Raw genomic sequence first — 121,896 nt, forward strand, 5'->3', positions numbered from 1 at the left:
AAATTGTAATTATTTAATCAGTTGATGATGACCTTTTTGATTATTAATTGTACTTGACAAATTAGCTGGCTAAATATTTGAGTGTGTCAGCAGTTGAATTAAACATAGATTTCAGCTAACCTGCAGGTTGCATTGTTTAAAATCTGATAGATCAGTGTATTTTTATACTTTCATTTATCTTGCATACCTATGTGTGTTTTCAATTCTCTGTCAACCTATAAAACACAGGAAACATAACCAGAAACATTCCATTTCAGTTTCATAAATCTCGATTTCCTGATCACGCAGCACAGATAATTTGACCTGCCCTTCATTCTCCTGCTGAGTACTACGCCTTAAACAGCGTTTTACACAGTATGCTCTGCATTGCGATCATTTAAATCAGCAGGCAGCACCTACCTGAGCTCTTTTTACTGGTGCAAGCAAACCTTGCCCTGCAGTGGCACCGCCCATTTTCGGGCTTTATCAAATTTTCAGGCCAGAGGGTGGAAATTGCGGAGGCTCTGGCCACGATCTTCCAATCCTCCTTAGATATGGGGATGGTGCCAGAGGACTGGAGGTTACACCTCTGTTTAAAAAAGGGGAGTGGGATAAATCTGGCAACTACAGGCCAGTCAGCCTAACATCAGTGGTCGGGAAATATTTAGAGACCTTCATAAAACACTGGTGAGGCCTCAGCTTGAGTATTGTGTTCAATTCTGGGCACCAAACTTTAGGAAAGATGTTAAAGCCTTAGAGAGGGTGAAGAAGAGATTTACTCGAATGGTACCAAGACTGAGGGATTCCAGTTATGTGGAGAGACTAGCGAAGCCAGAGTTTTTCACCTCAGAACAGAGAAGGTTAATAGGAGATTTGATAGAGATGTTCAAAATCATGAAGAATTTTGTTCCCTATAATTTTTTGGGGGTGTACGGACCCTTTAACTGGTTGTGCGGCCCATTCAATTTTTCGCGCATGCGCAGTTATTTCCTTTGTAAAGCCGGTGAGCGGCCTGTGCAGGTCCATCAGACCTCTGCCCAGACATACAGCTTAACGGGAATATTGTCGGTAACCAGAAAACACAGATTTAAGGTGATTGCCAAAAAAAACAGAGACGACATGGGGAAACATTTTTTTACACAATGAGTTGTTGTGATCTGGAATGCACTGCCTGAAAGGATGGTGGAAGCAGATTCAATCATAACATTCAAAAGAGAATCGGATAAATACTTGAAGGGAAAAAAAAAATTACAGGGCTACGGAGAAAGAGCAGTGTAGTGGGATTAATTGGATAGCTCTACCAAAAAGCAAAAATAGGAGGCATGGTTGACCGTAGATGACTTCAGGAAGGCATAAAAACTAATAAACTGGGCAGATGGAAATGAGATGAAATTTAATATGGATAAATATGGTAAAATTTCAAAAGGAGTAGAAGAGCAGAGAGACTTAGAGGTTCAGATAGATGGAGAAATGGGTGTTGCTGTCAATTTGATACCAAATATCAAAAGGATCCCAACTATATGGGTCCATGGACAATAAGTGGCCTGTGAACCGTAGAAGTTTACAGCATAGAAGGAGGGCATTTGGCCTATTCTGTCTCTGCCAACTCTGTGGTAGAGCAATTCAAAGCTAATCCCATTGCCCTGCTCTCTTCCTACAGCTTTATATCTCTCTCTATTTCAAATACTTATCCAACTTTCCCTTAAAATTTGCTATGGTCTCTGCCTTAACCAACCCCTGTGACAAAGTATTTCATGTCCCAACAGCTCTCTGAGTAAAGACATTTTTCCCACCATCTCTCCACATCCTGGCAATCCAGCCCAGACAACTCAGTTCTGTTTGCACTTATAATTCTTGATCGCTATTCTGTTTGAATTTTGTGGGTTTGCAAAGGGCTTTTCTAAGCACTGTCCCTTCACTGGTGACAAATCCTAAATTATAATACCACATAGGTTAGCATCAGTAGCTTGAGATAGATACAAGTTAATAGGAACATGGAATGAAACTTTGTGGCCCGGATTTTGTGGTCAGCGGTGAAGGAATGCTGCCCACCATTCACTACGCTGACAGCTGCCGACAAATCTTTTGCAGACTTTTGAGTGAGACTTGCTTTTGTCATGTATGTAGACCATGTATACTAACTGTATAGTCACATAAGATGTGCCACCAGAGGGCACGGAGGTGGGAGACCTGAGGGTCACCTGCATAGGTGTGCAGGGCCCAGTATAAAAGGCTGCCCAAGATGCTTGTGCCTCACTCTGGAGTTACAATAAATGGGACTAAGGTCACAACAGCTCAAGTACAATACTAGACCTCGTGGAGTCATTCATAAGAATATTAAAGACATAACTATTGTGTTCCTAACACAGATGAGACTGCACACAGGGAGGTTAAAGTAACAGTGACCTCAGTCTTTATTAAGACACTCCAGAATGAGGAACTGGCCTTAGGGGCCGGCTTATATACAGTGCTCCCAAGGGATGCTGGGATTCCTTGGGACTTCAGGGGATGCGCTCCCTGGTGGCGGAATATGGGAGTGCATGCTTTACAGATACACAACAATAACAACTGGCGACGAGATTACAAACTTTCACGCAAAAATGACTTATGTTGGTGCATTAGAAAAGTTCTCAGAGGGTGAAGATTGGAAAGCCTTTACGGAGCGGCTTAACCAATATTTCGTAGCAAATAACCTGGTAAGCAATGATCCAGCCACGCTGGCAGATAAGCGCAGAGCTATCCTGTTGACCAGTTGTGGGCCCACGGTCTATGGCCTCATCAGAGACTTGCTTGCACCAGAGAAAACAACGACCAAGTCATACGAGGAGCTGAAAGTGCTAATTTGGGTCCAATTCAAACCAAAGGAGAGCATCCTCACGACCAGGCATCGATTTTATACACACCACCGCCCCGAGGGCCAGGAAATCGCGAAGTATGCTGCCGACCTCAGGAGGCTGGCAGGACCGTGTGAATTCGGCGCATCCCTCACCGATGCCTTGCGGGACATTTTCGTAATTGGCATCAGTCATGAGGCCCTTCTTCACAGGCTACAGTCTGCCGAAACCACCGTCACTCTGTAGAAGGCCATCAGCATCAGCCAGATGTTCATGACCTCAAGCTGCAGCTCCAAGCAGATGATGACTCACTCTCAGGACTCAAACCCGGCAAGTACTGTAAATAGAATGGCGCCTTTCAAAGGCAGAACTGTTGAATGTGAATCTGCCCAGGGCAGAGCGCACAGTTACCTGAGTCCTTTAACTCAGAGTCCGTTGAGGGGTGCAAACATAAGTCGAGTAGCACCATGCTGGCGTTGTGGAGGTAATCACAGGGCTCATCAATGTCAGTTCAGAGACTATGTGTGCAAAGGCTGCAGCACAAAGGGCCACCTCCAGCGAATGTGCAAAAGAGCTGTGATTCATCACGTGGAAGAGGAGTCAGCAGATGGCTGTGAATCCAGCGCGGATTACGAGGAGATGGCTAGAGAGGCAGCTCAATCCCAGGACGAAGTGTATGGAGTATATACCTGCACCACAAATTGTCCTCCAGTGATAATGGAAGTCGAGATAAATGGCATTCCAGTCTTCATGGAAGTGGACACGGGGGCGAGTCAATCAGTAATGAGCCAGGAAGCCTTTGAGAGGCTATGGAATGATTAAGCTGAACAACCAAAGCTGGTCCCGGTTCAGGCAAAGCTGTGCACCTACAACAAGGAACTGATATTAGTTGTTGGTAGTGCGGATGTAAGTGTATCCCATGATGGCGCGGTGCACAATTTACCATTGTGGATTGTTTCAGGTGATGGACCAACGCTACTTGGAAGAAGATGGATGGGGAAGATTCATTGGAACTGGGAAGACTTCATCCCTCCAGCGATCGGCGTCCCCCATGCTCAGAGGCAGAGCAAGCCCCCACCTTCGGTTGGACCAGGCACCGGAGAGCAGATCCACACAGCCCCCGAGGCACAGACCATTCATCACGACTGGGTGGCGATGATCCAGCAGAGATGACCCGAACACACCTTCCCGCTTTCAGTGGCAGGACTCCTGGGGAGGAAGATTGGATCCAAGGGCGCCTTCCCAGCTTCAGTGGCAGAATTCCTGGGAAAGAAGATCGACATCATGGACAGGGAAAAGATGGCGTCCAAACCATGAGGTGTAGCGCTAATGGAGCAACGACACGTGGTTCCATGCAAGGAAGACGATTGGAGTAAAAGTAGTAAGGCCATTTTAAAGGTTGCCAGCAACCCGCCATTTTTGAATGAACTGCTTGAAATTGGTAACCAATGTAAAAGTCCAGCTGTAAAGAGCAAAATGTTGTTGAGCGATGTTGGGTGCAAATTGCAATCAGCCAATGTAGCGGGCGAACACCTAATGGTCGTATATAGGTCCAGCAGGCTACCCAATGTTGTAGCCTGTGTCCCCGGGACCAGAACGATGAATCATAAAGTGTCCCCACAGCTGACAGAAGTAGACAAGCCGCAGAGTAAATAATCCCCGGAGAGCAGAGACACCGGTAGCGATACCCTGCCGCAGATTGGTTTAACATTGCAGGCACCCGATGGCATGAACCGCCATGGGCCAGAAACAGTAAACTGCGCCTATGTTTGCAGTCGGCTACCGCCGCCCACCACCTGGGTGGAAAAGGCACAGCCCATAAACCACTCGCCACCACGGCAATGCCCAAGAGCGAAGGGTCACCTGCAACGGCTCCTCCGAATGGGACCTGGACCAGCCAGGATCCCAAACTAGAGAGTGCTCATAATGGTGCCCCCAAAGAAAGCGAGTCAGCCGTCCCCTGCAAATTGCTAGACAAGACAAGGCAGCCCCACCGTCGCATAGACGAGACACTCACTCGCTCAGACCGCTTCCCAGGGAGCAGCAGTGACACTGTGCAAATGAAAAGGACAGGGAGGTCACAGACACATCAGTTGTCTTTCAGCCTGCCTGACACTAGAAGTAACGGCAAGAGCCCTGAGCTCCGGCAACTCGAGCAAAATAAGTTCACCTCGCCCACAGACCCACGAGCATGGGGCGCTGCGCCGCCACCAGACAACCCGGATCTCATCCGGCCGTGCTGGAACAAGACAGTCCTTGTGATATACCTGTACTGATCATGTAAATGTACCACACAAAAAGAAAAGCAAATGTAATCCACCCAACAAATGTACCAAGATGTAAATGTAAAACCCATGTGATGAACTTGAATGCAAATTGCATGTAACGGGCTATTAACATGATCTCTGTTTGGGGGGAGAATGGAGTAGTCATGGACTCACAACCAGAAACCATGGGATCTCCACTGGCAACAAATCTCACTACCAACCCACCCAAGCTAGAAGTAACCCTCCAATGATCAACCAGGAATAGCAAAGCCCAGGACACCGTCAATGTACGAGTCAATTTGCATTAACGACTTGGGAGAAAGTGATGTCAGGTATGTAGACTATGTATACTAACTGTATAGTCACATAAGGTGTGCCACCAGAGGGCATTGCCGTGGGAGACCTGAGGGTCACCTGCATAGGTGTGCAGGACCCAGTATAAAAGACTGGCCACCATGCTTATGCCTCACTCTGGAGTTACAATAAATGGGACTAAGGTTACAACAGCTCAAATACAATACTAGACCTCGTGGAGTCATTTATAAGAGTATTAAAGACATAACAGCTTTAATCCAGTGACTGATCGAGCACAGCGCCGTCTACAAGGCATCTGTGACATCTATGAGCGAATATGTTGAATGCATAAGTATAAGGCAAGAATTATGAATTAGATATAAATCAAGTCCAGCAGATGAAATAAAGATTGGGAAATAGAGATGGGATTAAGACGGAGAGATAAAAGAAACAGATAGAAAAAGTAAAACATTATCTTAATTTAAAAAAAAATCTCCAACACTAATTAAATTCTGATGGAATGAGACTCCACACTTGTAAAATTAAATTTGCAGAGCCAGCGAGGTTGTTTGACATTAATTATGACTGATTACTCTATTAAAATTTCACTTCCACCTGAATGCACCAGCCCTAACTTTTTCTGGCATGTTTAATGGGTAACTAATGGGTAAGTACCGTAGTTTCATGCCCTTACGTTGATTTCGATGCCAAACCTATCGGCTAGGTACTGTTATAGCGCAGCCTGTGAAGGAGCAGAGTAACTCGGACAGCAACTTCCAGATTTCTGTGTTTAACTGCGCATGTGCGTATTCCAGATGTTGCTGTCTGATATGCTCCACAGGAATGGTGAATGCTGTTAGCCTCATCATTATTCTCAACCCAAAGTCCAAGCCAAAATGTGGCCCTCACAGCTCCATGTTATGTATCTAAGCCTCCTGCAAAATCAAACAGCTTGGACACTTCTAGTATATGTCAAATGTAAGGGTCTCTGGCCTCTCACTATGCAGATGGAGTGTGAAACCTAGAAACTAAATTTTCTGATGTCTGAATTTCCTAGTGTCAAGGCAGCCCTTTGGAAGAAGGAAATCAAATACTCCAAATCATGCCGACTGTAAGTTGGAGGCCACACTGAGGGAATCCCAGTTTTTGTATCCATGTAAACTATAGTTTAGTTTTGGTGTCGGTCTTGGCTCAGAGTCAGAAGATTGTGGGTTGAAGTCCGATTCCAGAGATGGGAGCACTGCACTGTCAGAGTGCCATCTTTCGGATGAGACGTTTGCCCATCTGCCCTCTCAGATGGACATAAAAGATCCCATGGACTGTTCGAAGAAGAACAGGTCTAGCCAATATTTATCCCTCAATCAACATCACTAAAACAGATTATTTGGTCATTAACTCATTGCTGTTTGTGGAACCTTGTTGTGACAAATTGACTGTCGCATTTTCTGACATTACAACGTTGACTACAATTCAAAAGTAATTAATTGGCTGTAAAGCACTTTGGGACATAATGAGGTAATGAAATGGGGCTATATAAAGCATCAGCACCTGACCACATTGCTGCCTGGGGTGCCAGGGATGGCCTCACCATGGCCAGATTTACTTCTCCTGACGCTGTACATCCTGGCTACCACCTGATGCGCCAGGCTGGTACCATCCCACACCAACACCATAAAGCATCTCTACAATGCGCAGGCCATTCCTTTCACACTCGTCACCATAGCAGGGGGTACTCTTATGTCCCACCACTCTTTCTTTGTTGATGATCCTCCTCCAGCTCTACAGCTCCTTCACATTACTCCTTTCTTGGCCTGCCCACCACCAGGGCAAAATACTGTCCAATAGCCAATCTCTCCCTCCTACTTCTGGTCATTGGGGAGCTACAACAAAGGCTGCTGGTCCTGCTGAGTCTGGAGTCCTGTCTGTATTCAGCCAGTCACTGATGCCTCAGAAAGCCATGTTGCGGGTCACTGAGCAACACATAGATTTTCCTTTAACTAAATGTGTGCTACATGACAGACAGTTGTGCTCAATTGTTATCCTATTAACTGGTTGATAAGCTGTGTTAGCTGCTTACTGTCCTGTTGTGCTGTCTCTGAACAGAGCAGTTTTTGTTAAGTGCTTAACTCAGTCAATGGCTTATTAATCTTTTTTCTCTGCATTCCCTTGTGATGTATGGCTATTTTTAATATAAATTAATTTATTTAGATCAATGCTCTGCTGCTGTAACTCTTTGGTTTCATTTATTTCAGACCCAGTAGAATTTACAATTTAAAATATTACTAGTTAATGGTTGAATACTTGGACTTTTAATAGAATTTGAATGATTTCCTGTATTGCTATTTTTTCCCTTTACTGGAAATTTTTCTATTCATGGCTATAAAAACTAGACCACAGCACCTCCGAAGTAAATGTACGGGATGGAATTCCCTCCCTGTACCCTTCCGTGTTTCCACCTCCCTCTCCTCATTTAAGACCCTTCTTAAAACCCACCTCTTTGATCAAGCATTTGATCAGCCTTTCTAAGATCTCCTTTTGGTTAAGTGACAGTTTTGTCTGATTACCCTCTGTGAAGCTGTTCAGCACATTCTACGTTAAAGGTGCTATATAAATGAAAGTTGTTGTGGTGGTCTGTTGTGAAGTTTATCTTTGCAGCCCAGGAAGGGCCTAGGTTCAATCTTATGTTGAGTTAGCTGACCTCAGCTGATGCGATGGTAATGGCAGCACAATTGGTCTCAGTGCTACAGGGCAAGGAACACCAGCAATCAACCACAAGACCTATTCCCTGGTGCAAGAGGTCTGACTTAAAAGTGATGATTGGAAGACTTGGGTCCATAATTCCAATATTTTTGTTGCAAAAACAGTGTGCTTTCGGCATAGGGGACTTGAATATGGGGCATAAGTCAGATACACCAGTTACACCTGTTCGATAATACAGTTCTGATCGAACTGGCTGCTGCCAGAAGGTGCAGTCACCCCACAAAGTGGTGCATGTATCCAAATAACCAGCTAATGAGGGCAAAAGCTGCTTTCGTATTTACATCCGAATTGCATTTAAGTAAAGCGTGTAGAAAAGAGGGGAAAATTACCTGCATGACTTGTCAAACCAGGAAGTGCTTGAGTTCACAAGCTCTGAAGGGTCGGAATTCCGTACCATTGTTTTGGAGGCGATGTCACCGTCTGAGTGCTGATTTTACCGTCAGGCATTAGATGCAGCTTCAAACTGCCAAATTCAGTTTTTACGCCCAAAGATGAGAGAGCAGCGCTAAAAAGTGGCGTTGCACACTGATCCTTGAACGGGAGCGCAGGAGACTGACTGAATATTGCAATGGGAGGCTGCCGCCATGCTAGCTGAAAAATTGGAAGAAAATGGAAGAAAGAAAAAACACCTCAAAGTTCTCCAACAGACACTCAAACTTTCCCACAGTTCCAACTAATGAAAAGAAGATGAAATAAATAAAGAAAAAAACTTACCTTGATCTCTGGGTGAATATGCCCAAGCACTGCGATGTTCCCTCCACTTTTCCCAGCCTTGCCATTAGGTGTCCGTACAAACCAAATATCGTGGGAGCGACGCCAAGGGGGCATTGCATGTTGGATGACGTGGGTGGTGTTAGACGGCGCAGCATTACCTCTTGGCGCCTCTACCAAAGAGCCGTGGGTGCTGCTTAACACCGTTAGTAGGCCTTTGCCACCCGTTAGCTGCCTAGCACCGGTGCTAATGGATGGCCTAATAAAGGGAACTTTGACCCCTGAATGTCCACAAAGTTTGTCTGTGGGCTTCTCCGGGACCCACAAGGAAATTCGTGGCCTGCCCTGCCCCAGACTCACCACCCCCCACCCCACCCCTTCCATCAGCCGGGGTCCAATGGTAGCACTTTTGCCTCTGAGTCAGAAAGTTGTGAGTTCTAGTCCTACTCCAGAGACTTGAGCACATAATCTAGGCTGGCACTGCAGTGCAGTAGTGAGGGAGTGCTGCACCGTCAGAGGTGCCGACTTTCAGACGAGACGTTAAATTGAGTCCTCATCTGCCCTCTCAGGTGGATGTAAAAGATCCCATTGCACTATGCAAAGAAGAGCAGAGGAGTTCTCCATGGTGTCCTGGCCAATATTTATTCCTCCACCAACATCACTAAAACAGATTATCTGGTGATTATCTCATTGCTGCTTGTGGGACCTTGCAGTGCGCAAATTAGCCGTTGCATCCTACATTACAGCAGTGACTACATGTCAAAAGTATATCATTGGGTATAAAGTGCTTTGGGACGTCCTGAGGTCATAAAAGTTGCTATATAAATGCAAGTCTTGCTTTTCTTTATAAAGATAAACGTTTGTTCTGTCCTCAATGGGGGATGTTTACTCATGTGTGCACATCATATATCCATATGGATGGAGCATTCTGGATAGGTGGAATGGGAATAATTTGAGCAATGCATCCCTGTAATGGAGAAGTTTTAAATTTGGATCCTGACCATTGACCTAATGCAACAGCTAAAGTGAGAGAACCTGTGTTTATTAACTTTCAGAGGTACACTGCAACATGAAAACATTTTGAGATATTTGTCATGAAAGATGCTATATAACTGCATGTAACAGTGCAGTATTTTCAGTGATGATAAATGACATACAAGGCCGGTATATGGGGTTGGAGTAAAAGACAGAATGCTTTGGAGAATTTTCCACACATGGGGGTGCTGCTTTACCTTTTCCACATTCATCCACTTTTCACTAAAATATAAACCCAATTTCATTCTAACCCATGACTAACTTCTAGAACATTAGGTGTGGAAGTTTGATTAAGCACGTTTGCATTCATGAATTATCTATTGGTTTCTTTATATATTTTTAATTATGCATTGCAGGAATGATGTTGGAACAATGTCAAATAGCAGAGGCTGAGTGAAGAGGAACAAGACTGATCTGAGCTGCCGAATTGTCTCTTACTTGTTTACATTGTACAGCTGAGTTGTGTTTCAATGGTGTGTTTTAATAGTCACTGACAGGATTATGGTTGGCTACCACAGAATCATTGAATACCAGTCATTATCAAGTCTGGGATGTGTGTGACCTGGAGATCATTCTCATTGGTGTGTGACATTGGCAGAGGCCTGTACAGCAGTGCCACACTATAGAGGACAACAGAAGGACATCAGCCTCAGTAATCTTCTGGTTAGATTTCTAGTCACCATCAGGGTTAAAGGCCATGACAAAGCTGTGCAAGTTACATAGATATAATGTTCATAAAAGGACAAGCAACAGATTCAGTTCAAAGGTCAACCACAATATGTAAAAGAAGTGATTCTTTCCTTTATTTCAACTATTTTCTCTTTCATTTCTTTTCTTTATTTGGTGCATTATCCTTTCTTTTTCTCAGATTTGCCAGGTGACAGATTAGAGCTTTGGTAATGTTTTTACCAGTGAAATTGCTACCCATTTATTTGTTTCATTCAGAGAAACAAGCACAGACATCCTGTGAAATCACAGTACTATTTTGTTGCACAGTACTTAAGAGAAGGTGTGTTAGTACTGTGGGCTGTTGTTACAGTTAAACAGGTTAGGAGCCACTCATTTGTAGGGATCAAGGTAGCTTAGCAGTGTGCCTCACTTTGACTCAATCATGGAGTTATTGATAGTCTTACTTCCAAAGAGAGGAGTCTTGTAAGTTTCGGTTGTTTCCCCTTGTGAGTTTGAGGGACACAGTCAAACAGAACAAAGCTTCTGTTGGCTTGTAACAGTAATTAAAACTCAGGGCAGTCTGGATATGACTGTGTGCACGTCCACTAGTACTGTCCTGAAATAGCAATCAGAGTTCCGTACGGACATTAGAACATAAGAATATAAGAAATAGGAGCAGGAGTAGGCCATTCGGCCCCTCGAGCCTGTTCCACCATTCAATAAAATAATGGCTGATCTTCTACCTCAACTCCAATTTCCTGCACTATCCCCATAATCCCTTGATTCCCTTAATATCCAAAAATCTATCAATTTCTGCCTTGCATATACTCAACAACTGAGCCTCCACAGCCCTCTGGGGTAGAGAATTCCAAAGATGTACCACCCTCTAAGTGAAGAAATGTCTCCTCATCTCAGTCCTAAATGGCCGACCCCTTACTCTGAGACTGTGACCCCTGGTTCTAGAGTCCCCAGCCAGGGGAAACATCCTCATTGCATCTAACCTGTCAAGCCCTGTAAGAATTGTGTATGTTTCCTCTCATTCTTCTAAACCCTAGCGAATACAGGCCTAGTTTACTCAATCTCTCCTCATAAGATAATCCTCCCATCCCAGGAATCAATCTGGTGAACCTTCATTGCACTCCCTCTATGGCAAGTATATCCTTCCTCAGTTAAGTAGACCAAAACTGTAGAAGAAGAAGAAGAAGAAGAAAGAAATATTGCATTTATATAGCTCCTTTCATGGCCACCAGATGTCTCAAAGCGCTTTACAGCCAATGATGTAGTTTTGGAGTGTAGTCACTGTTGTAATGTAGGGAAATGCTGCAGCCAATTTGCGCACAGCAAACTCCCACAAACAGCAATGTGCTTTTGTTATGTTGATTGAAGGATTAATATTGGCCAGGACACTGGGAATAACTCCCCTGCTCTTCTTCGAAATCATGCCATGGGATCTTTTACGTCCACCTAAGAGAGCTGACAGGACCTCGGTTTAATGTCTCATCAGAAAGACGGCAACTCCGATAGTACAGCACTCCCTCAGCATTGCACTGGAGTGTCAGCCTAGATTTATGTGCTCAAGTCCCTGGAGTGGAACTTGAACCCACAATCTTCTGACTCAAAGTCGAGTACACAATACTCCAGGTGTGGTCTCATCAGGGCGCTATATAATTGCAGTAAGACATCTTGGAGGTGAAATTGCGTTACGCTCTGTTTGTGAAAAGTGGTCCGCTTACCATTGTGATACAGGCCAACCAGACACTTGTTTAACACAGGTTTTCTATTTGTCTTTGAAGGTGAGACTGGTGGCCAGATTGTGGGTAGAATCTACCCCATTGGGGGAGGGTGGAGATGATGAAAGTTCCATTCTATATGAAATGAGATTGTTGGTATATATTGAGCTTATGATGCAAGAGCTGAACGTATATTGAATGCACAACAAGAGGACCTGCAATAGTAGCAGCTACTTTTTTTACAGTGGGTTTTCAGATTCTGCACTCTATAAATGCTGGTCAAAAAATGGCAATAACCCATGGTGGATTATTATGTAGCACTTCAGTTGCTGGTTAGCCATCATTATGTCATCCGGAAGCCCATGTGTTTCTGAGTGACATTACTGCAATTGAATTGCACGTCCAGCATAATCTGACCATTTGGTTCCAGATCACTGTTGAGGTTAAAGGCCAAAGCAAAGCTTTAACTGTTACAGACAGCAATACTCTGGGAGGTTTCCAATATTTACTCATGCAAAGGGCTTTTGTTAAACTTGTTTCTGTTAATTCTGCACAAAGACCTAGCCTGAATTTTCCTGCCAGTATTAAAATTAGAAAATCCAGACTAGTGTATTATGTGCTGACATCAGTACCATATTTTTCATGTTCATGTACAACTGGTCTTGGCTTTCCAGCCCTGTGCCGTTGGTTTCCCATTGGATCTGGGTTGAAGATGGCCAGGAATATACTTGGCAAGCTGCTCTGCTACGTCCCTGCCTCCCGCCAACCATTTCTCCGGAGAGTAATCCTGATAATCTCAAATCATAGAATCATAGAATAGTATAGCACAGAAAGAGGCCATATACCCCATCGAACCTGTGCTGGCTCATTCGAAAAGCAATCCAATTTAGTCCCAGTCCCCGCTCTTTCACCATATCCCTGCAATTTTTCTCCTTCAAGTATTTATCCAATTCCCTTTTGAAGGCTACTATTGAATCTGTATCCACTATCCTGTTAGGCAGTGCATTCCAAATCCTAACCACTTGTTGCGTAAAAAAGTTTTTCCTCATGTTGCCTCTGTTTCTTTTGCCAGTCACCTTAAACTTGTCCCCTCTGGTTATTGACCCTTCAGCCATTGGAAACAGTTTCTCTTCATTTACTCTATCTAAACCATTCATGATATTTTAAATCCTCTATCAAATCTCCTTTTAGCCTTCGCTGCTCCAAAGAGAACAACCCAGCTTCTCCAGTCTATCCACGTAACTGTAATCACTCATCTCTGGATCCATTCTAGTAAATCTCTTCCATACTCTCTCCAAAGCCTTTACGTCCTTCCTAAGGTGTAGTGCCCAGAATTGGACACAATACTCCAGCTGGGACCAACTAGTGTTTTATATAGGTAACTAAATGTGCCCACCCATAAGCACATCCCAGGTTAATGAGGGAAGCACAGCCTGCACCAGATCTCCCATCATTCGCACTGTTCCAGTGCTGGATGCTGGAGCCTTTTATTAGGAGCATGTTACCATAGACTAGCACTGACTTTCTTGGCTCAGTTATAGCACTCTCACTTCTGAGTCAAACACCACTCCAGAGACTTGAACACATAATTTAGACTAACACTTCGGCTGGAATTTTACTAGCGTTGAGAGGGCAGGATCGGAGGCGGGTCAGGTGTCAAAACAGAAATGATTGACAGTGGGTCGGGAGCTCGCTCCTTCAACTCCAGGAGAGCCTGGATGCAGCCATGCACCTCTGTGCAATGCTTGTCAGTGTTTGCAGCACCTCAATGAAATAGAATGCTGACAGCACAACTGTCAAAATCAATGTGGACATGGCCCCTTTAAGGAAACTGGCTGATGACGCGTCATCAAATGATGTCATCAAACCCGCTTCCTTTTAATTGGCTTAGAACGTCGCTGAGCGGGCTTAACAAGCCCCATTAAGATAAAATCACTTCGAGAGAGCGGGCAGCAGCCAGGAGCAGGCCGGGACCTCGCTTCAGACTTTGGCCACCCCGGACTCGCCTCGGTTCGTGAAATCATGGCCTTCATTGCAATACTCAGGGAGCGCTACATTGTCGGAACTTCTGTCTTTTGGATATGTCATCATACCGACATCCCAACTACCCTCTCAGGTGGACATCAAAGTTCCCATGGCACTATTTCAAAAGAAGAGCAGGAAGGTTCTCCTCCTGTCCTATATTTATCCTTCAATCAACATCACTAAAATAGATTATCTGGGCATTTATTTCATTTCTGTTTGTGGAATCTTGCTGTGTGCAAAGTGGCATGTTTTCCTTACATTATAATAGTGGCTGCACTCATTCCCCATTATCATTAAATGTTATCTTAATGATCATTCATTATATTCCACAATTTCATGACATAACATTTTAACCCTTCATAAACTTTACTATAATTAATGACGGGCTGATAGAAAATCCCATTCTGCCATTAAATAAATAATTATGAATGGTTTGTGGCTCATAAGTTGAAAATCCTCAGCTATTGCTCCAAAGTGGCATGTGATTAATGATGTGGGTACCTCTCACCTTTGACACTATCAGCTCCCTTGGAAGGCAATTCTCTGATTTAATATTTTTTTCAAGTGAAACTATATAGCTTGTTGATTCACTTTCAATTTTAATCAAACCGCACTTTGAACTCTTTTATTAATGAAGAGGCAGAATAATTCTGATATTGACGAAGGATCAAGAGAAATGACAACAAAGCAGCATTGCTGGTCTCAAACACAAGTTGGGAACCTAAATAGAGCATTTTTTCCCCAGAGTGACTGCTGCCAACGAATCGAAACCTACCGGAAGCAGAATGCTTCTGCGCGTAACTGTCAGATCCCAAATTTAAAAAATAACGTTCACCACAACAGACTTGGATCTGAGAAATACTGAAGCACATCACTAATAATGTTACATTAACGTTAGAGATTCCCTCATTTTGGGAAGTCCGGCGACAACAAACAAAATAAAACACTGGAACTGATTCGTTGGCAGCAGTCGCGCCTTCTTTCTTTATTCATCCATGGGATGTGTGCGTCGCTGGCAAGGCCAGCAGTTATTGCCCATCCCTAATTGTCGTTGAGGAGGCAGTGGTGAGCTGCCTTCTTGAAACCACTGCAGTACGTGTGTTGAAGGTATTCCACAGTGCTGTTAGGGAGGGAGTTCCAAGATTTTGACCCAGTGAAGATGGAGCAGTGATATATTTCCAAGTCAGGACGTTTTGTAACTTGGATAGGAACTTGCTGGTAGTGGTGTTCCATGTGCCTGCTGCCCTTGTCCTTTTAGGTGGTAGAGGTCGCGGGCTTTGGAAGTGCTGTCGAAGAAGCCGTGGCGAGTTGTTGCAGTGCATCTTATAGGTGGTACACACTGCAGCCATGGTGTGCCAGTGGTGGGGGAAGTGAATGTTTAGGGTGGTGGATGGGGTGCCAATCAAATGGGCTGCTTTGTCCTGGATGATGTTGAGCTTCTTGAGTATCGTTGGACCTGCACTCATCCAGGCAAGTGGAGAGTATTCCATCATATGCCAGCTTGTGTCTTGTAGATGGTGGAAAGGCTTTGGGGAGTTAGGAGGTGAGTCACTTGCCGCAGAATACCCAGCCTCTTACCTGCTCTTGTAGCCACAGTATTTATGTGGCTGGTCCAGTTAAGTTTCTGGTCAATGGTGACCCTCAGGATATTGATGGTGGAGGATTCGGTGATGGTTTTGCCGTTGAATTTCATAGGGCGGTGGTTAGACTCCCTCTTGTTGGAGATAGTCATTGCCTGGCACTTGTGTGGCATGAATATTACTTGCCACTTATCATCCCAAGCCTGCATGCCATCCAGGTCTTGCTGCATGCGGGCATGGACTGCTTCATTATCTGAGGAGTTGCGAATGGCACTGTGCAATCATCATCGAACATTCCCACTTGTGCCCTTATGATGGAGGGAAGGTCATTGATGAAGCAGCTGAAGATGGTTGGGCCTAGGACACTACCATGGGGAATTCCTGCAGCAATGTCCTGGAGCTAAGATGATCAACCTCCAACAACTACAACCATCTTCCTTTGTGCTAGGTATGACTCCAGCCAGTGCATCTCTTCCCTTGTGAGATCCAAAGAAGTACATCTGATCCTGACTGTAACACAACAAGATAGTAAATCATACAAGATCAAGGCAATACGGCATTCATCTTCTGATGAACATAAGAACATAAGAATTAGGAGCAGCAGTAGGCCATTTGGCCCCTCGATCCTGCTCCACCATTCAATAAGATCACGGTTGATCTTCTACTTCAACTCCACTTTCCTGCACAGTTCCCATATCCTTGATTCTCTTAATATCCAAAAATCGATCAATCTCTGTCTTGTCAATGAAGATCATTGGACTCTGTGGTAGTTACTGCAATGAAGAGCTTTATTTTATACCAGGTGCTATTATTTTATCAGTGATTCATTTTGAGCCCAAAGCCCAGAAATTACTGTTGGTGATATTAGCGGATGAACACTTAGCATGTTTGTATGACCTTCTCTTTGGTGTTTTAACAGAGATACTAACCCATTTAATAAAGTGGACAGAATAATATCAGATTAATATCACTAAAATAATTTCCGGGTTTAAAAAAGCATAGTGGTCAAGGAATCAATGAATATGTAAGCTTTGTTCATAATAGATTACCACAGTATACATAAAGAACAAAAAAACCTGCTTCTTTTACAACCTCAGGACATCCCAAAGGGCTTCACAGCCAAGTAAGTACTTTTGAAATGTAGTCACTGATGTAATGTAGCGAAACATGATTCAATATTCTGGTTTTCTGTCCAGCTTTGTGAATTATAACGTCTCATATGTGTACACATCAGAAAATGTTTGAAAACTTCTGAAAAGTCTAAAAAAATGCTGAGAAATGCACAAAATCAATTGGGTCTTCTATAGTTAATTTATGGGATTTATTTTATCGGAAACTTCATTTTAAAATTGCACCTACACCCACTGCCTCTTAGATTACATCTCGTACTTCCCATCTGCAGTGCATTCAGGAGTCAGATCAACAACCTTAATTATACTATCACTTTAGCACTGATGCATACCAATATTATTTTGCATCAGCACTAAAGTGGCAGTACAAATGCACTCAAATATTGGTGATTTTCTGAATCCCTCCATACAAACTGTTGAGGGCACAAACCTCGTTATGCAAGTCCAGCAAAGCCCCTTCAATCTGCCATTCAGCCTCATTTTTTTCTTTCCAATTTTCTCCTCTCCTTCTTTTAATGCCCTGACTATAGTGATTAGAGTGCATTAGGCATCCTCCAAATGAGGTCATTATTGGACATGGCTGTGATTCCCTTCAGTGAAATGACACTGCCTAGGTAACATATGAAGAATGACATTTGGTAAAGTATCAGAGAGTCTGGTGCCAGTGAGCCTAGTGTTTGTGCTTCTGAATCATCACCTTCTGAAGAAGTGAGAGGGAAAATGAGAAGGGCAAAAAAAGAAAAAGTTAGTAAATTATTTCTTGATTGACAGTACCCGTACTATTATGTTGCACTTTCTGTTCAAAAGATGTGTGTGTATTACATGTGAGCACTCATGATATGCAGTACTAGTTACTGAGATCAGTGAATGTGTGTGTTATATGTGGTATGCTATTTAAGCAAAACAACACTACCTCTGCACTCCACAGATTTCTATATAAGGAGTATCGTGTTGCCTATTGTAAGTGTGTCTCCAAACTGGTTGGGTATTTTTGTCCTTTTACCCTGACACAAGCAGAGAATCCTTTTCCCCAACACCAGTAATTCAAAGGTCGTAAACTTGATGATATGAGGAGTGGAGGAGAAGCTGCTCGGGTCTTTAGAGATGTATGAAAATCTCCATGAAGACTTCCTCAGTTTGATATTTCAATCAAAATTTTAATCCTGTTAAAAATCATAAACCCACTGAAAATGATAAATGCATTCAGACTGGTATACTGGTTCAGAAATATATAAACGTGTTTAGAATGATATACCAAATGATTTACTGGAAGGCTGTTTCCAGTGGGGTTGCGAAGGGCTCAGTACTTGGTCCCTTCCTTTTTGTGATATGTATCACTTAGACTTCAATGTAGGGGGGATGATTAAGGTTTGCAGATGATACAAAAATTGGCCGTGTGATTGATAGTGTGAAAAAAAGCTGTAGACTGCAGGAAAATATCAATGGGCTGGTCAGGTAGGCAGAAAAGTGGCAAATGGAATTCAATCTGGAGAAGTGTGAGGTAATGCAGAGTGATCTGCACAGAGTGTCTTAACCAGAGTGTACTTAATAGAGTGTTTTACTTGGAAAGAGTGGGAATTTCTGAGTGGGAATTCGGAGGAGGGGGAAGGACCTAATTGGAGGAAGTTTCAGCGACGGAGGAACCTTTGACGCTTTCCAAAAAAAACAAGGTCAACAGGTAGGTGATTGGTTGGTGAGTATTGAGGAGTGCCCTTAACTCCATCTCGCAGCATGCTAGCCGCCACCATCTCAGCAAAAACCCCAGCCCTGCACGAGGTAGAAAAGGACGTCCATCAACTCAAGAACAACAAGGCATCAGGAGCAGATGAAATCCCCGCTGAGGCGCTAAAGTATGGCGGAGAAGCACTATTGGCACGAATGCATGGCCTCATCTCTTATCTGGAAGGGGGAGAGCATGCCAGGAGATCTCAGAGATGCCATAATCGTGAACGTCTTCAAAAAAGGGGACAAGTCCGACTGCGGCAACTACAGAGGAATCTCCCAGCTGTCGGCCACTAGGAAAGTCATTGCAAGAATCCTCCCCAATCGTCTTTCCCCTGTGGCTGAAGTGCTCCTCCCAGAGTCACAATGCGGATTCCGTCCACTAAGGGATAAACGGACATGATCTTCACCGCGCGCCAACAACAAGAGAAATGCAGGGAACAGCACCAACTGTTGCACGTGGCCTTCTTTCGACCTCACAAAAGCCTTTGACACTGTCAACTGTGAGGGACTATGGAGCGTCCTCCTCCGTTTTGGCTGCCCCCAAAAGTTTGTCACCATCCTCTGCCTGCTCCACGACGACATGCAAGCCATGGTCCTGACCAATGGATCCACCACAGACCCAATCCAAGTCCGGACCGGGGTCAAGCAGGGCTGCGTCATTGCGCCAACGCTCTTCTTGATCTTCCTTGCTGCAATGCTCCATCTCACACTCGACAAGCTCCCTGCTGGAGTGGAACTAAACAATAGAGCCAATGGGAACCTGTTCGACCTTCGTCACCTCTAGGCTAGATCCAAGGTCGTCCCATCCTCCATGATCGACAGACAGTACGCGTATGACACTTGCGTCTGCGCACATTCAGAGGCTGAACTCCAAGCTATCGTCAACATCTTCACCGAGACATAGGAAAGCATGGGCCTTACACTAAACAGCCATAAGACAAAGGTCCTCCACCAATCTGACCCCGTCACACAGCACTGCCCCCCCGGCCATTAAAATCCAGGCGCGGGCCTCAACAACGTGGACCATTTTCCATACCTCGGGAGCCTACTATCAGCAAGATGACAAGGTCCAACACCGGCTCCAGTGCGCTAGCGCAGCCTTCGGTCAACTGAAAAAGAGAGTGTTTGAAGACCATGCCCTCAAATTTGGCACCAAGTTTATGGTCTACAGGGCTGTGGCTCCGAGACGTAGACCATATACAGTAGACACCTCAAAGCGCTGGAGAAGTACTAGCACTGGCTCTGCAAATCCACTGGGAGGACAGGCGCACCAATGTCAGTGTTCTCGCTCAGGCCAACATCCCTAGCATCGAAGCACTGACCACACTCGACCAGCTCCGTTGGGCGGGCCACATCGTCCGCATACCTGACACAAGACTCCCAAAGCAAATGCTCTACTCGGAACTCCTACACGACAAGCGAGCCACAGGTGGGCAGAGGAAACGTTTCAAGGACACCCTCAAAGCCTCCTTGATAAAGTGCAACATCCCCACTGGCACGTGGGAATCACTGGCCCAGACCACCCTAAGTGGAGGAAGCGCATCTGGGAGGGTGTTAAGCACCTCGAGTCTTGTAGCCGAGAGCATGCAGAAATCAAGTGTAGACAACAGAAGGAGCATGCGGCAAACCAGACTCCCCATCCGCCCTTTCCTTCAACCACTGTCTGTCCCACCTGTGACAGAGACTGTAATACCCGTATTGGACTGTACAGTCACCTGAGAACTTCCTTTTAGAGTGGAAGCAAGTCTTCCTCGATTTCGAGAAACTACCTATGATGATTGAGGATTTTTTTCCTCTCTTTTCTCACAAACCTAGGCCTGTGGTTTAAACGGGAAACTATAAAATACTGTATTAAACTTGTAGCTTAACTAATTAATATAATTATAAATAATCATTGAATAAAGACTTTAACAAATTAAATAAATGAAATAAGGCTAGACTAAAATATGGCAGAGCAGCTTGTGTGTCTGGACTGCAGTATGTACAGTATAATATTAGGCGGTCCCTCATGTCAAAGATGACCCACTTTCACACCAAAAAGGGATGAATTCACACATGTTTCAATGAGGGACCTGACATTCCAGGTTCCAAACTACATCCTGAAGGGTGAAAAAAGCTTGCGAGTAAACTTTTTTAATGTGGAGTGGCCATTGCACACCAGCCACCACACGGGCTTGACAGAGCAAGGTCTTGGCCCAGTGGCAACGGTTAACCAAGACGACTGGACAGACATAGTGCGCACACATACTCTTACTGTCCATAGATGGCAGTGTGGGCTGGCCGGTGCTGCACCTTCCCTGAGCCCTGACCCCACTGTTGTTATACACTGTGCCGCTCCTGGCCCTGTGCCTCGCTGTTGGGCTCTTCATCGCCGACCTCGCCGCTCCTCAACTCTGACCTCACCGCTCCTGGGCCACGACCCCGCCATTCCTCGACTCCAGCCCTGCTGCTCCTGGACCACGACCTCGCCGCTCGTGGACTCCGACCTCTCCTCCAAACTCGCCACTTCTCGACTCCAACCTCGCCTCTCCTGGGCCCCGAATTCTCACATCTCCTGGGCCCCGATCACGCCTCTCCTGGGCCCCAATCATGCTGCTCCCATATGTAGTAGTTTGTGGACAGCGAGACTGTCCTGAGCAAATGTCTGCAGGAGATGTCTCCATCTCGAATCTCTCCAGCTCAGGGTCAATGAGCTGGAGTGCGAGTTGGAGACACTCCGACACATAAGGGAGGGGATGGAATTTCTGGCCAGTTTTATCCAGAATACAGTCACACCCCAGATGAAAACACAAGTTCAGGAAAGGGAGGATGTGATTGTTAGCGAGCCGGGTAGCGGGGATTTAGGAGAGGTTGAGAAGGAGGTGTCGCAGACACTGGTCCTGTCCAACAGGTACAATGTACTCACTACCTGTGAGGACAAAGAGACAGACTGCAGGGAGGACAGCCACAATGCAGACTAAGGCACCATGGCTCAGAAGGCTGGCCAAGGGGAGTGAAAAGCAGAATAGAAATATAGGGGACCCTATAATTAGGGGGATAGATAGCGTGCTCTTCAGCCAAGAATGAGAATCCCGAGGGGTGTGATGCCTACCCGGTGCTGGGGTAAGGGATATCTCACGGCGACTGGAGAAGAACTTGGAAAGAGAGGGTGTACATCCAGTTGTCGTGGTCTATGTTGGAACAAACAGTATAGGTAGGAATAGGGAGGAGGTCCTGCTGAAATAGTATCAGGAGTTACGCTCTAAACTAAAAAGCAGAACCTCGAGGGTAATAATTTCTGGGTTATTGCCCAATCTACGTGTAAATTGGCATAGAAGCAGACAGATCAGGAGAACTAACATGTGGCTAAAGGGCTGGTGTGGGAAAGAGAGGTTCCTTTTCATGGAACACTGGCACCAGTTCTGGGACAGGAAGGAACTGTACCAATAGGTCGGGTTCCACCTGAACCGGGTTGGGACCCGTGCCCTAACGGAATGGGTAAACAGGGAGGTGGCAACAGCTTTAAACTAGTAAGATGGGGGAGGGATCTACAAGAAACACAATTAGCCTAAATATACAGAAAACAGGAAAAGGGAGCATAGGAAAGAATAAAGTAAGGGAGGACAGTGATGGCAAGGGAATAAATAGAGTTATAGAACAGGAGTCTAAAAAGATGGTTAAACATAAAGTGAGAGAAAATCCTATTAAAAATTAGTTAAATTCTGTCTTCTTCTTAGGCAGGTCTTCAGAGTCGAGGATGACTTGCTTCCACACTAAAAATGAGTTCTCAGGTGACTGCTGAGTCCAATGCGGGACCTACAATCTCTGCCACAGATGGGACAGACGGTGGTTGAAGGAATTGGTGGGTGGGGTGCTTAGGTTGCCGTGAGCTCCTTCTGCTGTCTACGCTTGGCTTTAGCTTGCTTCCGGCAAAGAGACTCGAGGTGTTCGGCCCCCTCCCGGATGCTTTTCCTTCATTTTGAGCGGCCTTGGGCCAGGGATTCCCAGGTGTCGGTGGGGAGGTTGCACTTTTTCAAGGGTGTCCTTGAAGCGTTTCCTCTGCCCACTTTGTCATGTATGTAACCTTCATGTAACAACACTGCAATACTGCATATACTTGAGAAATGCACACCTTGACCACAGCGGGTGAACTTGTGGGAGACACTCCTCATCTGGTCATCCAGGTATATAAAGGGAGGTCCCTCGCAGGGTCATCACTTCTTGGTCCTGTGAATAAAGGTTCAGGTCACAGAGTGACCTTGTCCATAGAATGTACCTCGTGTGGATTTGTGGTATTGTGTAAGGACTTTACAGTGGCGATGAGAAACGGGAATCAACGACCCACGAGAATGGTCACCGGTAGCACAGAGGAACGGTACTGTGTTGGTGAGGACTGGGCTGATTTCATTGAGAGGCTTCAGCAGAGCTTTGTCACGAAGGACTGGTTAGGAGATGCAGCGGCCAACAAGCGAAGGGCTCATCTACTGACCAGCTGTGGATCTAAGACTTACACGCTCAAGACCTGCTAGCACCCGAGAAGCCGGCGGACAAAACCTTTGAAGAGCTCAGCAAGCTAATCAGTGAGCATCTCAAACTGGCGAGCAGCATACATATGGCCAGACACAGATTTTATACCCACCGACGTCGGGAAGGACAGAGCATACCGGACTTCGTTGAGGACCTCTGGCGCTTGGCCAGCCTCTGTAAGTTCACAGACGCCTGCGGGGTGGGGGGGGAGATGCTAAGGGATTTTTTTATTGAGGGCATCGGTCATGCCGGGATTTTCAGAAAGTTAATCGAGACCAAGGACTTGACCTTGGAAGTGGCGGCGTTGCTGGCTCAGACTTTTATGGCGGAGGAGGAGGAAACCAAGATAATATACGTGCGCAACTCTGACTCCAACATGGCGATGGATCAGGGGTCAATATCATAAACGCAACTCAGAGCCCACCAGGCAGACAAGGGCAGTTTGACACACCCCAGGCAACAATAGACCCTAGAACAGGTTTTCAACACAGACAATGGCAGGCTGAACGGATATTTACGCCATCCAAGTGGACAATGCGTTCTGGGATGGGGCCAGTGACAGCCACTAACAGGGTGTTCAAGAGCAGTCAAAGGGACAATCGGCGAGGAATGCCTGGTAACAGCTCTTTTGTTCACAACAATGGGAATCTCAGTTCATGCTGGAGGTGTGGGGGCTGACATGCTGCCAGGACTTGCAGGTTTCAACAGTTCGTCTGCAGAAATTGTAACCTCACTGGCCATTTAGCCAGAATGTGCAGGAAGCCTGCGACCAGGCTAATTTATGAGGCGGATGGACCAGAAGAGGGGTCTGCGAGGCAGGATGACACGTGGGGCAAATCAATGGACACTGAAGTTCAGCGGGTTCATGTTACAAACATTCACAGCTCATATACCAAAACGCCACCTATGATAATGAAGGTCCTATTAAACGGCATCCCGGTACGCATGGAGCTGGACACGGGGGCCACCCAGTCACTCATGAACGTTCAACAATTCGAAAAGCTTTGGCCACTCAAAGCCAGCAGATCCAAACTAGGATGCATTGAGACGCAATTCCGGACGTACACCAAAGAAATCATTCCAGTGATAGGCAGTGCAATGTTGGCTGTCACACACAATGGATCAGTGAACGGGCTGCCACTCTGGATTGTCCCGGGCAATGGTCCCACGCTGTTGGGGAGGAGCTGGCTAGCTGAGCTGAACTGGAAATGGGGGGATGTGCACGCAGTGTCATCTGTGGAGTGAAGTTCATGCTCACAGGTCCTACAGCAATTTGAATCGCTATTCCAACCTGACGTCGGGACGTTCAAAGGTACCAAAGTAGTGATTTGCATCACTCCGGACGCCAGATCAGTACACCACAAAGCCAGAGCTGTGCCGTATGTGATGCGGGAGAAAATTGAAAGTGAATTGGACCGTTTGCTGAGAGAGGGCATCATCTCGCCCGTTGAATTCAGCGACTGGGTGAGCCCCATTGTTCCCGTCCTAAAAGCAGATGGCTCGGTCAGGATCTGTGGCGACTACAAGGCCACTATCAACCGGGTGTCACTACAAGACCAATACCCACTTCCGAGAGTGGAGGACCTTTTTGTCACGCTGGCAGGCGGCAAGCTGTTCACCAAGTTGGACCTCACTTCAGCCTACATGACCCAAGAACTGGCCGACGAATCCAAACAACTGACCACCATCACCACACACAAGGGACTGTTTGTTTACAACAGGTGCCCATTTGGCATTCGATCAGCGGCTGCGATCTGTCAAAGAAACATGGAAAGCCTGCTCAAATCCATTCCTGGAGCAATCGTATTCCAGGACGATATCCTCATCACGGGTCGTGACACCAAGGAACACCTCCACAACCTGGAGGAGGTGCTACGCCGACTGGACTGGGTAGGCCTGCGATTCAAGATGCCTAAGTGTGTGTTTTTAGCTCCCGAAGTCGAGTTTCTGGGCAGGAAGGTTGCTGCAGACGGATCCGGCCCACCGAATCCAAAACGGAAGCGATTCGACGAGCGCCCAGGCCTGGCAACACATCGGAGTTGCGTTCATTTCTGGGACTCTTGAACTATTTCGGGAACTTTCTGCCGAACCTAAGCACATTGTTGGAGCCGCTACACGTGCTCCTGCGTAAGGGTTGTGATTGGTTTTGGGGGGGGACTGTCAAGAATGGGCTTTCAATCGGGCGCATAACCTACTCTGTTCAAATAAGTTGTTGACCCTGTACAACCCCTATAAGAAATTGGTTCTGACATATGATGCATCATCCTATGGGGTTGGGTGCGTGTTGCAGCAGTACAATGCTGAGGGGCAACTCCAACCTGTGGCTTATGCCTCCAGGTCACTCTCTCAAGCAGAATGTGGATATGGGATGGTCGAGAAGGAAGCACTCTCATGTGTCTATGGGGTGAAAAAGATGCACCAGTACCTTTTTGGCAGGAGGTTCGAATTAGAAACGGAACACAAACCGTTGACATCCCTGTTGTCAGACAGCAAGGCTATCAATGCCAATGCGTCAGCTCGCATACAGCGATGGGCTCTCACACTGGCTGCGTATGACTACACCATCTGGCACTGGCCTGGCACTGAAAATTGTGCTGACGCGCTCAGCAGGCTTCCACTGGCCACCACTGAGGGGGCAGCGGAGCAAAGCGCTGAGATGGTCATGGCCGTTGATGCCTTTGACAGCGCAGGCTCCCCCATCACAGCCCGCCAAATGCAAATCTGGACCAACAGAGATCGTCTCCTATCTTTGATTAAGAAATGTGTCCTGACTGGGGATTGGGCGCCCGCACACGGAGCATGCCCTGAGGAGGTCAGACCGTTTCACAGGCGGGTGGATGAGCTCTCCATCCAAGCCGACTGTCTACTATGGGACAGCCGTAGTCATGCCCCAGAGGGGCAGGGGAGCTTTCATCAGGGAATTCCACAGCGAGCACCCAGGCATCGTGCTGATGAAGGCTCAGTCACTCGTTTAGTGATTCAGACCTGGAACACTGTGTTCGCAGGTGCACGATGTGTGCTCAGCTGGGTAATGCCCCCAGGGAGGCCCCGCTCAGCCCGTGGCCCTGGCCCACCAGGCCATGGTCACGCATTCACGTAGACTATGCGGGCCCGTTCATGGGGAAAATGTTTCTCATTGTGGTTGATGCATACTCAAAATGGATTGAGTGCATCATTTTGAATTCGTGTACGACACCCACCACTGTGGAGAGTCTACGTGCAGTCTTTGCGACCCACGGTTTGCCAGACATCCTTGTTAGCAATAATGGCCCATGCTTCACTAGCTACAAATTCCAGGAGTTCATGTCGGGTAATGGCATCAAACATGTCAGGACGGCACCGTTCAAGCCGACCTCCAATGGCCAGGTGGAACGTGCGGTCCAAATCATAAAACAAGGCATGCTCAGGATTCAAGGTCCCTCCCTTCAATGCCGCCTAACGTGCCTCCTGCTGGTCTATAGGTCCCGACCACACTTGCTCACCGGGGTCCCGCCCGCAGAGCTCCTTATGAAACGTACACTCAAAACTCGGCTGTCCCTCATTCAGCCTGTCTTGTCCGACATTGTTGAAGGCAAGCGCCAGTCCCTAAATGAGTGCCATGACCGTAATTCAAGGGGGAGATGTATAGAAATTGGTGACCCCGTATTTGTTCTCAATCACGCTTTGGGGCCCAAATGGCTTGAAGGTACTGTAATAGACAAAGAGGGAATAGGGTCATCGTGGTTAAACTTAACAATGGGCAGATATGCCGCATGCATCTGGACCAAGTAAAAAAAAGGTTCAGCATGGACTCTGAGGAACCTGAGGAAGACCATGAGATGGTATTCACACTACCACCAGTGAACGAGCAACAAGAACAATCAGCAGCATGCACAGACCCTGCGGTCAGCCCGGACAGGCCGGAATCACCACAGGTGACAGACACACAGGCCAAGGCTCAACAGCCAGAGCCCCAACTGCAGCGCTTCACGAGGGAGTACAGACCACCCGAAAGACCCTGTGATCCCAATAAGACGTTGGGGGGGAGGTGATGTCATGTATGTAACCTTCATGTAACAACACCGCAATTGTGTATATACTTGAGAAATGCACACCTTGACCACAGGGGGTGAACTTGTGGGAGACATTCCTCACCTGGTCATCCAAGTATATAAAGGGAGATCCCATGCAGGATCATCACTTCCGGGTCCTGTGAATAAAGGTGCAGGTCACAGAGTGACCTTGTCCATAGAATGTGCCTCGTGTGGATTTATGGTATTGTGTAAGGACTTTGCACACCTGGGGCTCGCTTGCCGTGTCGGAGCTCCGAGTAGAGCGCTTGTTTTGGGAATCTCATGTCAGGCATGCGGACGATGTGGCCCATCCAGCTTTGATGCTGGTGATGTTGGCCTGAGTAAGAACACTGACGTTGGTGCGCCTATCCTGCCAATGGATTTTCAGGATCTTGCGGAGGCATTGGTGGTACTTCTCCAGTGTTTTGAGGTGTCTGCTGTACATAGTCCATGTCTCTGATCCATATAGGAGGGTGGGTATCACGACTGCTCTGTAGACCATTAGCACGGTGCTGGGTTTGCGGGCCTGATCTTCAAACACTTTCTTCCTCAGGTGACCAAAGGCTGCACTGGCACATTGAAGGCAGTGTTGGACCTCGTCGTCAATGTCTGCCCTTGTTGACAGTCAACTCCCAAGGTATGGAAAATGGTCCACGTTGTCCAAGGCCTCGTTGTGGATTTTGATAATCGGGGGACAGTGCTGTGTGGCGGGGGTAGGTTGGTAGAGGACCTTTGTCTTACGATGTTTAGTGTGAGGCCTATGCTCTCATATGCTTCAGTGAAGGTGTTGAAGATGGCTTGGAGTAAGCGTCGTCTGCGTACTGTAATTCAATGACAGAGGATGGGAAGACCTTGGATCTGGTCTGGAAGCGGTGGCAGTTGAAGAGATTCCCAGTTGTACTGTAAATTAGCTCCACTCTGGCAGGGAGCTTACTGAGGGTGAGATGGAGCATTGCAGCAAGGAAAATCGAGAAGAGCGTTAGTGTGATGACACAGCCTTGCTTGACCCCAGTCCAAACATGAATTGGGTCTGTGGGGGATCCATTGGTCAGGATCATGACTTGCATGTCATCGTGAAGCAGGCAAAGGATGGTGACAAACTTTTGATGGCAGTTGAACTGTCTGTACATCAATGCACACAGTGTCCATAATAAAACAGAGGAGCTGGAGGCAATGATGTGTTGCGAGGAACCAGACATAGTAGGGATTACTGAGACATGACTACAGAAAAATAAGACTTGGAATTAAACATTGCAGGGTATAACATATTTAGAAAAGATAGAGAGGGAAAAAAGGGAGGTGGAGTAGCTGTACTTATTAGTGATAACATAATGGCAGTAGAAAAAAGTGATGCAGCTATCAGCAAGACAAAAATAGAATCCATATGGGTAGAGATAAAAGATAATATAGGATCAATCACACTGGTAGGTATAGTCTACAGACCATCTAATAGTGGAAGGGAGGTAGAGGAAGACATATGCAAACACATTAGGGAAATTAGTAAAAAAACATAGAATAATAATCATGCAGGATTTCAACTGCCCTGATATTAATTGGACAGAAGAGGTAGGTAAAGAGGATAAGGGAATGGAGTTCCTATAATGTGTACAGGACTCCTTTCTAACCCAATATGTAAAAAGCCCAATAAGGGAGAATTCGCTATTGGATCTAGTAATGGAGAATGAACCAGGGCAGATAACAGAAGTAAAAGTAGGGGAACATCTAGGCAATAGTGACCATAATATAATATGCTTTAAGATGATAATTGAGAAGGACATAAGTATGATGAAAACCAGGGTAATAGATTGGAAAAAAGCTAATTTTGAGGGGCTGCGAATAGAACTTGGGAAAATAAAATGGGCAACAATATTGGCAAAAAATGATGTAGAACAGCAATGGGAAACATGTAAAATGATGTTCAGCAGGGTGCAGGAACAATATATTCCGCTAAAAGCAAAGAACAAACTAAACACCAATGGGACTCCATGGACGAATAAAGCCATAAGGTAAGGAAAGATGCATCCATTAAATACATAGACAGCAGGGAGTACATGATAAGGGAGAATACAAAAAGATTAGGAGAGAAGTCAAAAAAACAATTAGGAAGGCAACAAGGAACTATGAAATTAAATTATCAAGGAACATAAAACAAAATAGTAATATATTTCACAGGCACATCAATAAAAAAATAAGTTTAGGTTGGGAATAGGGCCATTAAGGGATAGACAGGATAATATCGCAGGTAACGATAGAGAGAAGGCAGAAATATTAAATCATTATTTTGCCGCAGTATTTACCAGGGAGATAAAACAGATGGACATGACATTGGATGATGAGATTCAAAATGAGAAAAATACATTTAAAGTAAAAATTGGGGATATATTAAATAAACTAATCAAACTCAAAGAGGACAAAATCCCTGGGGCTGGATTTTCAGATTTTGAGTTTTCGGGGCGGTAATGGAGGCGGGACGCTCCTGATGCCACCTGGAAAATGTTTGCGCCATCTTCTACAAAATTTGGGAAAAAAATGAGGTTTCATGATCGGGGGCACAAAATCAGGCATTACACAAGGAAATTTTTGTGCCACAGCTAAAAATCGCGGTGTTAAGTAAGTTAGAATAATGTGCAGGACAAGGTTGTGCAGATGCCCTGATTTTTGTTGATTACACTTGTAAATAGTTTCTTTGATTTAATGCACCTCATTGTTGTTCAGTGCCCTGCAACATAACGTTGTCTATTGTATGGTTTTCTTTTGGTGTGGAGAGTTTTTGTTACTTTGTTGCAGATCCTTTGCCATTAGTTTCTTGTGTATCATTCCAATGTTCAACAGAGAAGTGCCTTTATGGGGGCACATAGTGTGTCCAGTATTAGCTCCATCCCTCAGTTTCCTCCATTTCGGTCCATTATGAGCTGCCGACATGCAACTCTTGGTCCAGCAGCATCTCCACGCTGCCTCCCCCGTGGATGTGTGGCTATTCAATGGGGGCCTCACCAAGCTCCTCTTCATCATCCTCCTCCTCCTCCTGAGGTGGGCCTGCAATGTCTGGCCCCTTCATGATTGCCAAGCTGTGCAACATGCAGAATTAATTCGGAAATCTGTTGATGGGAGTATTGAAGGCTACCTCCAGAGCAAGAATGTAAACCCATGGGGAGTAAGCCCTCCTCCCCAGACGTCTTTGGCCTCTCCTCATCCGTGGGCCGACATGGCCAAGAGCCCTTCTTCTAGCTTGACACCGCCTGGCAATAGCATGCAGCATGATCCATGGCGAACTAGTAATGCCCACATTAAATTCTCTCACTGACATTGTAAGGACACTGTAATGGCAAATAAAACTGCAGCTTTCAAATCGGAGCTTCACATAGTTGCTGTGCGCAACCGTTGCAGTCAATGTGACCTACAATGAAGGATTCTCTTCCCTCCATTTAATTACACCGCCAATACCGTCTGCTACACCCTGGGAATGCCTGGTTTTACAGACGTTTCCTGGGATGGGCGTTTAATGAGTTGTTGGGCCGAATTTTGCATCTGGGACGCTAGCAAAGGGTTGCACGATGATTGACATCATGATCTCAGTGCAACTACAGGGCGGGGCGGTAAGTTTGTGCGCCGCCGCAAACCATGAGCTGAATTTGCCGGCCAGGCGGTAAAAGCTGGATGCCTGCCACAATGTCTAGAAACACCATTTACAGCCCCTCTGGGGCGCTAACTAAGGCTCAAGCGAGCCGAAAATCCAGTCCTTGTTCCGGATTGCATCCACGCATTTTAAAAGAATCTAGGGAAGAGATAGCAGAAGCATTACTACACATACTTAATAATTCGTTATAAAAAGGTCTGGTACCAGAGGACTGGTGGATAGCTCAGGTAATACCTATATTTAAGAAGTGGGATAGAACATGTCCAGGGAATTATAGACCAGTCAGCTTGGTAGGAAAAATAATGAATCCCTACTAGAGGAGAAAATAGAAGAACATCTAGCAACCAAAAATATAATAATGAATAGTCAGCATGTATTTCAAAAGAAGAAGTCTTGCTTGACCAACCTCATTGAATTTTATGAAGAGGTAACAAAGAGTAGACAATGGTAGTGCAGTAGATGTAATTTATCTAGATTTTCAAAAGGCCTTCGATAAGGTACACCATATTAGACTGATGAACAAGGTCAGAGAGTGTAGAGTCAAGGGACAAATAGCAGAAAGGATAGCTAGCTGGCTTCAAAACAGAAAGTAGAGAGTAGGGGTAAAAGGTAGCTATTTACAGTGGCAGAAGGTGGGTAGTGATGTTCCACAAGGATCAATGCTGGACCACTGTTGTTCACAATTTATATTAATGATTTAGATTTTGAAAATGGGATCAGGCTGGATAGCTCTTTTTCAGCAGGCACAGACTCAGTGGACTGAATGGCCTTCTTTTGTGCCGTACATTTCTATGATTCTATCTATCAGTTCAGAATGATATACCAGTTCAGAATCATAAACCATGGTGGTATCCCATAAGTAAAGATGGATCACCTGGAACTCACTGCCCTGGCAGCTAGTTTTATGGTTTGAATATGTGTCTCTTCTGAGACCTGTGGTGCTTCTATAACAGGAGGTTTCCTCTCTGTTTGCAGACCCAGTGGGAACTAGTCCACCTCCCGCGCAGGTGCATTCCCACGAATCTTTCCACTGGCTTCACAGGTGATATATTGACATGAACCATTGCCAGGCATGGTGTAACCCCTGTAACTGACAGACAGGCTAACATAGCAAAGGATGCTGGAGACAAACCTGCAGCTTGGCTCTTACAGTGTGTCCTTTTCATGTAGAACTCTGAAGTCTCTGAGAACTCGCTGACATCACAGTGGGAGACAAGCTCTTGAAAGACCATTGGGTCAAGGGGGTGTTGTTTTCAAATGTCAAATGATCACTGATAATGAGTTGGTGTGAATGGCTGCTTGATCCTCTTCTTTCACCTCAGATCAGCAGATGTCAGGTGTTTAAAGCACAACAAAGGTCAGGGGTCAAAGCACTTTCTGATTGGTCAATTGGCCAAGGAAGTTTGTCATCAAAACGGTTGCAGAAGGTACATGGCAGGTTTAATAGTAATAGAGCTCAGCTAAGTGACAATCTATCTCCTCTATCTTTGACTGCCTATCTATCTATTCTTTTCTATTGTAACTTACAAAATTACAGAGCTGCTTATGAGTTACCAGGGAATAGTGAATATATCCAAAGTCTTGTGTATGGTGGATGTCACTGTTTAACTATGTCCATAGATTTTCTGATTGACTCAAATCTCTACTACATTCTTCGGCTGGCCCTCAGCATTGCCATGATTGATCAATGAGTGCTCAATACAGTTCCCTTGGAATTAGTAATGGTCCGCAGCCTGTACTCAAACACATTCAAGTATTGGGTCTCAACCAGGGAAAGGACCATGATGTAAAGGCGAGGGCAGAGGCAGATTAAGAATTCTTGGGATCCTTGGCAGCACAAACACTTGGGGTCCCTATACATCTCTCACACAATTCCCACTCCTGATCCAGTAAAACACAAACATGTAATAAAATGAATGAAGAACTAGGCCAGTAGAATGTTGCACACTGTGTCACTAATACAGCAAATCATAGCACCGTATACAACACTTAAATGAAACTACTTAATTTTATGGGAGGAGGCTTATTTGCACAGAGCCATTGGATGGGGCTTCATATTTGGCTAGGGCCCCTGGCCACGGATCCTGTAGTTAATCCACTCCTGGGAGAGGGGAATTAACTATAAAAAAGTAAAAGAACAGTATGAATTAATTATAAATTGGGACACAACATCGAGAAGGTGAGGCAACTACATTGGAGTTGAGAGAGGATAACAGGTTTGTTAGTATCACAAATTTCTACATCACAGACCAAAACAAGTCCATTTTACTCCCATTCTTCTGGCACTTTAGAGGAACTAAACAGACTCTGGCTGGAGTATAGGTTTGACTGGTGCTGTTAGCTCTGCACTGCAGGCACGTTATCCAAGACTCGCAAGGAAAGTTGTTGGAAGTTGTGACCGCCTGGGAAAATGGATGAGAATGGATCACGAGGAAGATAAAGAGGATATGGACAGGATAACTCTGCATCAGTGGAGAAATCAGAAGTCTGGAGTGCACTGGGTCATTAGCCTCCAGCACTGGTAAGGGATGTTGAAGCTGCTTTTATATTGTGTTAAGATCTGTGCCTGTAGCATTGGCCCTCAATGCACTGGTCCTGTACAGCATGCTGTAATTGAAAGTAAGGTCAGCAACTGGAAGACCTGTTTTGCTGAAACACAGCATGTAATATCTGGGCTGACTTATTTTTTGCCACATTGATGCCAGCATAACTTAAAATTCACCTCAGTTGCTAATTCTTATGTAGGGCATGTAACTGGGTGATGCTACCACTGTTATTCACCACCTGAACTCACACATTCAGAACAACCATGTGGGCAAGTTTAAGGGTGTAAAAATCAGACCAACAAGATCCCAGGTTCAGACTGAGCTGAGTTAACTGATCTCAGCCAAATGCAGCAGCTAGAATTGGCCTCAGTGGCCCTGGATTAAGGAGTGGGGAAATGAGCAAATATTCCCATTCCGAATCGGTCTCCTGTGATAACGAAAGCAAGGAAGTTATGCAAAACTTTTATAAATCACTGATAAGGCCTCAGCTGGAGTATTGTGTTCAATTCTGGGCACCACACTTTAGGAAGGACACAAAGGCCTTGGAGAGGGTACAGAAGAGATTTACCAAAATTATACTGAGGATAAGGGACTTTAGTGGAGAAACTAGAGAAGCTGGGATAGTTCTCCTTCGAGCAGAGACAATTACAGGAAGATTTAATGGAGGTGTCCAAAATTGCAAGGGGCTTCGATTGAGTAAATAAGGAGAAACTGGTAAGAGAATTGGCAAAAGAACGAGAGGAGAGAATTTGTTTTTTATCACACCAAGTTGTTATGATCTGGAATGTATTGCCTGAAAGGGTGGTGGAAGCAGATTCAATAGTAATGTTCAAAAAGGAATGATAAATACTTGAAAATGAAAACTTTGCAGGGCTATGGGAAAGGAGCAATAGAATGGGACTAATTTAATAGCTCTTTCAAAGAGCAAATGCAGGCATGCTGGCCCATATTGCCTCCTTACGTGCTGTTAGATTCTATGGGGGTGAAATTGCCCCGTGCCCCATTTGGGGCGCACGATTCGAATTAACTGAAAATGTAGTGTCCGGTGGATGGGCAGCTAAATATCCTGGAATTGGTGTCTTTGAATCAAAAAAATCTGCGGGGTGGTATCGGAGGCGTAAGCTGCAGGACAATAGAAGGGCAACGCTCAGTGCAACGCAGACATGTCATTTTACGCTGACGCATTACAACGTCCCTCCCCTTCTTTTAAAGGGGTGGGCCACTGTAAATTCTGCAGCCTTTTTCCTGGTGCCCACTGGGCCAGAAGGGAGGGTTTTGGCCGGGCCAGCAGCCCGGCATCCAAGAGAGGGTACCGAGCTGCATGTTGGTAGCCCGGTCGAACCAGCGGTCATCATTGTCGGGCCCACAGCAAAGACGGCCGACAAAAAAAATATGGCGGCCGCAGCGCAAAGCCCTCCTCTTTCAGGGCCGCCGAGGCGCCCCAGCCACCGCGACTCACAAAGCTGTCAGTGGCATCACCCCGCGCCAACCTCACTCCCCACCTGTATCAGCATCAACAACTTTAGCATGGAGGATATAAGTTTGCTACTATGGTTTCCCCATGTAGTAATTTCACAGTTCTGACGAAAGGTTATAGAAACATAGAAACATAGAAAATAGGTGCAGGAGTAGACCATTCGGCCCTTCGAGCCTGCACTGCCATTCAATAAGATCATGGCTGATCATTCCCTCAGTACCCCTTTCCTGCTTTCTCTCCATACCCCTTTATCCCCTTAGCCATAAGGGCCATATCTAACTCCCTCTTGAATATATCCAATGAACTGGCATCAACAACTCTCTGCGGCAGGGAATTCCATAGGTTAACAACTCTCTGAGTGAAGAAGTTTTTCCTCATCTCAGTCCTAAATGGCCAATCCTTATCCTAAGACTATGTCCCCTGGTTCTGGACTTCACCCACATTGGGAACATTCTTCTCACATCTAGCCTGTCCAGTCCTGTCAGAATCTTATACGTTTCTATGAGATCCCCTCTCATCCTTCTAAACTCCAGTGAATAAAGGCCCAGTTGATCCAGTCTCTCCTCATATGACAGCCCAGCCATCCCTGGAATCAGTCTGGTGAACCTTCGCTGCACTCCCTCAATAGCAAGAACGTCCTTCCTCAGATTAGGAGACCAAAACTGACCACAATATTCCAGGTGAGGCCTCACCAAGGCCCTGTACAACTGCAGTAAGACCTCCCTGCTCCTATACTCAAATCCCCTAGCTATGAAGGCCAACATACCATTTGCCTTCTTCACCGCCTGCTGTACCTGCATGCCCATTTTCAGTGACTGATGAACCATGGCACCCAGGTCCAGTTGCACCTCCCCTTTTCCTAATCTGCCGTCATCCAGATAATATTCTGCCTTCATGTTTTTGCCCCTAAAATGGATAACCTCACATTTATCCACATTATACTGCATCTGCCATGCATTTGCCCACTCACCTAAACTGTCCAAGTCACCCTGCAGCCTCTTAGCGCCCTCCTCACAGCTCACACCGCCACCCAGTTTAGTGTCATCCGCAAACTTGAAGATATTACTCTCAATTCCTTCATCTAAATCGTTAATGTATATTGTAAAGAGCTGGGGTCCCAGCACTGAGCCCTGCGGCACTCCACTAGTCACTGCCTGCCATTCTGAAAAGGACCCGTTTATCCCGACTCTCTGCTTCCTTTCTGCCAACCAGTTTTCTATCCACGTCAGTACATTATCCCCATTACCATGCGCTTTGATTTTGCACACCAATCTCTTGTGCAGGACCTTGTCAAAAGCCTTTTGAAAGTCCAAATACACCACATCCACTGGTTCTCCCTTGTCCACTCTGCTAGTTACATCCTCAAAAAATTCCAGAAGATTCGTCAAGCATGATTTCCCTTTCATAAATCCATGCTGACTTGGTCCAATCCTGTCACTGTTTTCCAAATGCGCTGCTATTTCATCCTTAATGATTGATTCCAACATTTTCCTCACTACTGATGTCAGGCTAAATTATCCGTTTTCTCTCTCCCTCCTTTTTTAAAAAGTGGTGTTACATTAGCTACCCTCCAGTCCATAGGAACTGATCCAGAGTCGATAGACTGTTGGAAAATGATTACCAATGCATCCACTATTTCTAGGGCCACTTCCTTAAGTACTCTGGGATGCAGACTATCAGGCCCCGGGGATTTATCGGCCTTCAATCCCATCAATTTCCCTAACATAATTTCCCACCTAATAAGGATATCCTTCAGTTCCTCCTTCTCACGAGACCTACTGTCCCCTAGTACATTCGGAAGGTTATTTGTGTCTTCCTTCGTGAAGACAGAACCAAAGTATTTGTTCAATTGGTCTGCCATTTCTTTGTTCCCCATTATACATTCACCTGAATCCGACTGCAAGGGACCTACGTTTGTTTTCACTAATCTTTTTCTCTTCACATATTTATAGAAGCTTTTGCAGTCAGTTTTTATGTTCCCTGCAAGCTTCCTCTCGTACTCTATTTTCCCCCTCTTAATTAAACCCTTAGTCTTCCTCTGTTGAATTCTAAATTTCTCCCAGTCCTCAGGTTTGTTGCTTTTTCTAGCCAAATTATATGCCTCTTCCTTGGCTTTAACACTATCCTTAATTTCCCTTGTTAGCCATGGTTGAGCCACCTTCCTCATTTTATTTTTAATCCAGACAGGGATGTACAATTGCTGAAGTTCATCCATGTGATCTTTAAATGTTTGCCATTGTTTATCCACCATCAACCCTTTAAGTATCCTTTGCCAGTCTATTCTAGCCAATTCACGCCTCATACCGTCGAAGTTACCTTTCCTTAAGTTCAGGACCCTAGTTTCCGAATTAACTGTGTCACTCTCCATCTTAATAAGGAATTCTACCATATTATGGTCACTCTTCCCCAAGGGGCCTCGCACAACAAGGTCGCTAATTAGTCCCTTCTCATTACACATCACCCAGTCTAGGATGGCCAGCTCTCTAGTTGGTTCCTCGACATACTGGTCTAGAAAACCATCCCTAATACACTCCAGGAAATCCTCCTCCACCACAGTTTGGTTAGCCCAATCAATATGTAGATTAAAATCGCCATGATAACATTTATTGCACACATCCCTTATTTCTTGTCTGTTGCTGTCCCCAACCTCACTACTATTGTTTGGTGGTCTGTACACAACTCCTACTAGCGTTTTCTGCCCTTTGGAATTCCGCAGCTCCACCCATACCAATTCCACATCATCCAGGCTAATGTCCCTCCTTACGATTGCATTAATTTCCTCTTTATCCAGCAATGCCACCCCGCCTCCTTTTCCTTTCTGCCTATCCTTCCTAAATGTTGAATACCCCTGGATGTTGAGTTCCCAGCCTTGGTCACCCTGGAGCCATGTCTCCGTGATGCCAATCACATCATATCCGTTAACTGCTATCTGCGCAGTTAATTCGTCCACTTTATTCCGAATACTCCTCGCATTGAGGCACAGAGCCTTCAGGCTTGTCTTTTTAACACAATTTGCCCCTTTAGAATTTTGCTGTAATGTGGCCCTTTTTGTTTTTTTGCCTTAGGTTTCTCTGCCCTCCACTTTTACTATTCTCCTTTCTATCTTTTGCTTCTGACTCCATTTTATTTCCCTCTGTCTCCCTGCATAGGTTCCCATCCCCCTGCCATGTTAGTTTAACTCCTCCCCAACAGCAGTTGCAAACACTCCCCCTAGGACATTGGTTCCGGTCCTGCCCAGGTGCAGACCATCCTGTTTGTGCTGGTCCCACCTCCCCCAGAACCAGTTCCAATGCCTCAGGAATTTGAATCCCTCCCTTCTGCACCACTGCTCAAGCCACGTATTCATCTGAACTATCCTGCGATTCCTACTCTGACTAGCATGTGGCACTGGTAGCAATCCTGAGATTACTACTTTTGAGATCCTACTTTTTAATTTAACTCCTCGATCCCTAAATTCATCTCGTAGGACCGCATTTTTTTTTACCTATATCGTTGGTACCTATATGCACCACGACAACTGGCTATTCACCCTCCCTTTTCAGAATGCCCTGCACCCGCTCCGAGACATCCTTGACCATTGCACCAGGGAGGCAACATACCATCCTGGAGTCTCGATTGCGGCCGCAGAAACGCCTATCTATTCCCCTTACAATCGAATTTCCTATCACTATTGCTCTCCCACTCTTTTTCCTGCCCTCCTGTGCAGTAGAACCAGCTACGGTGCCATGAACTTGGCTGCTGCTGCTCCCCCCTGATGAGTCATCCCCCCCAACAGTACCCAAAGCGGTGTATCTGTTTTGCAGGAGGATGACCGCAGGGGATCCCTCCACTACCTTCCTTGCACTACTCTTCCTGTTGGTCTTCCATTCCCTATATGGCTGTGGACCCTTTACCTGCGGTAAGACCGACTCACTAAATGTGCTATTCACATCATTCTCAGCATCGTGCATGCTCCAGAGTGAATCCACCCACAGCTCCTTCTGCAATGCGGTCCGTCAGGATCTGCAGGCGGATACACTTCCCGCACACGTAGTCGTCAGGGACATCGGAAGCGTCCCTGATTTCTCACATAGTACAGGAGGAGCATAACACGTGTCCGAGCTCTCCTGCCATGTCTTAACCCTTAGATTAACATAATTGGGCAACAACAATGCTAAATGTTACTTATTGATAAAGAAAAGAAAAAGAAAAGCTACTTATCAATCACCAGCCAATCACTTACCCCCTTGGCTGTGAAGTCACCTTTCGATTTCTTTCTACTTCTTTTTTGCCTCCCCGCTGCAGCTGCACCAGCCCCGCCTTTATAGGCCCCGCCCACCTTACCGACACACCTCGAACTCCCCGACTCCCGACTGCTGGCCTTTATAGGCCCCGCCCACCTCACCGACACACCTCGAACTCCCCGACTCCCGACTGCTGGCCTTTATAGGCCCCGCCCACCTTACCGACACACCTCGAACTCCCGACTCCCGACTGCTGGCCTTTATAGGCCCCGCCCATCTCACCGACACACCTCGCACTCCCCGACTCCCGACTGCTGGCCTTTATAGGCCTCGATCTCCCACCTCACCAACACACCTCGCACTCCCCGACTCCCGACTGCTGGCCTTTATAGGCCCCGCCCACCTCACCGACACACCTCGCACTCCCCGACTCCCGACTGCTGGCCTTTATAGGCCCCACCCATCTCACCGACACACCTCGAATTCCCTGACTCCCGACTGCTGGCCTTTATAGGCCTCGATCTCCCACCTCACTAACACACCTCAAACTCCCCGACTCCCGACTGCTGGCCTTTATAGGCCCCTGGCTGCTCGATCTCCCACCTCACCGACGCACCTTGAACTCCCCGAATCCCGACTGCTGGCCTTTATAGGCCTCGATCTCCCACCTCACTGACACACCTCGAACTCCCCAACTCCCAACTGCTGTTCTTTATAGGCCCCTGGCTGCTCGATCTCCCACCTCACCGACGCACCTCGAACTCCCCGACTCCCGACTGCTGGCCTTTATAGGCCTCGATCTCCCACCTCACCGACACACCTCGAAGTCCCCGACTCCCGACTGCTGGCCTTTATAGGCCTCGATCTCCCACCTCACCGACGCACCTCGAACTTCCCGACTCCCGACTGCTGGTCTTTATAGACCTCTGGCTGCTCGATCTCCCACCTCACCGACACATTTCGAACTCCTCGACTCCCGACTGCTGGCCTTTATAGGCATCGATCTCCCACCTCACCGACACACCTCGAACTCCCCGACTCCCGACTGCTGGCCTTTATAGGCATCGATCTCCCACCTCACCGACACACCTCGAACTCCCCGACTCCCAACTGCTGGCCTTTATAGGCCTTGATCTCTCACCTCACCGACACACCTCGAACTCCCCGACTCCCGACTGCTGGCCTTTATAGGTCTCTGGCTGCTCGATCTCCCTGCCTCACCGACACACCTGAAACATTAACTCTGTTTCTCTCTCCACAGATGCTGCCTAACTTGCTGAGTATTTCCAGTATTTTCTGTTTTTATGTTGTAATTTCACAGCGTCTGGGACAGACAAGTGTTAGGAACCTTTAACAGGTCAAACATACTTAAGTGAAGTAGCCCAGGCTGCTGTCATTCTCCTCCTGGTGCTGCAGGCTGAGTTCAGGTTGTCCATCCATGATCCATCCTTTAGAATGGAGCGTTGGTCTGAAAATTGGTAAAAAATAAAAATGTATATTTTTAATTTACAAACAAGGTGCTTAAACATTGAGGTGCTGTATTCAGCAAAGAGAAGTGAGTGTCTCATAAACATGACTACAGGAAGAAGTTCAACTGGGTACAGTGCTGAATGCCCATTTTGCTTTCCATTAGCCTGCATAGTACATAAAAGATTTCAAGTGAAAGGCCATGAAACAGCTGCGATTCCTGTGTCTGACATCAAAGTAACTGTCCTCAGATGCTTCAGAGGACAATTGACTTCATTTTTTTTGATGGCGAGGATGAAGGGAGGGTGAGAGTTAATGGAAGATTAAGACGTTAAGATTAAAGGGGGAAAGGGAAGGCCTTTTGGTGTCGGTCACACTGTGAGTTAAATTGCCTTGTTTAATGGAATTAGATAACTATTACCTTAATTAAATCCCTGCAACTCTCTACTACGGCAAAATTACACCATCGGAACAAAAGAGGGAGATTATAGGAACACAAAGAAAGTTCTTGGTCCTCTTGTGTGGAAGCACCATGGTACAAATTACTTGTCTGTCACAGGGTAGTTAATTCTCTTGGTGTGCCTTCCTTTAGGGGAACATGTTTGATGCTGAGCCTACCTTTTTCTTGTCTCTGACAAAGCCAAGCTGCAGTTAATAGGTATTGGATGGCTGGCCTTCTATAAACAGCCGGACTTCATTTGGACAGCTCTTCTTCCCATAGAAGCTGCTGCTGTTTGCTTTTATTGTGTCAGCTTCACCTCAGTGCTCACATTTACAGCCCGAACAATGAGACACACAAACAACAAGCTGTCACCAGATAATCCTCTCACTCCAAAGCTTTCACAGGCTTTTCGATAGAATTCAGGGACTCATGAGTGAAATAAGAGAGGGACAGGATTCACGACTGATAAACTCAACACGTGAAGACTAAATAGAATCCAAAATGCCAGTTTTTGTTTTATTTTACATCCCATTCACTTTCCTTTGATTATTACTGGGTGTTAGCAGTGAGCATTGCACTGCATTTGTAATCCAAAGTGATGATTAATTGGGCCACTTCACTTTCAAATATCTCAATTTTGCAATTTCAAATGGCTGAGGGTTTTACTTGGTCTTTGCCTTGAAGACACTTGCAGTATACATGCAGAAGGAGCACATTATCCCCTTGATACAAGTGCAGTGCTGTTTTCTAAGTCCACAATGCTAATACCTCCCAATGGGCCACACTTCCTATTGGATGTCACCATTTTATGTTACCCAGGGGTGACTTTTATTGTATCAGTGAATCAACAGTAACTTGCATTTCTACAGTGCCTTTAACGTGGTAAAATGTCCAAGGTGCTTCACAGGAGCGTAATCAGACAAAGATTGCCACCAAGCCAAAGAAAGAGACATTAGGACAGGTGACGAAACAGTTGCTCAAATAAATACATTTTAAAGGAGGAGAGAGAGATTTAGAGAGGGAATTCCAGAGCTATGAGCCTAGAGAGCTAAAGGCACGGTTGCCAATGGTGGGATATGGGAGATGGACAAGAGGCTAGTGTTGGAGGAATATGTAGTTCTCGGAGGGTTGTCGAACTGGAGGAGTTTACAAAAATAGGGAGGGGCGAGGCCATAATTGTAGAATTATCGGACCTGATTATTCTTGATTTTTTGGCTCCTTTCAGCTTTTTAAATTCAAATTGCAGACATATATCATGCGTAGCTGCCCAGTCCACTGAAAGTATGATTATTTGATGCCGTGTCACATCACTGTGTATCCTGGGAGAGTACCTGTAACCAAGTCTGACCACCCACTGTCAAGTTTGTGTGTGTGATGGTCAAACAATCAAAATATTATCTTGCCATATCACATGACTGCGTCTAGACTATAGGCAAGTCCTCTGGCTCCCCAAGTGGCTCAGTTGTTAAATGCACGACCCAGAGAGGGATTGAGCTGTACAAAATAGTCAGTGCTGAGTTAACAGATTTCAGTTGGGATACAGATATGATACCGCCTATGGTTGAACGGACATAGGAAAGGCAATCTGGTCGGTTCCAAAAATGAACATCCCTCAATCACTCAATCCCTCAAATACCTATTCAATTTTTGCACATTATCTGCCTCCTGGGGTCCATTACACATGTTAACCCCCCTCTGTATAAAGCAGTTACATCTAAACTGTCTGTGCATTTTCCCTCTTCTAAGCTTCAGCTAGTGACTCCTGGTTCTACAGTTTATGGCAACGTAAAACATATTCTAGCTGTTCAATTCATCTGTTCCTCTTATGAATCTTAGGAACATAGGAAGTGGAGTAGGCCATTTAGCTTCTTGAGCCTGTTCCACCATTCAATTAGATCATAGCTGATCGGTATCTCAACTCCCTTTACCTGCCTTTGATCTATATCCCTTGACAGCTAATAAAAATCTGTCGATCTCGATCTTGAAAATTTTAATTGACCAAGCATCCACAGCCTTTTGGGGAAGAGAATTCCACATCTCCACTACTCTTTGAGTGAAAAAGTGCTTCCTGATTTCACTCCTGAATGGTTTAGCTCTAATTTTAAGATTGTTACCCCTTGTTCTGGATTTCCTCCCACCAGAGGAAATAGCTTCTCTGTATTGACCCTATAGAATCCTTTTATCATCTTAAACACCTCAATTAGATCACCCCTCAACCTTCTGAACTCAATGGAATACAAACTAAGTTTATGCAACCTGTTCTCATAATTTAACCCTTTAAGCTCCGGTATCATTTTGGTGAATCTGTGCTGTGTCTCCTCCAAGCCCAATATATCCTGCCTGAGGTGCGATGCCCAGAACTGAATACAAAGCTCCAGATGTGGTCTGAGCAAGGTTCTATAAAACTGAAGGATAACTTCCTTACCTTTGTATTCCAGCCCCCTTGAGATAAAGGCCAACATTCCATTAAACGTTTTGATTACATTTTGTACTTGTGCACTAGCTTTTATTCATTTATGTACCTGGACACCCAAATCCCTTTGGTGGTAAATTGATGGAGAGCGTAACCCGCCCATTATAGAACCCACATGATTTTAATTTGCTTTGATTTCAAACAGGAGAAGATAGCCCATTGTGAGATTTTATTCCTTTCCCCTGCACCATTTACATTTCCAAAACATGCTCCTGCTTTCAGAGGTACGTATGGAGCAAATTATTCAAATGTTAGGATGATGGGATCCCTGTTGCAGTTGCTGAGGAAGCCACTTTTACTACATAGGACCCATTTGGTGCATTATTCGCTAGCTCCAAAAGGCAGACAGCGCCACTTTGTGGAAGGTTAGAGTTCTGCAGCACAAGCTTGATCGACCGCAGAGCTGGTGACACTGCTGTCACACACAGCTCCATCTAGTGGTTTGGGCCACACAGAACAATCTTACAGCTTGGCCCAGAAATAGCAAAACCAGTACTGGGGAAAGCATTTCATTCAAACTGAGGCTCCCCAGCCCCTGGTGGAATATTTGAGATGCTGCTCCATAATATACTGGATTGAATAATGTAGCTTTAATAACAAAATAGTGAGGCATAAAAAGTAAACCATATTGTGGAGCCTGTGCAGAGATTTTGATTTTCTATATATTCTGAACTCATACAAACTCTACGGAACTTCAATTACTAACAGAGTCATAGTCAAAGATGGGATCACTGTTCAGACATATTTACTTGATTTTTGCGGATTCTCAAAGCAGAGCTTGTTTGGAACGATAAGGGGATAAGAGGTTATGGGGAGCGGGCGGGGAAGTGGAGCTGAGTCCATGATCAGATCAGCCATGATCTTATTGAATGGCAGAGCAGGCTCGAGGGGCTGTATGGCCTACTCCTGCTCCTATTTCTTATGTTCTTATGTTAAAATGCCAAATTCTGAAAATATACAGCAGGTCAATCAGCATCTGCAATGGAAAAAGACAAATTCTGGATGTTTTGGTGTACATCCTTCATCAGAACTGAAGATTAAGAAGGGAGAAAGAGAGAATCACAGAGAGGGGGTTACTGGGTTGCATGATCTGAAAAACTATTTAATGAAAGACTATTAGATGATACAAAATATCATAATTGAGGTAATGCAGTGACAGAAAGGGACAAAGGAATATGTAAATAGTGTAGGGTAAAGAAAAACACCGTAGAAAGAGGAAAATGCAGGCTGAGAATAAGAACATAAGAACATAAGAAATAGGAGCAGGAGTAGACCATTTGGCTCCTCGAGCCTGCTCCGTCATTCAATAAGATCATGGCTGATCTGATCATGGGCTCAGCTCCACTTCCCTGCCCACTCCCCATTACCCCTTATCCCCTTATCGTTTAAGAAACTGTCTATTTCTGTCTTAAATTTATTTAATGTCCCAGCTTCCACAGCTCTCTGAGACAGCGAATGCAGCAGATTTGAAATTAAACAGAAAATGCTGGCAAAGGGGGAGTAATGTTGACTTTGTGCGCGGTCGTGTAAAACAGGTGATGGCGAATCAGCAAAAGAAACAGAAAATGCTGGAAATGCTCAGCAGGCCAGGCAGCATCTGTGGAGAGAGAAACCGTTAACGTTTCAGGTCGATCAGAACTGGTGAATCGGCAGCCCATTTTACATCTCTCCTGATTTGTATTTTCATTGAAGTCAAAATTACCCCCAGTGAGCCTGCCAGGCCTGAGAAGCAAAAAAAAACAACAGGACACCAGCAGACCCCTGCCAGCGCTGTATTCTGACAAAGGGTCACCACCCCAAACATTAATCTACCTCCCGCCCCCTGGGACACTGACTTATGCTGCCCACATCACAAGCACACCTGCCCCCATAAGAAAATGGTGGATATGGCTAAGGTCTGAAGTCACTTGTTGGACCCTATTTATTCTATCTCCCTCTACTATTTGTCACTCTATTCTGGTCTCTGACATTCGACAGTGCTCCTACAATGGTCTACCAAGATCTAGATGTTCAGGAACATTTGATTTCTCCAGTGCTCTGCTTACCAGCGTCCCCAGTTCCATCCCACACAAATTCCAACTATTCTCAGAGAAGTTGTGCTGACTCAACATCCTTGACCTCACTGACTTGCATTGTTTCTCTGATCCCTCTGTATTCATTTCAAAATCCTTGAAATCCCCCTGTGGCCTCACTTAACCCTACTTCTGAAATCTTCTCCAGTCCACTATCCCAGCACACAGAATCTGCTATTCCAGCTCTGGTCTATTGGGCACCCGATCCTCCCTATCTCCATTCCACCATTTGTTGTACTGCCAATGCTACAATGAGAATTATCACCGGTACACTTTTATCGACATCAACACCTTGGCTCCCCATGCTTGCAAACATCGCAGCACCAGATGCAGTCTCCAGAGAATACAACCACTACACCAGCAAAGACATGCCGATCCAAGCCGACTTGAACACCCTACCACCAATCCATCTCAAATCTAGAAGACCATTTTTGACCATCATCAAAGCCCTTCAGCGATCTCCTCTCAGCCCTGATGACCGATGGCAAAATGCTTAGAAAAACTGTGACATATGGAATGGATTCCTTATAGAGGACCCCACAGTGCAACCTGTACAATCAAACCTTCCTCGTAAACTGTGACAACCATCAACCGCCTCAGAACTGATCATGGTAGATGCTGCCACCTTCTCCATAGGCTGAAGATTAAAGCATCCCCATCATGCAACTGTGGAGCTCCTAATAAGACCCTGGAGCACATTATTGAGCACTGCCCTCGGAGGAAATTTGCAGGCAGCGTACAAGATATCCATGCTGTTACACCGGAAGCTTTGGCCTGAATATCCAGCTTGGATATTGACGTTTGATTCGCTTTGCTTCCACCTTACGAGAGAAGCAGACTGATCTCTGGAACTCTCTACCAGAACCTCACCAACTTCAAAAGCTTCCTTGAAATAGTTATTTCAATCACCTCACCTCTTGTTCACCATCCACTGCTCCTTCTGTAAAATGTCTTGGCAAAAGTCACTATATAAATGTATGTTGGTGGTGGTGTTTAAACCAGGCCAATGGGGGCTTTTAGATTCATTAAATATTCCCAGAACCAAGTAAGATGTAGGCATTGAGGTTACCGGTAACACCTGAGTCTCCAATATTATTTCTCAGACTTGCCTATTGAGAGCCTAAGTGGTCTTCTCTTTATCCATCTCACTCCCCACCCCATTTTTTAACCCTCTATTCAGCTCTCTCAATGATTCATTCAATGATGTGGTGAGTAACTAAGCCATGCATACCAGGAAGGCCCCAGCTTCTATCTGTGTTGAGTTAGCTGAGAGCAGCACTGAGATGCTGCAATTAGCCTCAGAGCCCTTGGATTATAGCGGGGGGGGGGGGGGGGGGGAGAAATTGGGCCCTTCTGATCGTTGATTCTTGGTGGGGTGAGGCAGCCCTCTGATACTCTTCTAAGCAGTCACTTTTCATTTGTGAGCTAGTTGAGACAGTGAGCATTGGTAGCTATTTGACTGCAGAAGCCATCGCAGCACGGACCTCACAATATGGAGATCAGAAGGCTGCGATCGGTAAGTCAGCCATTTTTAACATTTTGAGTGCCGCCCCCTCCCCTTTACTTTTCACCTAAAGCCCGGTACGCGGCCTGCGAAGCTGTCACGGACATCGTGGGACGCTACTGAATTTTCCTTCCAGGGCAAAAACGGGTCGCTGCGCACAGTGATGACCTTGTCATCGCTGGCGCAGCAGCCTGTAGTGCTATTGGAAGAAGCGGGGCGCTACCGGTTAGCACCGCTGCTAAACTCCTGCCGAATTTCGCAGGAGCTAGCAGTGGCGCCCCGCCCGGGCGAGAAGTCGTTTGCACCCCGCCGCGGGTGCTAACAGGAGGTGCAAATGCCCCGAATTTCTCCCCCTTGAATATTTTATTTGTGAATGGCCTGCTGTTCTCGTCTGTTTATTTTTCATTTCTATCTAATACAACCAGTCCTATCTATTCTATACCTTTTTAGTTGAATAACTTTAAAATATTGTATCAGGGCTTAGATCAATGATAGCAATCTCACCTGTCAAAGATACCTGTGCTCGCTGATCTACGTTGGCTCCCTGTCCAACAATGCCTCAATTTTAAAATTCTCATCCTTGTTTTCAAATCCCTCCCTGGCCTCGCTCCTCCCTATGTCTGTAGCCTCATTCAACCCTTCAACCCTCCGAGATCTCTACACTCCTCCAATTTTGGCCTCTTGCGTATCCCAGATTTTATTCCCTGCACCATTGGAGGCTGTGCCTTCAGCTGTTTAGGCTCTAAGCTCTGGAACTCCCTCGCTAAACCTCTCGGCCTTTTCTATTTCTCTCTCTCTTCCGTTAAGACGCTCCTTAAAACCTAGCCCTTTGACCAAGCTTTTGGGAATTTGTCCTAATATCTCTTTGTATGCCTCAGTGTCAAATGTTGTTTCACGCTCCGGTGAACCACTTTGGGACATTTTACTACATTAAAGATGGTATATAAATACAAGTTGTTGTTGTGACAGTATTTGAAGACGAGTAGGTAGCTCTCCCAGTGCCCTGGAAAACACTCTATACATAACCAGTACCTCAGCATGAAGAGATGAACAGGTCATTCATCTCATTGCTGATCATAGAACCTTGCTGTGCACAACATGGCTGCCATGTAACAACAATCAGTGCACTTTAGAAATAATTTGTGGTATTACACTTTCACTAATTAAGCAGAGAAGTATTTATTTTCTTCTTTTGTTTTATCCAGCTCCCTCTGTTTCCTTGGGAGGTGGGGAGTATCATAATTATTAGGTGACGCCAAATACTGCAGATGCTGGAAATCTGAAATAAATACAGAAAATGCTGGGAACACTCAGCAGGTCAGGCAGTATCTGTGGGGAGAGAAGCTGAGTTAATGTTTGAGGTCGATGACCCTTTGTCAGAACGTGCCATTCAGCAAGGAATTGATCCACCTAAACTGATTTGAACAAATCAGTGAGGGGGGGGGGGAAATCTAAATTTAAATTGTGAAAATAAAGTTGGGAAGTCTGGTCACAGAAGGCACCTGTGAGCTGGGAGACACCTCACAAAGGGCTCCAATAGTAAGTAGGCCTGTAAAAAATTGTGGGAATGAGCCAAACTCAACTCCCAATTGTACTGAACTGTAAAGGTACAAAACCATTAAAATCACCAGGTTGGAGAGCCCACCCAGGCTAGTTATAGACAGAACAAAACTAGAAGAAAAAAATAGTAACTAAAATAATAAAATGAAATAAAAACAGTAAAATCAGGTGAAATTAGAACAAAATGTCATGCAGTGGACTGGGAGAGCTACCTACTCGTCTTCAAATAGTGTCACAACAACAACTTGTATTTATATACCATCTTTAATGTAATAAAATGTCACAGAAGGCATCCAATGAGCTGGTAGGCACAGCAGAAAGACATCCGATTTTTCATAGACCAGTGGAAATTGTGGGATTGGGCTACATAGAACCATAGAATCATAGAACGGTTACAGCACGGAAGAAGGCCATTCAGCCTGTCGAGCCCATGCTGGCTCTCTGCAAGAGCACCTCAGCTAGTCCCTTCCCTATAGCCCTGCAAATTTATATCCCACTGGGGTGCAACAAATACGTCCTCTTAAAGGGATAGCACCTTTTAACATAGAGAGATGGCAGACACAAGCTAGTTTCAACAGAAATAGCTAAATTAACAAACTGAAACCCGTACAGTAATATCAGGGAAACTTCCAGCACTGCCTCCCTGGGCAACCCATTCCCCACATTCATCACCTTCTGTATTAACAAGCTAAATCTAAACTGTCTGTGCACCTTTCTTCTGCTATGTTTTAGCCTGTCACCCCCATTCTAGATTTTGTGGCAAACTTGAACATATTACCAGCATTCCAGTTATCCATTCCCTTATGAATCTTGAGGAAAATTTATTCAGCAAAGTTAATCAAGTACGAGGATGGACCATTTGACTACAAATCAGACCAAGTCATTCAAACCTTATATACATTACTGATGAAGCACACTTGTAATATTGCCTCTGCTTTGGGACGCTTTACTTTCAAAAGGGCATTGGAGAGGGTTCAGAGAAGACCCACAAGGAAGATACTAAGGTGTAGAGCTCTATGATATAAGCTGAACTTGTTCCATTGGAGAAAGAAGATGGAAAGGAATCCTGAACTTTAAAAGGACGAGAGGAATGGATACATGAGCGATTTAACTTTAACTGTGAGGGCAGAACTGCTGATCACAGCTTCAAAATGAATCAGTCTTAAGTCAGGCTAGAAATTAGAAGAACATGTTAATGAACAGACTCCCAGCAAAAAGAGTTAATGTTGCATTGATGAACTTGTCCCAAACATTTAGTTCAAAAACTGCTTTGCAGATTGTAGAGAATGAAATAATCTACTACTCAGAGCTTGTCTGTGAAGGGCAGCGAGCCAGGGTTTAGTGGTGGAGACATGGGAGATGAATTAATATTCTAGAGTGTTGCTTGTTTACCATTGGAGATTAAGGGGTATTGTACGGACTATTTCTTCAGGGCATTAAACAGATGATTCTGAGTCTAAAATGCATACATTTGTTTCAACCTTGGCTTCTCCCTCCTCCCCTCTCATGGTTCATCTTGTCCATGTGATCCAACTCCTGCTCCCTTGAAGCCCTCCCCACTCAAATTAACCTTACTAGCTCCCAGGCTAACTGATATTTTTTCCTCAGGTACCATTCCTTTCTCCTTCTGTCATGTATGTACAAGCTGTTTGTAGCCACCAGGTGGTGTCATTGTTGGAGGCCTCTGAGCAGCACACACATGGTGCTACTCTAGTATAAAAGGCCAGCCATTTTGTGAATCAGGCGATTTGGGCCGTAATAAAGCAGAGCCAAGATTGTATCTTGTTCAGTTAAACAGTACTCACTTTGTACCTTTATTGCATACATAACGTTTGGCAATGAGAATAAAAGAACTTTGTTTGTAAAATGAGTACGATTGGATTTTTTGAGCGATTCGTGGAGGGAGAAGATTGGGCAGACTTTGTGAACCATTTGAACCAGTACTTCATGGCCAACAAAATGAAGGGGGTCGACGATGCAGATCAGCGCTGAACCGTGTTCCTCACTGTGTGCGGTTCAAAGATCTACAGTCTGATAAAGAATCAACTCATGCCTAGTGATCCAACAGAGAAAACGTACGAGGAGTTGTGAACATTGGTATGGGAGCACCTCAAGCCAGACGATGGCATCATCACCTCGAGATACAGGTTTTATACACACGTTCGATTGGAGGGCCATAGCGCGGCGGAATTCATTGCCAACCTGAGACGTCTAGCGGGACCGTGCAGGTTCCGGACGGTGTTGGCAGACATGCTGCAGGTCTTCTTTGTTATCGGTATCAACCACGAGGTGATCCTGCACAAACTTCTGGTGGTGGAGGTGTTGGATTTTAAAAGGGCCATCCAGATCACTCAATAATGAATGATGACAGACAGGAGTTTAATCCAAATATTGGTGAAGAACCGAACCTCGGCAAGTACTGTAAATGCGATTGATTCGGTGTTCGGCAAAGCGGCACATGGCAGGGCCTATCCGGCTGCTTTCGCGAAACCTGTGGCTGGCCAAAGTCCGCCAGAGAGAATGTATATGACTTCTCCGTGTTGGCGTTGATGGGGGAAGTCATTGGCACCAACAGTGCCGATTTAAGCAATATTGTTGCAAAGGCTGTCTGGGAGTGGGGCATCTCCAGTGCAAGTGTCTGCAGATGAGCACATGAAGGATGAGAGTCAGACTAGCATGGATCTGGATATGTAATCCAAGATGCCAGAGGAGGAAGTGTATGGACTGTACTCTTTCATAACCAAGAGTAAACCAATTTTGATTAATGTGAAGTTTAACAGGATACCGATATCGATGGAACTGGACACAGGGGCGAGTCAATCGATCATGAACGAGAGGGCATTTAATAAGCTGTGGTATACTAAGACTGTGAGGCCCAGGCTGAGCCCTGTTAACGCCAAGCTGTGCACGTACATCAAAGAACTGATAAAGGTGATTGGCAGTGCACAAATTAATGTGTCGTGTAACAATGCGGTTTACTGCAGTGGATTGTTGCAGGCAATGGCCCAACGCTGCTCGGCAGGAGCTGGTTGGAGAAAATCAGATGTGACTGGAACAACATAAAGGCGTTGTCGTCGGAGGAAGATACATGTGCCCAAGTATTGAGCATGTTCCCCTCACTTTTCGAACCGGGTATCGGCAACTTCACAGGAGCCAAGGTGCAGATCCATGTGGACTCAGATGCAAGACCCATCCATCATAAAGTTTGGGCAGTGCCATATATGATGAGGGAGAAGGTCGAAATTGAACTGGACAGACTCCAGCGTGAAAGGATCATATCACCGGTCAAATTTAATGAATGGGTCAGCCCCATTGTTCCTGTGCTGAAAAGTGATGGCACAGTCAGAATCTGTGGAGACTACAAGGCTACGGTCAACAGGGTTTCGAAACAAGATCAGTACCGTTACCAAAGGCTGATGACTTGCTTGCGACGCTAACCGGAGGGAAATCATTCACAAAACTTGACGACATCTGCCTATATGACGCAAGAATTGGTCGAGAAGTCGAAGAGACTTACGTGCATTAACACGCACAAAGGACTGTTTATTTACCAGAGGTTATTTTGCTCAGCTGCGGCAATATTCCAGAGGAATATGGACAGTCTACTGAAGTCCATTTCCAGAACCGTCGTGTTCCAAGCTGACAACCTGATCACTGGTCGGGACTCCAAGGAACATCTGAACAACCTGGAAGAGGTTCTACTGCGTTTGGACAGAGTGGGACTCAGACTTAAACGCTCGAAGTACGTCTTCATAGCACCTGAGGTCGAATTCCTCGGGAGGAAAATCGCTGCTGATGGCATCAGAGCTACTCACGTAAAAACCAAAGCCATCAAGAATGCACCCAAGCCGCAGAACGTGACGGAGCTGCGTTCATTCCTAGGTCTACTCAACTACTTTGGTAACTTCCTATCTAAATTGAGCACCTTACTTGAACCACTGCACATGCTATTGAGAAAAGGCAACAACTCGGTGTGAGGCGCATTGAAAGACAGAGCTTTCAAGAAAGCCACCAATCTGCTTTGCTTGAACAAGCTGCTGGTACATTATGACCCATGTAAATGTTTAGTTTTGGCTTGTGACGCATCATCATATGGAATTGGTTGCGTGTTACAACAAGCCAATGAGTCGGGGAAATGTCAACCTGTCGCGTATGCATCCAAAAGTTTGTCTAAAATAGAAAGAGCCTACAGTATGGTAGAAAAAGAAGCTTTAGCATGTGTGTGCGGTGTTAAAAACATGCATCAATGCCTGTTCGGACTGAGGTTTGAATTAGAGACCAATCACAAGCCGTTCATTTCGTTGTTTTCCGAGAGCAAAGGTATCAATACCAACGCTTCATCCCGCATCCAAAGGTGGGCGCTGACATTATCTGCCTATGATTATGTCATTCACCACAGACCTGGCACAGAGAATTGTGCCGATGCTTTGAGCTGGTTGCCGTTGCCCACACTGGAGGTGGAAACGCCACAACCGGCAGATTTAATGTTAATCATGGATGCTTTTGAGAGTGAAGGTACCCCTGACATGGCTTAACAAGATAAGACCTGGACCAGCCAGGACCTGATATTATCGGTGGTAAAGGGTTGCATCCTCAAAGAGGATTGGTCTGCCATACCTAAACAAATGTGCGAGGAGGCCAAACCATACATTCGTCGCAAGGACGAACTGTCTATTCTAGCAGATTGCATATTGTGGGGCAATCGAGTTGTAATGCCTAAGAAAGGAAAAGAGAAGTTTGTGCGTGAGTTACACAGCACACATCCTGGTATAGTGATGATGAAGGCCATCGCCAGGTCCCACGTATGGTGGCCAGGAATTGATTCTGAGCTGGAAGCATGCGTGCATCAGTGCAACACTTGCATGCAACTCAGCAAAGCACCAGCGGAATCGCCGCTGAGTCTGTGGTCATGGCCATCCAAACCTTGGTCCAGGATCCATGTAGAATTTGCAGGTCCCTTCCTGGGCAAGATGTTTTTAGTGGTGGTGGATGTTTATTCAAAGTGGATAGAATGCATAATCACGTCATCCAGTACAATCACGTCAACCATAGAGAATCTCAATGTCATGTTCGCGACACATGGTCTGCCTGACATAGTGGTGAGCAACAATGGGTCGTGCTTCACCAGTCAGGAGTTTCAGGAGTTTGTAAAACTTAATGGCATAAAATATGTAAGGTCAGCACCGTTCAAGCCTGCGTCCAACGGGCAAGCAGAACATGCAGTACAAATTATCAAGCAAAGCATGAGGAGAGTAACCCAAGAGTCACTGCAGATCTGCTTGTCTTGCATACTGCTGAGTTACAGGACAAGACCCCACACACTCACAGGGGTCTCACCTGCTGAACTCATGATGAAGAGAGATCTTAAGACCAAGTTATCTCTTGTACACCCGGATTTAAGTAATCGTGTTGAATACAGAAGACAAAGTCAACAAGGGTATCACGATCGCACAAATGTGTCACGCGAGATTTCTGTTAATGATCCTGTACATGTGTTGAATTATGGTCAGGGTCCCAAATGGATCACTGGTACAGTCATGACCAAGGAGGGCAACAAAGTATTTGTTATTAAGTTCAAGAATGGACAAACTTGCAGGAAACACATGGATCAAACAAAGCTGAGGCACACAGACGAGCCAGAGCAGTCGGACGAAGAAACCGTCGACGACCAACCAACCTACCAGCAGCCTTCAGTGGACTCAAGGGTCATCAGTGAACCTGGAATTTCCATCATGGACTTGTTCAATAAAAATGGACTTGCAATTCCTGACATGGCCACTGCCACCCGCAACAAGTCAACCATCCAGCCACCAGCCACAACAGACTCCACACATTTACCCAAGGTCGGAATCAAACTGAGACGGTCAACCTGGGAGCGTAAAACATCGGACCATCTTAACCTGTGAAAGACTGTGATAAGATCTCAGAGGAGGGTATTGTCATGTATGTATATGCTGTTTGTAGCCATCAGATGGTGTCATTGTTGGAAGCCACTGAGCAGCACGCACATGGTGCTGCTCTGGTATAAAAGGCCAGCCATTTTGTGAGTCAGGCAATTCGGGCTGTAATAAAGCAGAGCCAAGGTTGTACCTTGTTAAGTTAAACAGTACTCAGTTTGTACCTTTATTGCATACATAACACCTTCAAAACCACTCTCTTCAAAAAAAATCTTCATCCCAACCATCCCCTTCAACTGCTCCTTCATCTCCAATATCCCTTTCCTCATTAAAGACCTTGAACATGTCATCTTCTCCCACCTCTCTACCCATGTCTCCTGAAATGCCCTGTGTGAATCCTGTTAGACAGGATTTTGTTCTTCTCACAGCACTGGAATGATCCTAACAATAGACAAAATCACAAATGATATTCTCCGTGACCATGATGCATTATCCCTCCTCATTTTCCTAGACCTTTCCATAGCTTTGTGGTTATCACTGTCACATTTGCGATTTGTTGGACTAGTTTTCGACAAAAAAGATGTGGAAAAAATAAGTGATTTTAAATGTTAGGGTTTTAAGGCAATGTGTATTCACACAAGTTTAAAAACAGCACTGAGACAATCGGTGGTTGAAATGTCGATGTATAAGCTTTGACATTGTTTCTCTATAGACTGTAAATAATAAATATATCATTGCCTTGGCTTTCAGTGAACACCTCATATCCATTGTTTGGGAAGACCTTGGTTCCTATTGGCTGTGATTAAAAAAAAAAGACAGAAACATAGGTACAGGTTGGTAATCAGGTCAAGCAAACATGGCAGAGTTAGTCAGATTTTTAAAACGGAAAGCTGTGAGGGCAAGCTTTGACCAGGCTCAGAAGCTTAGTAAGTAGGAAAGCAGTTAAGACGGTTTGTTTTTATTACATCACGTAAGATGATGTAGTATTGTCAGGAAGTTAAGCATATTCTTTCATTTGTATTATTATGTAAAGACAAGTTGTACTGACTGGACTAATCATCATCATCATCATCATAGGCAGTCCCTCGGAATCGAGGAAGACTTGCTTCCACTGTTAACATGAGTTCTTGGGTGGCTGAACAGTCCAATACGAGAACCACAGTCTCTGTCACAGATAGTCGTTGAGGGAAAGGGTGGGTGTGAATGGTTTACCGCACGCTCTTTCCGCTGCCTGTGCTTGATTTCTGCATGCTCTCGGCGACGAGACTCGAGGGGCTCAGAGCCCTCCCGGATGCACTTCCTCCATTTAGGGCAGTCTTTGGCCAGGGACTTCCAACTGTCAGTGGGGATGTTGCACTTTATCAGGGAGGCTTTGAGGGTGTACTTGTAACGTTTCCCCTGCCCACCTTTGGCTCGTTTGCCGTGAAGGAGTTACGAGTAGAGCGCTTGCTTTGGGAGTCTCGTGTCTGGCATGCGAACAATGCGGAGCTGATCAGGTGTGGTCAGTGCTTCAATGCTGGTGATATTGGCCTGGTCGAGGACGCTAATGTTATTGCATCTGTCCTCCCAGAGGATTTGTAGGATCTTGCAGAGACATCGTGGATCTGATCACAACTGTTGTTCCTTATGTTCACTCGTTGAGAAATAAAGTAGCTTAACAATCCATATCTGGCTTTGTCTAACCAAGTGTCTTCTCAGTATACCTTCGAAGAGATTGAAGAAGCACAGATGTGGAAGATGTAAACAACCCATTCAGATCACAAGAGGCTACAATTGTTATTGTATAGTTAGATATGGTAGTATGGATACCTATCTCACTATAAAATACTCAGACCACTTACAGGAGTGATCAGCACCAACGTACCCAAGAGAATATCTAAAACAAGATCCTAAACTTGTAGCAACCATGTCGTCCTACGCCAACACTGTGGGGCTTGAAAACCCAGTGTAAGGCTAAGGAAACCAAACTTTGTGATTAACCTTTTTAAACATTCTGTATAAAATGCTTAATGTAAAACACGAAAGCTGTAAATACTAACTTCCTGTAATATGCAAGAACTCCTGGAGACGCCTGTTTAAAATGCTTAATGTTAATCTGTGCTAGAAACCCCAACTCAATGGAAACGATACTGTAAGAAAGTGGACATGTAAACACCAATACTGATCACAGTGAGGTCCATGATAGCGCATCACTAGACAATAGGCCAGTTTACGAAGTGCTAAATGCACGCTCAAAGAAGGTAGATCATCGATGGATCAAAGGAAGGATTCGATGAGTGGCAGGTAGCCATGGAAACAAAACCTGAGAAAAGGCAGGGACAAACACACAGACAATGGAACAGCAGCCCGCAGTCGTCAGAGAGGGGTGACGTGGTCAGTCATCAGAAGTTGTGTTCCACGAACCCGTCAGATCACCGGGTCGATCGTGGGTGCGCAGGTAAACTGAGGTAGAGGCTCAGCAAAGACAAATGGGAACATGGCTGCCGTCAAGGAAGGGTGAGCCAGTCAGTCATCAGAAGTCGCGCATCACGACACGTCAGCGGACCACGGGGACGATCGTGAGCACGCAGGGAACTGAGGAACTGGTAACTATAGCGTAGCTTAGCAGCTCAAGGGACAGACTGATAGGTGTAATGTTGATAACAGGTTGATCAACAGGTTGATAACAGACTGCCACGCACAGTGGGAACTATACTTATTGGTGTCTTGTCATTATTTTCCAGTGTTGAACTCTGAGAAGTAGCCGGTAGTGTTAACTAATTGTTCTTGCCCGCTACAAACTAATCCGGGACAAAACCATCATCCTACAGATTTGGCACCCAAACAGGGACACTGGCAAATAATGAAAGGCAAAACCATGGGGGAAATGGTGACCAAATACATGGCAGGGAAGGTACCTCTTAAGGAGGGGTGAGCTAGGTGCATCCTCCAGTTAAAGAGGCGGACGAGTGGATGAGGGTATCCATGTACAAGTCGAGAATAGAAAAGGCTGTATGGCTGATTGCCAACTTACATTGTGACCATTGGAGGGACCCTGGATTGGCCTGGTTTGTGAGAAGAGCCACTGAACCATTGGCTCCAGGCCCTCATATCCCATTCACTGCCATATTTACAAGCAGCCCTCTTGGGCTTTTACCCCGAGAATAACAACAACACCGAGGCTGGGATGAAAGGGATGTTAACACTGCAGTTCGAAGCCCGACAGACAGACAAAGCCAGTGTAGGAGACTTGACCAGGACAAAGGGGAAGGTCTGTGAGGTTAAGGGACAAGCTCAAAAGAGGTGGCAACAAAAAGGTTTTAAGGAACAGAGCCGAGGAACTTGTTACAACTGCGGGAAGCCAGGACATTTTAAAAGAGAATATAGGTTGCCTCTTAAAGGGAGAGAGAGGGCTCAAGGGGGAAAGGCAGGGAACCAGTGCCCCCGATTATCAAAAGATGATCGAGATCTTGTCCCACTATAGCGGTAGACATGACCAACCATTGCAAGTGGGGAGGGGTCGAGGGTGGAGAGAAGTAGTAGTCATACCTCCTCGCCATGGAGAGGCATGAGTGATCCTTTCCGCTGGGAGGTACGATTTAGAGACCTTGGTGGCCCGAACTCCAGCACAGTATCAGGGAGTTATTACTGGGGGCCAGGAACCTTTTGCCATGCACAAACATGATTGTGGGAGAGTTAGGTCAGTAGATATAAGGATCACGGGTGAACCCATGTCCCGTCCACAGAAACAGTACTCTTTTCCTAAGGAGGCAGAGAGGGATTTAGAACATGCTGTCTGCTCCCTAGTGGAGCAGGGGATGTTGAGGACAGTGGCCACCCACTTTAATTCTCAGTATGGCCAGTAAAGAAGCCCGACAACTCGGAGCGAATGACCATCGACAACCGGGTTTTAAACAAGAACATTGCAGCCTGTGCACCTATGGTAGCGGCAGTGGCCAACCTTATTAGTAATATTCCCTCATTGGCCAACGTATTTACAGTTCTGGTTATTTCTAATGGGTTCTGGTCAGTACTGATGCATCCGGAGTACCAGTACAAGTTTGTCTTTACGTTTAAGGGACAGCAGTATACGTGAACCTGTTTGCCACAGGGGTTCCATAACAGCCCCTCAATATTCCATCAGTGTATAGCAGATTGTTTGTCTGTCTTCAGTACACCCTCTAGATTAGTGCAGTATGTGGACGACCTGTTACTGTTCACAGAGTCACAGGAGGAGCACCAAGAGCTGCTTAAAGAGCTCTGGGAAATTTTGGCTAAAGCAGGTTTTAAAGTAAACCCAAAGAAGGCACAGATAAGGTGTGAGGAAGTCAATTTTCTGGGACTAATGCTTAGACCCAGAGAACGGGGGATAGACGAGACAAAACGCAAAACTGTCCAAGAGTTGCCACGTCCCGGATCGGTCACAGCTATTCGATCGTTCTTGGGATTGACCGGGTTCTATAGAGAGTTTATTGAAGGGTATGCGGCTATGGCCGTACCCTTGCTAAGGTTGTTAAGGAAAGGGGTGGAATGGGAATGGGATGAACGGTGCGAGGAAGCTTTTGTCCAGCTAAAATGAGGCCTGCAGCTGGCACTGGCATTAGGGGCCTTAGACCCAGTGAAAGAATTCTCACTAGAGGCAGGTGCAACTGAAGCTAGTCTAAGTGCGGTACTGTTGCAGGAGACCAATGGGACAGTTCGGCCAGTAGCATACGTTTCTAGGGTTCTGTCAGAGATAGAAAAGGGGTATTCGATTTGCGAACGGCACCTATTTACTACCTTCTGGGTAGTAAAACATTTTGTGTTGTGTACAGGAACTCAGCCCATATCGCTGCTCACTTATCAGACACCCACTCGATTGTTACTAGAGAGTAGAATCAAGGAAGGCATGGTATCCAGTACTTAGATGCTGTTACTGGGAGGGAGGAATCATTGGCAAGATCTATGTCAGAATCCAAACTGGCCGCAAATCTCCATTACCCGGGAGAACCACACACTTGTACAGTGGAAGGAGTCTGGGAGACTGAGGGTGGGTTCAAGTCAGGTATTCATCCCGAGGGAAGGGACATTTATGTAGACGGGTCTAGCTTTATGGAGAAGGGGGAGTGAAAAATGGGCTGCGGGATATATGTCCCAGAAATGAAGGTAGAACTGGTGATTAAATTACCAGAAGCCCTCAGCGCCCAGCAGGCAGAACTGGCAGCAGTGACTTACATAGTCACACATCCGATGGAGTTTCCCCCTCCTTACATGATTTGCTCAGACTCGATGTTCACCTGTAATTCCTGTACACAATATCTGGCAATCTGGACCAGGCGAGGGCTCACATTGGCTGATGGCAAACCGGTGGTGACCGCTCCCATGTTAGCTACTATAATTGGAATCATAGAATCAGGAAAGGAACAATTTTACATTCACAAGTTCAAAGTCCATTCCAAAGCTGAATCCAAGTGGGAAGGGAACAAGAGAGCCGACGACCTGGTGAGGACAACGACAGAGAAGGGAATTCCATGGGATCCATACCAGTCAGGGTTAGTAGCTTCAATGGCCCCTGAAACTAACAGGGTCCCTCTCCCACCAGATTTGAAAACAGCTCAGAAGGAGGATGTGGTGTTAAGGGCAATCATGCAAACCAAGAAGGAAGGAAAATCAATCGAGGGACCATACAGAGCTAATGATATTGAGATCAAAGAGGAAATGCTGTTCAAGGGAGACTTGTGGGTAGTACCGGAAAGGTATCAGGAGGAGTTTATGCAACTGCTGCAAGGGGTCCTGAAGCTGGTCATCCAGTACCAGAACTTAATTGCGACAGGATCAGGAAGGTAAAGTGGTGGCCCCATTTCAGGGAAGATGGGGAAGATTATTCTAAAAACTGCCTGATCTGCACAGCTAATAATCCGGATCTCCAGAGGAAGAAAATGCCTTTAGGCCACACGTGCCGATCTGAAGGACCTTGGCAATGTATCCAGATAGATTATGTCAGACCATTGCCCATCTCCAGGAAAGGTAACAAGTTGGCCTGGTCCTGGTGGATAATTTCACTAAGTGGGCGGAGGCATTCCCCTGCAAGACTGCAACCACGTTAGGGACTGCTGCAATTCCAATTAGGGAAGTGTTCTCCAAATGGGGGCTCCTCAAAGTGGTAGAGTCAGATCAGGGAAGCCATTTTACAGGACAGGTGACGCAAGCTACTCTGAAGCAGTTAGGGATTGAGGGGAAATGGCATGTGGCCCATCAAGAAAAATATATTCCACTGAGGAGGAAAGGGTGTAAAAGAAAAGATAGCCATCCATGGCTAACTAAAGAAATAAAGGATGGTAGCCAATTAAAAACAATGGCATACAAAGTGGCCAAAACTAGTAGGAGGACAGAAGATTGGGAAACTTTTAAAAGCCAGCAAAGAATGACTAAAAGAATGATTAAGAAAGGGAAGATAGACTATCAAAGTAAACTACCACGAAATATAAAAACAGATAGCAAGAGTTTCTATAGGTATATAAAAAGAAAAAGAGTGGCGAAAGTAAATGTTGGTCCCTTAAAGGACGAGACCGGGGAATTAGTGATGGGGAACATGGAGATGGCAGAAACTCTGAACAAATATTTTGTATCAGTCTTTACGGTAGAGGACTCTAAAAATATACCAACAGTGGATAGTCAAGGAGCTACAGGGGGGAGGACCTTAACAAAATCACAATCACTAAGGAGGTGGTACTCAGCAAGATAATGGGACTAAAGGCAGATAAATCCCCTGGACCTGATTGCTTGCTTCCGAGGATCTTAAGAGAAATAGCGGCATGGATAGTGGATGCATTGGTTGTAATTTACCAAAATTCCCTCGATTCTGGGGAGATCCCAGCAGATTGGAAAACTGCAAATGTAATGCCCTGACAAAAAGCAGGAAACTATAGACCAGTTAGCCTAACATCTATGGTTAGGAAAATATTGGAATCCATTATTAAAGAAGCAGTAACAGTAGCAGGGGAAGTCATGTTTGACAAATTTGCTGGAATTCTTTGAGGATGTAACTGTTGTGTATTTGTAAAGCATGCACTCCCATGTTCCGCCACCAGGGAGTGCATCCCCTGAAGTCCCAAGGGATCCCAACATCCCTTGGGAGCACTGTATATAAGCCGGCCCCTACGGCCTGTTCCTCACTCTGGAGTGTCTTAATAAAGACTGAGGTCACTATTACTTTAACCTCCCTGTGTGCAGTCTCATCTGTGTTAGGAACACAATAACTGGCAACGAGTATATGAATCCAATGCAAAGATGCAGCAAACTGTGGGCATTCTGGAGAAGTTCTCGGAGGGTGAAGACTGGGAAGCCTATGTCGAACGGCTAGACCAATACTTTGTAGCCAACGAGCTGGACAGAGAAGGAAGCGCTGCAAAAAGGAGAGTGGTCCTCCTCACGGTCTGCGGGGCACCGACCGACAGCCAGATGAAGAATCTTCTGGCTCCAGTGAAACCCACAGATATCGTATGAGGAGCTGTGTACACTGGTTCGGGAGCATCTTAACCCGAGGGAGAGCGTGCTGATGGCAAGGTATCGGTTCTACATGTGCCAGCGATCTGAAGGTCAGGAAGTGGCGAGCTACGTTGCCGAGCTAAGGCGACTTGCAGGACAATGTGAGTTTGATGGCTACCTGGAGCAAATGCTCAGCGACTTTTTTGTACTAGGCATTGGCCACGAGACCATCCTACAAAAACTTTTGACTGTAGAGACACAGACCCTCAGTAAGGCCATTGTGATAACACAGGCGTTTATGCCCACCAGTGATAACACCAAACAAATCTCTCAGCACACAAGTGCAAGCAATGTTCATAAATTAACTGGATCTGTGTTTGCGAGCAGAAATGTACATGGCAGAAACCACGAGTCTGCAACTGCCAGCAGGCCTCAGGTGACCCAGATGACTCAGAGTCCGCAACAAAGGATGAATGCAAGGCAATTCACACCTTGTTGGTGTTGTGGAGGCTTCCATTCAGCCTATTCATGCTGCTTCAAAGGGTATGTTTGCAAGAGCTGTGGAACAATGGGGCACCACCAACGAACTTGCAGACGAGCTGCTAACCACCACGTGGCAGAGGAAGATCGGTCCGTGGTGTTTCAAAGCAATTTCGAGCCTCAGAGAGAGGAGGCAGATGCTGAAGTACACGGGATGAAATGTCCACCTATAATGCTAAATATAAAATTGAATGGCTTACCTGCAGCCATGGAACTGGACACTGGCGCGAGCCAATCCATCATGAATAAAAAGATGTTTGAGAGACTGTGGTGCAACAAGGCACTCAAACCAGCCCTGAACCCCATCCACACGAAACTGAGAACGTACACCAAAGAGCTTATCACTGTCCTGGGCAGCGCCATGGTCAAGGTCACCTACGAGGGCACGATGCACAAACTGCCACTCTGGATTGTCCCGGGCGATGGCCCCACACTGCTTGGAAGGAGCTGGCTGGGCAAAATCCGCTGGAACTGGGATGACATCCGAGCGCTATCACATGTCGATAGGGCCTCATGTACCCAGGCTCTTAACAAATTTCCTTCCCTTTTTGAGTCAGGCATGGATGCGGATCCACTTGGTCCCAGAGGCACGACCCATTCACCACAAGGCGCGAGCGGTACCTCACATGATGAGGGAGAGAGTGGAAATCGAGCTGGACAGGCTGCAATGCGAGGGCATCATCTCCCCAGTGGAATTCAGCGAGTGGGCCAGCCCGATTTTTCCAGTACTCAAAAATGATGGCACGGTCAAGATTTGCAGCGATTATAAAGTAACTATTAATGATTTCTCGCTACAGGACCAATACCCGCTACCTAAGGCAGACGACCTATTTGCGACGCTGGCAGGAGGCAAGACGTTCACCAAGCTCGACCTAACTTCGGCCTACATGACGCAGCAGCTGGAGGAGTCTTCGAACGGCTTTACCTGCATCAACACGGACAAGGGACTGTTCATCTACAACAGATGCCCATTTGGAATTTGGTCGGCTGCAGCGATCTTCCAGAGAAATATGGAGAGCCTACTCACACTTGGTGGTCTTTCAGGACGACATATTGGTCATGGGTCGGGACACCGTCGAGCACCTACAAAACCTTGACGAGGTCCTCCAGCGACAGGATCATGTAAGGCTGCAGCTGAAGAGGTCGAAATGCTTCTTCATGGCAACAGAAGTGGAGTTTTTTGGGGGAAAGATCGCGGCGGACGGCATTCGGCCCACAGACGCCAAGACAGAGGCTATCAGGAACGCGCCCAGGCCACAGAACATCAATGTACAGCAATGCAGCGTGTGTGCTCAGTTGAGCATCGCGCCCAGAGAGGCACCACTAAGTTTGTGGTCCTGGCCCTCCAGACCATGGCCAAGGATCCATGTCGACTATGTGGGCCAGTTTCTCGGTAAAATGTTCCTGGTGGTGGTGGATGCTTTTTCAAAATGGATTGAATGTGAAATAATGTCGGGAAGCACCACCACCGCCACCATTGAAAGCCTGAGGGCCATGTTTGCTACCCACGGCCTGCCTGACATACTGGTCAGTGACAACGGGCCATGTTTCACCAGTGCCGAATTTAAAGAATTCATGACCCACAATGGGATCAAACATGTCACCTCGACCCCGTTTAAACCAGCCTCCAATGGGCAGGCAGAGCAGGCAGTACAAACAATCAAACAGAGCCTTAAACGAATCACAGAAGGCTTACTCCAAACCCGCCTGTCCCGAGTACTGCTCAGCTACCGCACGAGACCCCACTCGCTCACAGGAGTGCCCCTGGCTGAGCTACTCATGAAAAGGACACTTAAAACCAGACTCTCCCTGGTTCACCCCAACCTGCATGATCAGGTAGAGAGCAGGCGGCAGCAACAAAATGTAAAGATGGTCGTGCCACTGTGTCACAGGAAATTGATCTGAATGGCCCTGTGTATGTGTTAAACTATGGACATGGTCCTAAGTGGATCGCGGGCACGGTGATAACTAAAGAAGGGAGTAGGATGTTTGTAGTCAAACTAGACAATGGACAAATTTGCAGAAAGCACCTGGACCAAACGAGGCTGCGGTTCACAGACTGCCCTGAACAACCCACAGTAGACACCACCTTTTTCGAGCCCACAACACATACCCAAAGGATCAACGACACCACGCCGGATCAGGAAATCGAACCCATCACGCCCAACAGCCCAGCAAGGCCAGGCTCACCCAGCAGCCCTGCAGGGCCAACAACACGCCAGCCCAGCGAGGGCACAGCCAACACACCAGAACAGACATTTGTACCGAGGCGGTCCACCAGGGAAAGAAAGGCTCCCGACTGCTTCACCTTGTAAATAGTTTTCACTTTGACTTTGGGGGTGGGGGGGGGGGGGGAGTGATGTTATGTATCTGTAAAGCATGTACTCCCATGTTCCGCCTCCAGGGAGGGCATCCTCTGAAGTCCCAAGGGATCCCAGCATCCCTTGGGAGCATTGTATCTAAGTCGGCCCCTTAGGCCTGATCCTCACTCTGGAGTGTCTTAATATTGACTGAGGTCGCTGTTACTTTAAACCTCCCTGTGTGCAGTCTCATCTGTGTTAGGAGCACAATAGTAACGAACAGGGTGGATAAAGGGAAACCAGTGAATGTAGTGTATTTGGACTTCCAGAAGGCATTTGACAAGGTGCCACATAAAGGTTACTGCACAAGATAAAAGTTCACGGGGTTGGGGATAATATATTAGCATGGATAGAGGATTGGCTAACTTACAGAAAACAGAGAGTCGGGATAAATGGTTCATTCTCAGGTTGGCAATCAGTAACTAGTGGGGTGCCACAGGGATCAGTGCTGGGATCCCAACTATTTACAATCTATATTAACGACTTGGCAGAAGGCACTGAGTGTAACGTAGCCAAGTTTGCTGACGATACAAAGATGGGAGGAAAAGCAATGTGTGAGGAGGACACAAAAAACCTGCAAAAGTACATAGACAGGCTAAAGTGAGTGGACAAAAATTTGGCAGATGGAGTATAATGTTGGAAAGTGTAAGGTTATGCATTTTGGCAGAAAAAAATCAAAGAGCAAGTTATTATTCAAATGGAGAAAAATTGCAAAGTGCTGCAGTAAAGCGGGACCTGGGAGTCCTGGTGCATGAAACACAAACGGATAGTATGCAGGTACAGCAAGTGATCAGGAATGCCAATGGAATCTTGGCCTTTATTGCAAAGGGGATGGAGTATAAAAGCAGTGAAGTCTTGCTACAGTTATACAGGGTATTGGTGAGGCCATACCTGGAATACTGCGTACAGTTTTGGTTTCCATATTTAAGAAAGGATATACTTGCTTTGGAAGCAGTTCAGAGAAGGTTCACTCAGTTGATTCTGGAGATGAGGGGGTTGACTTCTGCGGAAAGGTTGAGTAGGTTGGGCCTCTACTCATTGGAATTCAAAAGAATGACAGGTGATCTTATCGAAACGTATAAGATTATGAGGGGGCTTGACAAGATGGATGCAGAGAGGATGCAGAGACTAGAACTCGGGGCCATAATCTTAGAATAAGGGGCCGTCCATTTAAAACTGAGATGAGGAGGAATTTCTTCTCTCAGAGGATTCTAAATCTGCGGAATTCGCTGCCTCAGAGAGCTGTGGAAGCTGGCTCATTGAATAAATTTAAGGCAGAGATAGACAGTTTCTTAACCGATAAGGGAATAAGAGGTTATGGGGAACGGGCAGGGAATTGGACCCGAGTCCATGATCGGATCAGCTATGATTGTATTAAATGACAGAGCAGGCTCAAGGGGCCATATGGCCTACTCCTGCTCCTATTTCTTATGTTCTTTTGTATGTTCTTATGTAGAGAGAATGAACCGGAATCTCAAGCTAACCCTTCGGAAAACATTAGAAGAGCAGCCCAAGAGGTGGGATGAAGTGCTTCCTCTGATCCTCATAGGGATTCGGAGTAACAAGTCCAAAGGGACTGGGTATTCCCCACACGAATTGGAAACAGGGTGACCCATGAGCACGCCTACCCATTTACTGGTCCCTACTCTTACTGACAAACAGCTGAAAGAGATAAATAGAGTCAAGTGTGTGAAGGAGTTGTGGGAGCTCTTAAGGGAACTCAACCTGAATGCTGCGCATAACATCGGGAAAGCATATCAGCGCAACCGGTTGTATTTAGCTCCAAGTAAACCACAGGAATGGCATGTAGGAGACCACGTGATGGTGCATAACTATACGAGGGTGGGGGTTTAAACCCCTGTATAAAGGACCGTATAGTATAGTGGACAAGACTAGCCCGATGGTATATGCAGTACAGCTCCCGAAGCGGGAAAAATGGTTTCACATTAATCAAATGAAGCTGAACCGACCAGTAGGAAGGTCAAAAAGGCAACAGGCCACCATTATGAGTATGATTGGCTGAGTTCCACCCATAGTTTGGGACTGTGAGGAACTGGGGGACCAGCCGGTAGATCACCCAGTCCTGGATAATCAGGAACCTGACAGGGAGGTGGCAGAAAGGGGTAGGACTCCGCGTCCAAAGGAAAGGCCCCCTAATCTGTTTCTAGCAGGAACGTGAAGAAGCGAGAGGAAACAAAAACCTCTACAGCCGTATTGTCCATCATAATTTAAATGAGTAATGTATGTTCAGCCTGTGGGAGGTGAAATCCAACACAGAGCTAGTTTTATTGTTGTTTAATTTCAGATGATTGACCAATGGAACGGAAGGTATTTTAGGGAATCTTGTACCTGGCAGGGACTGACATGGTCGGAGATCCAAAGCAAAGAACATTGCCAGCAAAAAGGAGAGGTCTCTGGGCCTCGACAAAAACAAGTGGGAGTAATGACCTATCGGGTAAAAATGGTCACCTGTTGTGAAGCCGAACTTAGACCAGATTGCGTACATGTCCTCTCCCCTCAGGAAGGTGGGGGAAATCATTGTATAGACACCAGGAGCACCAGGACTCAGGGTCCATTTGGGTCAAAGATCGCCAGAGGGTGGCGAGCCACTAAGGGTAGGAAGAAATCCAAGCGATCGTCACACCGCATAATGAGACAAAAGGGATAGGGATTGAACCTCCACTGGAAAGAGAGAACAAACAACACATAATAGAGTTTGAGGGAATCAAGGGTGGGTGCCCAGGACCAATTATAAAGTCTCGGACGGAGATCGAGTATGTTTGGTCTACGAAAAGCCTGGAGAGGGGCACCCTCAGACTCAGTGGATGCAGGGGAATAATGACACTTTGGAGGGGATACCCGAGAAAAAGATCAGTCCTACGGTCATGCATAACTTTACACATTCCGAGAGATGCTGGAACGGTTGGTGGTAGTCAAGGGGGGGAGAGAACCATTTTTACATGCGTACACCCCACGCAGGAAACCACTGGAGAGCGAGCCGATGGTGGTGTGGATCAGAGATGCACAATGGAAGACCTTAGGAAATACTGGTTAAAGATGACCGTTAATTGTTCTATATGGGGATGGTCATTGTATGTTTGGGCTGCCAGGGGGAAATGGAACTTTACTTGGTACACTATTACAAATGGAACCCTAATAGCTAGTGGGGTAAATTGCACTGTGCGGGAATTAAGGTTGGAAGGATTTCAATTAAGCAAGGTTATGAAGCTCAAACCTACCATACTGCCCAAGCCGAGGAGAGAGGATAAATTTCCTACTCTCATACTGGGGCCTAAGAACGGATTAGTCCTCAGCCCCACATGAAAGGTTTTGCACCATGACGCACATCATGAGGTGATACCCATGATGTTGAACTTTACAGAGTTAGGATTACTGGAGTGGTGTAGCCTCAAGACAGGGTGTTCTACACTAGGCTGTTGAAACAAGTGGTGGTAGACGGACAGCCAGGAGGGTTATTAGCCACGGAAGTGAACACTAAGATAGTATTTACGGGGGAAAAAAACGCCGACACTGGTGATTTTAAAAGTAGACGAAAAAGGGATTTAATCAATGATGTGGCCACAATGTTTAATACTGGGACATTATTGGTAAATAGTCTGGATTTGGCTGCCCTGGAGGGACGAATCGGGAACTTAAAAACTAAACTGAATGAGATGCTGAAGGGCACTAATGACAACCAGGATACCCAGTTAGGGGAAGATAAAATTATGACTGTCCATTTGCAGGAAATTGTGGAAGATCTGGGAAGGCGCGCTAAGACAATTAACGACGTGGTCAAAGAGTATAGGGCCGCTTTGGATGACGTTTGCATAATGTATGGATCCTGGTTGATAGTGCAGGCTTGAGAGAATCTCAAATGTATCCAAAAAGGTAAAATTCCTCCATGGGTAACTAATGAACACCTCAAAGCATTAATGGAATACTGTAATAATGTCATAGTGTGACGGCTCCACGCTCTAATTCAGGTATATCCTGTCCAAGCCGATTGTAGCAGAAGTAATCTGACAATTCTGGGATTGGTGTTATATTTGCCAGTAATTCCCCATGGGACCGTGTCACTCCCGGTGTATCGGATAGAAAATATAGGAGTGTCGCGAGGTGAGAATTATGTAAAGTATCATGGAATCTCTCCATACGCGGTAAACTTAGAAGATAATGTGCTAAAAATTGGCCCACCCCTTTTTTCGGTGCACTCATCGGAAATGCAGCACTTTTCTGCATTGAAAAGTGCTCCGAAAAAATCGCTCCCCACTTTGGCCGCTGTCCGACCTCTCTTGGGTCTTCGAGCAGCGTAGCCAGTTGGGTCGGGGGCGGAGCCAGCGTCCCGCACTGAAAGCAGTGCCGAGACGTCTGCACATGCGCGTTGGAGTGTGCGCGCATGCGCAGTAGCTCCTCGCCCTCAGCCTGTGTGTTGCTGCAGCGTGGGACCCGATCATCATCATCATCATCTTACCGGCTATTGGTGCGTCCCACCCCTATCCCAGGCCGAGTGACCTTACAAAGGCCGGCCCGCTGCCTTCCCGGGCTGAAGATGAAGGTATTGTAGGACTTACTTACTTCTATTTTTTATTTGAATATTTTGAAAAAATTATGTAAATATGTTTTTTCTCTTGTGAATAGTGGTGACCATTTGTCAAGCCTATTCACCTGGTGCTATTGTGAAAGAAGAACATAAGTGACAGAGGAACACTGAGAGAATATCTTATTTATTGAAGTAGACTTTATTTAGATAATATGGGTTCAATTTTGGCCCAGTATAATCATTGCAAACAAATAGTTGTTTAAATTAGTTGTGAGATTAGGGCAATTTAATTCAACTATCTTTTACTTCTTTTCTTTTTGTAGTTTAAGCTTCCATGAATGCTTCTGTTGTATAGTAAATTAACTTTGCAAAGTTTGTCATATGATGTCCTGTATAGCTGTTTTGATCCTAGTCACATTTTTTAGTCAATTAAGTTCTGCTGGCCTCCGATGTACCCACCTGCACTGATTTCTTAACTCTCCGCAAGGGTTTTATGAAGTGGCCACATACGCTGGCCTAAGTAAATTTGGAGTAACTATTAGCTGGCCAAAGTGGTCTAAATGGCCAAAACTGGCGTAGGTGACTGGTGACACCACATTTTGAGAAAAACTAAACTAAAAAAATCGTAACTAACTCACTTACACTGGCGCAAATTGAATGTGCAAAATGGGGATTTTTAAAAAATACTCCAGAAAAATCAAGTTGCTTCAAAAAAAACGGAGCAACTACTGGCCAATTTTGAGCTCTGTATGGTGGGGACAAGGTTTGAAGGATGCAATACACACGGGGACACCGTGATGTGTCCCTATGCTATTGAGGAACATTCTCAGCCGACGTGTGGGTTCAATAATTCGGGAACTGAGGTGAATTGCATCATGAAACATAGGAATATAAGAACATAAGAAATAGAAGCAGGAGTAGGCCATACAGCCCCTTGAGCCTGCTCCGCCATTTAATACTATCATGGCTGATCCAATCATGGATTCAGGTCCACTTCCCTGCCCGTTCCCCATAACCCCTTATTCCCTTCTCGGTTAAGAAACTGTCTATGTCCGTAAGCTGGAGCTGCAGTCACATGGCTCTGGGCAGCCAATCCAGGTTCAGTATTTTCTCATTCATAATAATGGGAACTTCGTAAGTTCGAGCTCCCATTATTATGATTGGGAAACACCCCGCAAACTCCCAAAACACTAATTAAAAAATAGAAAAAATACACCACATACTTAACATTAATTTATATTAGTTATTTACGTCTTATAAAAAATATATATTTTTCCAATTTTTAAAAAAGTTTTTTTAATTATGATTTAAAATAATCTAACCTTAGTGGGCAGGGTTTTTAAACAATAAAATGTGTTTTTAAAATTTTATTTTATTATGTTTTTGTGTGTTTTAAAACTCTTACACCTGTAAAAGTAGGCTATGCGCCTGCTTTTATTAGGCACAAGAGTTTTCAGGACATCCGCTGGGCAAGATATGAGTAAATACTGCAATCTTGGCCAAGCAAATGTCCTGGCTGTGGAGATGCAGAGGAGCTGCCAAGCTGGAGCTTGACTGATCAGAAAAGCCAGTTTTCAGCACATGCACATTGTGCGCTGAAAACCAGCTTTTGCGATGCCTTCCTGGGTCCGTACACACTCTGTATGGATCCGGGGAGGGCGGGATTTCCAGGCCATTAAAAAAAAATTCATAAAATAAATTTTTGTATAGAATATTTAATTAAATTGCATTTTAATTAATTTTAAATATGTAATATGTTTATAAAATTTATTTAATGTGTTTGTGTGTTTCTATTCATACTTATTGCAGCTCCATAGAAACGGAACTCATCAACAGTATGAATGGGAATATCCCCATTATGATAGGTTGTGCCGGCCCATGTGATCCCAGAGATCCATATGAACTGCTTAAGTCCCTGGGATACGTGGGCCCCTACATAGAGACCCAGGACCAGAAGTCTCCGAACCTCCGGGACCACCAGGTATTTTTGTAGATATTTTTGCGGTCGGAGGCATCCACCCACGGGAAGCCTCCAACTGCAATTTCTGGGCCAATGTCTTCGCCCCTGTCACAAACTGTGCTCCCTTGCCACTGACTTCACCCCTCCCTCACCACACTCTCGGAATTGCTCACATCCCAGAACCAAAGTGTTCACAATTACCGCATCCTGTTCAACTCTGAGCTAAGCTTTAAACCTCCAACCCCCTCCTAATCATCATCAAGACCACTTAGTTCCACCTCCATAACATTACTTATCTCTATTCCTATCTTGGCCCTTTTACCACCGTAACCTTTAAAGCTCCCTTTATCACCTCCAGCCCTGGTTATTCCAATGCTCTCCTGTCATCCTCCACTCTCCATAAATTGCAACTTGTTCATTACTCTGCTATACATATCCCATACATGTCCTGGTCCCACACTAAATCCTGGTCATCCATTACACCTAGTCTTCAATGACCTACACTGGCTCCTCAATTGACCATGAATTCCACCATGGTCTTTCCCCACACTATCTTTTCAATCTCATGAAGCACTATAGCCCCTCCCAATTGCCCTGTTCCTCTGATTTCAGCCTTCTGTACATCATTTTCTTGTTCCCATCATTGAGGGCAAAGCTTTCATTCACCTCAGTCCTACTCTTTGGAAATCTGTCTCCGCCTTTATAAACTTTCTCAAGATCCATCTCTTTGGCCAAGCTTTTGGTTAGCCCACCTAATCTATTCCTTCCTGCTTCAACGTCTGTTTTCATTTCACTGTTTTCATCAGTGAAGATGTTTATTTATGTTAAAGATGTTATATAAATGCAATTTGTGGTGGAAGGGGCAAACTTGATATATTCTTACTTCATATGTTCTTACGAAATAAATTCCATTTGACTGTATTGGGGCATCTCATTATACCTGTAATAGCTTTGTATCTGGACTGCAGTTCCTGCTCGCAGCGCTGCTGTACACCTGAGCTGCAGTATCTTTATTTACCAATGATAGATTTGTTGTTCTTTATTTTGGAACTGTAGTGCTGCCGCTATATATTTCAGGGCTGCGGTATCACTGGAGATCTCCAGGTGGTGCTGTCGTATTTCAAATTTACAGTACAAATCAGGTCTTGTTCAGGATCCTGCTCGAAATCAGATCGTAAGGAGCGCTGGTGAGAACCAGCCATTAATTAGCATTTTATTTTCAAGAAAGAAAGTATTTAATACTCAGTGAGTAGCCTAGCCATACAAGCTAGGAACAGTCCCAGGTTCAATTCTGATTTGTACTAAGTTGATCTCAGCCAGGCTGCTAGAATTGGGCTCAGTGTCCTTGGCCAGGGTTGCTACTCCAGATTGCTATTCAGCAACCCTTGCTGGAAATGCATGTTAGGCGAGGACAGAATCAGGCTTTATGGAACCACTCATGGTCGAATAGCTGCTGACATTCAACGTTTAGACCCACACATGGAGAATGGCCAGCTGTGCAAGGCACCAGAGGGTTATCAGCAGCAGTGAAACCCATGGCCGTCAAGGAGGCAACGTCTTCACTGCCATGGAAAAATTAAAATTAAAAAAATAAACGTTTAGAGCAGGCAGTCCTCATAGTAGACCGTGGGCCGAGTTTCAAAAACATGCTTTTCCGTAGTCCCCTCTGTGGAAGTACTTCATATTCACACCAATATTAGTTTAGGGACCACTTATCACAAAATAAATGTTCCCATCTTCAAAAAGTGAGCATTTTGAGGAAATTTTGATTAGAAAATAGACAGAAATCTCGTCAAAATCCAGAGTGATGATGTACTTAAATGACCAATCACAGCTGCTGTATTTGTCAGTACCGCAACATCAGCCAATCACGATCTCAGTACTAGAAGAACATAAGAACATAAGAATTAGGAACAGGAGTAGGCCATCTAGCCCCTCGAGCCTGCTCCGCCATTTAACAAGATCATGGCTGATCTGGCCGTGGACTCAGCTCCACTTACCCGCCCGCTCCCCGTAACCCTTAATTCCCTTATTGGTTAAAAATCTATCTATCTGTGACTTGAATACATTTAATGAGCTAGCCTCAACTGCTTCCTTGGGCAAAGAATTCCACAGATTCACAACCTTCTAGGAGAAGAAATTCCTTCTCAACTCGGTTTTAAATTGGCTCCCCCGTATTTTGAGGCTGTGCCCCCTAGTTCTCTAGTCTCCCCAACCAGTGGAAACAACCTCTCTGCCTTTATCTTGTCTATCCCTTTCATTATTTTAAATGTTTGTATAAGATCACCCCTCATCCTTCTGAACTCCAATGAGTAAAGAGCCAGTCTACTCAATCTATCATCATAAGGTAACCCCCTCATCTCCGGAATCAGCCTAGTGAATCATCTCTGTACCCCCTCCAAAGCTAGTATATCCTTCCTTAAGTAAGGTGACCAAAACTGCACGCAGTACTCCAGGTGCGGCCTCACCAATACCCTGTACAGTTGCAGCAGGACCTCCCTGCTTTTGTACTCCATCCCTCTCGCAATGAAGGCCAACATTCCATTCGCCTTCCTGATTACCTGCTGCACCTGCAAACTAACTTTTTGGGATTCATGCACAAGGACCCCCAGGTCCCTCTGCACCGCAGCATGTTGTAATTTCTCCCCATTCAAATAATATTCCCTTTTACTGTTTTTTTTCCCCAAGGTGGATTACCTCACACTTTCCGACATTGTATTCCATCTGCCAAACCTTAGCCCATTCGCTTAACCAATCTAAATCTCTTTGCAGCCTTTCTGTGTCCTCGACACAACCCGCTTTCCCACTAATCTTTGTGTCATCTGCAAATTTTGTTACACTACATTCTGTCCACTCTTCCAGGTCATCTATGTATATTGTAAACAGTTGTGGTCCCAGCACCGATCCCTGTGGCATACCACTAACCACCGATTTGTCTGGCGTAAAAATAAAATCCTGTCTGGCGTAAAAATAAAAAAGGGAAGGTGGCTCAACCGTGGCTATCAAGGGAAATCAGGGATAGTATTAAAGCCAAGGAAGTGGCATACAAATTGGCCAGAAATAGCAGCGAACCAGGAGACTGGGAGAAATTTAGAACTCAGCAGAGGAGGACAAAAGGTTTGATTAGGGCAGGGAAAATGGAGTAGGAGAAGAAGCTTGCAGGGAACATTAAGACGGATTGCAAAAGTTTCTATAGATATGTAAAGAGAAAAAGGTTAGTAAAGACAAATGTAGGTCCCCTGCAGTCAGAATCAGGGGAAGTCATAACGGGGAACAAAGAAATGGCGGACCAATTGAACAAGTACTTTGGTTCGGTATTCACTAAGGAGGACACTAACAACGTTTCGGATATAAAAGGGGTCAGAGGGTTTAGTAAGGGGGAGGAACTGAGGGAAATCCTTATTAGTCGGGAAATTGTGTTGGGGAAATTGATGGGATTGAAGGCCGATAAATCCCAAGGGCCTGATGGACTGCATCCCAGAGTACTGAAGGAGGTGGCCTTGGAAATAGCGGATGCACTGACAATCATTTTCCAACATTCCATTGACTCTGGATCAGTTCCTATCGAGTGGAGGGTAGCCAATGTAACCCCACTTGTTAAAAAAGGAGGGAGAGAGAAAACAGGGAATTATAGACCGGTCAGCCTGACATCGGTAGTGGGTAAAATGATGGAATCAATTATTAAGGATGTCATAGCAGCGTATTTGGAAAGAGGTGACATGATAGGTCCAAGTCAGCATGGATTTGTGAAAGGGAAATCATGCTTGACAAATCTTCTGGAATTTTTTGAGGATGTTTCCAGTAGAGTGGACAAGGGAGAACCAGTTGATGTGGTATATTTGGACTTTCAGAAGGCTTTCGACAAGGTCCCACACAAGAGATTAATGTGCAAAGTTAAAGCACATGGGATTGGGGGTAGTGTGCTGACATGGATTGAGAACTGGTTGTCAGACAGGAAGCAAAGAGTAGGAGTAAATGGGTACTTTTCAGAATGGCAGGCGGTGACTAGTGGGGTACCGCAGGGTTCTGTGCTGGGGCCCCAGCTGGTTACATTGTACATTAATGATTTGGACGAGGGGATTAAATGTAGTATCTCCAAATTTGCGGATGACACCAAGTTGGGTGGCAGTGTGAGCTGTGAGGAGGATGCTATGAGACTGCAGAGCGACTTGGATAGGTTAGGTGAGTGGGCAAATGCATGGCAGATGAAGTATAATGTGGATAAATGTGAGGTTGTTCACTTTGGTAGTAAAAACAGAGAGGCAGACTATTATCTGAATGGTGACAGATTAGGAAAAGGGGAGGTGCAACAAGACCTGGGTGTCATGGTACATCAGTCATTGAAGGTTGGCATGCAGGTACAGCAGGCAGTTAAGAAAGCAAATGGCATGTTGGCCTTCATAGCGAGGGGATTTGAGTACAGGGGCAGGGAGGTGTTGCTACAGTTGTACAGGGCCTTGGTGAGGCCACACCTGGAGTATTGTGTACAGTTTTGGTCTCCTAACCTGAGGAAGGACATTCTTGCTATTGAGGGAGTGCAGCGAAGGTTCACCAGACTGATTCCCGGGATGGCGGGACTGACCTATCAAGAAAGACTGGATCAACTGGGCTTGTATTCACTGAAGTTCAGAAGAATGAGAGGGGACCTCATAGAAACATTTAAAATTCTGATGGGTTTAGACAGGTTAGATGCAGGAAGAATGTTCCCAATGTTGGGGAAGTCCAGAACCAGGGGTCACAGTCTAAGGATAAGGGATAAGCCATTTAGGACCGAGATGAGGAGAAACTTCTTCACCCAGAGAGTGGTGAACCTGTGGAATTCTCTACCACAGAAAGTTGTTGAGGCCAATTCACTAAATATATTGAAAAAGGAGTTAGATGTAGTCCTTACTACTAGGGGGATCAAGGGGTATGGCGAGAAAGCAGGAATGGGGTACTGAAGTTGCATGTTTAGCCATGAACTCATTGAATGGCTGTGCAGGCTAGAAGGGCCGAATGGCCTACTCCTGCACCTATTTTCTATGTTTCTATGATTTCCAACCCGAAAAGGACCCATTTATCCCGACTCTCTGCTTTCTGTTCGCCAGCCAATTCTCTATCCAGGCTAATACATTTCCTCTGAATCCGCGTACCTTTATCTTCTGCAGTAACCTTTTGTGTGGCATCTTATCGAATGCCTTTTGAAAATCTAAATACACCACATCCATCGGTACACCTCTATCCACCATGCTCGTTATATCCTCAAAGAATTCCAGTAAATTAGTTAAACATGATTTCCCCTTCATGAATCCATGCTGCATCTGCTTGATTGCACTATTCCTATCTAGATGTCCCGCTATTTCTTCCTTAATGATAGTTTCAAGCATTTTCCCCACTACAGATGTTAAACTAACAGGCCTATAGTTACCTGCCTTTTGTCTGCCCCCTTTTTTAAACAGAAACGTTACATTAGCTGCTTTCCAATCCGCTGGTACCTCCCCAGAGTCCAGAGAATTTTGGTAGATTATAACGAATGCATCTGCTATAACTTCCGCCATCTCTTTTAATACCCTGGGATGCATTTCATCAGGACCAGGGGACTTGTCGACCTTGAGTCCCATTAGCCTGTCCAGCACTACCCCCCTATTGATAGTGATTGTCTCAAGGTCCTCCCTTCCCACATTCCTGTGATCAGCAATTTTTGGCATGGTTTTTGTGCCTTCCACTGTGAAGACCGAAGCAAAATAATTGTTTAAGGTCTCAGCCATTTCCACATTTACCATTATTAAATCCCCCTTCTCATCTTCTAAGGGACCAACATTTACTTTAGTCACTCTTTTCCGTTTTATATATCTGTAAAAGCTTTTACTATCCGTTTTTATGTTTTGCGCAAGTTTACCTTCGTAATCTATCTTTCCTTTCTTTATTGCTTTCTTAGTCATTCTTTGCTGTCATTTAAAATTTTCCCACTCTTCTATTTTCCCACTAACCTTGGCCACCTTATACGTATTGGTTTTTAATTTGATACTCTCCTTTATTTCCTTGGTTATCCACGGCTGGTTATCCCTTCTCTTACCAACCTTCTTTTTCACTGGAATATATTTTTGTTGCGCACTATGAAAGAGCTCCTTAAAAGTCCTCCACTGTTCCTCAATTGTGCCACCGTTTAGTCTGTGTTTCCAGTCTACTTTAGCCAACTCTGCCCTCATCCCACTCTAGTCCCCTTTGTTTAAACATAGTACGCTTGTTTGAGACACTACTTCCTCATCCTCAATCTGTATTACAAATTCAACCATACTGTGATCACTCATTCTGAGAGGATCTTTTACTAGTAGACCGTTTATTATTCCTGTCTCATTACACAGGATCAGATCTAAGATAGCTTGCTCCCTTGTAGGTTCTGTAACATACTGTTCTAAGAAACAATCCCATATGCATTCTATGAATTCCTCCTCCAGGCTACCCCGTGCGATTTGATTTGACCAATCGATATGTAGGTTAAAATCCCCCATGATTACTGCCGTTCCTTTTTCACATGCCTCCATTATTCCCTTGATTATTGCTCGCCCCACCGTGAAGTTATTATTTGGGGGCCTATAAACTACGCCCACCAGTGACTTTTTCCCCTTACTATCTCTAATCACTACCCACAATGATTCAACATTTTGTTCATTAGAGCCAATATCGTCTCTCACAACTGCTCTGATATCATCCTTTATTAACAGAGCTACCCCACATCCTTTCCCTTCTTGTCTATCTTTCCGAATCGTCAGATACCCCTGTATGTTTAATTCCCAGTCTTGGCCACCCTGCAACCACGTTTCTGTAATGGCCACCAAATCATACCCATTTGTAATGATTTGTGGCCCTTTTTGTTTTTTGCCTTGGGTTTCTCTGCCCTCCACTTTTACTTATCTCCTTTCTGTCTTTTGCTTTTGTCTCCTTTTTGTTTCCCTCTGTCTCCCTGCATTGGTTCCCATCCCTCTGCCATATTAGTTTAACTCCTCCCCAACAGCACTTGCAAACACTCCTCCGAGGACATTGGTTCCGGTCCTGCCCAGGTGCAGACCATCCGGTTTGTACTGGTCCCACCTTCCCCAGAACTGGTTCCAATGCCCCAGGAATTTGAATCCCTCCCTGCTGCACCACTGCTCAAGCCACGTATTCATCTGAGCTATCCTGCGATTCCTACTCTGACTAGCACATGGCACTGGTAGCAATCCTGAGATTACTACTTTTGAGGTCCTACATTTTAATTTAGCTCCTAGCTCCTTAAATTCGTCTTGTAGGACCTCATCCCTTTTTTTACCTATATCGTTGGTACCAATGTGCACCACGACAACTGGCTGTTCACCCTCCCTTTTCAGAATGTCCTGCACCCGCTCCAAGACATCCTTGACCCTTGCACCAGGGAGGCAACATACCATCCTGGAGTCTCAGTTGCAGCCACAGAAACGCCTATCTATTCCCCTTACAATCGAATCCCCTATCACTATCGCTCTCCCACTCTTTTTCCTGCCCTCCTGTGCAGCAGAGCCAGCCACGGTGCCATGAACTTGGCTGCTGCTGCCCTCCCCTGATGAGTCATCCCCTTCAACAGTACTCAAAACGGTATATCTGTTTTGCAGGGGGTTGACTGCAGGGGACCCCTGCACTACCTTCCTTGCACTGCTCTTCCTGCTGGTCTTCCATTCCCTAACTGGCTGTGGACCCTTCACCTGCGGTAAGACCAACTCGCTACACGTGCTACTCACATCATTCTCAGCATCGTGGATGCTCCAGAGTGAATCCACCCTCAGCTCCAATTCCGCAACGCGGACCGTCAGGAGCTGGAGGCATAGAGTCAGTGACCGCATGCACTGAAACAATGGCGTGCTGCATGCACTTAATTGCGGGAGCCAAAGGCAACATCATTTATTTTTCAGACTCTAGCTGGATAAAGTTTTTCATGAGTGTTCATTAGTGGAAATTAACTGGAACTCGAGAAGCTAAAATTGCAGAGAATGCCATCGAACGTTTAGATCTGGAGCTGGTTATTACACCAGAAAGACTCGCAACAATCCCACATTCAATTGGATATCATCGGCAGTGCTCCATGCGTTTCACTGATAAATCCAAGATCAACAGAGCCAAGAAGAAGCAAGAAAGGGAAAATCAGAACTATGAATGTGAGTACACGTGATTTTACAGTATTTCCTATGAAACTGTGTCAGCCTATAAATGTTTATATCCAACTTTTGTTCCTTCGTTCAACGGTTATGCCTTTTGACACATTCCATTTCGTGGGCCTGCTTCAGCACCATATATTTATTTCTGTGCAGACTGACTGACTCTAAACTTGTCTCTCTGGTCATAACATGCACAAACACAGCAAAAAATAGTTTGTTTGACCAAGGGTAATTGTCAGTGGGGCTGATTAGAATATCAATTTTATCATTCCTTCACAACCATTGCAGAACCAGTACAGAGAGGAGAGGAGAGGAGTGAAGCCACCACCAAGGTTCAACTGCTTTGTTCAAAGACAACAGACCCCAACGTTATACCTGCAAGGGCTTCCCATCTCCTTCCAGTGCCAAAGTTCCTGCCAGAAGATTGGTTTTAAGACCTGATTACAGACCCTTGTACCATGCTGCACTGAAGCATTTGATGAAAGAGAAGTCTGGTGAGATGGCCAACAACTGCCAAGGAATTAACTCTGGATGCGTCAAAGAATTTGGTGCCAGATGAGCTTTTTAATTTCCTGGCATGGACAATGGGAATCACAAGTGAGCTTCCAGTAGACAACTCATAGGTAGCAGTAGATGACATCAACAGCCGCAAGATTATTTCTGTATGCCAAGACATCATGAGGTAGAAATTGCCCTCCGCTGGAAACGGGGCACACCTATCCTTTCTGAAGTGTTCTGGATGCCGCATTCATTGCGGCGGCCTATCTGGCGAAATTCAGCTCCTCGGGGTCCTTCTTCCGGCGGGGCAGAAATGGATCACCATGGGGACTTAAGTGGCAGCGGAGCTCAGTGGTCATCACCAGCCGGGTGGAAGGGGGGGTGGGGCGGAGTACTGATGCTGTCAGTCATCAGCGCTGTGCAAACTCTGCAGGTATTTTAGTTTGGTCCACTGGGCCACCTGGGAGAGCTTCGACCTGGCCAGTGGCCTGGCACACAAGAGGGGGTGCCAGGCTGCTTGTTGGCGGCCTGGCCAAACCCGGGGACATAATTGTTGGGCCGACCTGGCAGTCGGCCGACACCAAAAGATAACATGGCGGCCAAGGCGGTGTGCCCTCCCCTTTAAGGGCGGCCATGCTGCCATTTTTCAGAGAGTGCTCCGACAGCACAAGCTGTCGGGGCACAGACCAGCGGCGGGGCCTCTCCCATGGGGAAATTTTGGGTAAGGGGAAATTTTGCAAGAGGGTCCCTGCCAGTCGGTAATGGGCCGGCATGCGATGGCATGCACGCCACGGTGGGAAAACAGGGGAAGCGGTTCTGGACACCGCTCCGCTCCTGAGGTAGGGCAATTTATAAAATGGCAGCCCCTCCACGGAGAATCGACAGCCGTTCCGCACCACCCTGTAGCCGCCGCTTTCTGGCGGCCAGAGGCCTTATTGGGAGGGGCAATTTCGTCCCTCATGAATCTAGGATTGAAAGGGAGGAGGTGCATGCCAAAACACTCAGCTTTGGCCATGTCTGTCAGACATATGACTGGCTCAGCATCATTGATCGGCCTTCTGAATGCTCTTGGGCACTACTCTTCAAATTCTCAAGCACTGGTTGAGCTTCAGATTCAACAAGGTGAGCAGTATATCCCACCCAATATCAAACCCAACTTATGCACAACTCTGGTTTGGGACAACAACGATTTTGGAGAGGAGGCATTGTCAGGAAAAGGCACAACTCACAATACAAATGGCATACTAATTCAAAGGGATGAGTCAACTGCAACAAAACAACCAGAACTACCTGCCTTGAAGAAAACGAAAAAAAGATCTCTACAACCACCCCACATGAATATTGACTTGTATAGCGGAGGTCAAAGGAAAGACCCACAGCCGTTCGGTGAGGGAGTACGATTGGAACTTGAAAATCACATGCATAGCCAAGAAGATGCACGCAGCTTGGATAGTGTGTACTTCCTCAGCAAGTTGCCAAAGATGAACGATGATGTCTTGCCAGGATGGACTGGTTTCAATTCCCTGCTACAGAAAACTTCAATCCCACCCAAGTCAATCATTGGCTACCTTCCAGCCCTACTGAGCTTAGTACAGTGTACATTATCTTGCAATGAAGAGTTGATATTGCAGACAAGCTCGGACTGGATAAGATTGTCGTGGTAATGGACCAGGCAATTTACGCAAAAACTCAAGAGATTCGTTGGACAAATACCCTCTTCATGCAAATCCTTATTCTTTGCATGGGGGAGTTTCATACTGCAATGGCATTCATAACCTACATCGGGAAAAGACATTGCCATCAAATCTGAACTAGTTGTGGCAGGTTCTGTCAATAGTGTTGTAAGAAGCCATCATTACAACAGGAGTGCGAGAATTCACAAGATATTGTGTGAAGCTCTACAGAGATTGCGATGGCAGGCTTACAAGGACACTCTACCAGAAGAGGAGCAAAACCTTGTTTACAATCTTGTAGTTGATCTTCAGACTGCCTTCCCTAATGATGATTTTGATGACATCCTCAACTCTGAGAGATTCCAGATACTCTTCAGTAGCTACAAGAATTTTGTTAGTAACAACAAAAACAACCTAACATTTCAGTTCTGGAGCAGTTACATCAGTATGGTTGAAAAATTGCTGCTATTTATCAGAGCAACCTGGGATTGCTCCATGATACCATGGTTCTTCTCATATGACCGGGTCAACTATTCCAGGTATCTTTCTGATTATTAGCTTAAGATGTGCAGCTTGAAAGAGAATCATCCCGATTTTAATGCAGAGCTACAAGCAGGACAGTTTGTTGCCCAGAGACAGCAGGAATATGGCTTCTCTCAGACTGCATGTGATCAAGTTATAGAACAGACTGCAAACCGCGACTCCAAGACAAAGGGAGGTTTGACAGGATTTACTCTCAACAAGGAAGCTGTACAAAGATGGACCTTGTCACAGCATGAGAGGGCTGCTATAGCAGGGAACGTCAAGAGATGGTTGGTCATAGAACGTCAACAAGATCTCATGTTGACTTGGACAAGACAAGAAGGAAACATGATGAAAAGGATGTGAGGAATGTCATGGACACCATTCAGAATATGGTTAATCCTTTTGATTACATCAGGCTAAGTTGCAGCAGCACCTGTGGTCAAAGACCTTACAGAGGCTGAGGAAAAGGGAGAGCAAGCATTCATGATTTTTTGTCAGAAGCAATTACAAAACCAAGATGTCAGCTTTCATGATCCTGTCAAGAAGATGAAACTGAAGACTTTCAAGGACTGAGGAAAATCTACCAGAATGAAAGTGAGAGGTTGAGAGATTGCTCTGAAAGCAGATCGGAACTTATTTGCCAGACTAATAGTTGTTGGAACAATAAGAAAAGTGGACATCGATAAGATGCTGGTTCATACGTTAGGACTTTGCCTCTAGCTAATTGTGATGGACCTCTCATCAAGACAAACAAAGCCAAGCTCTTACGCTTTCTCAAGGGGTCAGTCAACCCAAGTGCTGTGGGATGCTATGGCATTGATTCAAGTCATGAAACCACAATCAACATTTGGAAAGTTTGCTGACCAAGTATTGAAAGTTCTATTGAGACAAGCAAAGATGAATAAGCCCATGTGATCCACTTTGTTCCAGACAGATACAAGATCACCAGCATCAAAAGTGGTGAAAGGGGGGGGGGGGGAGGTGGAGGAATGCAAATCACCAAAATCTTCTCTCCTGACCAGAAAATTCCAAAACAGTGGACAAAATGTCTGTCTTGCGGTGACAAGGAAAATCTTCTTCAGTTCCTCTATGAAAGATGGTGCAAGTCAGGCAAAGGAGATTATTGATAACATAACAATCTTTGTTGGACACGGAAGTGAGTGTCATGCTATATGTCAGAATGACAGCAAAACCGATCTGAAGGCGGTGCCAATCCCAGCACTGTTCTCCAACCAGGAGGAAGCCAACACACGATTACTGCTTCACAGCGCATTTGCTGCCAGTTCCAGTGAGTATATCATCATAAACAGTCCTGACACTGATGTCTTTGTACTGTGCTTGGTGTTCTGCAAGGACATTGATGCCAAGCTCTACTTTTGCACAGGAAGAGGAAACAACACATGTACAATAGATATTCATCACATCTTTGATCACTCTGGGAAAGATATATGTGCTGCTCTCATAGGATTTCATTGTTTTTCAGGATGTGAGTGCTCTATAAGGAATGGGGAAGGTGAAATCAGCGAAACTCCTAATTGTCAGTAAAGAGCAATGTTCGACATTTGAGAAGTTAGGGACCTTGTTTGCTATTTCACAATCCGTTTGTGAAGAACTGGAGGCAGACACTTGCAAACTCTATGGGCAGAGTGAACCAGGCCAGATGTCAAATGTTCAAGACTGGAAGTTACGCAGAGAAATGCTTGCCACCAAATAAAGATTCACTGTACAAGCATATACAACTGTCAATTACCAGTCTGTAATTCGCAAGCGATGTCTTGAGAACATGACGTAAATTCCATCTCCAAAGGACCATGGGTGGAAACTTGAAGATGATGTACGTGTCACAGACTGGATGACACTTTCTCCAGGGTCTTTGTGTATGAACAATGTGCAAGCTCCATTACACTTGGAGCAAGTGTAATGGAGCTTGCACATTGTTCATACACAAAGACCCAGTGTGCTCAAGGATGGTGCTCTTGTCTTCTCAACAAGCTATCTTGCACTGACATCTGCTCGTGTGTAGGTTGTGAGAATGCTGCATCTTTGCCCAAGATATCTAGGGCTGAGGAAACAGATAACCTTGATTCTAATGATGATTCATAGATACGCATTCCTTTTCAGCTTCTAACGTTTTTTCAGATCTATTTTGTTTTATCAGTACTTCTATCTTTAAAAAAAATGAATACTATTACTTTTATTATTTTATAATTATTATTATAATCATATGGTTGACAAATGAGTGCGGATGTCCGTCTGAAATGCCAATAAGTGAGTATGAAATAAATGATAGATTTCTTTCTTAGCAACAGATATGAAAACAAAACTTAGATTTATATCTAACTGCTCCATATGATGCGTCCAGACCTCAGATGTCCTCAGTGATACTTCTTTTTTTTTAACCAATTCTTACAGCATTGTATATAAAAAGAAAAAGAGTGGCTAAAGTAAATGTTGGTCCCTTAGAGGACAAGACTGGGGTATTAGTAATGGGGAACATAGAGATGGCAGAAATTCTAAACAAGTATTTTGTATCAGCCTTTATGGTAGAGGACACTAACAATATTCCAACAGTGGATAGTCAAGGGGCTATGGGGGTGGAACTTAACACAATCACAATCACTAAGGAGGCGGTGCTCAGTAAGATAATGGGACTAAAGGCAGATAAATCCCCTGGACCTGATGGCTTGCATACTAGGGTCTTAAGAGAAGTAGCGGCAAGGATTGTGGATGCATTGGTTGTAATTTACCAAAATTCCCTGGATTCTGGGGAGATCCCAGCAGATTGAAAAACTGCAAATGTAACGCCCCTATACAAAAATAGAGGCAGACAAAAAGCAGGAAACTATAAACCAGTTAGCCTAACACCTGTGGTTGGGAAAATGTTGGAGTCCATTATTAAAGAAGCAGTAGCAGGACATTTGGAAAAGCAGAATTCGGTCAGGCAAAGTCAGCATGGATTTATGAAGGGGAAGTCATGTTTGACAAATTTGCTGGAATTCTTTGAGGATGTAATGAACAGGGTGGATAAAGGGAACCAGTGGATTTGGTGTATTTGGACTTCCAGAAGGCATTTGACAAGGTGCCGCACTAAAGATAAAAGTTCACGGGGTTGGGGGTAATATATTAGCATGGATAGAAGACTGGCTGACAAACAGAAAACAGAGAGTCGGGATAAATGGGTCATTCTTGGGTTGGCAATCAGTAACGAGTGGGGTGCCGCAGGGATCAGTGCTGGGACCTCAACTATTTACAATCTATATTATCAACTTGGAAGAGGGGACTAAGTGTAACGTAGCCAAGTTTGCTGATGATACAAAGATGGGAGGAAGTGCAATGTGTGAGGAGGACATAAAAAGGCTGCTGGAGGACATAGACAGGCTAAGTGAGTGGGCAAGAATTTGGTAGATGGAGTATAATGTTGGAAAGTGTGAGGTCATGCACTTTGGCAGAAAAAAATCAAAGAGCAAGTTATTATTTAAATGGAGAAAGATTGCAAAGTGCTGCAGTAGAGCGGGACTTGGGGGTACTTGTGCATGAAACACAAAAGGATAGTATGCAGGTACAGCAAGTGATCAGGAAGGCCAATGGAATCTTGGCCTTTATTGCAAAGAGGATAAAAGCAGCGAAGTCTTGTTACAGCTGTACAGGGTATTGGTGAGGCCACACCTGGAATACTGCATGCAGTTTTGGTTTCCATACTTACGAAAGGATATACTTGCTTTGGAGGCAATTCAGAGAAGGTTCACTGGTTGATCCCGGGGATGAGGGGGTTGACTTATGAGGAAAGGTTGAGTAGGTTGGGCTTCTACTCATTGGAATTCAGAAGAATGAGAAGTGATCTTAGAGAAACGTATAAGATTATGAGGGGGCTTGACAAGGTGGATGCAGAGAGGATGTTTGCACTGATGGGGGAGACTAGAACTCGAGGGCATGATTTTAGAATAAGGGACCGCCCATTTAGAACTGAGATGAGGAGAAATTTCTTCTCTCAGAAGGTTGTGAATCTGTGGAATTCGCTGACTCAGAGAGCTGTGGAAGCTGGGACATTAAATAAATTTAAGACCGAAATAGACAGTTTATTGAGCGATGGGGGGATGAGGGGTTATGGGGAGTGGGTGAGGAAGTGGAGCTGAGTCCATGATCAGATCAGCTATGATCTTATTGAATGGCAGAGTCAGGCTCGAGGGGCCTTATGGTCTACTCATGCTCCTATTTTTTACGTTCTTATGTTCTTATGTTAAAATTTAGCAGTAGCACTGATATGCCACCTTTGCTAGGGAAAAGAAAGTCCATAGCAACCATTTTTATGTTTTCCTTTGGTTTTGGTCATTTCTTGGTAACATTCAATTTTCAGACTTGGGAACATTTGTTTTTTACTTCAGATACACATGTTTAATATATTTAGCATGGTTCGAGGTACTTCCCACATGGAGACTACGGAACTAAAAATCTAGGCAAAAAACAGACTTCGGCCCACGGTCTATAGCTACATAACTGGGGATGGAGATATACAGACCAGAAACACCTCAGATTCTAGCTGTGGCATGTGCTGAATTAGAAGATCGTAGCCAGAACAATAATACGCAGACAGTTGATAAAGGATTAAAATGAACTACAATCAGCCAGTTCTTGATCGCTGTCCAGTGACTCCTGCTGGTAAATGCACAGGTCTTGACGTTAGGTAAGGATAGGATTAAGTTCAACTGTGCTACCTCCATTGGAGGAATAGCCACTTGACGCTCACTGTCTCAGCTTACACATGAAGATTAGGTGAGGTGGCTGAGCTGTGCTTGCATCCTGACTCTTACCAGAGTGTCACCGAGGCCAGTAGCTGTTCTGTCCTCTGTCCCTGGGCTAATTTTTCATCTGTGAGCTCAGATAGTGAGTCTCAACAGCCAATTTTTCTGTGCTAGGTGGGACATGGGGGTGGTGGGGGGGTGGCGGGTTTGGGGGGGGGTGGTGACATCTCAGCCAAACCCAACTCCAATCTCGCCCGTCCCCTACAAGTGCATTTTCGTCCCTAGTCCAGGGGTGGTGAAGCCTCCAACCACTGGTCTCATTAGCCCAGCTTGGACCAGGAATCGAAACTGGGACCTTCTGCTCTGCATGGCTGAGTAGTGCAGCAGGTATCTCTGGCCACAAGGCTATTGGGTAAATCTTTGTTGAGGTCTTTACATCTCACCATTAGGAGCAGAGAGTCATCAATGGATAATTTGTCTCCACGTTGACATCCTGAACCTAAAAACTGGATGTCTGAATGGACTACATCTTGGTGTCCTATATCTCAGAGAGGCAGTCAGTGCCCACTGGAAGGAGCACTTCAAAGATCTCCTTAACCAAGACTCTGTCTTTGACATCGGTATCCTTGACTCCATCCCACAGAATGCTATCCGCCACCACCTCAGCAAAATCCCAATAAGATTGAAAAGCCATCAATAACTGAAAAACAACAAGGCCTCAAGAGCAGATGGAATCCACGCCGAAGTACTAAAGCATGGCGGTGAAGTACTCTTGGCACGAATCCATGACATCATCTCTCTTACCTGGAAGGAGGAGAGCATGCTAGGGGATTTCAGAGACGCCGTAATCGTGACCATCTTCAAGAAAGGTGACAAGTCCGATTGCGGTAATTACAGAGGAGTTTCCCTGTTGTCTGTCGCAGCGAAAAACATCGCAAAAATCCTCCTCCATCGTCTCCTCCCTGTGGCTGAAGAGCTCCTCCCAGAGTCACAATGCAGATTCCGCCCACCAAGGGGCACAACGGACATAATCTTCACCGCACGACAAATCCAAGAAAAGTATCAACCTCTGTACATGGCTTTCTTTGACCTCACAAAGGCCTTCGACTCTGTCAAACGTGAGGGATTATGGAGTGTCCTCCTCAAATTCAGCTGTCCTCAAAAATTTGTCACCATCTGCTTCATGATGAAATGCAAGCCGTGATTCTTACCAACAGATCCACCACAGACCCAATACAAGTGCAGACCAGGGTCAAGCAAGGGTGCATCATCGCACCATCGCTCTTCTCAATCTTCCTCGCTGCAATATTTCATCTCACCTTTAACAAGCTCCTCGATGAAGTGGAGTTCATCTGTAGGACAAGCGGGAAATTGTTCAACCTCCATCGCCTCCAGTCCAGATCTAAGGTTGTTTATACCTCTGTCATTGAATTACAGTATGCAAATGATGCTTGCTTTTGTACACACTCGGAGGCCGAACTCCAAACCATCGTCAACACCTTTACTGAAGCGTACTAGAGTCTGGGCCTTACATTAAGCATCTGTAAAACAAAGGTTCTCTACCAACCTGCCCCCACCACACATTACTGCTCCCCAGTTATCAAGATCCATGGAGAGACCTTGGATAATGTGGACCACTTCCCATACCTTGGGAGCCTACTATCAGCAAAGACAGACGTCAATGATGAAGTCCTACACCGACCTTCAGTATGCCAGTGCAGCCTTCGGACATCTGAGGAGATGAGTGTTTGAAAACCAGGATGTCACCAAGCGCATCTTCTACAGAGCAATAGTGATACCCACCCTCCTATACTTCAGAGACATGGACTATGCACAGTAGGCACCTCAAAGCACTGGAGAAGTACCACCAACGCTGCCTCCACAAAATCATGCAAATTAATTGGCAGGATAGGCGCACCAATGTCAGTGTTCTCTCTCAAGCCCAACATCCCCAGTATTGAGGCATTGACCACGCTCGATCAGTTCCAATGGATGGGCCACATTGTCCGCATGCCCGACACTAGACTCCTGAAACAAGCACTCTACTCTGAGCTACGTCACGGTAATTGAGATCCAGGAGGGCAGAGAAAACGCTTCAAGGACACCGTCAAAGCCTCCTTAAAAAAATGTAACATCGCCATCGACTCTTCAGAATCCCTGGCCCAAGACCGCTCAAAGTGGAGGAGAAGCATTTTGAGAAGGCGCCGAACACTTTGAATCCCTTTGTCGGGAGTACACGGAGACCAAGTACAAACAACAGAAGGAGCATACGGCAAATCAAGCACCCCACCCACCCGTCCCACCAACCACCATCTGCCCCACCTGTAACAGAGACTGTACTTCCACATTGGTCTCATCAGTCACCTTAGAACTCATTTTAGTGTGGAAGCAAGAAGTCATCCTCGACTGGTTAAGAGAGAAGAGATATCTCAGAGTGGTTATTGCTGCACAATTTGGCCCATATTCTCTGGCATCCTACTGATTCTGAGCCTGGTCTCTCTCAGTCTGGTACTAATGTCAGTAGTATAGTCGCTACTATTTTAGTCGTCACATCCTTGGTTCCATGAAAGCTGAATTGTTACTTAATGCCTACAAGTTACGATTCTGTGCTTCTGCTACCTCAGGTCAAATATCTGTCTCAGAAATAAAGTAAGAAATTGTATGAAGTGTTGAGATGATATGATAAAGTGCTCTATACTTCAAATATTGATATAAAATGTAATATAATAACAGGTCTTTCACATGAAGGCGTCGATAAATGAAAGTTTAGACACAGACGTGGGTATGCTCGTTCTGTGAAACCGGGTATCGGATCAACAATGTGAAAAATGTTACAATATGGATAACTGGGGAAATCCAGAGGGCAAGCTGACCTGGTGAACTCTCATTGGATCATAGAAATTTACAGCACAGAAGGAGGCCAACAAAGAGCTATCCAGCCTACTCCCACTTTCCAGCTCTTGGTCGGTAGTCTTGTAGGTTACGGCACTTCACATGCACATCAAAGCACCCCTTAAATGTGGTGGGGGTTTCTGCCTCTACCACGCTTTCAGGCAGTGAGTTTCAGACCCCCACAACCCTCTGAGTGAAAACATTTATCCTCAAATCCCCTCTAAACTTCGTACCAATTACTTTAAATCTATGCCCCCTTTGAGGTTGACTCCTCTGATAAGGGAAATAGGTCCTTTCTATCCACTCTATCTAGGCCCCTCATAATTTTATACACATCAATAAAGTCTCCCCTCAATCTCTTTTGTTCCAATGAAAAAAAAAACAGCCTATCCAATCTTTTCTCATATCTAAAATTCTCCAGTCCAGGCAACAGCCTCATAAATCTCCTCTATACCCTCTCTAGTGCAATCACATCTTTCCTGTAATGTGGTGACCAGAATTACACGCAGTACTCTAGCTGTAGCCTAACTAGTAATTTAGACAGCTCAAGTGTAACCTCCCTGCTCTTGTATTCTATGCCTCAGTGAAAAAAGGAAAGTATTCCGTATGCATTCTTAACCACCTTATCTACCTGGCCTGCTACCTTCAGGGATCTGTGGACATGCACTCCAAGGTCCCTTTGTTCCTCTACACTTCTCAGTGTCCTACCATTTAATGTGTATTCCCTTGCCTTGTTAGCCCTCCCCAAATGCATTACCTCACACTTGTCCAGATTGAATTCCATTTGCCAATGTTCTGCCCACCTGACCAGTTCATTGATATCTTCCTGCAGTCTACAGCTTTCTTCCTCATTACCAACCACACAGCCAATTTTTGTATCATTTGCAAACTTTTTAATCATACCCCCTACATTCAAGTTTAAATCATTGATATGTACCACAAAAAGCAAGAGACCTAGTACTGAGCCCTGTGGAACCCCACTGGAAACAGCCTTCCAGTCACAAAATCACCGATCAACCATTACCCTTTGCTTCCTGTCTCTGAGCCAAATTTGGATCCAACTTGCCACTTTGCCTTGGATGCCATGGGCTTTTACTTTCATGACCAGTCTGTCATGTGGGACCTTATCAAAAGCCTTGTTAAAATCCATATACACTACATCAAATACACTACCCTTATCGATCTTCCTTGTTACCTCCTCAAAGAATTCAATCAAGTTAATCAGACACAACCTTCCCTTAACAAATCCATGCTGACTGTCCTTGATTAATCTGTGTCTTTCTAGATGAAGATTTATCCTGTCCCTCAGAACTTTTCCACTAATTTTTCCACCATCGAGGTTAGGCTGACTAGCCTGTAATTACTTGGGCTATCCCTTTCTCCCTTTTTAAACAAAGGTACAATATTAGCAGTCCATGAGTCCTCCAGCACCACACCTGTAGCTAGAGAGGATTGGAAAATGATGGTCAGAGGCTCTGCTATTTCCTCTTTTGCTTCTCTTAACAACCTGGGATACATTTCATCTAGGCCTGGGGATTTATCCACTTAAATGCATCTCCTGGGGGGCATTTTTACAGTGGCTTTTGAAAGGAAAGAAAGACTTGAATTTATATAGCGCCTTTCATGACCGCCAGACATTCCAAAGCGCTTTACAGCCAATGAAGTACTTTTGAAGTGTAGTCACTGTTGTAATGTAGAAAACATGGCAGCCAATTTGCACATAGCAAACTCCCACAAACAACAATTTGATAATGACCAGATAATCTATTTTCGTTATATTGATTGAGGGATAAATATTGGCCAGGACACCAAGGATAACTCTCCTGCTCTTCTTCAAAATAGTGCCACTGGAACTTTTACGTCCACCCAAGAGAACAGACGGGGCCTCGGTTTAACGTCTCATCCAAAAGACGGCAGCTTCGACAGCGCAACATTCCCTCAGCACTGCAGTTGAGTGCCAGCCTAGATTTTTGTGTCCAGTCTCTGGAGTGGGACTTGCACACACAACCTTCTGCCTCAGGCGAGGGTGCTATCAACTGAGCCACAGCTGACAATTCAAGTGCTTGAAACATATTGTAATCAGGGGTAGGGATTAAACTGAGGCAGAAAAACAAAGCAACCTCAACATGGGGAGAACTTTATAGTTGAAAAAAATTCTCTGAATACCTTCTGTTTCAAAGTTTTCAGAGCAAAGGTCAATTTCTCAAATCGCTGACCTCTGCTCTTTGACCTGGGCTCCTGCCAGGCTCAGATCCATGAGTATGATTTCCCCAAGTAGAAAGGAATGGATTTATTGCTAGTTTTTCCAGCCAGCAGTAATTCTTTATGATACGTTCTTACTACACAGTATAAATGCACACGAGGCCCATGCTTGAGAGAAGGTCTGTGACCTGTCCTTTATTCCTTAGCACTCAAGTGATGAAGGTGGGTGGAGCTTCCCCTTTTATACCTGAAGGTCCAGGTTAGGAGTGTCTCCCACCTAGTGGTCAGTGTTCTCACGGTGTACAACTTAGGTCAGTTTATACATGGGTTACAATGCTGGTTGAATACATGACATCACCTCCCCCGCCAAAGTCTTATTGGGATCACAGGTTGAGTCTCTCTGGTGGTTTACGCTCCCTTGCAGAGCGCCTGAGTTGGGGCTCCGGTTGTTGGGCGCTGGCCTGAGTGTCTGCTGTTTGCAGTGCCTCAGGCCTGTCCGGACTGCCCACAGTGACTGGGCTCCCTTTGGTTCCGGTGTTCGGTCACCTGTGGTGGAGTGAACTCTATATCGTGTTCTTCCTCTGCTTCTTCTATGGGGTTGCTGAACCTCCTTTTTGTTTGATCCACATGTTTGCGGCAGATTTGTCCATTGGTAAGTTTAACTACCAGAATCCAATTTCCCTCTTTGGCAACCACAGTGCCTGTGAGCCATTTGGGCCCTGCAGCGTAGTTGAGGACAAAAACAGGATCATTTACATCAATACATCGCGCCTTCGCATTCCTGTCATGGTAGTGATATTGTGACTGGCGCCTGCTCTCGACAATTTCTTTCATGGTGGGGTATATAAGGGATAATCGGGTTTTGAGCGTCCTTTTCATTAGTAGCTCTGCGGGTGGAACCCCTGTGAGCGAGTGTGGTCGGGATCTATAGGCCAACAGGAGGCGTGATAAGCGGGTTTGTAGGGAACCCCCTTGGAATCTGAGCATCCCCTGTTTGATTATCTGCACTGCTCGTTCTGCCTGGCCGTTTGAGGCCAGCTTGAACGGTGCCGTTCTAACATGGTTAATTCCATTGCCTGCCATGAAGTCCTGGAATTCAGTGCTTGTGAAGCACGGGCCATTGTCGCTGACCAAGATGTCCGGTAGACCGTGGGCGGCGAACATTGCTCGTAGACTTTCTACCGTGGCAGAGGATGTGCTTGAATTTAAAATGTCACACTCGATCCATTTGGAGTAGGCGTCGACTACAACCAAAAACATTTTCCCCATGAAAGGACCTGCGTAGTCCACATGGATGCATGACCAAGGTTTGGCGGGCCATGACCAGGGGCTAAGGGGGGCTTCCCTGGGCGCATGGCCCAGCTGGGCACACGTGTTGCACCTGCGAACACAAAGTTCCAGATCTGCATCTATCCCTGGCCACCAAACGTGTGACCTGGCAATTGCCTTCATTGTGACAATGCCCGGGTGCCCATTGTGGAGTTCTCTGATGAACGCCTCTCTGCCCATCTGGGGCATGACTACGCGGTTTCCCCACAGTAGGCAATCGGCCTGAATCGAGAGTTCATCCTTGCGCCTGTGAAATGGTTTAAATTTCTCAGGGCATGCCCTGTACGTGGCTGCCCAGTCCCCATTCAGGACACATTTCTTGACTAGAGACAATAGCGGGTCTCTATTTGTCCAGACTTTAATCTGACGGGCTGTCACGGGTGAGCCTTCGCTTCCGAAAGCTTCAACAGCCATGACCATCTCAGCACCATGCTCGGTAGCCCCCTCAGTGGTGGCTAGTGGGAGCCTGCTGAGTGCATCGGCGCAGTTTTCGGTGCCCGGTCTGTGCCGAATTGTGTAGTCATAGGCAGCTAACGTGAGTGCCCACCTCTGTATGCGGGCCGATGCGTTTGCATTTATGGCCTTGTTGTCGGCCAAAATGGGCTTTAGAGGTTTGTGATCTGTCTCCAGCTCAAATTTCCTGCCAAACAGGTACTGGTGCATTTTCTTTACCGCATATACACATGCGAGCGCCTCCTTTTCTATCAACCCGTAGCCCCTTTCTGCCTGGGACAGACTCCTGGAGGCATTAGCTACCGCTGTAACTGACCCTTGGCATTGACATGCTGCAACACACACCCGACACCATAGGACGACGCATCGCATGTGAACACAAGTTTCTTACATGGGTCATATAGCGTTAACAGATTGTTGGAACATAACAAATTGCGTGCTCTATTAAAAGCCCTTTCCTGGCTGTCCCCCCAGACCCATTCGCGACCTTTGCGTAGGAGCACGTGTAGCGGCTCTAGCAGCGTGCTCAATTTGGGAAGAAAGTTACCAAAATAGTTCAGGAGCTCCAGGAACGAACGCAGCTCCGTCGTGTTACGGGGTCTGGGTGCTCTCTGGATCGCTTCCGTCTTGGATGCAGTAGGGCTGATCCCGTCTGCTGCTACCCTCATCCCCAGGAATTCTACCTCTGGAGCTAGGAAGACACACTTCGCCTTTTTCAGTCGCAGCCCTACCCGGTCCAGTCTGCATAGCACCTCCTCCAGGTTGTGGAGGTGTTCTTCAGTATCGTAACCCGTAATGAGGATGTCGTCCTGAAAAACCACCGTCTCTGGAATCGACTTGAGGAGGCTTTCCATATTTCATTGGAAGATCGCGGCGGCCGAGCGAATCCCAAACGGACATCTGTTGTACTCAAACAGCCCCTTGTGTGTCATGATGGTGGTCAGCTTCTTCGACTCACTCGCCAGCTCCTGGGTCATGTAAGCTGAGGTCAGGTCCAATTTTGAAAAAAGTTTGCCACCGGATAGCGTCGCAAAGAGGTCCTCCGCTCTCGGTAGCGGGTACTGGTCTTGGAGTGACACCCGATTGATGGTGGCCTTGTAATCGCCACATATCCTGACCGACCCATCCGCCTTGAGCACCGGCACAATCGGGCTTGCCCAGTCACTGAATTCGACTGGCGAGATGATGCCTTCCCTCAACAGGCGGTCCAATTCGCCTTCTATCTTTTCCCGCATCACGTATGGCACTGCTCTGGCCTTGTGCTGTACTGGTCTGGCGTCCGGGTTTATGTGAATCACTACCTTGGCCCCCATGAAAGTGCCAATGCCGGGTTGAAATAATGAGTCAAATTTGTCCAGGACCTGTGAGCATGAGGAAATTGCATTGACATCGCCCCATTTCCAGTTCATGACAGCAAGCCAACTCCTCCCCAGTAGTGCGGGACCGTCCCCTGGGACAATCCAGAGTGGCAACCTGTTCTCTGAATCTTTGTGGGTCACGACTACCGTGGCGCTGCCTAGCACCGGAATGATCTGCTTTGTGTAAGTCTGTAGCTGTGCATCAATCGGCGATAATTTTGGCCTCCTGGCCTTGGATGCCCACAACTTTTCGAACTGTTTGATACCCATCAGGGACTGGCTGGCACTCGTGTCTAACTCCATTGATACTGGGGATGCTATTGAGGAGCACTTTCATCATTATCGGTGGCGTCCTGGTGTATGAACTGTATACGTGCTCCACATGAACTCGCTGAACTTCAGCTTCCAGCGATTTCCCCCGTGTCCATTTCTGCAGGTATTTTGCTCATCTCTGCAAACTCTGGCTGAATGTATGCCTCCACGCCTCCAGCAGGAGTTGCGGTTTGAAACAAAAGGTCCCTTGCCAGTCGATCGTCCCTGACTGCCCCTGTTATTGTCCTTGAGTGCACCATTAACAAGTGTTGATGGCCCCATTACTGGCCGCATTGTCCCTTGCAATGGCGTGAATCGCTGTTCAGCTTGCCATTGTCTCTGTCGAACTCCCCCTCTGGGTTCGACTACATGTTGGGGCATGCCTGACTGCCCTTGTCTGCCTGGAGAACTGTGTGCTGCTTTAACAATGTTGAATCTCTGTCCCAAACATTCCTTAACACAGTACCTCTCGTCTGTTCTGCTCGTGGCCATGCTCGCGTGGTTTAAATCCGAGTTTCTTGTCGCCATTGATACGTCCTTACTACACAGTATAAATGCACATGAGGCCCATGCTTGAGAGAAGGTCAGTCTGTGACCTGTCCTTTATTCCTTAGCACTCAAGTGATGAAGGTGGGTGGAGCTTCCCCTTTTATACCTGAAGGTCCAGGTTAGGAGTGTCTCCCACCTAGTGGTCAGTGTTCTCACGGTGTACAACTTAGGTCAGTTTATACATGGGTTACAATGCTGGTTGAATACATGACACTTTAGCTTTTCTTTAAATATTCTTCAAAATGTCAGCTTGAATTGGTAGCAATCTCACGTCTGAGTTAGGTTGCACCTAATACCCCAGCTCCAGGTTTTGAGCATATAAACTAGAATGACAATTCAGTCCATTGTCAGAGATGCTATCTTTCAGAGGATATGTTAAACTGAATGCCTCTTCTAGTGGTTGAGGTGGACTTAAAAGGCACATTTCAAAGAAGATCCAAGAATTCTCCCAGTATCTTGGCCAACATTCTTCCGTTAACTAACATCACCAAAAAGCTCCTGCTTGTTAAATCTCATTATGGGATCTTGCTGTGCTCTGCAGCATCTTCTTACAGAACAACATTTCAAAAAGTAATTAGTAGAATGTGAAGCACTTTGAGAGGACATGATGATAGACAGTTGTGGTTGGAAACACCCAATTAAAACTGCATGTCAGAGCATTTACACACTGTTTCACAGCAAATTGTCATCTGTTTTCTTTTATCGGATGAGGATGCAGCCATTCCTTTGAAGAGAGCACTGTGATCCCTTTTTACTTCCTGAAATACCTGGTCAAGAGCACCTGGACCAGCAGTGCACCTAATAAGCATGGTGTTAAAAAAAGACTTGCATTTATATAGCTCCTTTAACAACCTCAGGACGTCCCAAGGTGTTTTACAGGCAATGAAGCACTTTTGAAGTGCAGTCATTGTTGTAATGTCGGAAACACGCCAGCCAATTTGCATTCAGCAATGAAATAATGACCAAATAATCTGTTTTAGTGACGTCAAATTGGCCAGGACACCGGGAAGAACCCTGCTCTGCTTCAAAAGAGTGCCATAAAATGTTTGCATTCAACTGAAAAGGCACATGGGCAAACTTCTCATCTGAAATATGGCACCTCCATAGAAAAGCACTCTTTCAGTATTGCACTGAAGTGTCAGCCTAGATTTTGTGCTCAAGTTTCTGGAGTAGGAATTGAACCACAACCTTCTGACTTTGAGGCGAGTGTGTTACTCCTGAGTTACAGCTAGTACTACAAGCAGTGCCTTGGAGGAGAGGTATGGCAGTTAATCAGTGAAACAGTGTTAGACAGTAAAATCAAATTGTGATCATTAATGCCCTTTAATCTATCGCTGGTAATGTCCTGATTCATGATTTAGTCCATTGATGTTAAACATGTAAAATAGATTTCTTTCACCACCAACTCATAGATAACATCCGCTGTGGGTGCACAGAGCATTGTGCAAATGCCTTTGAGTGGCAGTTCGACATGGGAGCAGATGTGAAAGGCCAAGTGTGTCATCTGGGAGCCTGCACCAATTAGAGACCATGTGAATTTGAGAGCTCATGCAAGTTGCCATGTTAACAGACAGTGTTCTCAACAACAAACCCATCCGACAATTCACTCTGCATTGTCACTTCCCTCAACTAGTGGTACCACAACAATGGGAACGATTAGATTGCAACTCCAGCTTCTGGCCCATGCTCATCCCCAGCCTCTGTAGCATCTCTACTACCTCAGAAGTCACATCCAACTGAATCCCAATGTGCACCTGCCATGTTGCTGTGTGCTTATGCTACACTTTTAAGCTATTTTAAAAACAAAATCAAAATTTCACTTGATATATTTAAAATAAATGGACCTGACCATTTGGCCCCTTTTGGCTTGTGCATTATGTATTGGAGACAACTTATTACTTGATTTTTTTTCAGCATACCAGGAACAGTGTCGTCTCCTCTGCAGATGTACATCTCTCCTGGGAGTAACTGAATGGAAAGTCAGAAGAAATTCTGACCTTCTGATTCCAGGCACTGGCATTCCTTACCTTGATGATAAATTGACAAGTACAGAATAAATAAATGATTATATAAACACATAAAGAGACTAAGATATCATGTTATGTTGAGTATTGCTTTTAACCTTGAACAGCTGAAATACATACCTCGCCATGTTGTGAAATATTGGCAGTGCAGAGAGTTTCCCGGAAATCGATGTGTTGATTGATTTCTTGTCATTTGCAGAGCAAAGAAGATGAAGCAGAAGAGACTGGGACATGATCCAGCTACAGGGAGAGAGAAAACCTGCACCAATTAGGGAGAAAAACACATCAGACAGAGAGAGAGAGAGAAAAAGAGCTTGCACCTATCAGAGACCAATCACAGAGAGAGAGAAAGATCAAGCGCCAATTAAAGACCAATCACAGAGAGAGAGGAAGAGCAATCATCTATTAGAGACCAATCACAGAGAGAGAGAGAAAGAGAGAGAGAGATGGCACCAATCAGAGACAAATCACAGAGAGAGAGAGGGAGAAAGAGAGAGACGACACCAATTGGAGACAAATCACAGAGAAAGAGAGAGAGAGAGAGAGACAGCACCAATCAGAGACAAATCATAGAAAGAGAGAGAGAGAGAGAGAGAGAGACAGCACCAATTAGAGATAAATCACAGAGCAAGAGATGGCACCAATTAGAGACAAGGTAGGGTCAGACTATGAGAGAACACAGGATGGTCTAAGATAGATTTAAACTGTATATATGTGAACACATGAAGCATAGTAAACAAGATTGGTGAGCTGCAGGCACAAATAGCCATAAGTAAATATTGACCCTGAAATTCCAAGGAGGGCTTCCCACGGGTAAGCCCTGAAAAAATAGAAATAAACTGCGCACTTACCTGGAGCTGCTGCACACGTTGGGACTTCCGATTCACAGGCCTCCTCTCCCAACGACACGCAGCTCGTGCACGTCAGAATGTCCGCAGGAGTCACGTGGGCCTGGACACCCAATCACTGGTAAGTATGTTCTCATTCATAGTAATAGGAGACTCGTAAGTTACGAATCTTCTATTAGTATGAATGAGAAAAACCCCAAAAAGCACAAACACTACAAAAAACATTTAAAAAACACCTCACACAATAAACTAATAGAAATGAAAAATGTTACACATGTTTTTTAAATTAAAAAAATTCCTGATTTAAAAAAAAAGTTAGGGTTAGGGTTTAAAATAAAATTATCTGAGTGGGCAGGGTTTTAACATAAATGTGTTTTTAAATTTTTATTTTAGTCACGTTTTATTTATGTTTTTAAACACTTACGCCTGTAAAAGTAGGCTATACGCCTGCTTTTTCAGGCGCAAGATTTTAAAGGACATTTGCAGGACAAGATATTCGTAAATATCGGAAATCTTGCCCTGCAAGTGTCCTCGCTCCCGCAATACGGAGGCCTGCGCGCTGAAAACCGGCTTTTCTGATGCCTTCCTGGGTCCGTAGAAACTTTGTACGGACCCGGGACATCGGAATTTCAGGGCCATTATGTCATAGCAATAATGGAGACCTGGATCAAAAAAGCACAGGATTGGGTATTAAGCATTCCTGGATAGAGTGTTCAGGAAAGATAGGAAAGCCATGATAGGAGGTGGTGTGGCTGCATTCGTTAAGGAAAATGTTACAATGCTGGAGAGAGAGGATGTCCTGGTGGGGTCAAGGACAGAATTTATTTGGTTAGAGTTAAGAAATAATATAAGTGCCATTACACTACTAGGTGTATTCTATAGGCCACCAAATAGTGGGGAAAATATGGAGGAGCAAATTTGCAGAGAAATTATAGAGAGATGCAAGAACTATAGAGTAGTGCTAACGAGAGACTTCAACTATCCTAATATAGACTGGGATAGTCATAGCGTAAACAACAACAACAACTTGTATATATATAGCGCCTTTAACGTAGTAAGCATCCCAAGGTGCTTCACAGGAGTGTTATAAGACAAAACAAATAAATTTAGCCAAAAGTGCTTTGGAATAGTGAAGTCTAGATGTAACAATGGATGAGAGTTTCAGCAGCGGATGAGCTGAGGCAAGGGTGGAGATGGGCAATGTTACGGAGGTGGAAATAGGCGGTTTTAGTTATGCTGCGGATATGTAGCCGGAAGCTCATTTCAGGGTCAAATATGACACCTAGGTTGCAAACAGTCTGGTTCATCCTCAGATTGATGCTAGGGAGAGGGATGAGTCAGTGGCTAGGGAATGCTGTTTGTGACGGGGACCAAAGACAATGGCTTCAGTTTTCCCAATATTTAATTGAAAATTTCTGCTCATCCAGTACTGGATGTCAGACAAGCAGTCTGAAAGTTTAGAGACCATGGAGAGGTTGAGAGATGTGGTGGTGAGGTAGAGCTGGGTGTCATTAGCGTACATATGGAAATTGATACCATGTTTTTGGATGATGTCGCCAAGGGGCAGGATATAGATGAGAAATAGGAGGGGACCAAGGATAGATCCTTGGGGTACACCAGAGGTAACAAAGCGGGAAAGGGAAGAGAAGCCATTGCAGGTGATTGTCTGGCTACAGTTAGATAGATAAGAATGGAACCAGGTGAGTGCAGTCCCACCCAGCTGGACTATGGTGGAGAGACGTTGGAAGATGATGGAGTGGTCAACCGCATCAAAGGCTGCAGACAGATCAAGAAGGACTAGGAGGGCTAGTTTACCTTTGTCATAGTCACAAATTATGTCATGTGTGATTTTGATGAGGGCAGAGAGGGGGAAGAATTTCTGAAGTGTGTTCAGAGGAACGTTCTTGATCAGTATGTTTCCAGCCCAATGAGGAAGTAGACATTTCTGGATCTAGTTCTGGGGAATGAGGTAGGTCAAGTGGAGCAAGTGTCAGTAGGTGAAAATTTATGAACAATGATCATAGTATCGTAAGGTTTAGATTAGCTATGGAAAAGGACAGGGAGCAATCTGGAGTACAAATACTTAATTGGAGGAAGTCAAATTTCAGTGGGATGAGAATGGATCTGGCCCGGGTAAATTGGAAACAAAGATTGGCAGTCAAAACTGTAGTGGAACAATGGGCTGCCTTTAAAGACGAAATAGTATGGGTACAGTCGAGGTACATTCCCACTAGGGGGAAAGGTAGTGCAAATAAAGTCAAAGCTCCCTGAATGATGGAAGATGAAGCAGAAAAAGAGGGCGTATGACAGATGTCAGGTCGAGAATACATCTATGAATCAGGCTAAATACAGAAAGTTCAGGGGAGAAGTGAAAAAGAAAATAAGAGGGCAAGAGAGGGTATGAGAATAGAATGGCAGCCAACATACGAGATAATCCAAAAGTCTTCTATAGACTTATAAATAGTAAACAGGTAGTATGAGGAGGGATGGGCCCAATAATGGACCAAAAGTAGAGCTACGCATGGAGGCAGAGTGTATGGCTGAGGTACCAAATGAGTACTTTGCATCTGAAGAAGACGTTGCCATAGACATAATAAAGAAGGAGATAGAGGAGACACTGAATAGGATAAAAATTGATAAGGAGGAGGTGCTAGAAAGGCTGGCTTTACTTAAAGTAGGTAAGTCAACAGGATCGGATGGGATGCATCATAAGACACTGAGGGAAGTGAAGGAAGAATTTGCGGAGGCACTGGCCATAATCTTCCAATCCTTCTTAGAAACGGGGGTGGTGCTAGAGGACTGGAGAATTGTAAATGTCACACCCTTGTTCAAAAAAGGGTGTAAAGATAAACCTAGCAACAATAGGCCAGTCAGTTTAACCTCGGAAGTGGGGAAGCAAAATTAACAGTCACTTGGACAAGTGTGTATTAATTAAGGAAGGCCAGAATGGATTTGTTAACGGCAGATCATGTTTAACCAACTTAATTGAGTTTTTTTATGAGGTACAGAGAGAGTTGATGAGAGTAATGCGGTTGATGAGGTGTACATGGATTTCCAAAAGGCGTTGGACAAAGTGCCATATAATAAACTTGGCAGAAAAGTTGAAGCCCATGGAATAAAAGGGACAGTGGCAGCATTGATATAAAATTAGCTAAGTGACAGGAAACAGAGAGTAGTGGTGAACGGTTGTTTTTCGGACTGGAAGAAGGTATACAGTGGTGTTCCCCAGAGAGCGGTACTGGGACCACTGCTTTTCTTGATATATATTAATGACTTGGATGTGGGTATACAGGTTCAGGGCAGAATTTCAAAATTTGCAGATGACACAAAATTTGGAAGTATAGTGAACAGTTAGGAGGATAGTGATAGACTTCAAGAAGACATAGACAGGCTGGTGGAATGGGAGGACACGTGGCAGATGTCATTTAACACAGAAAAGTGTGAAGTGATGCATTTTGGTAGAAAGAATGAGGAGAGGAAATATAAACTAGAGGGTACAATTCTCAAGGGGATGCATGAACAGAGATATATGTGCACAAATCGTTGAAGGTGGCAGAGCTGGTTGAGAAAGCAGTTAAAGAAGCTTACGGAATACTGGGCTTCATGAATAGAGGTATAGAATACAAAAGCGTGGAAATAATGATGAACCTGTATGAAAAACTGGTCCAGCCTCAACTGGAGTATTGTGTCCAATAAAACCGCACTTTAGAAAGGAGAGCCTCAGAGAGGGTGCAGAAAAGATTTACGAGAATGATTCCGAGAGGGACTTCAGTTACGTAGATAGACTGGAGAAATTGGGGTTGTTCTCCTTAGAGCAGAGGAGATTGAGAAGAGATTTTATAGAGGGGTTCAAAATCATGAGAAGTCCAGACATAGAAACTGTTCCCATTGGCAGAAGGGTCGAGAACCAGAGGGCACAGATTTAAAATGATTGGCAAAAGAACACAGCAGGTGGTTGGGATCTGGAATGCCTGAAAGGGTGGTAGAGGTAGACTCAATCATGGCTTCCAAAAGGGAGTTGGGTAAGTACCTGAAAGAAAGGGCTCTGGGGAAAGGGCAGGAGCATGGGATTAGCTGAGGTGCTCTTGCAGAGAGCCAAGCTGAATGGCCTTTTTCCGAGCTGCAACCATTCTATGATTCTATGACCACAGAGAGAGAGACAGCCGGCACCAATTAGAGACAAATCACAGAGAGAGAGAGAGAGAGACAGCGGGCACCAATTAGAGACAAATCACAGAGAGAGAGAGAGAGAGAGAGACAGCGGGCACCAATTAGAGACAACTCACGGAGAGAGAGAGAGAGAGAGAGACAGCCGGCACCAATTAGAGACAAATCACAGAGGGAGAGAGAGAGAGAGAGAGAGAGGGAGCGGGCACCAATTAGAGTCAAACCAGAGAGAGAGAGAGACAGCGGGCACCAATTAGAGACAACTCACAGAGAGAGAGAGACAGCCGGCACCAATTAGAGACAACTCACAGAGAGAGAGAGAGAGAAAGGGAGCGGGCACCAATTAGAGACAAACTAGAGAGAGAGAGAGAGATGGCACCGATTACTGCAACAACAACAACTTGTATTTAACATAGTGAAACGTCTCACAGTGGGAGACACAAAAACCATGCCAAAAATTGCTGGTCACGGGAATATGGGAAGGGAGGACCTTGAGACAATTACTATCACTAGGGGGGTAGTGCTGGACAGGCTAATGGGACTCAAGGTAGACAAGACAAGTCCCCTGGTCCTCATGAAATGCATCCCAGGGTATTAAAAGAGATGGCGGAAGTTATAGCAGATGCATTCGTTATAATCTACCAAAATTCTCTGGACTCTGGGGAGGTACCATCGGATTGGAAAGCAGCTAATGCAACGCCTCTGTTTAAAAAAGGGGACAGACAAAAGGCAGGTAACTATAGGCCAGTTAGTTTAACATCTGTAGTGGGGAAAATGCTTGAAGCTATCATTGAGGAAGAAATAGCGGGACATCTAGATAGGAATAGTGCAATCAAGCAGACGCAACATCGATTCATGAAGGGGAAATCATGTGTAACTAATTTACTGAAATTCTTTGAGGATATAACGAGCATGGTGGATAGAGGTGTACCAATGGATGTGGTGTATTTAGATTTTCAAAAGGCATTCGATAAGGTGCCACACAAAAGGTTACTGCAGAAGATAAAGGTACGCGGAGTCAGAGGAAATGTATTAGCATGGATAGAGAATTGACTGGCGAACAGAAAGCAGAGAGTCGGGATAAATGGGTCCTTTTCGGGTTGGAAATCGGTGACTAGTGATGTGCCGCAGGGATCGGTGCTGGGACCACAACTGTTTACAATATACATAGATGACCTGGAAGAGGGGACAGAGTGTAGTGCAACAAAATTTGCATCTGATACAAAGATTAGTGGGAAAGCGGGTTGTGTAGAGGACACAGAGAGGCTGCAGCGAGATTTAGATAGGTTAAGCGAATGGGCTAAGGTTTGGCAGATAGAATACAATGTCGGAAAATGTGAGGTCATCCACCTTGGAAAAAAACAGTAAAAGGGAATATTATTTGAAAGGGGAGAAATTAAAACATGCTGCGATGCAGAGGGACCTGGGGGTCCTTGTGCATGAATCCCAAAAAGTTAGTTTGCAGGTGCAGCAGGTAGTCAGGAAGGCGAATGGAATGTTGGTCTTCATTGCGAGAGGGATGGAGTACAAAAGCAAGGAGGTCCTGCTGCAACTGTACAGGGTGTTGGTGAGGCCGCACCTGGAGTACTGCGTGCAGTTTTTGTCACCTTACTTAAGGAAGGATATACTAGCTTTGGAGGGGGTACAGAGATGATTCACTAGGCTGATTCCGGAGATGAGGGGGTTACCTTATGATGATAGATTGAGTAGGCTGGGTCTTTACTTGGAGTTCAGAAGGTTGATGGGTGATCTTATAGAAACATTTAAAATAATGAAAGGGATAGATAGGATAGAGGCAGAGAGGTTGTTTCCACTGGAACTAGGAGGCACAGCCTCAAAATACGGGCGAGCCAATTTAAAACCGAGTTGAGAAGGAATTTCTTCTCCCAGAGGGTTGTGAATCTGTGGAATTCTCTGCCCAAGGAAGCAGTTGAGGCTAGCTCATTGAATATATTCAAATCACAGATCGATAGATTTTTAACCAATAAGGGAATTAAGGGTTATGGGGAACGGTGGGTAAGTGGAGCTAAGTCAATGGCCAGATCAGCCATGATCTTGTTGAATGGTGGAGCAGGCTCTAGGGGCTAGATGGCCTACTCCTGTTCCTAATTTTTATGTTCTTATGTTCTTATTAATGTTGGGGAAGTCCAGAACCAGGGGTCACAGTCTAAGGATAAGGGGTAAGTCATTTAGAACCGTGATGAGGAGAGACTTCTTCACCCAGAGAGTGGTGAACCTGTGGAATTCTCTGCCACAGAAAGTTGTTGAGGCCAATTCACTAAATATATTCAAAAAGGAGTTAGATGTAGTCCTTACTACTAAGGGATCAAGGGGTATGGCGAGAAAGCAGGAATGGGGTACTGTAGTTGCATGTTCAGCCATGAACTCATTGAATGGCGGCGCAGGCTCGAAGGGCCAAATGGCCTACTCCTGCACCTATTTTCTATGTTTCTATGTCCCAAGGTGCTTCACAGGAGTATTATGCAATAAAAATTTGACATGAGCAGCATAAGTAGAAATTAACGCAGGTGACCAAAAGCAAGGTCAAAGAAGTATGTTTTAAGAGCATCTTAAAGGAGGAACTAGAGGTAGAGAGGGAGAGATTTAGGCAGGGACTTCCAGAACTTGGGGCCTAGGCAACAGAAGGCACTGCCACCAATGGTTGAGTGATTATAATCAAGTATGCTCAGGAGTGTAGAATTTGAAGAGCGCAGACATCTCGGTAGGTTGTGGGGCTAGAGGAGATTATAGAGATAGGGAGGGCAAGGCCATGGAGGGATTTGAATATAAGGATGGGAATTTTGAAATCGAGACATTGCTTAACTGGAAGCCAATGTAGGTCAGCGAGCACAGGAGTGATGGGTGAACAGGACTTGGTGTGAGTTAAGACAATGGCAGCCAAGTTTTGGATCACCTCTAGTTTATGTAGGATAGAATGTGAGAGGCCAGCCAGGAGTGCGTTGGAATAGTCAAGTCTAGAGGTCATCATAGGCAGTCACTCGGAGTCGAGGAAGACTTGCTTCCACTCCTAAAATGAGTTCTTTGGTGGCTGAACAGTCCAACACGAGAGCCACAGACCCTGTCACATGTGGGACACATAGTCGTCAGAGGAAAGGGGGAGGGTGGCACTGATTTGCCGCACACTCCTTCCGCTGCCTGATCTCTTCACGCTCGCAGCATTGAGATTCGAAGAGCTCAACGCCCTCCCGGATGCACTTTCTCCACCTAGTGCGGTCTTCGGCCAGGTTCTTCCAGGTGTCAGTGGTGATGTTGCTCTTCACCAGGCTTTGAGGGTGTCCTTGTAATGTTTCCGCTGCCACCTTTGGCTCATTTGCCATGAAGGAGCTCCGCGTAGAGCAATTGCTTAGGGAGTCTCTTGTCTCGCATATGAACTAAGTGGCCTGCCCAGCGAAGCTGATTGAGTGTGGTCAGTGTTTCAATGCTGGGGAGGTTAGCCTGGGCGAGGACACTGATGTTGGTGCATATGTCCTCCCAAGGGATTTGCAGATCTTGCGGAGACATCGTTGGTGATATATCTCCAGCGACTTGAGGTGTCTTCTGTACATCGTCCATGCTTCTGATCCATACAGGAAGGTGGGTATTACTACAGCCCTGTAGATCATGAGCTTGGTGGTAGGTTTGAGGGCCTGGTCATCGAACACTTTTCCTTAGGCGGCTGAAGGCTGCACTGGCGCACTGGAGATGATGTTGAATCTCTGCATCAATGTCTGCCTTTGTTGACAAGAGGCTCCCAAGGTATGGGAAGTGGTCCACGTTGTCGAGGGCCACACCGTGAATCTTGATGACTGGGGGGCAGTGCTGTGCGGTGAGGAGAGGCTGGTGGAGGACCTTTGTCTTACGGATGTTAAGTGTAAGGCCCATACTTTCATATGCCTCGGTGAATACATTTGACTATATCCTGGAGTTCAGCCTCAGAATGTGCGCAGATGCAGGCGTCGTCCTCATACTGCAGTTCAACGACAGAGGTTTGGGTGATCTTGGACCTGGCCTGGAGGCGGCGTAGGTTAGACAGCTTCCCACTGGTTCTGTAGTTTAGTTTGGAGCATGGCAGTGAGGAAGATTGAGAAGAGAGTTGGAGCGATGACGCAGCCCTGTTTGACCCCGTCCGGACGTGGAATGGGTCTGTAGTGGATCCGCTGGTAAGGATCACGGTCTGCATGTCATCGTGGAGCAGGCGAAGGATGTTGATAAACTTTTGGGGGCATCCAAAACGGAGGAGGATGCTCCATAAGCCCTCACGGTCGATAGTGTCAAAGGCCTTTGTAAGATCGAAAAAAGGCCATGTATAAGGGCTGGCGCTGCCCCCTGCATTTTTCCTGCAGTTGTCGTGCTGCAAAGATCACGTCCATTGTTCCCCGTAGGAGGCGAAATCCGCACTGTGAAACCGGGAGGAGCTCCTCGGCCACAGGGAGAAGACGGTTGAGGAGAACTCTAGCGACAACCTTCCCAGTGGTTGATAGCAGAGAGATTCCCCTGTAGTTGCCGCAGTCAGATTTGTTCCCCTTTTTAAAGATGGACACAATTGCTGCATCTCTGAGATCTCCCGGCATGCTCTCCTCCCTCCAAATGAGAGAGATGAGGTCATGTATCCATGCCAACAGCATCTCTCCGCCATATTTTAGCACCTCAGCAGGAATTCCATCTGCACCCGTAGCCTTGTTATTCTTGAGCTGTTTTATGGCTTTGCCTACCTTGTGCAGCGTTGGGGTTTCACTGAGGTAGTGACAGGTTGAATGCTGCAGAATGGAGTTGAGAAAACTCGAGTCAAAGGCAGAGTCTCGATTGAGGAGATCTTCAAAATGCTCCTTCCAGCGGGCCCTGACAGCCTCGGTGTCCTTGATGAGTGTTTCCCCATTCTTGGCCAGGAGTGGGATGGAGCCTTGAGAGTTTGGACCATAGGTGGCCTTGACTGCAATGAAGAATCCTCGCATGTCATGGCTGTCGGCCAGTTGTTGTATCATCTGCACTTTCTTCATCCACCTGTTCTTTAGGTCCCGGGTTTTTTGTTGGAGCTCAGCCTTCGGCCGTCTGTAACGTTGCTTTGTAGCTCCCGAGTTGTGTTGTTGCTTGAGGCTCAGAAATGCTCTGCGCTTACGATCTATTAGTTCTTGGATCTCCTGAATGTTTTAATCAAACCAGTCCTGGTGTTTTCTGGATGAGTAAGCAAGTGTCTCTTCACAGGCACTGGTTATGGAGGCCTGGAGGGCATACCAAGCACTGTGGGCATTCAACATCTCAGGGTCATCGAGGCACACCAGATTGGCTGTGAGGCGCTGGCTGTATAAGGCTCTCTTAGCTGGGTCTTTAAGTGCCCAGGCATTGACTTTTTTGCGCGCTGCTTCTGCTGTCCCCTCTGCCTTAGGGCAATGTTAATATTAATGATGGATAGGATTAGGCGATGGTCCGTCCAGCAGTCGTCAGCTCCTGTCATGGCGTGGGTGATGCGCACATTCTTGCGATCCCTGGCTTAGACGATGACATAGTTTGGAACAAGGATGTTGCCACGATGCCTTGTATTTGTCACTCTGGCGGAACAGGGTGTTGGCGATGAGGAGTTCGTGTTCTAGACATTTTTTCAGGAGTAGGGTGCCGTTGGAGTTGGATTTCCCTACCCCCTCTCTGCCAATCACGCCTCCCCAGAGGGCTGTGACTTTGCCGACCCTGGCATTAAAGTCACCTAGGAGGATCAATTTGTCGCCCGTGGGGACACGGGACAGGGATGCCTCGAGGTTGGAATAGAAACCCGCTTTAGCCTCATCCGTTGCATCGAGTGTTGGGGCGTACGCACTGATGACTGTGGCGCATTGGTTCCGGGATAGGGTAAGGCGAAGGGTCATGAGGCGTTCGTTAACCCCGCAGGGGGAGTCTGTGAGGCGGCCGACCAGTTCATTTTTGACGGCGAAGCCGACTCCATGAAGACGGCATTCTTCCTCTGGTTTTCCTTTCCAGAAAAAGGTATAACATCCACCATGTTCCTTGAGCTGGCCTTTCCCTGCCCGCCAGGTCTCGCTTAGGGTGAGATGTCAAAGTGTCTAAGTTCTCGGGCATCTATGGCGGTGTGGCATTCTGGTCTGTCGCTGTTGGAGTTGTCCATTAGGGTCCTGACGTTCCAGGTCCCGAACTTCATATTAGATGTGTGGAAGAAGCCTGTGCGTGAGTTTTTTTAACGTGGGGTGGTCATTGCACACTGACCAACTCATGGGCTTAGCCGAGCAAGGTCTTGGTCCAGTGGCAAGGGGGTCCAAGATGACTGGATACCAGGCACTGCTATATAAGCCTATTGCCTATGGCGAGATGTTGGCTGCAAGCTCGGCACTGAGTAACGCCCTTGATGGTAGGTGGCCTGCTGCTTGGTTGGGGGCAGGCATTGAGAGGGTCAGCGGTCCTCGGGAGTTCAGTGTGAAAGGTCAGGGTGGTCACAGCCACAGTACTCACCACGCGCTGGGGGAGAAGAGACCAGGTCATCAGTGGGGAAGGAGAGGCCCAGTCGTTATTGAAGGGGAGGAGGCCCGATCACCGTTGAGGAGGTGAGGTCCAGCTTCCGTTGAATGAGGAGGAGAAGCCAGCCGTCAAGGAGGATAAGCCCAGCCGCCTAGTCTAGAGGTAACAAACACCCAGTCTAGAGGTAGCAAATGCATGGATGAGAGCTTCAGCAGCAAATGAGCTGAGGCAAGGGCAGAAACAGGCGATGTTACGGAGGTAGAAATAGGTGGTTTTAGTTATGCTGCGGATATGTGGCCAAAAGCTCATTTCAGGATCAAATCTGACACCATGGTTGTGAACAAATCACAGAGCGAGAGAGAGAGAGAGTCGGCACCAATTAGAGACAAATCACCAAGAGAGAGGGAGAGAGAGCCTGCTCTAATTAGAGACAAAACCAGGTCACAGATAGTGGGAGGATATTGGCTGAGCTGCACATAAGACATCATCTTCAGCTGAGTAAATACTCTTCAAGGATGAATATATTCTGAGGATATTTGGGCACTACTGCAGCAAGTTGCCAAAGGGCAGCAAGAAATGTCACTGAGGAGGGTTCTTTAGGAAAACTTAGTATGGATCAAGAGGAACTACAACATTGAGTCATGGATGAGTGGCGCATGGTGTCATTGGCAAGGCTAGCATAGGATTATTGGGCTCAATTTTGGCTGAGCCCGTTTTCAGCGCACTTACAGAGTTGCGCCGTTTATGTATGTTCCGAGATGTGCTGGAAAAAAATGTTGCAATTTTGGCCGCTGTCTGGCCCCTTCACTGCAGTCGTGTAGCATGGCCAGTCGACTCGGGGGGGGTGGAACCTGCGTTCTGTGCTGGAAAATGTGCCAGGACGTCTGCACATGCGCAGTGGAGAATGGTGATGTCCGCGCATGCGCAGTAATGCTGCGAGTTGGCAATCGGCCATTTTTAAAGAGCTAGCTAGCTACTTGTGTTTTCGTGCCAGAAGGAGTGCTGTGGTAGGAAAATCACTGCTGAATTCAAGAAGCAGTGGTCTGTTTGGTAAAATCAATGCTGCATGCCAGCAGAAGTGCCAGAAGGAGTGCCGAATTTGGAAAAATCACTGCTGCATGCAAAATAAATAATGTGTGTTTGAAAAAATCACTGCTGTATGCCAACAGGCAAGGGTGCTGTATTTGGAAAAATCAGTACTGTGTGTTTAGAAAAGTCACTGTGTGTCTAAGAGCATTGGAAAAATGCTGTGAGTGTCTCAGAGCAACTGCAGCAATACAGCAATGCAGCAACATGGACCAAGAACAAAGAATTTCTTGCTGGAAGAAGTAGAGATACTAGTTAATGTCATTGAGAACAGAAGGCAGGAGTTGCATACCAGCAGAGGTCACATAAAAGTGCCACCTAAAGAAATGAAGAAATGCTGCAACCAAGTTGCAGAAGATTACTCGCATTGGTGAACACCAAGAGATCTGGAAGCCAGTTTAAAAAGAAATGGCAGGACCTTGGTCAAATAGTGAGTGTAAGTAATATTTTCATTTATTCAATGCAATTGCAATTGTAAATGTGACCAGCTGTATATGTCCCATCCAGCAGAAAGACACCCTCTCTAAAAAGTTGCATTGTCATCTTTGCAGAATAAATTGTTCCACAGCAAAAGGGAAAGAACTTGAACAGGAGAAGGCCCGCCAAATCTGCACCCACTGACACCCTTGGAAGAGAGGGTCGCTGCTTTGATGGGTCCTGCCTGGAGAAAAGCATCAGTACTGCACAAGCTGGACCCACACTCGAGGGAGAGGGTAAGTCCTGAAAATTCATCATGGCCCTTCAAATCAACCTGCTGCCTGGCCTGCTATGTGAGAGCCTACTCATGCCACCCATCCTGCCCCCTCCTCTGCTGCTAACCATTTGACTGTTCTGCTATATTTTGCAGAACCTGATGCCAATCCTGAAGATGCAGAAGATTCAGACGCGGACGAGCCTGAAGACGAGAACATCTTCCAAGCCAACTCTCCAGACCAACATGGGGGTGAGGGGGGGTTGGGTCAGCTGGATGAAGCTGCCACTTATATACTGAATATGGAGCATGTGCAGTTCTCGGAGTTGCCAGCCCCTTCCATGACTAGTGACATGAGTACTGGTGGGACATTCCATGGTTTCTCCCCTTCCATAACTAGTGGTTTTAGTTCCGTTGGGACATTCCATGGTTTCACACAATCCGAGGTTGCGGGTCCCAGTAGTGGGTTGCAGCAAGTAACGCCCAGCAGGTAACATCCGAGGATACGGTTCCCACTGGGATGCCGCGAGGCAGACCCAGGGCCCCACTGTCCAAGGCTGCGACTCCCACTGGGATGCTGTGAGGCAGACCCAGGGTGAGGGGAAGGAGAAATCGACCACGCTCTCCTGAGATGCAGGATGCAACAGATGTGGTTCAGATTATGTCATTGAGTGCGGAGAGCATTGACCTTACCCGATCACTCCTGGACACCATCAGTGGGGTGAGTGATGAGGTAGCAGGACTGTCAGGAGAAGTAACAGCAATGGCATGGGAAATGGGAACGATGTCCAGGGACATCAGTGAGGGAATAGTGTCCATGAGGGAGGAAATTTCGGAGGTAGTGGAAAGGACGACACTGGAATGATACAGGCCATCAGGGAGGGAATGTTTCAGTCCATTGAGACACTGTCAGGGTGCATGAGGGAGGGCATGTGTCAGTTAGCTGCTGCAATAAGGGAACACACCCAGGCTATGCGCCCATTGACAGAATCAACTGCCACTCCCTCTGCAATCCCTACACCAGCCTCTGAAGAGACCCAAGCCAGGCCCTTCACATTAACACCTGACCCCCCCTTCCGCCCCCCGACCACCCCCCCCCGTCCCCGTCCCCCCACACCCCCCCGCCCCCGTCCCCCCACTCCCCCCACCACCCATCAAGAAGTACACATTAAACAAGATGTTAGAAGGAATAAGTTTGGTACCAAGCCCAGAATGACTGCACCACGACCTGTGGGTATGGGTGATGGAGAGTCCAAGACTAAGCGCAGCGGGCGGTATTAGAGTAAGGGGGAGGAGAGATGGGTGCAGCCTTTCTTTGCTGCTGCTGTTGTTGTTGATGTTACTGTTGTAAATGTTCTCACATTGAAAGTATTTTGTAAGTTATGTAAATTTACAACTTTATGTGATCTGAAAGTTTAAGTGATCTTAGAGTGCAAATGTTCTCACATGGAAAGTATTTTGTAAGTTACGTAAATTTACAACTTTATAAGTGATCTTAAAGTTTTTAAGTGATCTTAGAGTGCAACTGTTTTCAAATTGAAAGTTTTTTGTACGTTATGTAAATTTACAAGTTTATAAGTGATCTTAAAGTTTTAAGTGATCTTAAAGAGTCATATTAAAAATAAAGTTTGATACAAGAAGAATTTTATTACAGTAAAATTAAGTGCATTGTAAACTTTTGAATAAAATATATTTTACATTAAAACTGAATCATGTTCCATTAACACAACACAACATTATGGAACAGCTCCAAAAAATAAACATGTCCGTGCGGAATAGTTGTCGCTGAGCCCTCAGGCATCAGTAAAGCGTTCACGGATGAGCTGCTGGCGCAAGGCTCAAGCAATCGTTAAAGGAGCATGGTGGCTCGCCCTCCTCCACCATCTTGCCCCAGCCTCAGGCACTTGCATGGTTTCCTCATCCTTGTCATCATCCTCCTCCACCTCCTCCTGCTCGTGATCTGCATCTTCCAAATCATTATCATCAGCCACTGTCACCGCAGGTGGGTCTTCTCCCACTATCAGCTGCTGCTGCCTCATGATGGTTAAGTTGTGCAGCATGCAGCACACAACAGTGGACTGACCGACAATCTCAGGGGAGTATTGCAAGTAGCCTCCGGAATAGTCCAGGCATCGGAAATGCTGTTTCAAGATGCCAATGGTCTTCTCTATGATGCTGCGCGTCGCAATGTGCAACATGTTGTATTGACGGTCAGCTTCCGTCCGGGTTACGCGTAGGGGCGTCATGAGCCAGGTGGCGAGGCCGTACCCTTTGTCTCCCAGTAGCCAGGTCTGCCCTTCTGGCTGCTGCTCAAACATGGCAGATACAACGCTGTTGCATAGATGAACGCATCATGGGTGCTGCCAGGATATCGACTGACATGATGCGATGCATGTTGTCACACACGAGCTGCACATTAATGGAGTGGAAGCCTTTTTTATTCCTGAACAGCTCGGCATCCTTCAAAGGTGCTTGCAAGTCAATGTGGGTATAATCAATGCAGCCCTGTACCTTTGGGAAGCCAGCAATCCTTGAGAACCTCACAGCCCTGTCATGGATTGCTTGGGCAGCCATTGGGAACTTGATGAAGTCATTCCTCCGCACATACAATGCAGCCATGACCTGGCGAATGGAGATATGTGTTGCATGTTGAGAGATGGCGCACATATCTCCAGTTGTAGCTTGAAACGATCCGGAAGCATAGAATGAAAGTGCAGCTGTAACCTTCACTTCAACTGACAAAGCAGTCTACCTGTTGCTCCTCGGCTGCAGGTCTGGTCTCAGCAACTCACAGATCTCACGGACAACTTCTCTGCGTAAATGAAGCCTTTTAACACAACCTGCATCACTCAGGTACAGGTACAAATGCGTGACTCGAAATTGCCGAGGTGGGTAAGGCCTCCTGCCCAGCAGCCTATGGGCACTGATGTTTCTGATATGATAAGCTCTAATCAATTGTCTCCTACATAGCACAATGATGCAAAACACTTGCAAAAGGTATGGCATTGTCAGAATTGCCCCCATACTTAAAGTTAAACTTTTCAAAGAAGGTCAAAACGGCCGGAAAGCAGGCAGAGCAGGTTTACAGTTCTCTCTCTCTCTCTCTCTCGTTCCCCCTCCCCCGCAAAGTCTGTATGTGTTTTGTAGTGATGTGTGTATCGTCGTCCTACGGCCTGGTGGGGGGGAAGTGTGATGTTATGTATTGATATGTGTATCGTCCTGGTACCTTAAATGTAATGTAAGCACAATGCTACACCACAGAGGGCGCTGTGGTGGGAAACCTGGAAGTACCTGCAACAGGCACTATAAAAGGCTGACCACCTGAGAGGCACTCTGGAGCTGAGCAATAAAGGACAAAGGTCACAGCAGTTAGATTTACACCAGACCATGTGGAATCAGTGATTTGTGTGCTACATACACCACAGTATGGATGGACCACACTCAAAGGTCTTTTGTCCTCACCTCTCTCCCTCCCCCTTTGAGTCTTGTGACCTCTCTCTCCCTCCTCCTCCCCCCCTTGATTCTTGTGACCTCTCTCTCCCCCTCCTCCTCCACCCCACCTTGAGTCTTTTGACCTCTCTCCCTCCCCCCCGAGCCTCTCCGTTGAAATGCAGCCTCTCCCTCTCTGTAGCCCCTGATGCTTGCCAGCTCCCTCCCTCCCCCACCACCACCACACACCCCACCCAACCCCCAGCCCCAGCCACTCTGTTGATTTGCTAGCAGCCTCTCCATTGAATCCCAATGCCAGCCAGTTCACTCGCTCCCTCCCCTAGCCCAGGCTGAGTAGCCTCCGGTGTGTTGTCCCGCTGCTAGCCCAGGCCGAGTGGGCTCCCGGTGTGTTGTCCCGCTGCTAGCCCAGGCCGAGTGGCCTCCCGGTGTGTGTGTCGCTGCTAGCCCAGGCCGAGTGGCCTCCCGGTGTGTTGTCCCGCCGCTAGCCCAGGCTGAGTGGCCTCCGGTGTGTTGTCCCGCTGCTAGCCCAGGCCAAGTGGCCTCCCGGTGTGTTGTCCCGCCCCTAGCCCTGGCCGAGTGGCCTCCCGGTGTGTTGTCCCACCCCTAGCCCAGGACGAGTGGCCTCCCGGTGTGTTGTCCCGCCACTAGCCCAGGCCGAGTGGCCTCCCGGTGTGTTGTCCTGCCCCTAGCCCAGGCCGAGTGGCCTCCCGGTGTGTTATCCTGCCCCTAGCCCAGGCCGAGTGGCCTCCCGGTGTGTTGTCCCACCACTAGCCCAGGCCGAGTGGCCTCCCGGTGTGTTGTCCTGCCCCTAGCCCAGGCCGAGTGGCCTCCCGGTGTGTTATCCTGCCCCTAGCCCAGGCCGAGTGGCCTCCCGGTGTGTTGTCCTGCCCCTAGCCTAGGCCGAGTGGCCTCCCGGTGTGTTGTCCTGCCGCTAGCCCAGACCGAGTGGCCTCCCAGTGTGTTGTCCTGCCCCTAGCCCAGGCCGAGTGGCCTCCCGGTGTGTTGTCCTGCCCCTAGCCCAGGCCGAGTGGCCTCCCGGTGTGTTGTCCTGCCCCTAGCCCAGGCCGAGTGGCCTCCCGGTGTGTTGTCCTGCCCCTAGCCCAGGCCGAGTGGCTCCCGGTGTGTTGTCCTGCCCCTAGCCCAGGCCGAGTGGCCTCCCGGTGTGTTGTCCTGCCCCTAGCCCAGGCCGAGTGGCCTCCCGGTGTGCTGTCCTGCCGCTAGCCCAGAACGAGTGGCCTCCCGGTGTGTTGTCCTGCCCCTAGCCCAGGCCGAGTGGCCTCCCGGTGTGTTGTCCCGCCCCTAGCCCAGGCCGAGTGGCCTCCCGGTGTGCTGTCCTGCCACTAGCCCAGGCCGAGTGGCCTCCCGGTGTGTTGTCCCGCCGCTAGCCCAGGACGAGTGGCCTCCCGGTGTGTTGTCCCGCCCCCTAGCCCAGGCCGAGTGGCCTCCCGGTGTGTTGCCCCGCCCCTAGCCCAGGCCGAGTGGCCTCCCGGTGTGTTGTCCCACCCCTAGCCCAGGCCGAGTGGCCTCCCGGTGTGTTGTCCTGCCCCTAGCCCAAGACGAGTGGCCTCCCGGTGTGTTGTCCCGCTGCTAGCCTAGGCCGAGTGGCCTCCCGGTGTGTTGTCCCACCCTTAGCCCAGGCCGAGTGGCCTCCCGGTGTGTTGTCCTGCCCCTAGACCAGGCCGAGTGACCTCGCGGTGTGTTGTCCCGCCCCTAGCCCAGGACGAGTGGCCTCCCGGTATGTTGTCCTGCCCCTAGCCCAGGCCGAGTGGCCTCCCGGTGTGTTGTCCCGCCCCTAGCCCAGGTTGAGTGGCCTCCCACTCCAGCCCGCTGCTTTCCCGGGCCGAGTGCAGAAATATAGTTTGAAGATGAAGGTAGGACTTTAATTTTTTACTTCTTGTAGAATTGTTAGTAGTTTTTGTTTGCAAACATTGCTGAGGGTAAGGCTTGGTTAGTTTAGGTCCGCTCCCGCTTCCCGCCCCTAGCCCAGGCCGAATGGCCTCCAATGTACCTACCTGCGCCGATTTCTTTATCTCTCCGCAAGGGTTTTCTCAAGTGGCCAAATACGCTGGCCTAAGTAGAAATGGAGTAGCTATTATCTGGCCAAAGTTGTCTAAATGGGCAGAACTGGCACAGGTAGCTGGTAACACCCCCTTTTGAGAAAAAAATTACTAGCCTAAAAAAAACGTAACTAAGTGAATTATGCTGGTGCAAATTGATTGGGGAAACTGGGGACTTTTAAGTTACAGCAGAAAAAGCAGCTTACTCCAAAAGAAACAGAGGAACTCCTGGCCAAAATTGAGCCCATTGAGCTGGGACTATCGGCAATTTCTCATATGGAGTCACGACCACCTATGATGCCCTAATCCCTATTAAAATAACTACTCTCTCTTACCCTGGCCGTTCCTCCTGGTACAGCCCTCATCTTTGCTCCCTCATGTCCAAAGGGTGCAAACTTGAACAGATGTGGCAGATAACTGGTTTATCCATTCACCGCCAGGTCTGGCATTATCAGGTCTTACTCGTGTCTGCGAAAACTGCTCACTATTCCAGGATTATTCTGGAATGCAAAGATAACCCCCAGCTATTATTCTCTACTGCTAACCATCATCTTAAACCCCTCTCCCTTGTCTCTACCACACTCACCTCCAACAACAAGTGCGAGGAGCTCATGGACTTTATTGTCTCAAAGATTGAGACCATACGATCAGTTGCCTCCGCCACTTCCCTTCCTTCCCCCAGCTCACCGGGCTGAACTTCGTCCGAGGTTCCCCCTGCCCTAGCCCTAAACTCACATTTTTCTTCAGTTTCTCTCCGATCTCCCCTCTTGACCTTTCCATGCTCATCAAGATCCACGGCATGGCCCTGGACAACGTGAACCACTTTCCATACCTCGCGAGCCTATTATCAGCAAGGGCAGACATCGACGACGAGGTTCAACACCGCCTCCAGTGCACCAGCACAGCCTTCGGCCACCTGAGGAAGAGAGTTTTCGAAGATCAGACCCTCAAATCTGGCACTATGGTCTACAGGGTTGCAGTGATACCCACCTTCCTGTATGGCTCAGCGACGTGAACCATATACAGTAGACACCTCAATTCGCTGGAGAAATACCACCAACGATGTCTCCGCAAGATCCTGCAAATCCCCTGGGAGGACAGATGCACCAACATCAGTGTTCTTGATCAGGCCAACAACCCCAGCATCGAGGCACTGACCACACTTGATCAGCTCCGTTGGGCGGGCCACATTGTTCGCATGCCTGACACAAGACTCCCAGTGCTCTACTCGGAACTCCTACACGGCAAGCGAGCCCCAGGTGGGCAGAGGAAACGTTTCATGGACACCCTCAAAGCCTCCTTGATAAAGTGCAACATCCCCATCGACACCTGGGAGTCCCTGGCCAAAGACCGCCCGAAGTAGAGGAAGAGCACCGGGAGGGCGCTGAGCACCTCGAGTCTCGTCACCGAGAGCATGCAGAAAGCAAGCGCAGGCAGCGGAAGAAGCATGCGTCAAACCAGACTCCCCACCTACCCTTTCCTTCAACGACTGTCTGTCCCACCTGTGACAGGGACTGTAATTCCCGTATTGGACTGTTCAGTCACCTAAGAACTCACTTTCAGTATGGAAGCAAGTCTTCCTCGATTTTGAGGGACTGCCTACGATGATCGCTCCTTGTCCTCCTGGACCTGCCTGCAGCCACTCTATCCTCCGCCAACGCCTCTCCACCATCGTCTAGCTGGGTGGGACTGCACTGGCCTGGTTCCATTCTTATCTGTCTAATCATAACCAGAAAATCAACTGCAATGGCTTCTCTTCCCCCTCGCACATCATTACCTCTGGTGTCCCCCAAGGATCTACCCTTGGCTCCTTCCTATTTCTCATCTATATGCTGCCCCTTGCCAACATCATCCAAAAACACGGCGACAGTTTCCACATGTACGCTGATGACACCCAGCTCCACATCTCCACCACTTTTCTCAACTCCTCCAGGGTTTCTAAATTGTCATACTGCTTGTCCGACATCCAGTACTGGATGAGCAGAAATCTTCTCCAGTTCAATATTGGGAAGACCGAAGCCATTGTCTTTGGACCCCATCACAAATTGTGTTCCATAGCCACCAACTCCATTCCTCTTCCTAGCATCTGTCTGAGGCTGAACCAGACTGTTCACAACCTAGGTTTCATATTTGACCCTGAAGTGAGCTTCCGGACACATATCCGCAGCATAACTAAAACTGCCTATTTCCACCTCCATAATATTGCCTGTTTCCACCCCTGTCTCAACATCTGCTGCTGAAACCCTCATCCATGCCTTTGTTACCTAGAAACTTGACTATCCAATGCACTCCTGGCTGGCCTCCACATTCTACCCTACATAAACTTGAGGTCATCCAAAATTCGGCAACCTATGTCCTAACTCGCATCAAGTTCCCTTCATCCATTACCCCTGTGCTCGCTGACCTATATTGGCTCCCGGTTAAGCAATGCCTTGATTTCAAAATTCTCATAATTGTTTACAAATCCCTCCATGGCCTCACCCCTCCCTATCTCTGTAATCTCCTTCTGCCTCACAATCCTCTGAGATAGCTGTGCTCCTGAAATTCTGCCCTCTTCAGTATCCTTGATTCTAACTGCTCAACCATCGGTGGCCGTGCCTTCTGTTGCCTGTGCCCTAAGCACTGGAACTCTCTTCCTAACTCTCTCCGTCTCTCTTTTCTCCTTTAAGGTGCACCTTAAAATCTAGCTCCTTGACCAAGCTTTTGGTCATCTACCATAATTTCTTCTTATGTGGCTCGGTGTCAAATTAATTTGTTTGTCTTATAACACTCTTGTGAATCGCCTTGGGACATTTTGCTATGTTAAAGGCACTATATAAATACAAGTTGTTATTGTTGTCATCAGGGACTGTAATATAGGGCCATCAGAGCATGCTGTACAATAGAGTCACTTTGGCTGTCACATGGGATCTCACATGATATAAAAGAGAAGGGCCGTAGCACTGCATCATCAAGGGAGATTGTAGCAAGCAGCTTCTGGATAATGCAAGAGGTGGTCACAACACTCCGAAGCATGCTGCTATGAGGTTCTGCAGCAGGTGGTCACAAGATGTTGGAGTATGAGACATGTAATATTACTGCATGCTGACAAGGGATGTTTTACTTCATTCTCCCACAAGGTATCACTGCATATCGTTGCAAGATGTTACAACATTAAGTCATGAGATATTACTGCATGTGGTTACAAGATATTACAGCATTCGTTCACGGCATATAACAGCATTAGGTCACGATATTGCTGCATATGGTTTCCAGATATTGCTGCATATGGTTACAAGATATTGCTGCATATGATTACAAGATATTGTTGCATATGATTAACAGCATTAGATCACATGATATTAATGAATGCTGTCACGACATATTACAGTAATAAGTCATGAGATATTACAGCGTGACACAAGTTATTACTGCATGGAGAGACAACATTATGTGCTCATGAGATAGCGCATATAGTACAAAATAGTACAGGTAGCAGGCCAGGTAGATAAGATGGTTAAGAGGGCATATGGAATACTTGCCTTTATTAGCTAAGGCATAGAATACAAGAGCAGGGAGGTTATGCTTGAACTGTATAAAACACTAGTTAGGCCACAGCTAGTCACCGCATTACAGGAAAGATGTGATTGCATTCGAGAGGGTACAAAGGAGATTTACGAGGACGTTGCCTGGACTGGAGAATTTTAGCTGGATTTGTTTAATTGGAACAGAGGAGGCTGAGGGGAAACCTTATTGAGGTGTATAAAATTATGAGGGGCCTAGATAGAGCGGATAGGAAGAACCTATTTCCCTTCGCAGAGGGGTCAATACCAGGAGGCATAGATTTAAAGGAGGTTTAGAGGGGATTTGAGGGGAAATCTTTTCACCCAGAGGGTGGTAGGGGTCTGGAACTCACTGCCTGAAAGGGTGGTGGAGGCAGAAACCCTCACCACATTTAAAAAGTACTTTGATGTGCCCTTGAAGTGTTGTAATGTGCAGGGCTACGGACCGAGAGCTGGAAAGTGGGATTAGGCCGGATACCTCTTTGTCAGCGGCGTGGACATGATGGGCCGAAATGGCCTCCTTCCGTGCTGTACATTTCTATAATTCTATGATACTGGGGTCATAAGATACTGTGATATGGACTCACAGAATATTGCAGCTCCAAAATACTGCAGCATGCAATCCAAGATCGTGTAATGTGTGGCGACAAGATACTACATCATTGCATGGTCTTCAGCTGCTGTAGTCTGGGCTCACGAGATACTGCAATGTTTGGTCTCAAAATACTACGCAGTCTGTTCCCTAGGTACTACTCATTTCATCACTCTGGAATGTTCCATTGTTAATCAACGGCAGTGCACTGTATGTCCTCTTGTTGGTGAATAGGAAAGTGTTGGCAAGTGTTACTGTATTAGTAAATGGAAAGTGCAGGATGTGTGATTGTTATTGCTAGTCAGAGGGATGGATGTATAGAGGATGTGTGCAGCCCTTGTATATTTACAAAGCAAAAGGAGTCTGCTTGAATCTGATATCTACGCTTTTTACTGCCATAAACAGCCCAGAAGTTTAAATAAACAGTTCATCATCAGTTGCTGAGCCAGAATTGTTGTAGTAGGTATTAGACACCTAATCAGGCATAATCTTTCACTGCTGCAATCATCGGGATGTCTTTCATTAGGGTATTTTCATACTAGGTGTTTTCCATTCTACTTCCATCAGCCTGATTCAATTATTGAGGTTGTGTTAATGAGCCTTCATTAAGTTCTGCTGTCCTTGAATTTTGGAATAACATTTACCTACTCAGTCCTACACGGTCCCGGGCCGGACAATCCACGATAACATCCATCTGGTCCGGGACCTCATCCATTGTTCCCAGGAGGCTGGTCTGTCGGTCGCCTTCCTATCCCTCGACCAAGAGAAGGCGTTCAACAGGGTAGATCACGACTATCTGCTCGGAATTCTGCGCGCTTTCGGGTTCGGGACGCATTTCGTCACCCGGATCCGACTT

The 121,896-nt window shown here is 46.1% G+C and overlaps 1 long non-coding RNA gene across 1 annotated transcript; it reads right to left on the reverse strand.

Annotated features, from left to right (window-relative positions):
- Positions 1–14,920: 14,920 nt before the first annotated feature.
- LOC139262091 (uncharacterized) lies at positions 14,921–98,469 on the reverse strand. Its single transcript, XR_011592886.1, has 3 exons — positions 98,266–98,469; positions 40,549–40,648; positions 14,921–16,394 (listed from the first exon to the last, which is right to left on the reverse strand). It is a non-coding gene; the product is annotated as an uncharacterized lncRNA (long non-coding RNA).
- Positions 98,470–121,896: the final 23,427 nt, after the last annotated feature.

Source organism: Pristiophorus japonicus, chromosome 4 (assembly GCF_044704955.1).
Source record: "Pristiophorus japonicus isolate sPriJap1 chromosome 4, sPriJap1.hap1, whole genome shotgun sequence".
Taxonomy (NCBI): domain Eukaryota; kingdom Metazoa; phylum Chordata; class Chondrichthyes; family Pristiophoridae; genus Pristiophorus; species Pristiophorus japonicus.